This window comes from Vigna unguiculata, chromosome 1 (assembly GCF_004118075.2).
Source record: "Vigna unguiculata cultivar IT97K-499-35 chromosome 1, ASM411807v1, whole genome shotgun sequence".
Classification (NCBI taxonomy): Eukaryota; Viridiplantae; Streptophyta; class Magnoliopsida; order Fabales; family Fabaceae; genus Vigna; species Vigna unguiculata.
The window spans coordinates 39,520,945-39,665,123 of record NC_040279.1 but is presented as its reverse complement, the minus strand read 5'-3'; the positions used below and the strand labels follow the sequence as shown (position 1 = coordinate 39,665,123).

Sequence of the window (144,179 nt, the reverse complement as noted above, 5' to 3'; positions counted from 1 at the left end):
CATATATACATGGTTTGCACTTTTGGAGTCTGATTTTTGTCACCATACTAAATATAAGACAACGAGATTATAATATATTTGTACGAAGCATTTTGTTGATATGTTCATAACAAAGTGAGATTCAATTCATTTTATTCTTGCGTACACCAAGATTGTAGGCGCCTTCTCTGTCTGTTTTGTTATTATATATAAACTTATATCTATATTAAACTAAGTAAATATAATTTTTTTAATTATGTATGGTCGGTTGCTTAACATTATGAAATGCATTTTTTTTCCTCCTGTTGAGGCTGTCTTAATTAAGATATTCTAAATTACTTTGAGTGCAATGTTTGATGTGTATGGATAATAATGCTTTCTTCCAATCATAATTTATACCTTCCTTAGCGTTTTTTTTTTTCTTGCTAGGATCAAGTATAATTTAAGGAGTAATCATGATCTATGTGTCGACAACATTTATGTTTGATTGCATGAAAATAATTTGGAGAAACTAAATCAGACCATTTTTATTAATCGGTAGTATTATGAGGTACAATATCCTTAATTTTTCATAAAATGAAGTTCAATTTAATGAAGAAGGCAAAAACTGTAATATACTTGAAATTATCTACTATGGTCTAGCCATATTTTTAATTAAGCGGTTATATACAATGTTAAATAATTATATTTATGACTTCTGCTCTTTTTTATTTATTGTCTAGTCAAGTAATGGTGTTTATAAAAATCGAATGAGGTGAACATGAATTATGTTTTCATAACATTAATTTAAGGTATCCCGCAAAAACTTTTGAAATGATATATTTATGACTTTCTCAACAATTTATTTCGTTTACACATCATCAAAATCGAACCTGTTAGCTTTGGTTGGATGAATGTGATGTTGTTTGAATAAGAAAAAAATATTGCGATTTGTGAAAATTTGTGTATAATATGATAAATTTGATAAATTTAAAAATATTTTAATTAAAATATAAATTGTTGTTATAACTAATTATTAATTTCATTATTATATTTAATTTATTATTATTATTTAATTACTAATATTATTATAAAAATATAATAAAACCTAATTATATAAAAATAATTCGCATTCATGCGAAGAAAGTTTTCAAAAACGATTTACATAAATGTTTTTTGAGTGAGTGGTGGCTGATTTGGAGCTTTAAACTCAAATTCGCTCTTGCTCACTTTCTTTCGTCAAAACAAACATATTATTAAAGATTTTGACATCTATATACCGTGGTTGATTTTCTTAATAGTTTAGGCACTATTTGCCTCTTAATTTATTTATATTTTTGTTAGTATTAAAAAGAATTGTGAAAAATTACAAAAATATGTTGATAAATTACAAAATTACATATAAATATTTAAATTTAACGTATCATTGATAAAATTGGTAAATAATTCCCATATAACATAAGGAATACATAAATATATAAATATGTGGTGAATGCATGTTTCTAGATATCATATCTTTTTTCTATTTCATTACTCTGCGGATTTTACTTTAATTAGATAATTGTAATATTGTTTATGAATCTTACAACTTGTGTAACTCTATTTTTGTTTTCTCTAGTTTACTACAAAGGTTTTGTCAAGCATTAAATTAATTAAAGTAATTAAGTTCGATATTCGTATTTTACGCAATTGAAGCTATATTTAGTTAATTACTAATTCTAAAATGCAACTTCCCATTTACACCTTAAAATCAATGGCACTGAAAAAAATAATAGTTATGATTGATAGGAATATACAATTATATAATATTTGGTTCGTGTGTTGCGCAATCTAGGGAGATTTGAGAGGGGAGATGAGAAGCTTAAGAAAAGAATGTAATTTAGTAGTTTAAGAAGTAAATAAAAAATAAAATAAAAAACAATAGAATAGCAGTTGTTGTGACGGGAAGATTGTTACGTCGTCGCCAGCTCCAACAGACAATAAAGATTATGAAGAGAACGTGCATGGCATGATTGGAAACGACAACAACTTCTTTTGTCGGTTAATACATCCTCGTCGGCTAAACCCGATGTGTTGCTTCTCCAATGGACCACTTTATTCATTTTCAGGTTCAATCATCTCAAATATCAACAAGCTACACCTCACATGCCTCTGCCCCCTACCCATTTCACTCCACTCCAATAATAATACTCACATTCATTTCTTCTTATTATCCTCTCTTCTCCTCGATCACTTCAATTACAATTTTCAATCTTCTTTCTGCCATTTTACCTACATACACTGTGTGCTTCTAGGGTCTGTATAAACATTTCATTGGTCTACGTACGTGGATAACCATCATCTTACTTAATATCGACTTCGGGGGGATGCATGTTTACAAAATATATATTATGTACTATTTTATGTCAGGTAGCAACATTTGGTTCCCTGTGCTTTGCTTTGGATCAGCTTGTTTACATGTTAATCAAACTCGATAACATTACAACAAAAGAAAATGTTTGTTTTTAACAATTGTATGTAAAAATTGGTTGAGTGTCGAAAAACAAATGTTTATCCCAGTCAAGGGAATTCATCCAAATATTCCTTTGATTTCATCAAGGCTAATTAATGGATTTCTTCTGTCATCTTCACTAGTCATGAGCCTTCAAAAACAAATTATTTGTACACATATTGTCGAAAGAGAAAGTATCTAACTATTGATTGATTAACAAATTTGGTGTATATTTACTCTCACTCAATTAATACAGAAAAATAATAGAGAATATCAATTTGTGTATAGTTGTGTTGAATAGTTTTGTGAAGAAGACATGGTATGATACTATTAAGCTTTGAATCATAATATATAAGTGCAATAATTAGCAAGACTAGGAAAAGAAAATAGAATTTATTTTCATTTATGGTTCTGGCACCTCTCAAATTCTCATATGATTCGATATTCATAAATTATTTGGAATGAGAGGTTGAAAATTGAAATGGAGGCCCTCGGATTGAGTGATTAAGAAGAGTCGCAACAATCACTCAAACTTTATGAAGTCCTCGTTACTCTCAAGTTACGATGTATCATATTCTACTGGGAAGCCATCAGATATATTTGATCCTATTTCGTTACTCAACAAATTGATAACGAATTTGACTCGTCGTTACTGGAGACAGAAATTGAGTCGAACGGTAAGTTAAAACATTGATGTGAAACTCTACCAACGTACCAAACTATGGATCTGTGGAGTTTCACTTTTTTTCTCCACCTTTCTACCATGTGAAAGAAAAAATGAAGACCGGTACAAAGACAGTGACAGTACATCTAAAATGTAACATAACCTTGTAACAGTTCAAAATCGACAACCTAACTTAACATGCTCCCTTGAGAGAAAAAAAAAAAAAAAAAAAGGACTAACGTGAGATTAATGAAACCATACATAGATGTCAGCATCAGCAATAATTTTATATTAGAAGTTAATAATAAGCTTAATTAATGAATCTCCTATTTAAGTTTGTATGAAAGTGTGAATTATAGAGGCGTGCAGACACGACACAGACACAGCGGACCACGTTGCAAACTAGGGGGACCCTCCAAGGTTTGGTTGGCAATCTTTTCCAAAGTCTCATACTCAATACTACTCATACTACAACTTCCTATCATTCTTCTTCAATCTTTCTATTCAACTTCCCTCTCTCGTTAACCTTCGCTACCTCAGTTATCTCTAAACTATCTATCTATCGATAATCTACCTCACTCGCTTTTGGTTTTGGAATCACAAGTACAAGCACACAAACACGTTCAGTTAGCTCTCTGATATGAAGAAGCTTTGTCCCAATCTTGATCGCGAGGATGGGCTCGAAACCGTCCTTGAGGTCCCTATTCCGGAGGAGATTCTCACCCACAAGAGTGGAACCACCAAAGCTTGGCACAACATGAAGAACTGGATGAAGCCTCACGCTGAGTCCAGATCAAATTCGACATCCATGGCAGCAGTTTTTGGAGGGAAAAACACAGAGATTCAGCTTTTGTTAGGTGTCGTTGGAGCGCCATTAATCCCTTCACCTACCGCCTCTGACAACCAACCCATCACTCGCAGCATTAAAGACCAACACATTGTCAGTAACTTTTCCTTCACTTTTTGTCAGCAGATAAGAATTCAAGAATTACTGAAATGGAATTGTAGTTGTGATTCTGATTGCAGAGAAATTGTAAATTTTTGGCAAGGCAATGATGAATGGGTTTATGTGTTGTGCAGGAGGTTTCGATGGCTAAATACATAGTGAAGCAGTATGTGGCGGCGGTGGGGGGAGAACGTTGTTTGAATTGTGTGGACAGCATGTATGCGATGGGGCAGGTGAAGATGGCAACAACAGAGTTTTGTGGTGGAGAAGGTAGTGTGAACAGTAAGAAGGTGGTGAAAGTGAAGAATCTGCAGATGAAGGGAGAGATGGGGGGGTTCGTGGTTTGGCAGAAGAGGCCAGAGTTGTGGTGCTTAGAGCTTGTTGTTTCTGGGTACAAGATCAGTGCAGGGAGTGATGGTAAAGTGGCATGGAGGCAAACCCCTTGGCACCATTCTCATGCTTCTCGTGGCCCACCAAGACCTCTTAGACGTTTCTTACAGGTAACCATAAAACATTTTTTTTCAAAAGGAGCATGCTTAATTATGATTCTTTGTACTGGACACCATAGAGCATGCTTAATTATGATTACTGTACGGGGTAGAGTAAAAAATTGAATCATTCTACTACAGGAGTTATTCTTCACTGATTTTGATGGACATGACAAAATTGCCTCTCTAGGTTCCTATAATTTCAATACCCAAAAGGATCCTTCAAGTCTAAATAAATCATGCTTAAGTGCTACTTTTTTTCTTTCCGTGTTTTGGTTTGTTTCTCATGAGCTCTTTTCCCGGTTTTCAAGTACTATTTTTCAAACTCCTCAAATAGTTTTGGCCCCTTTAACATTTGAAGAAAAGTGGAGTTGGTTGTTGTCAGCATCCGAAATGAAAACATGCCAGCAAGGAAGAAAAGAAGTCCACGTAACAAAGTGCTTCCCACTTTCTAACGGAATGCCAAAGCTGATTTTCTTTCCTTATGCTTTTCCGTATCCCCTCCCAGAACCAGAAGCTCTATACTTTAAATTTAAATGAAAAAAAAGTCAACACTCTAGAAAGGGAACACGGGAAAATCCTCCCTTTAAAAGTCAAATACAGATTTTCTCCAAGTTAGTAGTTGCGACCAGGACAAGTCAACAATATCCAAGCTTTTCCTCCGTGTGTGTGTGTGTGTGACAACCTGTCCTCATCCGTTCCGAAGCTGTTTTATTCTTCTGCCGGGAACCCTTTCAGTCTTGAACCAGATGTATTTGTTATTTACTAATACTTTACTAAGATAAAATAATGTGACCACCGATTGAAAAGTTGGTTGTTTTTAACAGTATAATTTTCCCGTATATTTTTTATCATTCACTGAATTTTTAAGTTGACTCTGCATAAATTACATGACAGGATTTACGTGAAATTCACAAATAATAGAATATTGTAAAGAGAAAAGCATAAAAGTTGAGATATGTGATTTTAAAGTTGTTTTGAGTGTAATGTAAGAAAATCAGGAAATATCAGTGCTATTATATACTAAAGACAAATGTACACACTGATAAGGACAGCTACTAGAACAGCCTTGTTGTATAAAACTAAAATGGTGCGCATGCTTGGATTCTCTTATTAGATATAGAAAAAGTGCATTGCAGCAAATTCACATTTTGATTATGAATCATAGGGAGAAATGAGGAGGTTCTAATATACTTGATCTGAACAGGGTCTTGATCCAAGGTCGACGGCCAATTTGTTCAGCAACTCTATCTGCATTGGAGAGAAGACAGTGAACAACGAAGATTGTTTCATATTGAAACTGGAAACCGAGACGTCGACACTGAGAGCAAGGAGCAACAGCAACGTAGAGATAGTTCGGCACACGGTGTGGGGCTATTTCAGCCAAAGAACAGGTTTATTAGTTCAACTAGAAGACTCTCACTTGCTGAAACTCAAGTCTCACGAACACGAGAGCATATACTGGGAAACCAACATGGAGTCTCTGTTAGAAGACTACAGAAGCGTGGATGGCATTCAAATAGCACACGGTGGCAAGACCTGGGTGTCCTTGTTGAGGTTCGGTGGGGGCCCCGAGACACATTCGAGGACACGAATGGAAGAGGTTTGGCAAGTTGAGGAAGTGGACTTTAACATCAAAGGGTTGTCCATAGATTGCTTTTTGCCTCCTAGTGATTTGAAGAGAGAGGAAGAGAAGGAAGAGGAAGCGGAGTGTGGTGGTGGGGTGGTTGCAAGCAATAATGCCAAGTTACCCTACAAGATTCGTTCGGCTTCTTTTAGGATCAGTGCTTCAAAAGTAGCAGCTGTGAACCTGGATGATTCCTGTACCAGCGAGAGCGATGAAGATTTGTAAATCTTTGCTTTCCTTACATATTTTTTTTGTAAATAGTGGGTACATGTTCGAGTTTGTAGTTGAGCATTGAATCTGTGATTTTAGTTTAATCCTTCCGTCTATTCTCACTACAAACTGCCAAGAATAGAACGGAAACAATTTTCAATACTCAATACAAACTTCTACTTTTACCTTTTCTTTTCTTTTCTTTTTTTTCCATCCAAAGGAAATATCTGCAATGTGAATAACTTACAGACAGTATTCTAAAGAATTCATAAAATAAATTTCTGATATCGGTTTCCAATTGGGTGTAGATAAGACATCTCTGTGATTGTGTTAAATTTTCTGTCTACTTAGTGTTTTTATACACAATTATATCTATCTAAAGAGTTTTTTTTCATGGCACTGGGCCACAATATGATACATTGGTAACTTTATATGATATTGATTGATGAGAGGAATTGAGCTTATGATTATTTAGTTTTTTCTGCAGAACGAAAGAAGAGGAATAAATAAGACTTATGGAGACTATATGTTATATTATTTTAGTTGATTGTATTGATAGGATACCTAGGATTCCTTTCAGTCTATTTTCTTTACTTCTGGTGAATAGAGCTAGTTTTATAGTCCTTAGATATCATTTAGATTTATTTCTGACACAAGCATGCGTATGTTGTTTGTTGATTTTTTGAACCTCTGGATCTTTTCGCTTTGATGCTTTCTCTTTTTACCGATGTTTTATATTAATATTTTCAGATGTTTCCAGACGAGAACGATACTTTTTGTTCCTGCATCTAAATGCACACGTCTTCGCAAAAATAATGCCTTGTGTGTTGATGTTTCGAAGGTAAAAAAAACAAACAAAAATGAATTCATTTCCTTTGAACAAACGAGGCAACGATTGGACCACCCAGTATTGGTTAGTCCCAAGTTATCTCCAAAAATTCAGCTTTACTTTCTTGCAAGAGGGCAATTTGCCTTTCTTCCTGGGAAATGCAACTCATGCAAATAGGTTCATTTAAGATGGTAAATATTCAATCTTTTTAAATACAGAATGAAGCCGAGAATTTTATATTTACTATTTCTCTCTTATTTCGAATTCTTGATTAAATTATAATTCGTTAAACAATTTTAAAAGCTTATTTTTATTACTTTTTTTGGTTTTTTTTTCTAAAATTTTTACCCACTCTCTCAGTATTCAAATTATCATATATCCACTTCAATGAGATCCTTCAGATTATTTTTTTTATCACAACTTCAATTACATATATTTATTTTCTTTTTAGTTGTTTTATTCAAATGTATTGTATTTCAAAAAAATATAAATCTAACTTCTACCAGTTTAAATTGTTTATGAAACATGCATTAAATAATTGATATTATCATTTTCTTTTACTTATTTATTTATAATAAAATATCTAATCAATACTTCTGACAATTCCACCCAATAAGACAGACAAGACAAAAAAAATTATATCCAATCAAAATAAAGATATAAATATATGTGAACTTTTACTTTATAAAGAAGACAAGTGTAAGAAACTCACCATCTTTCTCACACAATTATATCATCTGCTCACCCCTTCATAAAATATTTGACGGACGTTAATTAATAAAAAGATAAAAAATATATATTTAATTTTAAAAATACTAAAAAATATATCAAATTGAAATAGAATTATTAAATGTATAAAACTGTGAAACTCCATTTACAAAATATACAATAAATAAAATACATTCATACTTTTTAATTTTAAATGAAGTGTTTATCTATGCATATTTGTCTTTTGTCTTACGTCGTCGTCACGGCATTAAATATTTAACGATCCTAAAACCAGGTAAAATAAGCTTAATTTTAAAATAGTAGTAGTAAAATTTATGACAAATGGAACCTCGTTCCTAAAGTATGCTGCGATTAATTAACTGAATTGAAATTTGACTATTAGTTCTTCCTTCTATCTATCTGCTACATATATGGTTACATTCTGCAAAGAATGTGATTTAATTGTTATTAGTAAAGAAATCAGTGAGGTCTAGATGCAGAAGATGCCACTGATAATATGTGACTAACCAAGCTATCAAGGAAACAGTGAGATGAACCACCTTCTCTCAAGCAAGCACTTGCCTTTTCCTTCAAATTCAAAGCATTCTCTTTAATCTCCTTCGCTCCATCCCCAACCATTATTTTTTTGATAGTCTTTTCTACCTCTCCTCTCTCTAGCTTATTCTCTATTTGCACTCCAACCTTCCAAACACTGCTTGCAAATTTGGCATTCACCTTTTGATCTGCAAAACATGGCATACAAATCATGGGAACCCCTTCACATATGCTCTCCAAGGTTGAGTTCCAACCATTATGAGTCCAAAATGCTCCCACTGCAGGATGGCTCAGAACTTGTTCTTGAGGAGCCCATTTCACAATGTACCCTCTTCCTCCCAAATTCTCTAGGAACCCACTTGGCAATGCTTCAAGCCATTCTGAGTCACGGATTAACCCAGGTCGAATCACCCACAAGAACGGTTGCTGGCTGTTGGCTAACCCCCAAGCTATCTCCAAGAACTCACCCTCGCTTATTGATGCAATACTCCCAAAACTCACATAAACAACACTCTTATGTTCTTGTTTGTCTAACCAAGACATGCAGCTTTTGTCTGGGGTCAACAAGCTAGCAGAAGAGGCTGAGCCAGTAAGTAAGCGTTTGTGAAAAGGGCCTATAGGGTATATTGGTATGGGAAAATCCTGGCGCAGTTTTGTCAATGCAGAGGATTCCAATTCTTCAAATGTGTTCCAAATAACTCCCGAAGATGCTTTGCATTCCTCAACAAAACGACAAACTAGTTTGTAGAATGCCTCAGGATCCTGCGACTGAAACTTGGGAAGATCTTTCACCTTCAGTGGTGGGAAATCAACCACAGGCTCTTCCAATCTGGATTCTGAATTTTCAGAAAAGAGTAAACACGAAAATTTTAGGCCCTTTCATCTCAAGACATGTTGCTTCTATTTGCATTTGAAAAACAAAAATGAAACATAAAAGTAAAGTGACATTTTTTTATCATAATATCTATAAAATTGAATAAAGTAAACATTTAATTGAACTTTTATCCCTTCGCATATTGGATTGTGCACTTTTTGCTCCTCAAATTCCAGTTGCATCATTAAGTCTCTCAAAATTTCTCCAATTTAAAGCTCCTCCTTCGTGACTTCAACCAATATTTAAACTATTAATTTCCTCAAGAAATAGAAAGGCATCTCTTCTGTTGCTCTTTACTGTCATAAAAACAATGTAATACCCATACAAGCATTGCTAACACGGAGTTAAGTCAATATTCAGCTTTGTATTAGGTACACTACTGTATTTACTCAGTGCTATGACATATGGCTTGTTCTGGTTAAATATTAAACAAAATCAGAATGAAGGAACGTGATGGGTAAATGGGTGAAAACTCGAATGATTTAACTGTATGGCTGTATTGTGAGACTAAATTGCAATCAAGTTTAAAATAAATAAAACTTATCATCATCTGTTAGTTTCCCTAAAAAAATCCATAACTTAGATAATCCTCAATGGCATGAAGAACAAAGGCCTAAACTAGTCCAGTCAACATAGAAAAACTCTCTACCCAGCTCGCATTAGCCAATCAACAAAATCACCAACACAAGTAATTTTCTTATCAGAAACAAAGATATAAATTTGAAACCAATTGTGTTTGAAAAAAAAAAAGGGGGTATGAAAAGAGAAGAAGAAGCAAGGAACCTTGTACGGGGAGGTAGCCCTTTTCTCTAAGGAGGGGGAACGAGGCAAAAATATGGAAGGAAGAAGCCCCACCAGTTCTGAGCACAAGGCGTGGGAGCTTGAACTCATCGCAGACAGGTCGAGTGAAATGAAGGGCAGCATCGGAAATGAAGCAGGGAAGAGGTTGGGGAGAGTTTGAGAGCAGCGAAGCCAAGTATTCCTTGAGAGGTTGTGCGCATCTTATGTTGATGAGATCGGTGAGGTGCACGGCGTCGAGCGTGGCGGCTTCTGATTCCGATAAGCGATCGGGGATGGCGTGGAAGGAGAAGTGAGGGTAGGAAGTGGGGTCGGGAGAGTTGAAAAGGGTGTGAAGAATGGTTATGGAGAAGCCGTTTGAGAAGAGGATTTGAGCGAGGTGGAGTAAGGGTGTTATGTGGCCTTGTAAGGGTGATGGCATCAGCAACAATCTGTGTTTCTTCTTCTGTTCCTCCATTGATGACAGATGGAGTGATATGGGAGTGTGAGATATAGGAGGATTGATCTGATCTCAGAGTGAGAGAGTTGGAGTTGGATTTGTTCTCATCATCATCGTTGACTCTTCTTCAAAATAAAATAGGTCATCGGGTCAGGAATGCAGGGCATGCACTCACCTTGTCCAATTTATGGATCTTCCACGGGAAGCTTCTTGTGTTTCGAGGGTATGTTTATTTTCAGGTCTAATATTATTAATTATATTTTTAATTTCTCAACTGAACAGACGTTAATATTTAGAAGGTTAAAATCTTTTTTTTCTCACTTTTTACATTAATACGAATTTTATTACGGTCACGTCTCGCTTCGATTTTTTTTAATTTAATTTCAATTTTTTAAATCAAACAATTTTTTTTTTTAAATTAAAACTAAATTTAATTTTCATGATAAAATTTAAATTTTTATTAAATATTTTTTTAGGATTATAATTAGTTTAAAATTATAATAAAAATTTTAAAGATAAAGACTAATTTTTAAATTTTGGATCAATGATTTTAATTCTTATCATAAAATCTTCGTTTTAATTTTAAATTAATTACAATCTTAAACAAAAAATATTTAATAAATTTGTGAATTTTAATAAAAACATTATTATAATTTTTATATAAAAGTTAAATTTAATGGAATAAAATTTTTTAATTTTAAATAAAATTTGGATTAAATTAAATTTAAAAATAATAAATACATAAACTAAATTATATATAAAATATTCACTCACATACGTGGACTTTTTTTCCAAAAAAAATATCAAAAAAGACACCAAGTAACATATTACTGTCAATGTTCATTATTATCAATAATTTAAACGGGTTAAGAAAAATCAAATTAACGAAAATTAAAATCTATTTAAACATAGAAAACAAAATTATAACCGATGAAAATTAGAATAATTTTAACCTATTTAGAATAAGTAACTTTACGTTTTAATTCTACTGTCCACTTATAATTTAAGTCTATTATTTAACGAAAGATAAATAGTTCATTATTACAATTAGTTCATAATACAATAGAAAAATTACAGCTTTATTATAATAATTTAAATTCTTTATTTGAATTTCATAATTAATATAATCAAACATATATTAGTAGTCAATATTATCACATATATTAATAAAAAAATTACATTAATATGTAATTGATTTTAAAATATTATTAAAAATTTTAAATTTTCAAAATAAAATAAAAAAATAAAAAGTTCTAACTATACATTAACGTAATTCTTCTCTATACGAAAGTTACTAAGAATTAAACCTCTATTTAATTATTTTAAATGTTAATAAAGTTTAAACAAAATTAATAAATTTAAAACTTTTATACTAACTGTAATTTGTTATTATATTAAAAATAGAATAAATTAATATTTATTGTACTAAACTTTAAACTCAGTTTTTATCCATTCATTATACTTAAATATTACCGGCTAATATCATTTGTAATTTACTTTAAGCTATGTTTCCTCCCATAAATTTGTTATTCACGCGGATGGAAGTGCGAAGATCTTTTCATTTTAGCTGATTTGCGAGGATAAGAAAGAGTGGATTTGAGGGATCAAAGGTACGATGGATCCTTACTTCAAAAGTATTTTATTCAAATATCCTATCATTTTATTGGTGCTTCGTGTTGGAGCTATGTTCAGAAAACAGTAAATGGGAATAATGCTAGATGTACACAAAATTATAAAAGTAGAGTTTTAAAATATATATATATATTAACCATAAGAATACAATTATAATTTTTTTATTTTAATACATTAATTTTTTTTTATTTATAAATTATTCTTTCAAATTTCTTTGTTTTTAATCCAAATATCTTAAAGGGTGGAATTGCATATTGAGTGTCTGTGTGTAGTAAGGAAGAAGAAGATAAGAAAGAAAGGAAGCAATGGCTGGAAGAAAGGGTCGGAGATTGTTGCTTACTCCTTTGCCGTTACAAGGCCACATAAACCCAATGCTTGAACTGGCACAAATCCTTTACTCAGAGGGTTTTTCTATCACCATCATCCACACAACTTTCAATTCCCCACACCCTTCCAACTACCCACACTTCACCTTCTCCTGCATCCAACACGGTGTCTCTCAGACTCAATCCTCCGATCTCTTGAACTTCCTCCTCCAACTCAACGTAAAATGTGTGGAGCCTTTCAAAGACTGCGTCACAAAGCTACTACGGAGTGATGAAGCGGCGGTGGAACCTGTGGCGTGTTTGATTTCAGATGCTATGTGTTACTTCACTCAAGCTGTTGCCGACAACCTTCACCTTCCTAGGATTGTACTGCGAACTGCTGCCATCTCTTCCTACGTTGCTTTTCTCGCCTATCCTTTGTTCAGACAAAGAGGTTACATACCCACACAAGGTGCATTTACTTTCTCATTTTCATTCCATTTCGCCTTTCACAAAAACCACTTTTCTTACTAAACCTATCATCATTCACTTTTCTTACTGGATTACCAACTCTATATACTGTGACTAATGTTTTTTAATACTACTTTGAGTTAAACCCATTTTCTAACTTTGGTTAACAGAGACGTACTTTATTTCATCACCTTCCTGAATTTGTATTTTGATATCCGATTTTGATTGAATTTTGAATAAAATATAATTTTTTTCTTTAATGTTTTATGAAAGGTGAGTCTATAAAAGTGTTTTTAATAAAATTTAAAATAAATAAATTACTTGTATATATAAAATTAATGACTTTCTTATACATTAAAAGAAGTATATTTGAAACATGTTTAAATCAAATCTTATTTTAAAACAATACCTTTCAAATTTCATAAAATATATGAGAACTATTGTCTAGATTTACTCTTGAAAATTGAATGAACTATTTAAATTTGAAGATGAATTTGATTTATAATTAAAATTGAAACCTAAAAAATTATAGTATATTGTTAAAATCAAACTACATATTTAATATATTCAAAACTCTTTATACTCGTTTTTAAAAGTTGATTATCTCCATTAATTATATTTATATTTATCTGTAGTTGTTAGTTTCAGAATGGAATGTCATTATTAAATTTATATTTTCAATATAATATTAGATTATCACTTGACATAACCGACTAAAATATGTCGGCAATAAAAGGCTCATGCGACAAAAATTCCAGCATAATGTACTAGATGTAATAATGGATAGACCTGGGATACACATGAAATAAAACTACACGCTATTCAAGAATATAATACAGGATACAGCTGTCTTCTTGTAAGCTACAGCTGTCTTGTAAGATACGATGATATTTTTGAGGTTAAATATTTTTTCGTTTCATTTTCAAAGTGTATGTTGCAATGATTTTTATTTTTATATAATGTTTAAAATGATCTTTATTTCAGTAACGAAACATTTACAGGTGATATGATTTGTATTAAGTTGCATTTAGGGGTGTGTTACGTGTACTTACAGTGCTTCATTATTAATTTAAACAGTGTCACAGAAAATAATTAAATAAAACACGAATTGCAAAAATAAAAATCATTTTAAACATTCGGTATGATAATCATTTTAAACATTATGTCAAAATGAGGACCATCCACAACAAACACTACAAAAATGAGAACAAAAAAGATATTTAAATCTAATTTTAACTATTAAACGTGACAACTTCTTTTTATAGGTATATTTTAAATTGTTTTATAATATTAAAAATAAAAAAAAATAAAAAAATTACTTAAACAATTTGTAAGAAAAATTTGTCAAAATTTAATAATAAAAAAATTATTTTTCTTATCATAAGTGCGGAATAAAAGATTCGATGAACACCTCCCGTGTGCGTGGGAAAAATATGTTGTACTATAGGTTGATTATTAAATTACGGACCATCCTATTTGATCAATTATTTTTTGATAAAATTTACTTTTTTAACACATATTAAACTTTTTTCTTTTTTTTTAATTATATCAATTTTTTTTTTCATCTGTCATGTGTATATTATTAAAAAAAAATTCAATAAAATATATTTTTTCTTAAATTACTTCGATTTGAATTATTTGTCAATGATTTACAAAAATCTAAATTTAGTCCAGTTTAGTCAAGCACGATAAGTAGATTAAATGGGTTAGTTTGTTTAAATACAAAATTTATATATTTTTTAATTTAGTCCTGTCTAGTTTTCTTTTTGTAATATATCTCTTATATATGTCATATGTCTTATATATCTTATATTATCAAAATTTTTAAAAATTTTCAATACTCATAATATTACATACTATAATTATATTATAGAACTCCTAATATTTCATATTATAACATAATTCTTTAAATTTTATAAGTTTGCATTCCAATTAATTCTATATTAAATTCTCAAGATCAAAATATGAACTTAAATTAATGTTTACCGTAAATCCTCATTTTCAGTAAATTTGGTCCTCCTTACCATATGTGTTTAAATACTTCATGATTTTTAACATTTTATACTTTATACTACATGTCAGCTCCTGGTTTCTTAATTTGTTTCATTTTTTTTATTTTTTTTAATTTAAAAAAAATTATTTCTCTTAATTTTAAAAAAAATAATCCATGTGTCAATCATAATTGCGTTACGTATCTATGTCAATGCTTGTGGTTGTGTTATTTTCTTTTATTCAATTTAGTTTCTATATTCATTATTTTGTTAAATTCAGTTCCTAGATTCGTTATTTTTTATTTTATTTTTAATTTTGGTTAAAATGAACAAAGTCCCTTTCTTAATAAGTTTAATTCATTTTTTGTTTGTATCGAAATTTATAATTTATTTTTAAATTAATTTCAACTCGTAATAAACCGGATTGAGTCATAATTATAACTTATTTCAATAATGTTATGTCCTTTGAAAGAATTATATCTTTATGATTTTTAAAGATTTTGTTTTCCTCTTTAATTTATGGTTTGATTACATGTTTTATAGGAATTAATAAGGACAAGAATAGTTTCAAAATATCGACTGTACTAATTTTTTGTATAAAACTAAATCCATTAATATGATTAATAATGTTGTGCCGATAAAGAAAATGATTAACAATAGTTGTGACTGCTTAGATTATGTGATCATAAATCAAGATTTTTTTTCGAAATGATTAAATATCGGGATTAATAAAATTTATTTGTAAGTTATTTATTTGCAAGAGTGACGAAAAATAACGTTGACATAATTAGTATATAAGACTGGCAATAATGTACCACCTTTCTGCATGTTGCACATAGATTGCATATTGGAGGAGGAAGTGAAAGAACTAGCACCACTGAGAGTGAAAGACCTACCTCTGATTAAGACGGAGGAGCCAGAAAAATACTACGAATTACTGCGCAATTTCTTGAAAGAGACAAAGGCTTCGTTGGGAGTGATTTGGAACTCCTTTGAAGGGTTGGAGTCACCTGCACTGAGAAAACTGAGCAAGGAGTTTTCCATACCAATGTTCCCAATAGGACCCTTTCACAAGCACTTGTCTTCATCCTCTTCCTCTAGCAGCTTGATCTCACAAGACCAAAGTTGCATAGCTTGGTTAGACACCCACCCACCCAACTCTGTGGTGTATGTGAGTTTTGGGAGTCTTGCTGCAATAACTGAGACCGAGTTCGTGGAGTTAGCTTGGGGTTTAGCCAATAGTAGGCACCCGTTTCTATGGGTGGTTCGACCGGGGCTTATAAAGGGCTCGGAATGGGTGGAGGCACTGCCAAGTGGGTTCCTGGAGAATCTGGAAGGGAGAGGTGCAATAGTGAAATGGGCCCCTCAGCAAGAAGTGTTGGCACACTCGGCAGTGGGTGCATTTTGGACTCACTGTGGTTGGAATTCGACTTTGGAGAGTATTTGTGAAGGGGTTCCTATGATATGCATGCCCATTTTCACTGACCAAAAAGTTAATGCAAGGTATGTGAGTCATGTTTGGAGGGTTGGGTTGCAGCTAGAGAAGAGGGTGGAGAGAGAGGAGATTCAGAGGATCATCACAACATTAATGGATGTCAATGGCGAAGCTAAGGAGATCAGAGATAGAGCCTTGAAATTGAAGGAAGAGGCTGAGCTTTGCCTCAGACAAGGTGGCTCCTCACGCTCTTCTCTCCAAGCCTTGGTTACTTACATTCTCTCGTTCGACTCCTTCACTTCTTAACCCTCTTGATTATATATTCCTTTTCGGTATTCAACGGATTGTTCATCGTTTCTCTGGAAACAATATAGAACATTTAATGAATAAAATTCCAGTTACAAACTATCCATTATTACTCACCTTCACCTTGTTGTTATGCCAAAACAATACGGATCTTCTGTTATAATTGAACGGGCCAAGCCCAATATCCTCCTCATTCGTAAGGCCCATATATACTTGGGCCTGATATTCAGGTCTACTTTGTTGAACAATTTTTTTTAAAAAAAAAAACTAGGATAGAGAATTGCATGATGGCCCTCACGTTTTCTCCGCATTCTGCTGAATCAAATGCAAGATTCGTTTGGTTTGGAAATGACTTTTGCAAGCGAAAAAGGTTTGGAAATGACAACTTTAAAGTTGATTCTATATTGGCAATGAGTGAAACCCTAATAATGTCAAAATAGATGTCTTAACTCTTACGCTGACTTCAGCTGAGGGTGTAGATTTGCGAGGAAAGCTATAGATGATTGGTGATTTTGATGAATGAAAAGAAGTAAAAGCAGAGTGATTTTACTTGTCAACGAATAAATAAATAAATAATGTTTTTTATTTTAATATTTAATACATATTGTTGGTTGAAAATGATTAACTGGGTGCACGCCAGTTAGTGATAAAAGAGGCATGTATTGCGGGTATGGTGAGGATAATTGGTTCCAACACTAAGCAGCTTGTTCAGACATCAAATCATTTGAAAAACAAAAGCTTTGTTTCGCAAATCAATCATTAATTTGGGATAAGACTAGAACCATGTTCAAGCACCGAATCATGAAATCAACCTTATAATAATAAACATATGCACATGAAGCACATCACAGATATTGTAACTTTCTTGTATTAGTGTGACACATGTACTTTTCAGTTAATTGAGTAAGAATTGAACACGTATCTTACAAAAATGAGAATTCAAATCTTGCTTTTTCGATGTAAAAAGTTTACTGATATACAAAAACACTTGACCGATAACTCATGGTTAGAATTCCCTTAATAAAATGTTTGAGTTTAAGTTTTGAATACTAAAAAAGCGTGGTTGAAACAGAGCCATTTCACTAAAATCATTAAACTAATTAAAATAATAAGAATAAATTAAAGTCATAATTAGTAACTGAAGTTTTAAGTTCAAATCCTATCTTGAGTAGCATGTGGGGGAAAATCACCATCAATTAAAGGCGTAATTGTTAAGAGATGTATCTGTTAGGTTCATTTAGTCTGTTGCTTCGCACATGCACTCTCTGTTGTACGTGCATGGTTTCTATATATTTATGTGTTTTTCCTTTCTCTTCACAATCAATAATATCATTACGTTTTTCTTCTCTTTCATGATACCCTTATTTAGAGATCGGCAAATAAATCTGTTTATGTTGATATTGTCCGAATCCGTCCTTGTTTTGATGGAAATCTCCGCATTGACTGAGTATGGGTATGGAAAATCTCCGATTTTTTCGATTGGGTATGGAGATGGAAATGGGGATGAATATATCCCCGCCATAATACATGTTGCCGCCATATCTCCATCCTCCTTTCAATTATTAAAATATTCACAATTAATTAAGTAACCATATATATATATATATATATATATATATATATATATATATATATATATATATATATATATATATATATATATATATATATATTTTTTCTTTTTATTTTTTATTTCTTCTAAATATTTGGTTTATCATGAAACTTATTCGCATCTCCAATATATTTTTTATCTTATCATAACATTTATGTAATTATGTTAAAATGATGTATGTCAATTAAAAAAAAATTGTCTAACATTTAAATATTTCTATTATTTTTTAATATTTTTATTTATTATATATTTTCCTTTCACATGAGAATGTTTAATACTCTCAATTTAAGTTTTTAATAGGATAAACATTTCATTTACTAGGTAATATAAAAAAAAAAAAACTTTACTTATTATTATTAATTTTTGTTTCATTTGAAGAACTCTTTTATTTCGCTAAAACAATTTTTGTTATTTCTCAACCATTGAGTATATATGTTGATATTTGAAAAGTTTTCTTAGATCTCTAAGATATTTTTCGTCTTATCATACCCTTAATTATACATTTGTTTTTCTTTGTGCAATTCCTTCCAATAGTCCCCAAATTGTTTATAAGACATACATTTGTTACTTTGTTAATATTTTTATTTTTGTTTATTTTCATCATGTAGAATATTATTTTGATAAATTTTATTTAATTATTTTTTATTTTCTAACTCATTAGAATCATACTTTAATTTTTTTCACTATAATTGTATAAATAATTTTTATTTACTACAATATAAAAATTTAATGTAATTGCCATGAATATTTTTTATCACCATCCAACATATATTGGAGTTTAAAAGATACAAGATCTATGATAAAATTTTATTATGTTTATTATTTATTTTTTGTGTTTTTTTATCAACCATTGAGTATATATGTTGATATTTGAAAAGTTTTCTCAAATATCTAAGATATTTTTCATCTTATCATACCATTAATTATATATTTGTTTTCCTTGTGTGATTCCTTCCAATAGTGTCCAAATTGTTTATAAGACACACATTTGTTAATTTTTTAATATTTTTATTTTTTGTTTATTTTCATCATGTAGAATACTATTTCGATAAATTTTATCTAATTATTTTTTATTTTCTTACTCATTACAATCATACTTTAATTTTTTTCACTATAGTTGTATAAATAATATTTATTTACTACAATATAAAAATTTAATGTAATTGCCATGAATATTTTTTACCACCATCCAACATATATTGTGGTTCAAAAGATACAAAATCTATGTTAAAATTTTATTATTATGTTTATTATTTGTTCTTTGCGTCATTTTAATCAAGTGATGTATTATAACTTTTATTAATGTATAATAAATAGATTCATTATAATTTAAAAAATTGAAGTAAACAAACATTTAAAATATATTTTAATTTAAATATATTTTTTTAAGTATTTTTTCCTTTTATATTTTTTAAAAAATATTTTTAAAATTTATCAACTAGGTTTCATTAATGTTTGCAAATTTAACAAATGTTTTGGTTCTCATCAAATTTTATTTGGTATTACAATCTAAAATGTAAACATTATAATTTATTTCAAAGTATTTGATATTAAAGTAGTAAGAAAACAGGTATGGGTATGGGTACGAGATTACACCCGTTACCCAGTAGGGATGGGGATGAGACAAAAATTTGATATCCGTTGGATTTGAATATGGGGATGGGGATGAATTTTTTTACGAGAATGGGTATGGGACAGTGAAATCCGTCCCCGCCCCGTTGTCATCCCTACTTATTCTCTAACAGTAATTAATGATAAAATAAAAAATGCATTGTGTTCCATAATCCTTATATATAACATCTTAAACTCTTTGAATTGTGAACTTCCGTCAATTATAGAAGAGTCTAACTATATATATCCCTTCAAATTAACAAAATTCCTAAAATGATCCTCCAACGTTTAATGTATTAAATTTATATTACTTCATCAATTCAAGTTATATTTTACAATGAGCTTACGTCACCTTTAAACCTTTAAAAGAGTTAAAATACCAAATTTGAATTTAAAAAGTGTAAATAAAAAAAATTACATTTGTTTTTTTTTTCAAGAAATACTGTAAGCTAATTTATTCTATCTGCTATAATGCAGTCAACTTAATGATAAATTACAAATTTTCTCATGTGTTGTGCATAGTTAATTAATTTTTGTTGATAATGCGTACTGAGAATAATGAATTGGTGGGTGTAGACTTATCCTAATTTATTCCCCGGGTTTTTGGTTGGTGTGGTCGTTACTTTGTACTTGGCAAAGAAATAGCAAAAATGGTATAAAAATACAATGGACCGAGAAAAAAAAAAACTCTGGGTCCATCAAAACGTGATTTACGGCTAGACATGGGCCACAAAATAAGCAGGTTTGAGCCCTATTCGCAACTGTGTTGAGTTCAGAGTTTGAGACCCTACACGTGGTTACGACCTATCTCTTCTACTTCACATTATTTCCAAGCTTTGCTTTAATCATTCGTATTGTGCCACTTCCCATCAACACAAACTTTGAAGTTATAAATATAAATGTTTCAAAGTTTGAAATTACTTTTATTAAAAGTTTAAATATTTACTTCTCTTTTTAATCATGTACACCAGAAAATTAATACAACAAAAATATACAGTGCAAATCAATTTGGAATGAAGTAAAACGAGGTACATGTCATTGTCTAGTCTAAAGGAGTGACAACCTTAATTCTTGAATATTCAAGATTTTGGTTGTTTTTGGACGTGCCAATTAAAATTCTACATCGTGGTCTCCACTGTGACAACATGACCCTAACGACATAGTTATGTTCGGGTTACAGTTTAAACATCTGAGAACGTATTAATTCCGTTTCTTAATTAAAAATGAGACCGGCAATTTTTACATCATTAAAATATAATTAATATTTAAATTAACTTTGGCTGTGAACTTAGAGATTGTATTAAAAACCAAGAAGTAACATAAAAGAAAGAATAATAAAAACTGAATTACAACAAAATTTTAGTCGCTTATTATATAGAAGTATATTAATATAATAAAGTAACAGCTGTCCAAAACTGATAGTTGCTCCATACATTAGTAATCTCCTACGATATCCAATGAGGTTGGAAATTAGAAATGGATTAAAAACCAATAAAAGCATATCTTCATATGACAGGTGAATCTTAAAATACTTAAATTGAAACAATATAAGCAATCAATTTTTCTTGAAGAACTAATTGTTTGCCTAAATTATTCCAACAAGGAGTAGAATATAATTTAAGTTTTCAGATTCGTTCAAAGACTACCATTTCTTTCTAAATTTCTTGAATATACATTGTATTCGTACAGAAACTATTTTTGTAACATTAAAAAAAAAAGGCTTACTTCACTTTTTTACGCATTTTGATCAAATCATTTGAATTATTACCAGAGCTTTTATTTTTAGTTCGACATTGAAGTTTTAGGTGGCAAATAAATAATATATTACTATTATTATTCATATCGAAATAAACTCTAATTTTATTTCATAAACATGACATTTTAGTGATGGTCAAAAAGTATTTATTAAAACATTGTAACATTAAATTGTTTGATTAATTAGAGTTAAGAAACGTCTAGAAAGTATAAAATGTATTTAAATTTGTAAGTGTTTAACCAGAATATAGACCCAGTGGATAGTAATGAATAGTATCCAACAGTAGTGATAGTTTTGTTAAAGATAGTAGTAGTATCTGTGAAGAAAGTGTATGGAAGAGTGTAAAAGTTAAAATAATGGGGTTGAAAAGAAATGGCCCCGCCGTACCGGTAGTTACACCCATAAAATAATGGAATAGCTAGGGTAGAGGACACAACACAACACACCACATGTACACAAACACAATATTTCGAAAGGATAATTTAGAAATAGTAGTGGACCTAGTCAAAATCACCAAATCCCTACTTTCCCAATTTCTGTTCGTTAGTTCCCAGTTTTAGGAAAAAAGAAAAGCCATGGATTAGATTGGACCCAACTCAATAACATCACCACAATCATATCCCAATATCAGATTCAATTCTTTCCTTCCATTATTACATTTCATTCCCCCTCCTTTTTCATTCAAATTTTCCTCAAAAACCCAACTTCAAATATCGGAACCGTAAAACTCACACACTAATTATCTTCAAAATGCAGAAACCATCATCTTATTACATACTAAAACTTATAACATACTGTATCTTCATTTCGCCATACCTTGCACTTTAGTTAGCCCCATCAGTATCATCATCACCATAACCACAATAACGCTAAAGAAAACGACCAGCTTTATCTTATTATTATTATTATTATTATTACAACTAATAATAATATTAATATTAAAAGGGTAAAAAAAGAGAAAAAGGAAAAAGCCCTGCTAATCTGCTGCTATCCTTTCACTATTCCTTCCACTAAATCTAAACCAGGTCCCAAAAGCTGCTTCCTAGCTTTTCTTCCCAGAACTAGAACTAGGAAGAAAAAGTGGATGCCTTATTTCAACTAAACTACCCAAACACATTCTTCAATTTCGTCTTCTGTCAAAACAACCAAATAAGATTACCATAAACTATTTCACTTCTTCTCCATGCAACTTTTCTTTGGAGAAATCGGAGCTTCTTTGTTTGCTGGAGTCGGAAGTGTCAGTAAGTCCACTCTTGTGGTAGGCGAATTTCACAGTTAGCTGCCTCCTCTCGTCGAACACTTAGTCTCTGCTGCATCAGAAGCGCTTTTCTCCTCGCCAAAATCGCGTCTGTAACCGGAAAAAAAAAGTGAGTTCAATACTCATGCCAACAACTCTACTTGTTCAAAACATCATACTGTAAATACTAACTCACCGTAATCCGAAGCAAAGGCGTTTGTTAAGCGTTGTTGGTTAGCCCCATTTAGGTCATCGATATTCAAGTTCAAAGTATGAGCCATCTTTGACGGTAACAAGACAGGAGCACAGCCTGACCAAATTAAAAGCACACCATGAGACAAAATGAGCCACCACAAAAACTGAGATATACAGAGAAGAGGCTAGAGAGAGAAAGGTACAAGTAAAAGCAAATAACCACTCACCAGTTTTCTTGCGAGGTTCAGAAGGGGTTGTTTCATAATGACGAGGCAAGAACACCCCAGTTCCACCACATCCCCTTTTCACAGAAGATCCACCCGTGCCGGGTACAGCAACCCGAGACCCGGATCCGCCAAACTGCACCCGACTGTTTTGTTGCTGAACTTGACAAGGGGACCACGCAGACTGGGGCAAACATGTAGTAGGACGAGTGCATTTCACATTCACACCCTCATGGCCAAACTCACGCGCCCTGTTCTGAACCTGAACCTTTTGCTGCTGAACAACCCAGTTAGGCTTGGTTGGCCTTCCCCAAACCGAGCCACACTGCTCCTTCGGTCTAGCAACCTACGGAACCAACAAAAACATCAATCATTATTAGAAACCCCACATTAGACCGGTAATAGGACTAAAACAGAGTATACATCAGTGCCATAAGGGAAATAAAGAACCAAGTCAAGAAATAATTACAAAAATAGCATCTTTACCTGATTGAAACACTGGTTGGGGCGAGAATGAGTAAGTAAACCCCTACTCTTCTGAAAGTCATACTCCGAAACATGGTTGTTATTTATCTTCAACCTTGCCACTTGTCCGGCGGCAGCGTATATGACTTCCCAGGGGTCGTTGTTTTCGTCAAATGGCGTCGTCGAGGGCGAAGGAACACGCGAGTACCCGTTCGGGCTACCGTCGCCGGAGCCGGCGCTTCGACCCGACCAGCTCCCGAACCCGGTAAGCGTAGACTGCGGTGAACCGACTAAACCCTGAGTCTTCCTGGGAATCTCCGAGAATGTTCCGCTGTCGGGTTGAATAGGCAGCGCAGAGAGGTGCTTCCGAGTTTCGTTAAGCGAGGACTGACTGAGTCGGCGAGTGAGGCCGGCGAAGAAGTCCTCTTCGCCGTCACTGGTTTCGGTCTCCGTGGAGCCCGCCAGAGATTCGAGCGGCGGGGAAGAGAGTCCAAGGTCGTAGGGGAACTCGGAAGGAAAGGCGAAATGGAGGTTGTTGATGTGATGGTCGTGGGCGGCCAGGAAGTGCGAGGGAAGCCAGAGGGCAGCATCAGCCATGGTGGTTGTTGGGTTGGGTGAGGAAGCGCGTTATGAAGTGATTGTGAGAAGTGATTTATTAATGTGAATGGGTTTGCAGGCCCAGTTATGTGAGATAAGAGAGAGAGAGAAGACAGTAGTGATAGTTGTAGGGAGTTGGAGCATAGAATGTTGAAGACAATCTGCTTTTATTAAGGTTTCAGGGTCCTTTTGAGGCAGTGGGAATTTTGAAATTTAAATAATGAATATTATTATTTATGTAAGAAGAAGATGGGAGAGGATGGCCCAGTAGTTGGAAACATTTGTCCCTGTTTTTGTTTGGAGAACAGCGCTGCCATTTGTCCACTCCTAATCTTAACACTCTTTCCTTCAAATCTCATTGCCATACCACACTTCCCATCATTCAAGGACAAACCATATTTAACAACATCCTCTCATACACTCCATCCATCATCTTTTTATTTATTTATTAACCACCACTTCATCTCTTACATAAATCTTCCTTTTTACTGCATAATATGTTTTATTCACTAAAACATTATATATTAATGTTATTATTTGTGGATCTTATAAAAGTTTATTTCGGGTTAGTACGTAATATTAAATTTGAATATGCTAAATATGCAGTTGGAGTAAATATTGAAATATATCATTAAACCGTCTGTGGATACTTATAGTCTCAAGTGTTTGAATAGGTTGCTAAAGCAAGTTAAATATATATATGTAAAAGCGTAGATGAATTTGAATTTTGAAAATTTGCCTTGATGCATTGATATTCTATTAATGGACGAAGCCTCTCTTTCCCTTGTCTAATTGGTTTTGATTATAAATTGAAGCGTTGTTGTTGTTGTAAATTTTGTTAATGGTGATTATAGATATGCCGCCGAAGCTGGCTTTTATTTGAAGTTTTGTGTAAATTCAAAAGATCGGTGGTGGGGTCCTTTTATATCCTACCACTTCGACACTATTCAAGATTGACTTTTTGTTTGCAGGCAAATTTGGAAAATTGAAACATATATGCACCTTCACATTTTGGACCTTTTTTCATTTTTTTTTTTAAATTGCCATAATCATGCCTCTCTCAGCGTATTTGTGAAATGTAAAACACTTCAACACCCAATTCTCCACGATTATGTGATATGAAATATAATGAGTATCTTTTTTGTTTTGTTTGGTTTTTGCTTGTGGATACATCCTTTGACATTCTGCTTTTTATTTTCAAACTACCAAATTACTTATTTCTAGCACAAAGTGATAAGGATCAGCATCACGCATCATTGCAAAAAATCATTTCCAATTATCCCATTTTGCAACGCTCTTTCTCTTTTTTCCACTCCTCTACGTTCTAAGCAACCCCTTCCCTTTCGCATACTCCAAAAACTTTGCACTATACTACTCACATGCTTCATAATTACCTTTTATATTTTAATAAACTAATATAACCTAAATTGCAAGGTTTTAGATTGCGAGGGTTCTTCCATGATAACATTAAATTGATAACATGTAAGTTAATGTAATAATGAAAATTAAGAAAGGTAATTAAGTGTACTGTGGGATGAAGATGAGAAAATATTCATCCTATCTTACTTTTTCTCTGATCAATTGTCCTTGCAGATAAGATCTGAGTTATTGATTAGGATTGGATAGGACAGAACAAAGTTTTTATTTCATCTTCTTTACTTCACTCACAAAATTTGTGTTGTGGTATTTTAACCTAGTGTTTCTGAGTGAATACCACTTCTTATGTGTTATTGCAAATATGCTATCAAACATGCATGTTTTGGTGGATGAGAGAGTAACAAATTGGATAAATAAAAAAATTAACGGAAAAGATGAGAAAGAAAAAACATCAAAATATATGTTATCACTTTATGAAACATTATACGTAGACATCAATGTTGAGCTAATGTTGAAAGGACATACAACACTTACTGTTTAGGCATGTTTCTTTGGCTATTAAGACTAATTTCACTCACTTATTTTCATACTTTGACCTAAGCCAGCTAAACCTATAACCATGTCATTCTTAACTAAGGCTTATAATCGGGAAAAAATGGATATTGGGAAAGACTTATGTGACCTTAAAGTTTTAAAAAAAATCTTCTAAAAATATATAAAAATTACTTTATTTCAAAACAATCTCGTAAAGTCGAAGTTTTTTGTTTCGTTATAACGATGCTTTTTTTAGACACAATGAGAAATTAAATCAACGAATAAAACAATAGATAATACGGCCCAATCATTACGTCAGAAAATTATGTATAATTATTAATGTTTCACCGAAAAAACAGAAAAAATAAATGAAATTTAATAGATGAATTCATTGGAGACGTTTGATCCAATAAACTCTTTAAGTCAAACCAATTCAATTACTAATTGTTTCTTTCATTTCAAATTTGAATCAAACAATTTTTTTTAATTAATGAACAGGTATGGTTGGTGGAGTGATGAAAAAGGTAGTAAGGAATAGTATTATTGGTGTTTGCTTTAATTATATTTAAAATTTCATTTTGACAAGTAAGTTTTTTTTTTTCTTAGAAAATACACCGTTGATCATACATTGTAATTTGAATATGATAATTGGTGATACATTCGAGAATATGTAATTGTAGCAATAGGTAATTAATCTAGCTGAATTATAATTAATTGTACTATATTATACTAAAAAAATGGAACTGACCTATTTATAATTTAGTTTATAAAATTTAATTAACTATTCATTAACTAATTGTAATTTTTATTTATTCCTTTCTCTCCATTTCGTGTCCTATACTGTATAAATTAGATTATGAATTCGTTTTTTTTTTTTTTACTTTTTAGATTGATTACTGTATGTGTTTTTGTAAAAAAAATAAATTAGCTGTAACAGTATTTTCATTAAATAACTCAGTACATCTATTTACATTTTTTTTTCTTTTTACTAATCATTTCATATCTCCTTTCCTTTTGTTATAAATATTGTTGTATTAATTTTAGTTAGAACTTATAACAATTTTTGCTATGCAACTCCCTGTAGTAGAAAATCAAGTTTCTTATAAACCAATGCAAAAGGAAAATTGATAAAAAAATTGGTAAAACAAAAAATTGTTTATGCAGTTAAATGTAGTTCAGTATAGTTTGATAGATAAAAAATAATTCAATTCAGAACTAATTTTCAATTTACTTCAAACAATTTTTTTTTTCGATGTAATTTTTACAAGTGCACTTCAATTAATTTTGTCCACCCATATATAATTGATCATACATTTTTTTTAAAAGAAATAAATAGAAAGACGAATTTAAGTGAAGGGTGCTAATAATGTTTTTGCCTTCATATATATACCAATTGGTGTGAAGTATTATGAAATGTTATAACTTTTTTATGTATTTGTTCTTGATCTTGGACACTATTTATGCTACTTAGTTTTAATTATATTTCACTTTTCTCTATAAAAACAAAATATGTGATAAATTTATTATTTAGAATTTTTAAACATGATAAATTATTATTTTTATTTGTAGATTAATATATTCATGCTGTCACATTTTTAACTATATTTCCCTTTTCTCTATAAAAAGAATAATATGTGATAAATTTATTATTTAGAATTTGTAAACATGATAAATTATTATTTTTATTTGTAAATTAATATATTCATGCTGTCACATTTTTGTGTGCGTGAAAAATTAACGGAGTGTATAGTGGTAAATTCAAAAAATAACCTAAATATTATATAAAGTCTTTAAAATTTTAAAATTATTTTTACTCTGCCTTGTTATAAAATTGACAATAAATAAAGATAATAAATTTAGAATATAAAATTAGTTTTGTCATGCTATATCTTTTACTTTTAGAGAAAAAGAACCTTACGGTCAAATACAACACTCTACTTCCTTGTATTAATTAGCATCGATCAAGTTTCTTACTATAAGTATATTTTATTATAACTTTTCATATTAATGAATATGTTTTTAGATTTTATTAAATTATATTTAAATTTATTATACTATTTCACATGAGTCATACAAATAAATTAAGTTATTACACGTGGATCTATATTAAGTTGTTTTTTTATAAGAGAAAATTTAAAAAGATTATTTTGAAGTTATAACAGAAGTTAAATACGTGGTAACTGTTATGGTGTGTTCACTTAAAACATTTATTACTGAGAAAGATCAGAGAGATCTCATTTAAGAGTGAGTTAGTGTTCACTTTTAAAAGTTTGAGAGTAAGAAAAAGAAATAAACAAAAGAATTTGAGGAAAATTATCATTATGTCCTCGATTCATTTCTTTTTCTAAATTAAATAATAATATAATAATATTGCATAATTGTGTTAATAATATAAATATATAAATTTTAAAATTATACTTACAACAATAATTAATATTTTAAATTTTTAATTTGTTTATGAAAAAAGCCAGAGAAGTAAATATATTGTATTTTTATAAAAAAATCATTTATTCATTTAAATATTTTTAATAAAATAAATGTAACTCATCTAAACATTATTTTATATTACTTTCAACACAAAAGATAATTTGGTAATCTTATTTTTCTTTCAATTAAACTTAATTTTTAATTTATTACATCAATCAAATCACTCAATAACTTTCACAAACTTTATTTTTAAATTCACTCAATTTGATATCTAAATCTCTTAAAAAGAACAAAACAAACTTTATTCTCTAATTTACTCAAATTCATCCTTTATCTCCAAAAATTAATCTTCACAAATGAACAAACTCTTAATTTCATTATTTAATATCAATATGTTATATAGTTGAAAGTTTTTTTTTGAATCTAACGAAAATCAATCATTAAACATTATGAATTTAAATCAAAGGTAAGATACGCGGATATTGTAGATTAATCTTCTACATTGATATATTGATCATTATATGTTTTTAGAATAACATTACAGATAACTGTTACATGTATAAAAAAAAGTTTACACTAACAGAAACAGGATTAGTTATTTGTAAGTTTGTCCTATGGGGATATTTATATGTGTAAAGCATATAGATGACTTGGTTTTGGGACATAAATGAGAAATGGAACCCACATGTGAATATGATGTTGTTGGGTGTTGGGGTTGTGTTGGTGACCCCATGAATTGGGATCTTTAATTGTTGCTTTAATCAGTATATTATGCGTCACTAATAAAAGCAAATAACACAATGATTAGGGCATTTGACCCTGAACGTTCTATTATTACTCCCTATCACCATTTTTCTCTTCCTTTTCTTCCCTCCTAACCCATCAAAACTAATATCACATTTCTTCTTTGCATTTCTCCTTTGCTCACATTCAAAGCTTCACATCTTCATCTTCATTTGCCTCATCACACACCAACGCATGCTCATCAACATGCCAATCAAGTTGCACGCCGCAAACACCACCAACTTCAATAATCACTACTACATTTCTTCCTCTTATTAACTTGCTTTCTTCACAATCATTACGGTGTATTCCTTATCTCAAATTACTAATACAGTGTGACTCCTAAAACAAATTTTAGGACCACTTTTAATAGGTTTTGTTTTGGATATAAATATGTATACTTAATCAAAGTTTAATTTAGTATACAAAAACAAATCTTATCGATTGACTTATTTTGACCGGCTATGAATTAAGTTTTTGACGAATTAATTCGATGTAAAGAGATAAGATTTTATTCTCAATCCTCATTCTCACTTCAAAATACTTTAAAAGTATAATTTTATCTTAATAAATAAATTTTAAGTTTAATTTGATATATTAAAATCGAATTGTGAGATGAAATTTGCATTCATTATATATATATTTTTTTTTTCAATTGATGTGGAATTTCCAACATTTTTTACGTTGAAATATATACATGTTTTGAGCGTGATCCTATAGCAAACACAATAAATTTAACAAACAAAAAATCTTATTAAGATAAACTTTGAATGACTCTAATATCATCTTTGTTAGGAATTCAAGTGTGAGTCTAAGTCTCACATTGATTATAAATGAGAAATTGGAACATTATATAAGGATAAAGACCCATAAACTCATTGCCTTAAGATTTTGGATTGATAGTGATGCCAATGTCTTATGTAGTTGGGATCATGTCTCATTGATGTTGTATCTCTCCAGTAATATTACTCCTCCTTAAAAACCTAACAAGAATCTTAAATAATTAACTTTACAATGTAACAAAAAAGGTTTGGAATATGTGTAACAGGTGGGTGGAAGTGAGTACGGCGCATCATAATCAACTTAAAGCTCATTTTCAACAATTTGATGTATTGACCCTTAATAGTAAGGGAAATAAGTTATGGATGGGTGTTTGGGTTTCAATTATAAGGAACATATGGGATCATAGGAATAAAATTGTGTTTAGGCAAGGGAAAGTAGATGTAGAAGAAATATTTACTATGGCACAATTAAATGCTTGGGCTTGGATAGAGTATAAAATTGATAAGGTTAATTTCTCTTATTCAGACTGGATTCTTTGTCCAATTCAGTGCCTCCATTCTGTTACTTAGAAACATAATCACAATCATAATGCCTATGAGGAAGCAAGAAATGTGATTCAGGTGCTTCGTCTTTTCTCAAGACATCCTAACCATGTCAGACTTTTAGTCTGGTGCTCATTTTGTCTGTGCAGGAAATCAGGGAAGATTTGTCTCATGCAACCCTTATCATATTTAGAGGCAACTTGGAAATACCAAGATCAAATGCAGAACAAAGGTGTATCACTAAATGGATATCAAGGACTGAACAATGTATTATGGATTTGTTAGAGTATGATCTTTGACTACAAACCCAAACTTTGGATCTGATGTAGCTTTGTAGTCACTCTATATAAATGTCTAAAGGGAGAGTTAACTGAATTTTGTTAAGTTTAAATGTATGATGTTTACAATAGATAAATACTTTTTGTAATAGGAAAGCACAGTCAAAAATATGTAATCTTATTTTTATATATATATATATATATATATATATATATATATATATAATTCTTTGCTGATAAAAAAAAATAAATCCAGTTTCACAAGATTAAGCGAAGATTTAACGTTAAAACATATATATTCAAAGTATATATGTTTTAACGTGAAAATGAATTAACAATTTTCTCTTTGTATGTTTGAGTGTTGTACAACTTATATTTCTTTAATAGATGTTTTTAACTTTTATAGACAAATAAAAATACAAGATGGTGTAGGAACAAAATTATGACAAATTATTTATGAAGTACAATAGCATAAGACATTTTACTTTATTTAAGCATTTTTCTGATAATCAGTCTTCGTATATGAAAATTATCTCCATAGACCAATAACAATTTTTTTTTACGAAGTGTATAATATCATCTTTTATCCTATATAATAGTATCTTGAATGCTGTCATTTGAATTATAATCTTGTATTTTCCAACTCATTTAAAATATCGATCCAATCCATTCTTAGTTGGGTTGGTGTCGTTCACATTTTTTTATAAATCTGTGCCAATTTAAACTAATAATCTTTTATTGATTTAAATTAGGTATAACAAAATATGTCTAATATGACGGACTGATTTACCAACTCAACATTAATTTGGTTGGGTGAGGTAGCATGTTCAGTTCAACAAGAAAATCATAGGAAGGGTGGACAATACGTACTAAACCCTCTAACCTGGTTATATTTAAAAAAAATAAAATTATATTATATGTGTAATAACATAAAAGGATTTTAATTCTTATGTTGGGTTGTTAATTCATACAATTTGTTTTATTTAATACATACATTTTACTTAATTATGTATGCTTTTATAAAAATATATGTTTTTAATTTTTACTAAATGATAAAAATATATGTTTTTACTTAATTATGAATTTTTCTAATCTGATTCGTTTTTGACAATTAAGAAACGAAAACGATCTTAAAGAGGGAATGCTAAATCATTTTGCTATCTTTAATATGAATTGTGTTTTGTAACCAAATAACAAGTATAAAAAGTCTATAATCATTAGTATTTAGAAACTAAAATAGAGAGTAGAAATAAATTAAAAATAGAAAATATGAAGAAAAGAGTGTGATAACGGACGTAGGTAGGTGCGTACAACATTCTCCAACATTTAATAACCACTATGAACAAACCTTCCATTATCTTCATTCACCAGCTGTCCCAAGAGACAAACAATTCTCACTCACTACATCAACAAAATACTCTTCAACGCTTCATCTTATCTAATGTTAACAAATAAAAGTTAAAAAAATTAAACAATAAAATAATTATTTTGATGTTGCTAAAAATTAACTATAATTAAACATAAAAAATTTTAAAATAACAAAAATAGTGTCAAACATCTAAAATTTTTACAAAACCAAACAATAAAAGAAAGTTTAAATTGACAAAAAAAACTACAAAAAAATAGTGTCCAACATTTAAAAATTTTACAAAAAAAAATAGTTAAAGTGTAAATTTGAATTTTTTTATTTTATTTTTATTATTTTTTAGTATATATCTTACAAATTTCAAAGTTTTTTTTATAAAAATTTATTGTCTAAAAATTTAAAAAAATATTTCTGTTTTTGTAAAATTTATTATGTTTATTTATATTATTTTAATTACTATATTTAATTATTTCAGCATTCAATATAAAAACGATGATACAAATACACATTAAGTAGAAATATGTTAACATCTTTCTAAAACAAAATTACATTAATTTATTAGATCAAACTTTATTTAATATCACAAATTATATATTTTTATAAAATTTAATGCATATCAGTTATTCTTAAACATTTGTTACCATACCCATAACTTTTTACCACTAATATTTAACCAAATTTTATAAACAAGCTGTTAATATTTATCTTTATTTATAAGGATTTTTTGGGGCAAATACGTAATTTACTATCAGATATTTGTTTTATCCTCTTCCGCTTCCAAACGAATGTAGGAAGAAAGGAAAGTTAAATCTCCAAAGTTCAAGTGGGCAATTGTTAATCTTTATTTTTTTCATTTACAACATTGAAATATAAGATTTTACTTAGAAATAAAAAAATTATTCCATTTACGTTTAATGAGATTACTTTAACTTAAGTCTTGGGCATAGAATTATATAATATACTTAAATTTATTTTCACTCATACTGATTTTAATTAATTTAAGAAACATTTCATCTTATAAATAATAAATGTGGTGTGTAAAATAGCCAAATACTTACAAAATCTAAAGAGAGTAACAAGAGTTGAATGATGTATTATTTCGGTTAGAACTGTCAAAGTGAGTTTCAGCCCGTGAGCTAACTTGTGAGTCACGGGTTTAAACTGGGTTGAATTGAGAAAAATTCATTTTTTTCAAAAGTGGGTGAACTCAACCCAGCTCATTTAACCTACGGGTTAAACGGGTTTGAACCAGATTGAAGGTAGATTGACTCACTTAACCCATCAAAATTTTTTTTACCATTTTTTTTAATAATTATTTACTATTCCTAATTATATAGGTTCACAATTTCATATTTTAAATGCTAGAATGTTGTTCAATAATATTTGAATAATTTGAACTTTTAATTAATTTGATTGTCAAGTTATGTACGTTGATACTTTAATCTTTAACTATAATTTTTATAGTCAATTACTCAAACAACCGTCTTATAAACAAATTTTTCGAATTAACATGACAAAAATGTGTAGTTTATATATATATATATATATATATATATATATATATATATATATATATATATATATATTTGTTGAACAACACGACAAAAAATGTATAACATTAATCATGTTTTCTTAGACTATATAAACACTTTTTTGGAAACAATTCATTATATATTGGTGGTGAGCATGATAAAGACATTGGTTATTGATTTTTCTATGATTGTCATCTCATAGGTTGCTTAAAAAATTATTTAAATATTTAAATACTTAAAAATAAATACATAAATAACTTTTTTATGTGGGTTGGTGAGCCAACCCACCAATCCGTGATGGGTTGAGCCGGGTTGCAAAATTTATGGCTTATCACAAAATAAGTCGAGTTGAGTTCACATATTTTCAATCCGACTCGTGGTGAGTCAATCCGTGTAAGCCTATCCGACTCGGGTTTACATGTCTAATTTCATTACAATAGTTGTAAATATTAAATAAAGTCATTTATGTTTTGTGTGGATTAAAGGCGGTGAAAGGAAAAAAAAAAAAAGAGAGAGTGGAAAATAAAATTCTTTGAGACCTACTACAATAGAGTGAAAAGTGAAATTGAGTGAAAATAAAATAAAATCATTAATTTTTTTTAATTGATTTAATTGATGTAATAAAAATTTATATAAATTTAAGAAGTAATTTGTAAACCAAAGTCTTAAAAATATAAATAACTATAAAAAAATAAATTCAAAAATATTATAACATTTTAGTAAATAGAGTACATTAAAATAAAGCAATTTATAAATATGAGAATTTAAATGAATAATTTATTTGTTTATTATTTTAATTATTTTTCATATTAAAAGAAAGCTTTAGGGTTAGAATCTTTTAGGCTTAAATAGTCATTTGGTCCTAGTTTTGATCGACTTTTTTTACTTTGGTCCAACTTTTGAAATTGTTTTCAATTTGGTCATACTTTTCGTTATATTTTTTCAATCAACTCCTTTCCGTTAACTCCGTCTAAATCGTTAACGGATGTGAACAATAACTGCCACATGTCATTTTGTGATTTTGTGATTTTTTTTAATTATTTTTTTAAATTTTAATTTAATTTAATTTTTTTAAAATTTTTTTTAATTTTTTTTTAAATGTACACGTGTCAAGCTCATGTTATGCCACATGTCATTATTGATTTTTTATTTTTTTAATTTATTTTTTTTAATTAAAAAAAAATCCACATGTCAAGCTAATATCATGCCACGTGTCAGAATCATATTTTTATATTCAATTTGGTCATAATATTCGTTATTTGTTTTCAATTTGGTACTGGTTTTTTTTTTTAGTTTAGTATTTTTTTTCCTCTCCAAAGACAAAATATAATTTGTATATAAATGTGGCTTAATTGCAGTTATATGAATATTCTTATTAAACTACATATTTTTATTAAATATTTTTAATTTAAAATTAGAGTTGGTTTAAAATTAAATATTTTTAACCTCTTAAAATTTTAAATTAATGGTGTTATTGCTTTTTATCGTTTTAATTTTAAACTAACGCTAATTCTAAATTAAAAATATTTAACAAAAATATGTATTTTAATATATACAAATTAAATTTTGTCTCAATTTGGAGAGGAACAAAAATGTTAAATTTAAAAAAAAAATTAGGACCAAATTGAAAATAATTAACGAATATTGGGATCAAATTGAATATAAAAAATTGACTCTGACACGTGGCATGATATTAGTTTGACACGTGGGTTTTTTTTAAAATTAAAAAAAATTAAATTTAAAAAAAAATTAAAAATAAAAAAATTAAAAAAAAAATCACAAAAATGACACGTGGCAGAGCTTGACACGTGTACATTTTGTTTAAATTTAAAAATTAAAAAAGAATTGAAAAAATATTAAAAAAAATAAAAAAAATCACAAAATGACACGTGGCGATTACTGTTCACATCCGTTAACTATTTTAATGGTGTTAGCAAAAAGGATTTGATTGAAAAAATATAACAAAAAGTAGGACCAAACCGAAAACAATTTCAAAAATATGACTAAAATAAAAAAAGTCGATCAAAACAAGGACCAAATGACTATTTAAGCCAATCTTTTACTATCTTATTGACGAATAAGATATGTATATTTAAAAATGAAGAATGAAAAGATGTGCAAGAAGAAAGAAAAAGATGTTGCATTTATTGCACAAAATTCTGTGTGTCCAAGTATCCCCAAAAATCCCGTGAGTGGGTAAAGATGCATCAGCTGTAATTCAGGAACGTATGCATTATTCATTGCACCCTGCCATCACTTATTAAATGCTCTTCCACATTTGTTTCACCCAAAAAATACAAACCATAAATTTAAACACAACAACAAAATTCGCTCTCTCATGTACTCTCACAAAATATTATCCACTATACTAATAAAAAATTAGGGACACTAAATATATTTTCTCCATGCTTTCAAAGTGTTGTATGATATTAAAACATGCACATGCTTGCTATGGCTTGCAATGCTTGTTGAAGTAGCATTGAAAATGCAAACTTGAGTTTTAATGGTCTCAAATATTGGAATTGTTTTTTCCTGCTTTTGACCTACATATGTTTGTTTTATGTATTGATATCACAAAATTACTAGGTTGCATGATGTTGTGTTCCCATCGGGGTTAATAAGAATGATAGAGTGGGAAAGGTGTTTTTGAAATAACTTTACTATTTGTTCCTAATGTTAGGGTGTTTATATGATATTGTAATTAATTAGATTTATTGAATGTGGTGATTTTAGTTGGATGAAATTGTATAATAATGTAAATGGTAGAGCTGGGAAAATGGACAAAAAAAAAATTGAATCTGACCTGACCCACCATGGGTTGATGGGTTAAATGGGTTGGTTTACGAGCTCACTTAATTAAAAAATTACAATTTTATTTTATTTTTTTCAGTTAAAATTAAATTATAATTATAATTAAAATCTAAATAAACTTCAATACAATCTACATATAAACTAAAATAAAAAAATACCAAATTATTTATGTGTTGGCTAAAAAAAAAAACCCATGCAAAAGTTCAACTTAACAAAAAATATTTGTGTGACCCTTTATTTGTGAGTTGGTGAGCCAATCCACCTCACAACGGGTTCAATCCGGGTGAGTCGGGTCAAAAATGAACTCGTATTAAACTTTTTAAAAAAATTTCAATCTAACCTAACCTAAATCAGCAATGATCCGAGTTGACTCGCGAGTTCCTGTCCTCGATAATTTTAACTCTAATAATTAGTTATTAAATTAAAAATAGCGGTAATATTATTTGAAGGGTGTGCACGTGTTTCCATAAAGTCCATTTCCCGCCAAATCTAAGTTGGAGGAACAGAAAACAGAAGAAGCAGTGGTAATGGCGGGAAGCAGAATAAAATAATAAATGAGCCGCGCAAAACGATAACACAGTCACTTCATTTTCCTCCTTCCTATATCAACCCACAGACACACTCTTCTTTATTTTATTTTATTTTATTTATTACTAGTGATAATACACCAATAATGTTATTTTTATTTTTTATTGTAGTCCTTTACACGAGTTATGTTAATCTTCCGTTATATCTCCTTCACAGTACATTGCATTGCATCCATCAACTCCTTGATATTTATTGTGTTTCAGCTGTGAAATCTATTTTATAATAACTAAATGGTAGATTCACTGCAACAGCCACCAGTATAATTTGTTTTTAATATAAAAGGAATAAAAGAATAATTTTAATATAAAATTTTAACTTTTTTAATTTTATTTAAATTTTATTAATAATTAAAATATTCAAACGCATGTTTAATTTATTAATTCTGAAAGAACCTTCTTAATAAAACCGTTAACAAAGTTTATATAAAATTAATAAAATTAAAATTTTTATGTTAAGATCTTTTTATTAAAAATAAAATATATGAATACCTATTACATCTATCCACTATTTACTTTTTTTTAATTATTAAAAATTACGTGTTGATGAACTTTAGTATGTACGATCAGGAATGAGTAAAATATAATGTATACTATGGTTTTCGAAAATTGGAGAAGAATTGGCGCCAAAGCTGCTTAGAGTTTGGCGCCTAAAAAGCAGAGGAATGACATCATTTCACTATCAAATTGGGGCGTGTACGTTCGGAGCCACATCCATGAATATAATAAATAGCATTATCTAAGTATAAGTTACCCATGAATAATTTAAATTGACATTTTATTAAATTTGTGCATTTTATTAAATATTTGAATTTTTTATATTTTGGAATTAAATTATAATATTTAATACTTTTAATTTGATTATGTGATCATAATTTTCTTTCAATATTTTAATAACATATTAAAAATGTGAGATTGCATGATTAATAGTAAAAATTGATGTGATATTTAAGTTATAAATATATAGTGTTTTTTTAGTGTTATAAAGTAGGGACGACTATAAAAGGTTAGAAAATGATATTTTAAAATCAGTAGTATATTTAAAATAATAAAATTTGTATTTTTAATAATAAAACACTTAAATATAAATGTAAATTTTATAAACATGTTATATTATTTTAAAGAATTTCACCTCTTAAAAAAATAGTTCTCTCGAATTTTATTTCTTTTCTCTCTACAAATTTTAATCGTGTGATTATCTCTTTGAATGCTTGAAGATTGAAAACTACCTATATGATCCTCCCAATGAAATCTTTAAGTCTAACCGATCAATTTCTTCGTTGTTGGAATAAGTTGATCTATCTGCCCTTTTTTTGGTTGAATTATGTTCTTCTGATCTTCTTTTTTATTCTCTATTTATCAATGATTCTAAGAGTATAATTTGATTGACTATGTGATATTTTTATCTATATATAAAGTAACTTGTAATATGGGAGAAGTGTTAGTATTGTTAAAGTTGATTGACCAATTCATCAAGTAATGATCAATATCTAAAAGAGAAGTACCAATTTTAACTATGAAAGACATTCAAATCACCTAAAAAACACATTATCTGTTGAACAACATTATCTAACCTGCATTTTATGAATCAAATACATAATGAAGAAAAAGGGATGGGACGATCAACGAGTATATTTAGAATTTTAATTTTCTATTTTCTTTTTAATTATTTTCAAATATTTTCAAAATAAATTAATATGTATTGATTTTGATATTTTAAAATATATTATATTTTTTTTATTCTGAATTCGTTTGTGAAATAAAAAAAAAAGTAAAAACAACATTTATTTTTTCCTTAAATGAATAGTGAATTCAATTTTCAAAACAAAAATATATTAAATTTCTAATATAAATAATGTTGTTATTAATGCAAAATAACAACTGTTTTTTATTATTTTCATTAAAAAGAATATATTGGATAACGACGTCCTGGTATTCTTCATTAAATTATCATCAATACAATCAAAGAATTATTGTCACATCATTAATATAAATAACAGTGACAATATGTTTTTTCTATATTTTAATTGAAAAAATAGTAAAAAACATGTCTCCTTTATATCGAGAGGAAATAACATAAATAATTCTAAATATTCAATAAATCAAAATATTTTATTAATAATTCAATTAAAATACTTAAATTTATGAAAAAATTAAAATTTAATTAAATTATAAATAAATTTACATTTATAGTTGTTATTTAAATATATGATGATGTTCAAAAGCAAAATTTAAATTGATAGGATATCAATATGGATAATATATAATTTTTGAAATTAGATATATAAAAACAAATATTTATATATTTATCTTATCTTTACTTTAAAATTACAACTACAAAATTTTATCATTTAATATATATATATATATATATATATATATATATATATATATATATATAATTACCTAATACACATCTGAGTAGTTATTTGATAAAAATTTCATATTTATTAAATATAATATAAAGTATTAGATTTTACTTCAAATATGAAAATATGTATAACATTCTATTTCGAAACTCAATGTATATAGTCAAAATTTGAGATGGTGGTAGTAAGTAAGTGCTTGAGCATTTTTCAATACTTACGATAGATAGGACAATATAACCATAAACAAATCTTTTTTTGTGATTTTTTAGTGTTATCTATTTATGACTTTAATTATTATATAACTTTTGTTGTTTTGCAACCACTGACATTAGATACTTGTAAGGAAATTATTAATATTCGTCTTCCACATTGTTTGGTGGACGGTTGAAAAAGATAAATAAAAACACTTCTATATTTACAGCCAATAAAATTGTGTAAACTTACCAAACAAATTTATACAGTATACCAATTATAAATTATCATATAAAATTGTTGTTGTTAAAATATTTAAATTATCTGTAGTTTTACGGGACATATATTAGTGTAAAATTTATGACTATGATTAATTTATAATTTGAATGCTAATTATATTTAGTAATTTGTGAAGCTTAATGATTTAAAAATTATAGTTTTAGTAATTTGTGAAGCTGAACGATTTAAAAAATAATCTTAATCAAACACGTACTTAGCTAGCTGAATAAATGACATGTTTTAATTAAAAGTGATGTAGTAGAAAACACCTAAACACTGATAGCGATTTATTTATTTATTTATCCATTTGATGTTGATATACACAGGGTGCACTAAGTTACGTGTTAGTTAAGTCAAGTGTGACTTTTATTTATAATTTTAATTATAATAACAGAACCTGTGGGAAAGGTCTTCATTTAAAAATAAAATATGAAAACGGTAAAATTAAATAATTTATTATAATTTCAGGAAAGAAAAATAAAATAAAATAAAATAAACTACTTTATAAATTATGATGAAAAAAACACTGTAAAAAAGTAGTAAGTATTACTTCCTCTTCCTCTTTTTTGTATTTAAAGACGTGATATGTCGTCATAATGTTTGAATGAGAAAAATATGATTTATACGGCTCGTTTATATTTGAAAAAAGAAGTATAGAAAAAAAAAATTAAAAAAATCCAAATAAAAGGTAGGCATAAATGTATTTTTACGTGTTAAATAAAAGCTAAGACAAAGTTATCACGGTTTTACTGTGTTCTTAACATCGATGTTTTAACAGATTTAAATCACCTGTGTCGTAGGTTTTGTTATAATTTTTGGTACAAACCAACTATTAACTACAGAAGCATTGTGTTGAGATAATTAATAGACAGAGAAAAAAAATATATACATAAAGATGAAGGAGAAAATGTTTGGAGCATCGTTTTCATTCGAATAGGACAGAGATAGAGCAGAACATGCAGAGCACAACTCAATTTGGCTTTATTAATGGACACACACTCAAGTTTAAGGCATACACATTGCAAACTCACAGGCAACAATTGGGATCTTCCATATTATTATCATATAATATTTTATTTTCTTTTGAGTTTGGACCACCACCATGTCAATTCTAAACATCGCAGATTATTGAAGGAAGAAGACAACAATCATTGGTGTCTTCGTCTTAAACTTTTTCTAACACTCTCATCTTCCTTTTTCTTTTTCAATCTCTCTCTGGGGCACACTTTTTTTTTTTTTATACCACATTCCAACCATTACTCATCCAATCACTATTAAATTCCACTTTTCAATATGCAACTCACTTAAATATTTGTTCTGTACTTTGCTCCCTGCTCGTCTTATTATTGTTTCTCGTAAAAAAATATAGTAGAAATATTTTTTCCTAAATTATATTGTCATGTTGATTTGATACCATTTGCTTTTTTCCTTTTCTATATTTATTTTTATGCATTAAAATGACCTATGGGAAGATTAGCCTCCCTTGAAGAGTGATTCGCTTTTATCCTTGAAATTTTCGAAATTATAATGGATTGGATCACGATGTTGTCGTTTCTTAACACCTATGCATGTCTCACTTTTAGTTTGAAAAATCATGGTTTGAATAGAAGTTTGTCTCTTAATCTGTCTTTACTTTTATCCAAATAATAACTTCAGAATTTCATCCTAAGCTTTTTGAGATACGCACTTGACAATAGTTTGTAGCTACCAAACAGCAATACATTTATATGCAATCTCTTTAACAGCAACACATTTGGTATAATAATAACAGAACAAATGTCTAACCCTTTTACCACCAAAAACCAAACGCTGGCGTAAAACGATTATGCGTGTAATACGGAACCACTATCAAAATAATAAGGCAAAGCAAACACTTTACGATAATTGCTGCAATATCTTTATTTTATTGCTTCTTTATATATCAATATATTACTATTGAAAGTAGTCATGTTATAATAAGCTTAATTCTTATTGTATTTTTAGGCTATGAAACTCACAATATAACGTTGAGGTAAGTAAGTTATGATTGGATTACACACGTGTTCAGAATCATAGTATGAGAAAAAGTGTGCTAGTAACCAAATCAAGATTTAGAAACGATATTTCAGACACATTACAAGGTCTTATAGATGATACTCTTACCCGAGAATTACTAAAATGACTAACATGGTTATTATATTTAAAAACGTGCAAAGAAAGTTCTACATAAGTATTGATTGTACATAAATTTTGAAGATGGTATAAGAGAAGGGAATAGGTATAACTAATAAAGGGATGATATACTAAAAAAATTGAAGCAGGAATTACTACATCACATACCGAAGGATATATATCCTGACACCGACAACAGCAGCAAAGAAACTAAGAACATGCAAGAGTGATATCTGATCCCACCACCAAATGTCAACCATTACTGCTAATAAAAATGCTTCTAATTTAGTTCTTTCCGTCTTTCTTGGTTGATAATTAGAAGAAAAAAAAAAACTTCGTTATGTGTAAAAAGTATTAAAATAAAATAAAATATTATTGTTAATAAGTATATAAAAAGCTGATTTTGCTTATAATTAGATAAGATTATTAAACAGGATAAAGTATTTAGTTGAAGAGAGATGAATAAAAGTAAAATATTGAAAGTAATGGAGTAGTATTTATTTAGAGGAACATGTGGGGATGTTGTGCGGGAAGGAGACGGTGTGTCGGGGAACTCTTTTTAGAAGATTCTTGGAAAAGTGAGTTCCACTTCCATTACAGAATCTATCACCGTTTTGACCAACTCACTTAATTTCTTCCATCACCAATTCACCATGCCTCCACTCCACCACCGTCATTCACACAAATTTTAATCATAGTAATGACAAAAACTGTTCAGAGAAACACGGCAATGACAGACCCAAAAACAATATAATTATTGAATCTTAAACATGCCTGCCCATAAAATTGTCTTTTAGGTTTTGTTTTAGAAGAGCATCACAACACAACTAGATCGTAGATCCATTGTTTTGGAAATAATAATAATAATATCAAAAGACGTGCCAAATGTGAAAAGCCCCAAAACCAGGACGGCGTTCCACTTACATGTTGCACGTGGTAGTCTACGTAAGAGTAATACACTGTAATATAAAATAGAAAAGAAATACACCCATTCATGTACTTTGATGTATAGAGAGAAAAATCAAACGACTTTTTATATTGACAGTGAAAAAACAGATCAGTGTTTTGTATTTTTGCGATTTGATAAAAAGATAGAATCAATCATGGTGTGTTCCCAGGACACTCTTAATGAGAAAGGATGCATTTAATGTAATGGTTCGTCATGAATGAATGCGAAGTTCACTGAAAACATGGTCGCATGGCATCTGATGCATTGCATATAAGAAATACATTATCTGGAGCAATCTTGTCTTCTTTATGCAGGAATGCCATTACTATAATAATGGAGATCTGCAACTATGACTTATGAATGATCGTATTGAACAACAATATGCCTAACGACGCATGATCAACTAAGTAAAACAATTTCACATGATCCCATAATACTAGAAACGGACAAATGGAAAATAAGACATGTAATCAGAAATTAACTGTTTTAATTACTTCAGGTCACATAATTTAAATTTTGGTGCAGATAAAGAGCAATGCCATTGAACTCCGAATTTCCGAGAAAGGACACATGGTTTACATTCCATTAAAATGAATTTATGGTTACTATACAGTTTGGAGTAAACATACACAATACATATAGCCCAAACTAAACCTATCAAGAGGTTTATACTGGGAATATAAATAAATAATAGACTGTAGCTACTAAAATACACAAGGAATATGTAATATATGCAAAAAAAAAAAACAGCAATGAAACTGACAAATTATTGCGAAACAAGAAAATCAATAATCACTATTGACATCAATGGACAGTTGCAGAGAAGATTGATGATGATTATTGCTCTTCTCCAAACATATCTGCTTGGCCATGCAAGGAAAAAACACCATTACTATCACGTTGTTAATTGAGTAGAGTAAGCAGGAATACAAGACAAATTGAAATCCTACAAATATGCTCTTTTTACAAACTTGTTTCAACATACTAAATCACTTAGGTTCCAAAAAATAGAGTGCAACCTATATATTACACATGGAATTCATCTAACATTAAAGAATGAGTTTTTAACATTCCCTACAACTAATTTATGACATAAACAAGTTATATAAATTAAAAAAAGAATAAACGATGGTCAAAACGGCCATTCAAAGTCCAGAGTGAAGATGATGATGGTTGCACTCTGACATCACATTAACCATCTTACCAACAAAATATATAATCCCTATATGGGTCTATTAAGCATTTTACTCCTGAAAAGTATCAGTTTGACACAATTATGATAAGTGTTTGAATAAAACTTTCATTTATTTTTTGTACTTTGGTATGATGAACCCAAGATATTTAACTTTTAAACAAATGTTACTGTCTTTTCAATGACTACAGGAATTTAATTCAAGGCTAGAATACGAGGAAACCCCTCCACTTCAAGTTAGATTCGGAAAATTCTCACTTCCTGCTCTTATTCCCCAAACTTTGATAAGTTAATCAAAAGTATATAAAAACATGTTTGACAAATATTAATTTTAAAGATTTCAACAATTTTTGGGATAAATAAGTTGTTTGCAATTTAAACTAAATGTTTGTGAAAGCTGAAATTTGCAAAAAACTTTTTTTTCCTAAAAAAGAAGCTGATTTTATAAATTTGATAATTTATAACAAGATAATTTTTCAACATTTTTTTTCCTTTCAACTTCATAAATGCCTTTTTTATCCAACGCAAAAACTGATTTTTTTTGTTGTTGCATCCAAATGAAATTAATTATCTTAAAATTATTTTTCATCTCCAAAGAATTTTTAAGAAAAACAACACTTTCACAGCTAAAACAATCATTTTACACTATATTAATATAATAATATGAATATGTAATTGATGAATTATAAATGAAGTTGTCATCTGGTTGTACGAGTAAATGAGCTTGCCAATATATCATTGCTCTTTAAATACTGTCAAGCATATGCATATAATTAGCCAATATTAGTTATCAAATAGCTTCGTAAAAGATGATTTGGAGTATAAGATTCTTACCAAAAGAAGATCCTCATCAGTGCCAAAGGTTTTGCGAGCTTCTTCTAAAGACTTTGAAGAAATCCTCTTGTGCTTCCTGCATATATAATTCACAGAATTTTGAATTTGTAAATTTATAAAGATGATCAGTCAACTCTTATTTTAGGATAAAAATCAGAAAAAAGAATAGGTAACTATTTATCCACTCAAATTATATGCATATGTTTGTCATATTCCAACATATATACTTTTTTTATGAAAATAATAATATAAAAATTGGCTATTTGACATTGTCATTTCCATCGTTTGCGATGTGTCCTTTGCTATATCAGCAAATTCAGCTATTGTGAAGAGAATAGAGCTAGGATAACGAAACATAACACATAAATTTTAAGAATATTCTCAAATCGTTTTCCTCATCTAAGGCATGTATAAATAATGATTTATCCAATAAAACAGAAGGGTTAACAAATGATCTATTATCGGTATCATTAAAAATCTATTTGACTAGGTAAATTGCATCGATACTGGAACTGGAAAGAGCATTTTTCTCAAAAAGCACATAAATATGAATGCTCAACAAAGCAAATGCAGCCCTTATTGAGAAACAATGAATAAGTGAGTAGGCAGAAAATAAACTTTATTCTCATGTGGCATAAAATTACATCTAGAATTAATAGGTTGGCTTGAAAAATGAGTTGCCATATGACTTACAAGAACTCTACTTTAACATATTTCTTCTTGCCCGTTTCATTGGAAAACTCTATCATAGAAAGTTTTTCCTCCCAGATGTTACCTAAATTTGTAGATTCAGGTATTAAAAAATTATTGTTTGATTCATAGAATACAAGACCGTAAAACTTCTGTGCAACGTTGTCTTCAAAGGACAGTATGCAATATCTATGTAATTGAACTTAAGGAGTAATATACCTTTGAACAAACCCATGCAGTTGAATATGACATACGATTTTACTTCAGAAAAATGAGATTTCCCCCCAAAGGATCTACAAGCCATTGCGTTGAATGACACTTTGAACATGCACTAAATTATTCCTAGGCTCTAACACAAAAATTACAAGAAAAATACAGAGGATTTGTGACAAAACATGGTAAAAGGGACGAAAACGGAAAAATGATGACTCTTATAATTTGTTTTTAAAACTTGAATCAATTCCACATAACTAACTCGTTGGGTAAAAATTGTCCAAACTTTACCATATCTATTTAAATCCCATCTCTAATCAATGTGTAACTAACTACCACCGTTAAGGTGGCTACTAAGATAGACCCCTAAGACACCGCAAATAAGTACCACTTATGCCCAAGGTAATGGGCCGAAAATGTAGCAAAGCAAGTGCAGGTGACCCAACAATAGATTTAGTGTAGACTTTGGTAATGTCTTAGAATTGTTTTATGATCTAAAGCAGCTTCACCAAATCAACTTGTAAGGTGAGTACTGTTTATGAGCTCCATTTAGACCATATTTCTAGTGGATGTGGAACTAAACCACCAACCTTGAGGCTGCAATTAAGGCAACCTTCAAAGAGACAGCAAGTAAGGTGGGCTAAGGGTGACCACAACTAAGACGGCTTCCAAACAATGGTATCCAGATAAACAATTATTTCGTACATTTTATATGACCATAATATGCTCTAAGAATTTTTTTTCTTGAAAATAAATTAAAAAATGAATAATTCATCAATAATGAGTTTTGGATCCACATATCAAATTGTGATCCAAATATAATGGTAAATATATTAATGAGGAAAAACATAGGATCGTACAGAAAATTTCAATATAAAAGGTAGAAAGACGGAAAAGAGTATACTTAGAGCTGGCAGGATCTCTAATCTCAAACATATCCGCTCTAGCATCATAGCCACATATCAACACATAATGACCTGTCAAAAGAAATTGCCAATTATTAACAATCCAGTAAATAGATTAATTTATGCTACTAGGATAAATATTAGTAGAATTAAAAATCTGTGCCGGGGATATCGACTAGTTTCTCCCACATTACACAAATATCAGCTCTTATTTGCAGTTGGAAACAAATGTAATCTTGGCGTTCAAGAATTAGAACTTTAGGATACCAACAGCAATCGATCTTTGAAATAATTTTTCAGCCAAAGCACTTAGTTTAGCAACAAGACAGTGTAATATATAAAATTTGCATTAGCTTTCTCCATAAAAATAAAAATAACTTATTTTTTGAGAAGGATTTGAAAGAAAATGGAAATATCAAATATTGAGAAAAGGAACACCATTGGGTTGTGAAACTTATGAGGTGACTAAAAATGATGGAGCTAGGACCTCAAGTTCATGAAGCATATTAATGAATGGAGAGGTCAATATAAGGATTTTATAGAATTTGAGAAAAAGCAAACAGCTCAGGTTGCATCAGCTCTTAAAGACCAATAATAAGCTTACCGAGTCTGAAGGGCACACGGGATTCCGGTTTGGTCTAATAACTATGTTTCAAATGGATAATCATCTATAAGAGAATTGTGGATATGACCTACGACAGTTACAAGTGTAGAAAAAACCTTAGAGATTGCTGCAGACCTCCAACCAGACAACTTAACAATGTTGATGCATTGTCCAAAGTTTTACTCGTGAACAAAAACCTAAGTGTTTTTCTCCAATTTTAAATAACAATTTTGTTTACAAAATAAAAATGCATCAACGGGTATAATATTATGAGTTAAATTGAAATATATGATCTTCAACATAAATTTGGCACAAGGGTTTTACTGGAGTAGAGAATTGTGTATTCTAAGTAGTACCACATCACTGTCAAATATACAAAGGAAAACAAAATAAAATCAGATTTAACATGTCTTCTTGAAGGAAGGTCAGCGAAAATTAATGAAAATGTTTGCTTCCCATTACCCTAATAAAATAATAAAATATGTCTATTTGACTAAACTTATATATGAAGAAGTTATCTTGAACATCACACAGCTGGGGTAAATCAAAGAGAAATGTTGCTCACATGCATACTACAATTGTAGGTACCAATTCCACCAGGAAAGAATACATCAAAAATAGATGCAAAATAACCTAAAGCTAAAATATAGATGTTCACCTGTATAGCCAGGGTTGTTGGCGACACCAGGCACAGGAACACCTTCTTGCCAAACAGGACTGAAACAGAACCTTTTCAGAAGCAGCTAGAATTGCCCATCACCAAGGAAAACGACATTATTGGGGAAAAAAAATGAAAACTGTAAAGAATTTAAATTACACCTCGGGTAGCCAGTTTTCTAAATAAGAGTTTGTCAATGAGTGAACTTGGTTTACCTCAGGTGCTATCTAAAGTTGGTGTGAGTAATTGGCTTAATATGTAAATATAGTTGGAACAAAGTTTAAAAGCCAGTAAAGAAGGGATTATAATAAAATTGTACCTCAATTTGTTGTGGTCAACTAATGCAATAGCAATATATTTCCCAGATAATACGAGAATAGAAATCTCTTCTGCACTAATTGACCTGCACTGTAAGAAAACGGGGATTGGAAATTTTTTAGAAGTTAGGGCAGTTATTGTAGTTTGTTAGTAGGTTAGTCAGTTCGAGGGGATTTTAAAGGTAATAAGTAGCAGGAAGATGTAAAGGAAGAGGCACCCTATCTTGAATCATTTGCAGATTGAGCTTTTGCTCTGTGAAATGAGAAATCCTTTGTGAAGGGGGGAACCCTTGGAAGAGAAGCATCTCTCCTATTTTCTGTTTTTTCCACTTAACTCTAAAATATATATATATATATATATATATATATATATATATATATATATATTTTCTATTTTTGTGTCATTCCTAACAAAAGGTTTGTAGGCCACTTGTAAAGAAACGAAGCCATAAGCAAATAAAATCTCCACATAGAAGTAAAACTACTAAGATAATAACCAAAAGCTCTACTTGTCATTTTCTTTCAATTGTCAAGACAAACAAACATAACAATAAAACTAATGGAAAGAAATGCTGTAACATTTTCATTCTTCTCTCCAATAGGAGACAAACTCGTAACTTCTATCAGATTGATACTCGAGGGATTCAACAAAAAGGGTGCAGGCATGCAGCATACCTGTATATCAATCCCAGCTTCCATTGCTTTTTGAAATAGTAAATCCACTCTCACAAGATCATTAGGCAGCTCCTCCTTCGGAATGTTTACAACAAAGTACTATCAACCTTATGCAATTGGTAGACAAAGTATTGAATGTGCGGAGAAGAAAAATCAACAGGCATGGTTCCCTAAAAATTGGCAATCATAATATGGACATGCCATAACCTATAAAATGGCACCCATCCTACCAAATCATGAATTCATGATTATCAATAAAACATTGAGCAAAGCTTTGGTACATTTTGGGCAAAACTTTTCTGCTAACACTGGTGAATCACCTAACCCCATGCCAATAAAATGTCCTCTTGAATAAAATATTCTGATACCAATATTTCTCAAATTCATATCTTGACCAGTCTCACTGAAGTTATATATTCACAACTTGCTTATCAAACATCAAACAAAAAAATTATATCTTCAATTTCTTCAACTAGACACACGAGCAAACACTTGAGTCAAATACCCATTTAAGTCCTCAACATTATTGAAATTGAATTTTCTCTTCTAAAAATTATTACATCTATATACTCTTCAGACTTCAAAACATAGTTTTGCAGCATCACAAACCCAAGTTACTGTTTGATGACCAAAAACCATGATTTCATGACCAAATTGATGTTTCAAAAGTCTCCTGATGACTGCATTCAGGGTTTACTAATACCAATTAAAAATAAAGTGATGGTAACTATTTTGGCATGACAGTTAATCACCTTGTAAAATGATTCAACACAATAGTTTGGATTTGCACCAAAGGTCACCGTGAAGTAGGAAAAAGTGACAGAAAATCTCTGTAATAAATATGCCAAATCAACAGTCCAAATGCTGCAAAACAGAAGTAAACAGTGAGTCTAGTCAGAAGTTCATCATAAATTCTCATATTGAACTACCACATTTCATATTCATTTGAAAATCTATGAATACATATGACCATCTTCCAAGTGGCTTTCTGAAATGCTAACTGATAGGGTAAGGAATATTTGCCATTTCATGGTTTATTTACAATAGCATGAATTCTGAAGTAAACTTTTGATCTGACTTTCGAATTCAAAATATCACATGGAGTAAATATTTTATTGATATGAGTTGTTTATCAATACTTCAATTATTTTATTCCAATGAATCTGGTTTAGTATGTTCACTAGCAACTGAAAGATTTTAATCTGAACACACGCACACATAAGGAGAAAATATGTATTTCCCAAGTATCATAAAACCTATTGGTTATGCAAGCCCAAAACACCAGGGAACTCCACATTCAACGAACTAAGCAAGGAATCACGACGGATAACGGACCAGACACCACATCTAGTGGAACCACGACCATTAAACATTAGACCTATGGATTTTTTTCCAATTATAAAGCTCTTAATTAGTCTATACCTTCCATTAGACCTATGTTTCCTTCTTAGTTGAGTTCTAAATAGCCATGCATATATAGTCTAGGATCTTCAAGAATTTCATATGACAGAGTAACTACGATTTTAAACTTTTATAAAGGAAAAGACCTATTCGTGCAGCATAGTTCAGCCAGTGCTTGAATATCGTAGTTGTTGACACCAATAGTTTTCAAAACCATCAAGACACAAGCAAGGCCACAATCCCATGTATAAATTTGGTTTACATGCGGTACCTATAGCATAATTAGATAAACTTTAAGTAAATAATATTTTTTCTGGTAGAAAAGTAGAGAATAAGTTTTCAGCCACAAACACATGCTCTTACTTCAGGGAAGTGTGAACAGAGCAAGGAGGGAGGATGGGAATCTATGTTACATGATGGCTGCTGAAAGAGGTATGGATCTATCGCATTCAAATGATCTCGTCTTAGTTCTCTCTCATCTCCAGTCTTGAGAATCTTGTTGAATAGCAAATATATGGGCCACATTATGACCAAAGTGAGTGTGATAAGTTTAATTCCAAACAGATATCCAGGAGTCTCAACCGAATGGGTAGAATTTCTTCCTGCAGCAGGTTCAACAAGAAAAAAATATTATAACTCAAGCATATAAAATTTTCAATTCCTTTATAGTTAAGGCTAGATCTCTCTTTGTTCAAACTTCAAAGTCTCCAGTTTCTCTATTCCAAGGTACAATTCTCTGCTGGTATTCTCATCTTAATTTCTTTTACATGTATACATGGCTTGTCTTACAAAACATCAGATTAGAGTTTACTGGTTTAGTTCTCATATGCTTTGCTGGCAGAACTTGTATCTAGCTGGATAAGATTTGTGTATGTATACATATAAAGGAGAGTCTTAAATGAGGACATTTTTTATTGTGAAGAAGTTGATTATAAATATAAATTCAAACTTTAATACTTTTACAATAACAATTATTCTCACTCGATAAATCCTTTTCATATATGTAACGTCACATAGCAAGATATAGAGAGAATATGCCCTAGAAAACTTTTTGGTATTTTTTGTGTGGCCTAACACATACATACCACAAAGGTGTTTTAAGACTGGGCGAACAATATTCACTATGTATTATTATACGTGTAATGTATATATTATATAGGTTGGAGGTATGCACGATCAACAACAGCACCCTGCAGTGTGGAATAATATAATTGGATGCAATGAAATTGGCAGCTTCTACCAGAAATTTATTTTCACGAATGATGTGAACATGTTGACCGCATTATGTGTGAATTAGCGCGTATTCATATATGCCATTATATTGAAAAGCGAATCATCCCAGTACTTAACATTATGTGCATACCAGAGGATTGAAAGAGATATATAGTGAAAAAAAAGATAAACAACATCCAATCAATGGTAAAGTTTTTCTTCTTTTTTTTTCCTAAAAGGCACTCACGAAGGCTAAATGAAAATTATACAGAACATCGAAGTATTCCCCTTCAAGTATATATTGCATAATTTGGTCCTTAACCATGACTTCAAATCATTAGTTATCTAAACAGGATGGTCTTTTAAACAGAAGGGAAGTTAAGAATTTTGACAAACTTCCAAACACTACGTGCACTCTTTTGTTTTCAGCAAACAGAGAAATACCCTGTTTTTTCTCCTCCACTTACTGCGAGCATTCCAACCACTTCTATTCAGAAAATTAAGACTAGTGTTAAATTATTATGGTTTTTGTTTCACTTCTGTTTCTACGTCAAAGGAGAGAAAAAGGACATATAAACCGATTCACCGATTATTTAATTTCATAGATAAGCTTAGCCCCTTACTCAAACTTTCAAGACAACCAAATCAATAATCACTAAAGAAAAAAATTAAAAGAATATTCTCAGATATCACCGCAGAGTAAATAATCAGCCGAGTCATATAATTCGCTTCAATACCCATAAAGTGATAAAATAGAAGAAACGTTAAAAAGGAAAATAAATATCTTTGGTCACATTCAGGAAACCTACCCCATACGCATGCAGTGTCTGCAGACCGCCCAAAACCCAAGTCAGATCCGCTACAATGAATTTCGCGGTGAATGAAGAAGACTAAAGCCGATTCGGAGAAGGTGAACTCAGAGAGAAATCCTGAAAATTCAAACAAAAAAAAAAACATCAAAAACGCCTTCAATGGAATTATTATCCCACCCTTAAAGGAAACGGCTGATCAAAAAAGAAGAGCAGAGGCGATAAAATTCAACGGTAGGTAGGTAGGTAGGTAGGTTCACTCGAACCAACGATAGAGTATAATTGAAAAACTAAATTATTATTGGATACACAAGCAGCGAAAAAAGCAGTCAAAGGCAAAATTAAAGTAAAAAAAAGGAATCAATTAACGAATGAGTGTGTAACATTGATGAAAAGAAAAATGAACAGAGCATGAAATGAAATGTGTAAAATGGAGGGAGAGCGATAGAAAGAAGTTGGAATCGGAAGGAAAAGGAACGTACCAGAAGAAAGGAGAGAAGAGGAAAACGCGAATTGGGGTGAGGGGTTTGTTTGGTTATGTTAGGTCAGGTGGGTGCCTTTGCTGTTCTTTTCCTTCTTCTCAGTTCTCTGACCTGTGTTTCCCCCATGCCTTTTCTTCTCCTTCTTCTTCTTAATCATTTTTTTTTTTTTGTCAAACGGATTACTTATTTTATTTAACTTCAACTGTTGTTATTCACTGTCTGTGTATGAAAAACATGTTCGTTTTTCCTCACTTGAAATTCTGGATAAAACAAAATATGCTACACTTAAATTACTATCATAACTCTTAATACACGTTCGTTTTAAAATCTTGTTTTCATAGTTCAATTTTTTAAGTATGTAAAATCAATAAGATTTTGTTGGAAAAACAGAAAATATTTAATTGATTTTTATACCATCAAAACATAAAAGTGTTTTTAATTTTATTACTTTGATATGAAAACTATTAATTAGGTATCAAGATTCATGGAAATGTTTGTGAATCTCTGAATCAAATATAGTTTGAATTTATGGATTATTTTCAATTAAGGATAATAATTTAGTGGAAGCTATGACTTTGATTATCTTATTTATTTATATTTCTAAAGTAAAAGTTTATTTCTATTTTATTTTCATATTTAGTGCCTATTAAATTTTTGTTTTGTGTTTATTTTCATTGGATAGAATACATATCAGTAAATTTTATTATTTTAAATATTAATTAAATATAATAAAAAGTATGATATTATCAATAATTTAATATCAAAATAATGTATGGTAAAAGTTTAGACAATTGGTTATTTGAAATTAAGATATTTTTATGTGAAAAAAAATAATTAATAAATAATATTAAAAACATATAAATAATCAAATGTATGTCTATAATCTATTTGATTTTATAAAATTGAGTTTTGTATTTTTTTTTCAAATGAAATATATCATTTTAATGAAATTGTAAAAAGAATGTATATTGTAATATGAGTAGTGATGACAATGAGACGGGCAGGGACGAGTTTCGCTATCTCATACACATTGAAAAAATTCATCATCATCTCCATACCCAAATCCAACGAGTATTAAACTTTTGTCTCATCTTCATCACCACTGGGTAACAGATATAATCTCACACCCATACATGTACCCGTTTTCTTACTACTCCAATGTTAATTTTAATTAATTTTTATAAAATAATAAAAATTATGGTAAAAGAAACATAATATTATCAAATATTCAATATTATAAGAATGATTGTTTCTCTGATGTCAAATACTTTAAAATAAATAATAATTGTTTACATTTTAGATTAGAATACCAACAAAATTTCATAAGAACCAAAACATTTATTAAATTTCCAAACATTAATGAAACCTAGTTGATATAATTTAAAAATATTTTAAAAAATATATAAAAGGAAAACAAATATTAAAATTAAAATATATTTTAAATGTTTGTTTATTTTATTTTTTTAAATTCTAATGAATCTTTTTTTATACACTAATAAAAGTTATAATACATCACTTGATTAAAATGACGCAAAGAATAAATAATAAACATCATAAGAAAAATTTAACATAGATCTTGTATTTTTTTAACTTTGTTTGATGGTGATAAAAAAATATTCATGACAATTACATTAAATTTTTATATTGTAGTAAATAAAAGTTATTTATACAATTATAGTGAAAAAATTATAGTATGATTGATAATGAGTTAGAAAATAAAAAATAAATTAGATAAAATATATTGAAATAGTATTCTACATGATGAAAATAAACAACAAATAAAAATATTCAACAACTAACAAATGTGAGTCTTATGAACAATTTAAGAGTCTATTGAAAGAAATTGCACAAAAAAAATAAATAAATATATAATTAAGGGTATGATAAGATGAAAAATACCGTAGAGATCTAAGAAAACCTTTCAAATATCAATATATATACTCAATAGTTGAAAAATAAATAAAAATTTGTTTTAGCGAAATAAAAGAGTTCTTCAAATGAATTTTTTTTTTAATAATAATAAGTATTTTTTTATATTACCTAGTAAATGAAATGTTTATATTGTTAAACACTTAAGTTTAGAGTATTAAACATTCTCATTTGAAATACAATAAATAAAAATATCAAAAATAATAGAAATATACAAATGTGAGACATAAATTTTTTTTAATTGACATCATCATTTTAAATATAATTACATAAAGGTTATAATAAGATGAGAATTAGATATGCGAATGAGTTTCATGATAAACCAAATAATTAGAAAAAAATGTAATATATATATATATATATATATATATATATATATATATATATATAATTTAAACGGTGATGGAGACACGGCGGGGACGAGTATTATGGTAGGGATATGTACATCTCCATACCCAATTGAAAAAGTCGAGCATTCTTCATACTCATACTCATACCTAGTCAATGTAGGAATTATCCACCAAAATAGAAATGTATTCAGACAATACTCACAAAGACATAGTTTATTTGTCATATCTAAATATGAGATAAAATATTTTTTATATTTAGATAAACTTTTTAAATATTAAACAATAAAAGATTGTGTGATAAATAAAGTTAAAGTAAACCAATACACTGAATGGTTTTATAAATTTAAACCGTGACACTATGACAATAATAGAGAATGTATATGAAGTAAAATTATGTCAATATATACTCGTAACCTCATCCAATATTCAATTTAAAAATCAAATATCACTTAATTTTTTTTGTCAAAATCAATAATATTCATAAACACAAATTGATTTATCATCCTCCTTTCAATAATATATTGGTACAAAAAAATTGTAAAGATCGTCAAATAATAAATTTAATAGGAAGAATGTTTCATGTTAAAACAAAGTTCATCGAAGCGCCAAGAGAAACACAGAAAAAGAAAAAAGAAAATAATTGAATGAATCCTATGTTATAGCAAATCATCTATTTTGGACCAAGAGAATGATATAAGCTTTTTCTGATATATTGACAAATATATTTCATATTTATTTTACAACTCAGTTATTTTAAGATAGTTGTTTTTCACTTTTCTTCTTTTATTTCCGTTTTTTCCTTTCCTGTTATTTTTTATTTTCCTAACCAAGGAAATCTTGTGGGTATCTCTCATTCAACTTTTTTTTCTACTCAAAGCCACTTTTGAATCAAAATTGGAAATAGTAACTAAGATAAAAAGAGGTACAATTTATTTGTCAGATTTGAAATTAAAAGGTGTTTGGTAAAAAAGTTGATAAGCTTTGGTTTGAAAATTGAATCCGGGGTTGAAAAGAGAAAAGAAAGGGACAGAAATACATTGTGAATTTATTTTTTAACAATTTCATTTTAGCGTTTGTACACAAAGAAAAAAAAAACTGTAATGGACAATCAATATTAATAACCAACTACTATTCTTATTATTTGATCTAAATTAAAAGTTATGATCGGTTTTTTAAAAAGATTGAAGTAATATTAATAAAAATACTAAATTTGATTTGATTAAACTCAGGAACGAAAGTAACAGTTGTTAAATAGTTTTTTTACGTAGTATATTGTCGACACTGCACGTGAAAGGGACATGACGTATATAGGTGGACTCTAACTTAGTGTTTACTAGTTGTTTCTGGTTCGTATTGCAACAACAATCACAACTTGCCAAACCTGCAATTAAGTCGATGCATAGCTCGAACAGAACTTTACAAAAAGAAAAGAAAGAAAGACTAAAACTCATCATAAACGAATCGAATATGCTCATTACACTTAATAAATATTCATTAAAACCATAACATGACTTTAATTCAAACTGGATTTAATTTAAATTTAGGAAGCTAAAATAATGATTTGATCCTAACTTTTGTTTTGTTTTTTTAATTTAATATTACTTTCTATTTTTTTTAATTTAATATTCGTATATTTTATTTAATTTTGTAATTTTTCTAATATCATTAAAACAGTTAACTAATTGTGAAAATTAGCTGTCACTTGTTATTTTTATGATTTTTTAAACTTTTATCATTTAAAAAAAATTATTTTAAAAATGTCCATGTGTCAAGCTCATACCACGTATTATTTTGTGTTTTTTTTAATGTTTTATTATTATTTTTAATTTATTTTTTTTATTAAAAAAAATTCATGTCTCAAGTTAATATATGTCATGTGTTAGGATCAATTTTTTATATTTAATTTGGTTCTAATATTCGTTATTTTTTTTTCAATTTGATCATAATTTTTTTTTTAATTTAACATTTTTGTTGTCCTTCAAATTGAGACAAAATTTAATTTTTATATAAATGTTATGTGGATATTCTTATTAAATTTGTATATAACATTTATGTACAAATTAAATTTTTTTCTCAATTTGGAGAGGAACAAAAATGTTAAATTAAAAAAAATAGAACTAAATTGAAAAAAAATAACAAATATTATGACCAACTTGAATATAAATAACTGACTCTGACATGTGACATGATATTGGCTTGACACGTGATTTTTTTTAAATGAAAAAGTTAAAAAAAATCACAAAATGACACGTGACATGATATGAACTTGACACATGGACATTTTTTTAAAATAAAAAATAATATTTTTTAATAAAAAAAATCACAAAATGACACATACTGTTCCCAATCCGTTAACTATTTTATCCATATTAACAAAAATGACCAAATTAAATAAAATTGACAAAGATTGAATTAATAAAAAATTTTAAAAAATGACAAAAATTAAAAAAATCGTACGAAAACTAAGATTAAATTATTATTTAAGCCCATTAACAAATAATTTTATTATTTTGAGGAGTATCCGTAGTTCCACCAATATGAAGGAAAAGGCCGAAAGTGAAATTTAAAAAGGATGGCAGAAAAAAAAATTGAAAAGGTAGCCGCAATGAACTAAAAAAGTGAAGAGCTAAACGGCTCGTAATAAATGGATTTAATAACAGTTAGGCACTTTTTTTTTTTTTTTTTACTTTACTTTCAACTAATCCATTCTCAAAAACAACGTGCAAGGTCTGCCTTTAACTTTTCATCATTCCTTGTTTTGTGGGTTGAAACCGGTACATAAATTTCAAATTAACACATGCACAAGGTTCAAGTAAGATCAAATTAAATGTGACTTACATTTTGAACCACAGTATTTTAAATAATTTTTATTTTTACCTTTAAAACATACATTAATGTTCAAATATATATATTCTTGTCGTATTTAACAAGATGTTTCTGAGTAATTAAGTGATATTCTTAAGAGTCAATCTTGTCAAGTTTATGAAGTTTGTAGAAAATATCATGAGTGATCAATCTACATAAGATTCTTCCATAAGAATTTTTAGAGATTTTAAAAATGTGAGTATAAAAATAAATGAAAAAAAATTTGAGTGTCTAGTAAATATTTATAAGTTTTAACAAATATAAATATAATAAACTCATCTCATTACTTCAAATATTCAAATATTGTTAAAGATATCATTATTCCATATGAATATAATAATAAAAATATATTTTAATAATTTATTTTAAGTATTTAAAGAATCTTATATGTGAGACGGAACATTTGGAGTCAAATATTGTGACTTAGTATCCAAATATTTTGGGTGGAATAGGCATAACATGATTAGTGAGATAAACAATAACAATTACATTAAAAGTTGTGTGTTAACCACAAAATTAGTAACGATGTGTCTTTTGTTTAAAATTATAACAATGTGACGTCAAATGTTATATAATGCACAAAACAAATGTTTGGTTTGGGAATGATAATGCAGATAATGCAGAGGAGAAGAGACACAAGAAATGTAGTTTGATAGAAAATTTTGTCCCAACTTTCGTCTTCATGTTTGCAATTTCCCACTTTTTGCAGTTCTACCGTAGAACTTTTTTATACATTTAAAACACACACTTTTAATCGAATATTGTTCTCCTGTTATTGGACAAAGTTTATGGCTATGCATTCAGAAGTAGTTGTGGATTTTGGTCACGTATCATCAACATTTTCTTAAAAAACATATCGAATATCTATACTTCAAATATCATTTAAGTAAAAATTAGTTAATCTAAATTCGTTTTGAGGTATGTATTAATTTTAAACACCTAATAAGTATCATAAAATCTATAAGAATTCTTAAGATCTTTAGAATAATAAAAACTCATATTTAAAATAATATTTTATTGTAAACTTTTATAATCTATAATTTTATAAAATAATAAAATAACATGACGATAATAATATATGATAAAGATAATAATCATATCAATCATATATTATTATCCAATTAATAAAATAGTTAAGAGTAATAACTTAATTTAAAAAATTAAATTTATTAAATATTTAAAGATTAATTATGTTTTCCGTTTCTTAAGTATCAATAATTTTTTGTTTTAGTCTCCCATCTAACGCTTGTTCTATTTGAGTCTTCCATATTTTAAATCTTATGAAATTTGTTCTCAATTTTAAACTCAGTTAGTTTTAATTAACATCTGTCTAACGGATTTGTCACGTAATGTATACAAGTGGTCCATAAATCTGAATGCAATATGTTATACTATTGCTTTAATTCAAAAAGTTGTCCACTAAACAAAATCCTTACATGATCTGTTAGACAAGTGTCAATTAAAATTAATGAAATTTAAGATTAAGGATGAATTTCATAAGATTTAAAAGGAACATGAAGGACTAAAAATAAAACAAACGGGGAGGGAATTAAAACAAGAAATTACTAATACTCCAGAGACAAACAAACATAATTAACCAAATATTTAATATATTACAAAAAATTATTATCGGAGATTAAATTCTCAATCGAGAGACATAATTAATTTTTCTTTTTGTTTTACAATATGAACGCATTCTGAAATTAGTCTTTCTCTCGAAAAAAGAACTGTGGTAACCGATTTTTTTTTCCAATGAAATTCATAGTTAAACAAACTTAAATATCATTTAAAATTGAGCTTTTACAAATATTTAAGATTGGGTAACTGTTTATTCTGGAAAATAGTTTAATACTAGAAATAATTTATTTTACGATAGAACTAGAAGATTCCTTGGAAAAATATTACAGTTTTTCATATAAAATGTGGTTGTTGGGAATTACAGTCAAATAAATAAACATATATAAATGATTAATTGTAAAATCAACGTCACATTTAGATATTTTCTCAATGACAGAATCAGTTTAGTTTGATAATGACTTGTCTCTTCATTTATTAATTAATAATAATTGATTAATCTTGGAAAAGACAAGACTGTTAGAATGGATAAAGAAAGGAGATTATAAGAAGACTAGCGTAACACAGGCGCGATAGCGCCTGTGTGTATGTATTTTTTAAATATGTGTGATATTATATTAGTAGGTGATAATATTATAATGTTATTAAGTTAAAAATAAAGAAGAAATATATCAGAACAGATAAAAATAAAGTGAAATATATCAGAACAGATAAAAGAATAACCATTGATAAATAAAAAAGAAGAGAAGAAGTATAGACATCCGATTTTATAAAAAATTTGTAAAAATAACGATCAATTTTTAAAAATTTAATAAATTATTATATTTAAAGAGTAAAATCGGTATTTTGAAAAGTGGACACAAAAAGGGGAATCCCCTTTATATATTGTTATAAATTATCGGAAGGCATGTGAGGCAACTTTCTCTGAAAAGCCTAACTGCTATTTAACGGCCATATTTTGGTTTCAGGTTTAATTAAATAATTAAAAAACAGACTTATCTGACACAAATTTACAAGATAGCCCTTGGTCAATAATAATTCCGAACTCGTGAAAAATGGGCAAGAGCCAAAAACCTTGGTATTATTATTACCACTTTAATAATATCACGTTTTGTATTTTGTTAAGTACAGTTTTTTAATTAAACGTAGTGTGTGTGCATAGGAATAATTTGAATAGTTTAATCAATACATATTACTAGTGCACAAATTTTAAATTATTATTTTTTTAGAAACTAAGTTTAATATCTTTACAGATAACTTTTATCAAAATTAATAAACTTATCGTAAAAAGATTTACGAGTAAAAAATTATTTGATGCCTTTAAATACATTAAAGATTTACACGACATAAATATAAATTATTTAATCATTATTTTATTGTTTCTTTTACAAAATATAACTCAATATATATTATAATTATACAACCGCAGACGTATATATTTATATTTTGGATAATGATATTTTAATCCATTTTTTTTGATTCGTTTTTAATCCACTATTCTCGTCATCCTTAGATCATCACATTACATCATTACAAAAAACACAGCTCAATTAAAAGTGGGTCAAAAAAAGTGAGTAAAATATTATTTTCCTTATATTTCTTTTTATTGTTATACAAAGTTAATAAATGAAAACACAGCTCAGTTAAAAATAATTTGTAATGACTTAATATCTCCTTACAAAATATAATTTAAAATGGGGTAAAGAATATAAAAAATAATTAATTTTAAATAAGTTTTTAAAAAACTTAGTTAGAGCGTATGTATCAAATTTGAAATGGGTAAAATAACCCTTAAAAAAGTAAAAAAGTAACATGTCCCCTTTAATCTCTGTAAGTAAACAAAATGAAAAAAAAAAAGTTAATGAAATTACAATCTGTTGCCTATTTTAGTCTAAAATTAAAAATGTTATATAGTTTTAGCATAATTTAACACTCTTTTAGAATTATAGTGATTGTAGACAGTTAAGTTTAGAGATTAATGTGACAGTATTTGTATTTTTAGACATTTTTTAAATTATTTTATTTTTGGAATTGAAGTGATAGGAAGTTATATTTGTAACACATCTTATAGATTTTAAAAAATTATATTAGAAATCAAAGTGTGAGATTAAGTTTTACATTTATTAAAAATAAGATCTGAATCTAATTATATATATTGTATCTCTACTGTGAAACTACAATAGAAAAAACAAAAATAATATAATCAAAGTGCAGTAGCTGTAAAAAGAAAAATCTATGGCAAAATTTCGTAGTGGAGTGGCTGATTTTATATTTTCATATTTGCAAAAGGAGATAATTAAGGATTTTTTTTCTTCTAGTGCTACGGAATCAAGCAAAATTGATTATCAATAAATACCATAAAGAACTTTGATAGTAGGAGTTGGAAGATATATAGAAGAGGGACCAATTATGGTGCCATTTTCAATACAAGCTCGTAAATATTGCATGCCATCAAACTATTCAAATTTTAAAATACCAACACTATCGATCCATATCCACATAAATTATTATCTTATTATACTTCTAATTTTTTTTTTCCTTTAATTAGTGCTACAAACTTCGCCAAGCCCCACACTATGAAACCCTAACTCAACCATGAAATTTTTTCTCTAAAAAGACATTCCATTTGAATAAAATACTATCTATTTTCCCCAAATAAGTAAGTAATCATAGGAGGGTACAAAATCTTCAGAAACACATGATATTGTTACCATTTCCGTACAGGTAGATTTTGGTCAAGTAAATTATATCTTCATTTTTTTTCCTCGTGAAGACATAATGGTATGATAAATAAGAAATATTAAACAGCGTCAATTTTTTTTTCAAAAAACTCTTAATTAATTTTGAAATAGTATACTCCCGTGTTTTCTTTTTCAAGTGTCGAGTTTCTGAAAATTTGTTATTTATACTTATTTACATTTTCAAAATTAAAAAAATAACTCTAAGTATCGTTTACCAATCACGCTCTTACTGTTTTTAGATAATTTTTAATTAATATTTATTAGTTGTGAAGTAAAACTGAAAAAAATTGATTAAATGGGAAATGTGAGTTATTTTATTGGGATGAAGAAATATTACGTATATATTTATTTCTACGAGAAAATCTAAAAAGGGAAATAAGTGACAGAATGAGATACTATTTTTTATTTGAAAATTCTGCCATTCAATCTTACTGGTCGTATCGTAGAGCAAACGTGAAAGGCCAAAAAAGTAATTATGATGGTTGAGCGTGTTGTTGTTGTAGCGTAGTGTGGCTCTGCTTACTTACTCCCACAGCTACCAGGTTCAAATTTTTTTATTGATATTTTGAACTTACCTTCAAACTCTGAGAGCGAAAGCCAGAAGAGAGACGTTGGCATTTTGGTAAGTAAATCAAACTTGAAATCAAATTTGTTGGTGTGAGAGTGTGTGTGTGTGAGAGTTTGTGTGTTGTGTGCACTATGCAGTGCAGAGAGTGTAATCCTTTTCGGAAAAAGCCACACGTCTTCATCATTGCATCGTCTTTTCTTCCATGAAACATCCTTAGCGGTCCCTTCATATATCCTCAAACCCACCTCACATGTGTCTTACCGTTATGTTTCAAACCACGTTCGCAGTATCTTCTTATCTGCCTCCCTGCTAACTGCCCCATTTCCCTTTTTCGACTCAAACCGCTTTCTTTCTCTCCCAGATGGATGTTTTTTTCGACAAGAACGAAACTTCTCGAAACAAAACCGATGGGGTTTCCTCTTCTCTCACGGATTCCACTGCAGACTCCAGGGAAACCAGTTTCTGTGCATCCACTTCTTCAGTTACCGTTGACGAAGCAAAGGCAAAAGGCTCTTCTTCACCCGCTCCTCTGGGTTGGCCCATTCTCAAGGCTACACTCTCCAAGCGCTCTAATTCTCGTGAAAAAGAAAACGAACATAAATCCCACTTGGAAAACACTAAGCTTAGTCGTATTGGTTTGAAGCTGTCAGGTTAGTTATTTTTTTTTATCTTTTAAAGAATGTTATAATAGATGGGACGTGGCTGTGTTTGGAAAGTAGAAAAGGATTGTGGACGGGAAATTTACTTCATAGATACTATTTTTTCAGTTGAATTGGTTGGAGTTAATAATTAGACTCCTTTTCAAGTCATTAATTAATGTCCCTTTGTTATTTTTGTGTAATAACTCTAATTAGTGCTAATTATTAGATTTATTTTAATTTGTTTAAAACAGAAGTTGACATGATGAAGGAGAGGTTTGCAAAATTGTTGCTTGGTGAAGATATGTCAGGTTCTGGTAAAGGGGTTTGCACTGCTTTGGCCATCTCTAATGCCATTACTAATCTGTGTGGTATGCTTTCTCTCTTGCACACAGACATTTGGCTATCCGTTTAATTGAGAAACTGTTTGTTTTGTCTTTGTTGGTCAAGTGGTTCAAAATTTGGAATTTTCTCGTTTGGTGTAAATTTGAGTTTTGTAACTTATTCAAATTTGGATTATTTGAACGTGTAGCAACTGTGTTTGGGCAATTATGGAGACTAGAACCTTTACCTTCTGAGAAGAAAGAAATGTGGCAGAGAGAGGTGGAGTGGCTTGTTAGTGTTAGTGATTACATTGTTGAGTTGATGCCTTCTTGGCAAACATTTCCTGATGGGAGTAAGCTCGAGGTAAAATTGGATTGGTTCTTGATCTCAATGCTGAAGTCTGATTTTTATTCAAAAGGGAATTAATAATTATGAAGTTTCTAATATGGTGCATTGTGCAGGTAATGACTTGCAGACCTAGGACAGATATTTTTATCAACCTTCCAGCTCTTCGCAAACTTGATAACATGCTTCTCGTGAGTATTGAATCTCGCTCTTGCATGGCTCACTAGTAAATTTTTGTGACTTCATTAAATGTTTGAGGCTGTAATGTTCATCTTCTTTTACAACAGGAAATTTTAGATAGTTTCACTTCTACAGAGTTCTGGTATGTAGACCAAGGAATTGTAGCCGCAGAAGCAGATGGTTCAGCCTCTTTTCGCAAAACAATACAGCGGCAAGAAGAGAAGTGGTGGCTTCCCGTACCTCGTGTGCCCCCTGCAGGACTCAGTGAAGACTCGAGAAAACAGTTGAATCACTCTCGAGAATGTGCAAACCAAATACTAAAAGCAGCCATGGCTATCAACAACATTGCTTTGGCTGACATGGAAGTTCCTGACTCATATTTGGAAGTTCTTCCTAAGGTCTAATCTAAATTGTATCATTGATAGACTTTTGCCCCTTGTGTCATTCTATGATTAAGAACAATGAGCAAACAAAGAATATTGATTAGACCATTACAATTTACACTCACCTTGCTTATCTACTAATAAGCTTAAGGGACTATCACACATCTTTCTTTTGGATGTACGTTAACTTAAGCAATGTGAGCAATGATTTCTGTGTACCTGCAATAAGATGTTGTTTAGTTAACTTTTTGTCAAGTTATGACTTTGTCTTGAATATGGGTTTCTGCAGAATGGAAGAACTTGCTTGGGGGATTTTGTTTACCGTTACATAACATCAGATCAATTCTCCCAAGAGTACCTTCTTGATTGCTTAGACATATCCTCTGAACATGTTGCATTAGAGATTGCAAACCGTGTGGAAGCAGCAATTTATGTGTGGCGCCGAAGAGTTCACTCTCGGTTCTTACCATCCCCAAGGCCCAGCCGTTCTACCCCAAAATCATCATGGGAAATAGTCAAGGACTTCATGGCTGATGGAGATAAGAGAGAATTGCTAGCAGATAGAGCTGAAAACATTCTAGTTTCCCTGAAGCAGCGTTTCCCAGGCCTAAGTCAAACCACCCTTGATACCAGCAAGATCCAGTGCAACAAGGTTGCTTCCTTACATATTTCTCAGTCCATCTGCATCTTCCTTGCACTTCCTCAATTGCATACATTAAGTCCCTTTGAAAAAGTATCCCTTTAGTAAAAAAAAGTGTCACTTTATTTTTAGCCTTTTTTCCCTTTTTAAAAACTTTGGAAGAAAACAGTGAAAATAATCAGACTCTTAATGATTTACACATTTTCACGGAAGCATTTCAAAAGATCCTTACCTTCATAATTGCATATATCATTGACACATTTTTACACCGACATTTCAGGATGTCGGGAAATCCGTGCTGGAGAGCTACTCAAGAGTTTTGGAGAGCATGGCATTTAACATTGTAGCTCGCATTGATGATTTGCTATATGTGGATGACTTGACCAAACAATCAGAGAGGTTTGCATTAGTTCCTACTACTGCTACAACAGTTAACGTGGTTTCTCAGCAGAAGAAGGTTACACGTCCACATTCGGTGTCTGTCTCAGGCACTGTTACTCCGCACAAAGCAGCATTTGGCAGACCAGGCTTTTCACCAGCTTCTGTGTCACTCATTAGTCCTGCAAGAGGGGAGAGAACTCCTTTCCTCCATAACAACGACAGCATCAAACCTCATCGTCGTGGCTTTGGGGTGAGGAGAGTGCTGTCAAATTACCTTGGAGTAGAGACAAAGACCACTAAGATATGCAGCAACTCAACTGAGGTGAAATGTTCAAACCCAAGTAGCAAGAAAACTGAACAACAACGTGAGAAGAAACCATGCACAATCAAGAACAAAACCAAATGATTACCAAGATTGTTGAAATTCGGTGGCACAAAGTTTACTTAGTTTAGTGGAGCATAGACTTTTAGAAAGAAGCATTTATTATATATTTTTTAACTTTTACATTTGTATCATTCATGATGAATATATATATATATATATATATTTGTTGGTATTGAGAATTCAAATTCATATTGAGATCTGAAGCAGTTGGCTTTTGAATTTAAAAATGCTGAGAATCACATTAACATTTAATGATATGTATAAAGTTTCCTATGTACCAAACATAAGAAAATGGAGCTTGGTTATTCGTATAATTGACAAGTGGGACCTGAGACACTCCATCTTGGAGTACTAAAATGCAGGAGTTAGAAACTAGAAAGGAAGTGGTCACTGACAAAGGAGACTTGAAAGTAAAGAAAAGGGAAAACAAAAGTTAAAAAGTGGGGCATTCCGAGAATTGAACTCGGGACCTCTCGCACCCTAAGCGAGAATCATACCACTAGACCAAATGCCCTTGTGGATGTTGATCTGCAACTAAAGTAATAAATTAATACAGCAATTTCTAGATGGTTTCCACATGTAAACATCACAGCACCAAACGTGTACGCTTTTTTTTTTCTCTGTCAGGATGCTTCTGCAATTTTCTTTGAAAATAGATTTGGAATCACAATAGATAACATGGTAAAGGAACACGAAATGTGAACTTTATCAGATTTTATTGATTGGCACAATTTTAATATTTAAAAATCTTTGTCCAATTATTTCAAAGTTTTATTTTTATTTTTATTTTTTATCTCACTCACTACTTTAGTTCTTTGGAATTCGGACACGGTGTTCTCAACGTATTTATTTTGGTCAAGATAAACGTCACAAACATATTTATTTATCATTGTTCTTCCCTGTTAAAAAATAAATAAAAAGAAACTGTTAAACACGAAAAAAGACCAAAAGAATTACGAATAAATCTTTGAATTTAAAGAAAACGGGTCGGTGAAAGCGTTTCGTTGCTGAGAGTCCATTCCATCAATTTTCGTCTTCTTCTCTCCTTTTCTTCCCTGTTTTCTGCCTGAAGAAAATAATAGGAATGTCTTCCTTCACGAGTCTTCACATCACCGCGTTAGACGCGATAGTGAACGTGAACTCGCTTTTCACTCTCGCTGTCTTCATAGGGCTAACTTGGAACCCTAACGATCCGCAGAACAGTCTCAACTCCGATCCGGCGTGCGCTCCCACCTCCGCCATCGCCGAGAACCTCATCGCCTTCCACGTCTACTCCTTCAGCTCCTTTCTCTTCTCCAGCCTTGTGGCACTCGCGCTCAAGCAGGCCATTCGCCTCTCCCGCACCACCTCTTTCCACTACCCCGCCGCCGTCGAACACCTCGTCGCACACGTCAACCGCTCTTCCCTCCGCGTCGGAATGCTCGTCTCCGCCGTGGGATCTGTCTTTGGCTGCGCCTTTCTAATGCTTGCGCTCGTCAACGTCGCGCAGATCAAGCTTGGAACGGTTGCCTGCGGAAGCTCGCACACCTACGCCGCCGTCGTTCCGCTTCTCATCCTCGTCCCCATTGCGCTCCTCATCTACGCCTCGCTCGTTCTGTACGCTTTCACTCGCTAGGTTTTCTGTGAACGAATGCAATCACGTTTAACGCGGTTACAATGTTTGATGCGGCTACTTTATGTGTCATCGTTGAAATTGCGGAGGTTTAGATTTCTACTGAGTTTTGGACCTTTGGACATGTTCTAAACTCCGATTCGCGAAATTTTCACTCTGGGATTTGAAAATTGATCCTGAGTGAGTGTAAATTAATACGAATGTGCTCTGGAATGGAAGTGTTGCTTTTGTTGTGTTCTTCTGAATCAGGCTTTGAGATATTCATCTTTGTCAATACAAGCAGTTTGATGGTTGATGATAAGTTAGATCTTGATGTTAGAGTATGGAAGAACTTTTGGATGAAAAATTTAGCATTATAAACGAATTTTAGTATTTCAAGAATTAGTCTTTTACTATCTCCATCGGTGAACACTTCTAGTTAACCCAAACAATAGTGATATTGGGATTTGAATTGCATTTCAAACTCCATGTACAATTTCATTGGAATTTGAGCGGAGCCTTTGGTTCGAAGAGTCATTAGTAGAATCGTTCTTCATCTTTTTCATGATCTAAGTAAATGTTAGTTTCTCTCCCTAGTTGCCACTGAATTGTATGAGAATTAAGGTCCGCTACTTTTCGTTTTTTGCATCTGGCTACTGACCGAAATTGAATAACTTCAAATTAGTTTGAAAATGAAATAAAATTTTAGTAAAAACTATGATTATTGATTTTATTTGTGTATGAATAAATTTAAATAGAATGTAACACTACATTTATTGATTTACAACGAGTTTTAATTGAAAGGAGTTCTAACCAAAAAATAGTTCATATTAAGTTTGAATCAATCTACAAGTTGAATAATTTCTTTTATTGATTCCATTGAATCAGTTGGACTCCAATTAACTCTAGCAGCACTATTAATTTCTTTAGAATTTGTCGAGTTTTAAATGTTTTTTTAAGCGCATTCTTGATTTTTGATTGTTTAATTAAAAATAAAAAAAATGTATATAAAATGTACTTTTCTCTTTAGCTTAGAAATACAACATGCGAAAGCACTAAGAAGGTTGAACTGGTGGATTGCCTCAAAAGGATTGTTTTATTACATGCAAGCGACTTCACCAACTTTTATTGATTTGTTTTGGGGATTGGACTGGACAGTAAATAAGGCCCACCTTATCATATGGGCTTTTGCATCAGCCAGTTATTCGTATTTAAAAGCAGCCTTATTCATTAAGAAAACATCTATTTATATTACACAAGTGATTTTTGATATATTTTTTAATAATTTTTATATTAATGATAACAACTCAAAATTGCGAGCTTGTATTTCCCTAATTCACCAGTCTTGAAATTGTTCTTCTTCTTAATAATGTCACTATTTTATCTTTCGTTCCTTCTTGATTTTCATCGAAGTTCAAAAGTTACCGTGTTAAATCTCTCGTTCGCATGTTTCTACGGCTCACTATACAAACATCAATTGGAAATCTCAAGTCTTTGAATTAGTTATCAATTGCACAATGCCATTTTGAGGGTATATTCCTTCTTCATTTTGAATCACGATGCGAGATATTAGAGAGAAACAAATTCAACGGTCATCTTTCTTCATTCTTGATAAATCTTACCAATTGGCACCATCTCATGAATTTTAGTTATCTACAGTAATTGATTTGGAATCTGACTTAGATCATATGGCAAAACAATTCCGTTTTGTTTTTCAAATCTCACCTAACTATATATCCGTATTTTCCATAAGTTGTAGTAAATTAAAGTGGGAAATTTCCATCTTATCCGTATATTAGCCTTCTTAAAGTTAAGAGATAGTTGGAGTTTTATATTGATAAAAAAATTCAAGAATATTTTGATAATTTTTTATAATTTAAGGTAAAATTTTTAAGTAGTTTTAAAATATAAAAAAGTGAAAACTGAAAAATAGAAATTATTTAAAAATTATCATCTTTGTAAGAGAAACTTCTTAAAATTTCATGTTAAAAAATAGTTTTCTATAAAATAATATTTTGATTGAAAATGATTTTATAACTTGTAATTAATATGGACTTAAACGATGGATGGTGAGAGTATGTAGTACTAATGGACTAGGACTACATATGGATTCTATAGGAAGTGTTTTATAAATGTTTGTTGTGGTTAATAACACGTGTCAGTGATACAGATGTTAATCTAAATCTTATGCTAAGTAATATATAATAAAAAAATCTATAAATATATTTTTTATGTTTTGAGTTAAAAATGGTATTAAGTATTTTTGTGTGATTTGGCTCCCAGCTCATTGTTATTGATTTTTGTTGTTGAATCCACTGATGAAGTTTTATTAAAAGCGATTAATTATTTTTTTTTCATAAAATATACAACTTATCTTTAAATAAAATTGCATTTACTATGGATACATTTTTTTTAAAATATCAATACGTTTTTATTATACTTTTAATAAAAGGATGTTTAGATCTTAATTTAGGTTTTTTAAAGGGTATACATCTTTTGTTGTGTTTTTAATTTATCTTACTTCTATTTTTAAAAAGGTGAAACTCATACCCCTTAGTTTATTTAAAATGATATATTCATAAAAGTTTAAATAAAAATTATATTTTAGAGCTATTTTTTATTTCATAATAAAATAATATTTTCTTAAATAATTGTTTATAATTTAAATAGATAATTTATTGTTTAGAAATAAATAAGTTTTTTTTATATTTTTAGTGTACAATAATTTAATTATTTAATTTTTGGTTTATGAAAAAAATTCTTTCACTTAAAATAAGATAGATAACTTTCGCTATTTTAAAATATAAAAAAAAGTATGTTATTAAAAATAGAATAAAACTAAAAAAAAGTGTATTTATTTTAAAACTAAAGAAGTTTAATGATATCCTTTACCATCACTTCTTGTAATTCTCTAGTAAAAAAGTACTTGTAGTGATAGTAGGATTGAATCTTCATTTATCTTCTTAGTAAACCACAGGGAATAACAGTGTTGCAGAATACATCTAATACCAAAATCTTTATACAAAGTATTTGTGTCCACAAAACTTTCTCCCTATAAATTATAGAGTAGATTTCACTGAAGAGATACAAATACCAATAAGATATGAGCTCAATCACATAAGGTATTACACCACTCTCGATTACCAAGCTCAATCATAATGAGTTTATGGTTGAATTCATAACGACTTCTTGTTTAGAAGTTTCATAAGAAGATGATGTTAATATGAGGTAATGCTTTGTCCAGATTTTTGTTGAATGCGTAAACAATCTGCTGCGTACACTGATTCACAATTAATAATCACACATTTAACTCTATGTTTTGCTATTATACCTTCCTTCAGCATTTAACACTTATGGATGGATTCAGTGGTTCATTTTTAATGAGAGACTGAGTTAACATTGTTCAGTTCGTTTTAATTATTTTTCTCGTATTAAAATACTGCATACTTTATTATATATTAACAGATCGATAATATTGAAACAATTTTCTTCCACCTTATATCAGTACAATGATTAGTTCCACCACTCTTGTTTATGTTGCACTGAACGTGTTAGGCATAATAATGGTTGATCCTGGACTCACATAACACGTAGCTTTTCCACTTTGTGTTTGAGGGAAGTACAAAAACTGAAAGACAAAAAGTGAACAGGAAAATTATAATAAGCTTTTTCTTTACGTGATTTTGGTTCAGAGAAAATGAGAAATTAAGTTTTATTTTTGCTTATCCGGTTAGATAGAAATATAGAAAGAAATTATTTTAGTATACAGATCTTTTAGTCCATATTCCTTCACGATTTTATCCTTTGATTTTATCCTTTAAAGACATATCAAAAAGTAAAGATAGAAGTATTTAGACTACTTTGGATCTTGACTTCTAAATTATGTGAGACTTATTAGATGTATCAAAAAATTTAAATATAAAATTAACTATTTCTAGACGGTGATTATTTTCTTCTATGTCTCTTACATGTAATATTATTGCATAAAACTGTATATATAAATCTGGACTTATGGTTGTTGTTTAACATATTTGAGCTACATCAAACTGGAAATTATCTACATAAAAAAATTGAACTATTTTAAAATAAAAAATTTACATTTAAAAGATAAATACTTAAATCAAATTATATTGTGAGTCAAAATTTAGAAATTTGAAAAAATATATTATAAAATAAAAAGGCCTGTTAATATAATTCATTCAATTTAGATAGTTAAACAGTAATTCGAGCAATTTAAGTAATTCAAAGGAAATTTGGATGATTTAGTGTTGTTTAATTTGTTAAAACAGTTGTAGAGTTGTTATTGTTCGAACAATTATGAGTGTATATAAGTTTCAGTTACCTAAATTAACTTTCATCAGTTTATACTGGATATTGTGTTTTTTATTATTTTTTCATTATTAAAAACAAAATTCATTTCGAATTCCAATTGACTTAATAAAGAGGTATTTTTTTTTTTCCAACTCCACTTAAATTTAAAGTAATTTTTTAACTAAAATTCAAACTTATATTATATCATTGATTTAGTTCACTCAAATTGCTTTTAGAATTGAGTTGGGCTATTTCAATTTGTTGTCCTAATAGTGGACTTATTACTATTACTGGGAGTTTTATTATTATTATTATTATTATTTTTTCATTTTCATGTTGATGTACTGCACCTTTCTTTTGTATTGCTGGAGGTGCATTAACTGTGGTGGCTTATCTTTTTTGCATTTTAATTTATCCTTATAAAAAAATGTTATAGAAAAAGCAAGCTTATAAATGCAGCTCTTATTTATAAGTCACAGAAAGCTACATGCTACACAGCGGATAGAACGGGAAACCTTAAAGTACATGCAACAAGATCACATGATTCTAGAACACTACCAAAAGTCAGTTACCAGCACCGAACTTTTTGCATGAAATAAGAACACAACAGCTAGTAATTATGGCTTCAAGCTTTTACTACGTACTAACAACTATAATGGTTGACTTATCATGTGCTACAAACTTATATGTGCGAGCTGTGACAAAAAGGACTCAACACATGTCGTCGAAGAGTTCTAGTGTCCGCTACCATGTCTTATTTTCCTACTTAATTAGACCACTGCCACTGCGTACACCGTATGTGGTCTCCTTCATACATATCATCCTGCAAAATCAACAAATTCTCCATCTTTCAAAGCTCATTCCAGAACGTGATAGTTTGGATATAAAGTTGCAATGTTTCTCTTGCATACACTTAAAACATGGAGTTTTAGCAGTAGAATTTGACTAACTATGAACCTTAAAGGGAAAAAGAAACAGGAGTTAAATTTGAATTTCAAATACCTGGTCCACAGGATGGGAAGCTTTGCATACATTCGCAGATGTTAATAATAAAGAGAACCTGCAGGAACCGAAAATAATGTAGGTGTTATAAAGTCAGTAAATTTTGTTTAACTTAGAATTTTTGTTTATTTCCTTATCTTCTGCTACGTGGAACCAAGATTGTCCTACCTTGCCACCAGTTCCCTCTTGAAGCACTATTTGAATCGTTACCGTTTGGATCATCGTCTTCCTTATCTTTCTTAAACTGCAAAGATGCCAAATATGCTTCAACTAAAAAACAAAAAATACAACACACATATGCATGTAAATACTTACAACTATAAAGTATTCACTATGTTATTTATATGTAGCCAATGATCCTTACACTTATCTTTTGGGGGTTAAAAGGAAAGGTAGAAAAGAGAAAGTGTGATTTACTTTGTGTTATGATATAAGAAAGCAAGGTTGAGGAAAATGTATAAAAGATAAAGCATATATGTGGTGCAAAAGCATATGTGTAACTAAATGTAAAAACAGTGGGGGTTGTACTTAAAAAAATATTATTATATATATAAAATAATGATCCCTTTGGCAATCAACAGCATGGACCATGATGATAAAGGATGGGAATTGAGGCACTCACAATGTGGTGGGATTCAGTGGTCCTGGTTCTTGGGGAATAATTTTCTTGACCACCATAAAAGATTGATGAACTGTAGTAACTACTGGGCTCCACTGCCTCATTCTGATAATTGCTACTGGCATTCTTGTTGGAGACACCGCTGTTTTCACCTTTGTAACCGTAATTGCCTGAAACGAATCCAACTGAAGCTTTACTAAATAAGCCCAGACATTAAAATTGGATTGAAAAAGCCACATGTTCCCTGTCTATAGACAAGATTTGAGATGAACTGAAACATGGCATATTTAGTACTTCAGGTCAAAGTGGTATATGTCTCATAACGAACCTGGTGCTCCATAATTTTTGCCTCCCATCTCTTGTTTTGTTGAATCTCTTCCTCCAACCTAAAGTTCAATAAAGAGTAACAGGGTTAACTCTATATCTTATGTCAATTATTTTTCTCAAACCAGTATATGCTATACATATCGCTCAGAGATCAATCCTCCTCATATTAACTTTACTCCAACACTACTCATACAAGAACATATTCATTCACGCTTAAAGTTCTCATTAAAGCTATTAAAACTTTATGCGACCTAGACCAAAAGAATTTACAAATTCATACTCAACAACTTGCTTCCCAGCTTTCTCATATCAAATACCATCATACTCCATTTTTGTTCAAGAGTAAACTAGATCAGAAAAAATTATTAGACGTTTTTTTTTTTTTGTTCTTTTTCTTTTGCAGACATGTAGTTATAGTTATAGTTAGTTACCTAGATAGAAGAGTTTGACCATAATGCTTTCAATAACTACCTCGTAGAAAGTCGTGCTATTTATACATACCGGCTCAAACGAATCAAGGAACTTAAAAGCTTATAAAGCCATAAACCATTGAAGTTAATTCTTTTGTTTTGTTATTATACCAACACATTAGAGGTGTTGGTTAAGTTGTCAGAAACAATAAGTACGCCATAGAGGCAAAAGAGAAAATCTGAAAAACGAAAAAGAAAAACACGCAGGAGATGTCATATGCAAGGAAGATTGAGCAATAAAAAGTGAAAAAGAAGAAGCATACAGTGGGAGGAGGTGGGAAAATGGAGCCAAAGAAGCTGGTGGATGAAGATGAAGTGGTGGAGGGGTCCTTGGGACCAAAAAGATGATCAAAGTTGGTGAGTGATGATGAGGAAGAACCTGCTGCGACTTTCTTTTTGTTGTTCTCCATGTCTGGTGTGTGATTGAGTGTGACTTACGACTAATATAGTGATTAACGAAGGAAGCAAGGTAGCTAGCTTTATGTGTTTGGAGAGGTATAATATAAAGGTTTCTTTCTTTGTCAACCAACGGACAAAACTACTAGCTAGTTTGATAAGTATATATCTATCCTTTAACGACCAAAAGATTGGATAAGATTTGCAGGTTTGGAAGAAGGCGGAAAAAAAAAGATAACGATGGAAGATGGGGAAAAGGGTGCAGAGAGAGAGAGAGAGAGAGAGAAAGAAAGAAGATTGAAGAAGAGAAGAGAGGAGAGCACGTGATGGTAGCAGATGATGTGTAGAAGATGATACGTATAGAAGGGTATTTATAAGCCCAAAAAATATGCTGCGCCCATGTGCCCCTCATTCAATTTCCCTTTCTTTGACACATGGGTTTCCACCTTGGTCCCACATCGACTTCATACCCAAATCCAAACCCCTTTTGCCATATGTCTACCTCCTCCTCCTTTGACTTTCCCTTCTTTTTTACCTACTCATTTCTAATCAACCAACCATTACTTTCATTCATGTTTCCCACAGTTAACTCTCATAATTCTATCTTAACTATCCTCACACAAACACATTTGTTATTAATAATAACATTATGTTTAATATTATTTATTTCATTCTCGTATTTATTGAATTAACAAGATCAGGTCCGTGATTGAAATTAAAGAATCGTTATTGTAATACAGATTAATAATGAAAATAATTCTTATATAATTCAATTTAAATTGTATTTATCGTAGGATTATCGAGGAGATGATATCATTAATTTGGATAAATTAGTATGTGTACAGTGATCTTTATCGGATAAAGATTAAAAGATCTCATTTTCAAATTACATATATAAATGATTTATGTAGATGTAGAAATATGATTGTTGAACTGACTTAAAGAGAAATTTCTTGATGATTAATATTACCTTTGAATTATCAATTAGAAATTCTTTTGAAAAAATATATATAATTTCTTTAGACTTAAGATTATTATGGAAATTAACAAGTTATTTATTATAATTTCATATCGGACATGTGACACTTTATAATGTTAGTTGAATGATTATTAGGTATGACTAAATTCTTGTGCGATTAATATTAATCAATAAAGAATCATCAATTCTTGGTAACGAGTTTAAGCTCTATATAAATAAATATTTTGGCCAAGGTATTATGAATGAAAGAAGAAAGAAGTTTCTTAAGTCATTTATAATGTGTTAACTTATTAAGATTTGACAGTTATATCATATTCTAGAGTTAACATAAAGCTGTAAAGATGAAAGGAAATATTATATTAACCTTCTAATGGTTTTAAAGTAAAAGATACCTTATACTATCTGCCTCTTAAATAGTCTTGCTATCAAAAAAAAATTATTTTTTAGCAAAGTTTGTTTGATAAACTTTTGACAATGACGGTTAGGTCTATCGAGCGAGTTTCACTGGAGAGAACAAACACCAATGAGACATGAGTTCAACCACATAAGGCATTGACACTCCCCTGAGACCTGAGCCCAATCACATAAGGCATTGACACCACTCTCAACCAAAAATCTTAAGACAATGAGTTTATGAGTTTTTATCTTTATATAGTGTTCTACTTTCTCATTTCTAGCCAATGTGGGACTTAGACTCACGCTTGAATTCCTAACAACGACGACATGGCAGCACCTCATTGGATGAAAGAAATATTTGATGTGACTTTAAAAGAGAAGAGAAAGGTTTGATGTGGCTTGAAAAGAGAACTCTGTCAAACTTTGTCAAAAAAAAGTTTGTCAAAATATCATAGTCTCTTGCTATAGACGTCAACCTAAATCATTAATCTATTATCGATTTTAGTAATGAACTTATGATGTCACACACTGATCAGTGTTCTTGTCTTTGTTGGATGAGAAAAATATTATTTATTAAATTGTTTTAATTTTAGTTAATTAATATATTTTTATTATTGTAATTTTTGTTAGCACCAAAAATACAATTATTAAAAGTTTAATTAAGTAGGAATTAATTAAAAAATTCATAAATAAAAAATTTACATATGATTTAATAAGATTTATTCTGTTACCGGAAATTAAAAATATATATTTTATAAGTTTTGAGAATTTTTTAAATGGTTAGTAGTATTTTTTACCTTATATTACGTAGTAACGATTCAATTATTTTTATTTGATTTTTAACTTCGTCTATTTTTTTTTTAAATTGAATGTATTATTTTCTAAAATATCAAATTAAGGTCATTATTTCTGTTTTGTTCTGAAATTGAAAAATAAATATGTAAAAAGAGTAAGAGATTATATTAATATTTGTCTGAGTTGATTTTTTTTTTTAAGTTTTACATATTTTATTTACATTTTCAAATATTTAATTAACTTTTAATACATCCATAACCTCTTATGCAGAAGTTGGGTATGCTAGAGTGCTTAAAATAATGTGGAAGGAATTTAGCATACATCAATAAATTCTTATCTTTTAATTAGGAGTTAGGATAACTGATGTATCAAACGATAACCATTCATTAGAAAAAGGTAAAAAGACCCTATGTGGATTTATTCACTTTTAGGTTATATTGTAGTGTATATAAATTAAATTTATTTTTAGTTATTTGAAGCAAAATATTATTTTTAAAACACAAATAATATATTAAAGATATTATTTTCATAACTACGATATTGTTAGAGTCTTCACATATATTTTTAACATGCATTTTTAGTCTTTATCAATGATAGACTTTATCTCTAAGATATTAACTTACGTATTTACCATCTCAACGTTTTCATATAAAGTAGGGTTTGAGTGCATTATTTCATACAAATGAATGGTTTTATAAATAAGTTTTAAAATTATATATATATATATATATATATATATATATATATATATATAAAGTCTTTTTTTTGAATTTTTAAGTGACGGGAAGCTATTTCTACATTTTTTTAAGTCTAAATTCTTATAATAATTTTATGCTAACGTCTTAAGAGAAAGAAAATAAATATTTAAATTATCTTTTGTTTAAATTCTTAAGTAAAGAGTTGAGAAACAAGTGCATTTAAATTGTTCTTGTCTATTTCTTAAAAATTTGAGACTATTGAACTGGAATAATACATATATAAACGTTAATTATAATATTTAATTACTTTTAGTTATGGATAATTTCTTATTAAAAATATATGAAATTATATTAAAAGATTGAGATAAAAGAACATTTGAAAAAAAATTGACAACTATATATAAATGTACAAGAGAGGAAAATTTTAAATGCTTGGGATGTTTTAAAATTTCGTTGAGTACAATGAGACCGGTTAAGATAGGTTTATGGGTCTTTATTCTTATATAGTGCTTTACTTTTTCAATTTTGGTCAATGTGGGACTTAGACTCACACTTAGATTCCTAACAATCTACCCCTCAAGGGTGAGTCCTTCAACCACATTGGTACACTTCCCTAGCGGAAGCATTCCCAACCACGAGTACTCATTTTCTGTACCGCTGTTTTTTTCTTAATGAGACACGCTTACCTGGAACCCTTACCTGGGACCCTTGCTAGGAAGACTTTCGATACTAGGACCATACTGCACTCGTCTGAGCCAGTTTTAACCATCAGCTCTGATACCACTTGTTAGGTTTATAAGGATGGGTATCATTGGGGAGAATAAACACCAATGAGACTTCAGCACAACCACATAAGGAATTGACACCACTCTCAACCCAAAACCTTAAGGCTTTTGGGTTGAGAGTGGTGTCAGTGCCTTATATGATTGAACTGTTTCATTGGTATTGTATCTCCCCAATAAAACTCCATCTGAAAATATCCTTAAAAAAACAAGACAAAATCGATATGGAGAAAGTGAGAAGTTTGTAAGTTTAGCAATTTCTATTTTACAGAATAAAAGTGGATTTTTCAATCTTATTTTCAAAAATATGGGATTTTTTTAAACTTTTGAATTAATAATTCATAAATATGTGAAAATTTCCGCATAAAAAGACTTAAAAAGACATTTTTTGCACATTGTTTTTAATCTTTCATCACATTTTTCCCCCTTTTCTTTTGATGTATTTTCTTATTCTTCTCTACTCTTCTAAGTTCTATCATTCTTCATCTACATTCTTGGGTATCACCGTCCGTCTTCCTTCTTTATTTATGCTTTCAAGTTCTATGGATGAGAATAAAATCTATAGACATTTTCGTATTCTTCTTCATCCATCGTTTTTGTCATTCTTCATCTGCGTTTCCAATATAGCTTTGGTTTCTCTCTTTATGCTCTCATTTTTTAAGATGAGAATATAACTCTTTTAGAAGGTGCTTCTAGAACGAAAGTTTTAGCATTTTTTTTTCTCCCATTTCAGGTCCCTCTTATATTTAATTTTGTTCTAATAATTACCTTTTGAACAAATTAAAATATGTGAGCGTACTCGCCAAGAATGCAAACAGATATACTCTTGTATTTAAAAATCGAAATAAAGATCTAATTTTGTTATATAATCATACAAGTGTTCTTTAATATTTGGTCATCCTTCTTTATTCTTTAATATTTGGTCATCCTTCTTTATTCTTTTATACTATGAAGCCAAAAGTATATCTCTTTGATTATTAAAACCTAATTAGCTATGTTCTTATACATAAAATGACCTAAGAGTGTGAAAATAAGTTGAATTAGCTCAATATTTTTTCACATGGACAATTAATATTTTCTTATAAAGGTTGGGACAATCCTATCGTCTCATTTTAATGCTGATGAAAGAAAAAACATGGACAATTAAGTTGTTGACTTGTGGAAACCAATTAAATTAGACATCTCTTTACTTTTATATTATAAGGAGTACCAAAAAAGTACAAGATAAAATTGGTCTGGTTTCTTTTGAATCACAAATTAAAAGACTAAACTTGTGTTGAAAAGAAGCTGCTTTACCTATTGTTCTCTTTTATTAAAAGATGATAAAAATGTTGAAGACCTAAACCATTCAGAATATTTGATTACTGGTTAGAAGATAAGGAATTTAGTGGAGTAGTTTATAGAAGGGTGAAAAGGTGCTGAGAGGTTCAAAGATTGCAGAGTTCATCTGGAAACAAAAATTGAAAGCTCTTAAAGATATCAGTTTTATAACTAATCGCAGTAATGAACTCAATACCAAAAACCCAACCTTTAACACTGTCGCATTAGCTTTGTAGTTTCTTCTCGTCTATGTTAACTAGTAAAAATTAACCTCATCAGTAAATTAGGGTAAAAAAAGACGCAGAAATATCGAAAGTTCCTGAAAAAAAGTGTTGAAAAATGGTGTATGATTCTCCTGGTTGTCATTGACGAAACTTAGTTGCCCCAACAGTAGCAGAAACACAGTTTGCAGTGTCGAACACAGTAACATGCACCTTTCTGTTGTGTCATTGAAATTCCATTATTATCTCTGAAATCATATATAAGTACCTTTACTGTTGGAACAGATCATGTTTGCATCCATCCGGTGTGTCTGCAATGCACATGCACGTTCACCTTCATTTATTCCAACGCCAACACAAGAATAAAGAACTTCTTTATTCTTATTTCAACTCAATTTTCTTCTATTAATTATTACATCTCATGAACAGATATATCATCTTGACCTGATATTTTGTAGAAATTGACACTTGAATTTGATGGATGTTAAAATATTTATGTATGTGGTTGAGTTTTGTTAATGGTAACTTGGAAACAGACACATCGTGGTTCTGAGTTCTGAGTTCTGAGTTCTGATAACTTTGCAGCTGTGGTTGAAAGCAAAAGGTGAAGTGGTAATCACGCAGAACGAGAAATAAATGGATAAGGTCTTAAGATGGCAGTTTCTATGGCTTTTTACATACCACCCACAGTTGTTTACCTGCTTATCAATTCATTTAATTCTGTGTACTACTGCCACTGTTTTGTTATTTCTTTTTACAAGATTTTTATTAAAATTAAAATTTAATTCTTTATATGAGATTCAATCTAATTTAAATTTATCTTATATCTTCAAAAAAAAATCTATTAAGAGAAACTAATTTTCGTTATCAATTTACTCTTTTTCATAGTTATTTTGTCACAGCCTGAGAATTAAATTCTTACCAGATATATTTATGAGATAGTTATTGGTCAAGCACATTGTTAACCCAAATTAGTATCGGTTGTTAATTTGTGTTCCATAGAACGTGTATTCTCCTACTTTTGAATAACAACCCCCAACCCATGGTTAAGTTATGTTCTATCAAATCTTTCAAAGAATCTTTGTGATTTTTGGGCCAGAGATACCATTTCTCTGGTTGGATGCAGTTACAGATTTTCTATTGTCTATTAAATGTTGGCCTGAGTGACTCGAGAATCATATATATGCATCATAATGTTACTGGTATATTTTTATTATACCCTAAACACAAATTGGCATTCTTCAACATGCTATGCAGATTCTCCAGAAAAAGTTTACCCAGATATTATAACAAAATTAGTAGATACACTCAACATGGAAAAAACATTTTTTTTTCATTCTCTATATAGAAATGGTCAAATCAGGCCCACAAATTTTGGTCGTTCATCAATAATGAAATGGAGATAAAAAGCTACTGGATATATTCTTCGTGAAGGCTATGATTTGTCAAATAAAGTATGCGTAATTTTTCCCCTACAGTATTAAGAAGGTGAACAAATACAAATTTAAAATTTATTAAGATATAATCAAAATAATAAATTTCGTTATCATTTGTTTAAACTATTTAAAATTAGAGAATTTAATTGGTAGCAAACTCTTCTCAGTTTCTAACACGTTCAAAACTCCTATCTATTTGGTAGGTCTAGTGAGAGAGGGAGGGAGGTATGAATAAAATTATGAGTTTGAATTGCATGTATATAAGATATAGGTTTAAAATTGAGTGTGATGATTCTGAAAAAATAAATTCAAAACTTTTGATTACTTGGGTAGAATTATTCCATGCTACCTTGTTTACGCAGTTAGAGATAAATAATAAATTTTATCTTTATATCATTTCAATGTGATCTTATATTTTACATGAAAAATGGTAAATAGCATCATCAGAAAGAAGCAAAAGTAAAAATAATTTAACTTCCATTTACGTGCAAATATTTAAAAAAAATGTAATTAATAAATGGTATTTAATCAATAAATTTGTGAAAAAAAATGGCAAACATTGCTCCAAGAACAATTTTTTTAAAAAATCAATCAATAAACTAAACATTTCAATAAAAGTTCATTAATAACGCTACATGCTAGAATATCTTTGAATAGAATGTTTTACTTTTAATTTCTTAAATATTTAAGTCAATGATAGGTAATAAAGTCATTAGATATATACTGAGAGGCATTTTTAATTAATTATACATACCTATAAATACCTAAAAATGTGTTGATGTGTAATAAGATTTGAGTTAATGTTTTAACGTGGTGTTTGTGGCGTTGAAATGAACCACGTGGCTAATTTGGCACTGCAGAAACGTTAATTGGTACGTTAAGAAGTTGAATGAATGTAAATGGTGGGATGTAGTGCACACCACTTGTTTCTGAATAATGTTGAGAGGAGTAGATATTGTAGCCCAGAATCTTGAGTGTAAAGGAAGCATTTAAATGCATGCATATAGAAGATTAGAGAAGGTTTTTAATATCCTTAGTTAACGATAAGATGTTATTAGTCTATGATTAATGAAGAGGTTTAAATAAAGGTTGTAAAGGGCACAGAGGAATGGTCTTAAAGAGGGTGTATAGTGGAGAATTTAAAGAAGAGTATATATATACATTGGTGTACTTAAAGAATTCCCTTCATTCTCTTAGGTTCGTTTTGGATAACTAAGGATAAAGACCTGCATGACAGAATTTCATGGAGGGTAATATATTCTGGAACAAAGTTAAAGTACTTTTTCACATCAAATATTGTCGGAAGTGTTAGAATTTTGGAATATGCCACCAAGCCCTTCAACCTTCTCTTTCAAACACCCTTCTCCAAGGATTATAATCTTCACAAAAATTCACTTTTTAAATATTTATTAGCTACCCCTTCAACCAGTAATGTTTTATACTTCAACAATTATTTTAAACCTATTATTTTAATCAGTAAAAACTACTTTGAATTGCCGTGTTGCACCCACTTCATCATCATAATAGGTTTTGAGTAGGCGTGGGAGGTACATGATTCCGAAGAGGGGAAAGGATTATTTTGATATGAAAGACAATATATTAATGTGACATGAGATAAATCCGTATAAGGAATTAATACCGATAAGTGTTATTTATGTTTAACACTTATGTTTAATTTCTTAAGTATAATATTTCACCTATTTTAATTTTCTAAACACTATGATTATTTTTATAGTTTTTTCTTTAGTTTTTACAATAGTTATAGGAAAAATTATAATACTTATTATCAATGAATGACATATGAAACACTTCCTATTTAATTAAATCTCGTATAAGAGTATAGAAAACACGAAAAAGAATAAGGGAAGAAGTGTAGAAAAGAGAAGGCTAGGGCAGCCATCCACCAAAGACATCGTCCATGACTTCCACCCCATTTCTTCTTCATCTATTCATATAGATTTCATTTTATTCAACTCCATAAATCTTCTTTTTGTATGATATATATGAGAAGGTGAGTAATTTTTAGTTTTTTTTTAATTAAACATGAAAAATAATGATCCATGTAATGAAAATTAAAGAAAACATTAGTGTGAGTTAGTTACTAGTGGATATTAAATATTACAATTAATGTATAAGATTCTTGTGTAATTCATCATATAAATATCATGTTAATGTATAATGAACGTGGGCGCCGTTCGGTTGCGAGCTCCCTTAGATCATTTGGGAGAGATTGTCACATCAACGTCTCAAGTTAATGATCCGCCTGTAGTGGATGGTCTGCAGTCGTTTGTCATTGGTCTGCTTGACCGATGGTCCGATGGCAGAAACACAGTTTTTAAATTTTTAAATTCTTGAATTTATTGTGATTTTATATTATTGACTTGAAACTTTAATTCATCATGATATTTTATTGAGTGTAATATGAATTTAGAAGAACTCCTAATCTGAATTATGAAATACTTAAATTTAAAATGAAATAAATTAAAGAATATGTTAAGAATTCAGCTGTTACTGCTAGTTTAATTTTACATTTATAGGCCTTTCGTACATTTAATCTTTTTTAATTCGTACTTTTAGCCTCTTTTTTTTCTTATGGAAGGGAAACCATAATTTAAGTATATGCCTTAATCACTTTTCATCTATTTTCGTTCACACCATGAAACATTTTTCTCATGAAACAGAACTGCGAAGCTAAACCGAACGAACGAATTATAGTTTGTGAAGCTACACGTCTTAGTCTGAGTGGCCGGATAATAAAAAAGTTAAAGAATTTGAAGGTTTTTGCGAAAATCACGGTTTCTTAGTTTTTTTTTTCTTTACTTTCTGCATTTTTTTTCAATGGTCGAAAACCTTTAAACTGTGCGAATGAATTATATAGTATGCATTTTGACGAAGCCACATGCCTCAATCTAAGACAAAAGAAATTCAAGGATTTGGCAGAAATCACACTTATTACCGTCACACAGACATGTCAATCATATTGTTTTATTTAGTTTATTTTAATTAGGTTTAGTTAAATGTTCACGAACAATATTAATTTTAAAGGAAAACAAAGATTACATATAATCTAGTGTTCCAATTTATTAAGTTCATGGAATTGACTATTAAGTAGCAAGAATATAAGTTTTCTCTATTATTTTTCCACTGCTCCTTTAACCTCATGTTAACTTCACTGATAATATGTTTGTTATATGTCATTATGTACACCATTCATACCTATCTAATTATATAAAAATATAACTAATTTTCTCTGATAGAAAAAACTATAAAAGCTTCTCAACTTTGAGTGACATTAAAAACATAATTTATACCTCCTTCATTTATGGTACAGCAAAATCATATTTTGAGAACCAACTTTTTATACTTTTAATAATAAAATACTATATTTAACTTAATTAACAAACAAACTAATAGAAAAAGGTATTTAAAATTTAAATAAACTATGTAATGATTATAGAGGATAAGTTAATGCTGAAAATATCATAACTATGATACATTTCAATCATAACTACGACTTTAAAATTGTTGAAGAAAGTCATACAATCACTTCATATAAATACAATATCAATGATAACAATTATTAATTAAATTTTGGTATAATTAACATAATCATATACCTGAACTTTTGCTGGTTTTACTGTATATGATGATCATAGTGCATTCATGAGTCATATTGATTTTATTTATTTATTTATGAGTGTGTATCTGAATTCCTAATATTTCCATGGATGGCACTTGAGATTGGAGCAAGCATCATCCCATGTGGTTGTACATTCTCCAGCTTTACCATCACAGCATTCGCAGACCATCCCCAGAGTGGAATAAACTTGGCGTTTTGTGTACCCTACACACATTAATAATCAACATTCATTTCAGGTTTATAAACATTCTACATATTCTGCAAGAACCAATGGAGATAAGAAAAGAAGAAAGAGAAAAGAGCAGAAACACGTGCGCATATATAGAGATAGATTCACCTTTAAAGTGGCTTCTGTTTCTATTGATGGTTAGAACCCGAGTTGCTTCCACGGTATTAGGGTTGACAGATAAGTTGCGAGCAATTATTAGGAGACAAACAAAGAAGAGCATAAACCAATTTTGAGTGAGCATTTTTTTTCTGAACTGCGGTGGCCACACGCTATAAAGAGCAGAAAAGAGAAAAAACAGCACAAGCCACGATCAAGAGACACGAAAGGAGAGTGAAAAGTTGAAGAAGATTGAAAGAACCCTTGATTGAGGGTACGTTCTTTATAAAATGGGGGAATGCACATTCTGATTCCTTTGGACTATTGGAGTGAACAAAACTACAAAGAATTTCTAGAACAGTGGAATCGTATGGTGATAGTCAAAATCCACGCGTTTGATCATCATATATCAAGACTTCGTTACCGTCTTCTTGGGTCCGCTGGGGAATTCACAATCAAATTCAACTCACTTTGCTTTCTTTGAATTTTTATGCTTCGTTATTCAATCACTTGCAACTTCCAATGTATCACAAATGTAATTTGAAGATTAATGGCACGTATAAGGAAACTTCAAACACGTAAATTAATTCATATAAAAATTGTGCACGGTCAGAGATAGCGGGTGCAACTATATGTTTTTTAAAAATAATTTTGACATTATATTAAGGAGTGGACTTTAAGTTTAATTTAATTTTACAAAATCGGCTTGTACAGTAAAATTTGCACCCACTTATATACTATTAAATTGTCTCTCTAGTCGATATAGGACTTCTAACATTCAGCTTTGTCAACTTAAACTTGAATATGAAGTTGCTTCACCTATAAGTTTTACCGTCTACTATATATATTATTCTATCCAATTTCATGGGTCTAGAATAATACCAGTTTATATCTGTAACAAATAATTACATTAAGAGTTAAATATGATTTTGGTCATTTAACTTTCAGTGAGAATTGAAATTATTGTATCATTTTGAAAATTTTGAATCAATTTAATCTTTCATTTTTAAATTTTTTTAAAGTTTATTTGATGTTTGAAACGCGTTTCTGACTAATATTGAAGCAGAAATGTGTCAAATAGTGTGAACAACTCAAATGCTATCCTGAAACGTGTTTGAAACATCATATCAACTTAACGAAATTTGATTAAAATGACTAAATCTACGTATTTCTAAGATTGACAGATTAAATTGAGTCAAAATTTTGAAAAGTAACTAATTTTAATTTTCACTAAAAATTAAATGATTAAAAACATATTTAACCCTTATATTAATTATAACAATATTTTACATTGAAATTATTCGATCTTCAACATATGGTTATCTTATCATAATTATCATAAAACTTTTTACATGGATTGTGATTAGGACGTAAAAGTTTTACATGAGTTCACCACCAATAAAAAAAATTTCCACTTTATATATTATTTGAATAAGTAAAAAATACAACCAATAAAAAAAATCTCATTAACCAATAAAAGAGGGACTTTTTTTTTGTACTAGTGCACAATATGTTTTTAGTTTTCGGTATTCAATGTGTAATTTTCCGATAAATTATTTAACTGGGAGTCTTATTATATTTTTTTCAACCACGTAAGACTTTATACTACATTATATGTATCGTTTTATTAAATATATAGCAATACTTTATTAAAGTTTGAGGGCGAAAATAAAATATAATTGTAAGTTGTTGATTTTTAAGCTAAAGTTTAGGACTAAAAATATATTAAATTTTTAACTAATAACATGTATATGATGGTATGCATATATAAGATTAATCAAAAAGTTTAGCCATAATTGTTAGAGGTTAAATTCACATGATACTATTAACAGAGTGTAACTCTATTGGTTGAGTAGCAGTAAGATGATGTGTTCAACTAACCTAATTTTAACTTAGACAAAAAATTCCAAAATGTTATTATTAATAGAGCAAATACTTTAGTAAGTTGCCGGAAATAGGTAAGGTAACTTCGTCGAAGATGTAACTTCTTTGTGTGAATGAGACATAATTTCTTCTAGTCGCTCTACTTTTATGTACTATATTCAATATATAATTTAAATGGTCTGGTATATTCTTGTTCATTAAAAAAAATTAAGCTTTTAAAAAAAATCTATTGAAGTATATTTTAGGCTTTTAATATATTTACTGAAGCTAATAAGCCAAGTCACCGTATTTACATAAATAATATATAATAATTATTATAAAAACATATATCTCCTAGTGTTTACGTAAGTAGATTTTTAGATTAGATAAAAATAGTCTTAAATTTCATGTTCATCACAATTATCACATGTTTCTTATAGTAGCAGAAAGTAAAACACGTAAGAAAAAGGTTAGGGCAAAGAAAAATCACAAGATTTTAACCGAGTGAAATAAAGAGACCTCATTTAATTTTTAAAATTATAAACGGGTGAAGACTAAAGTGAAAAATACAATTGATATTTTTAAATAGCTTTAAAATATCGAGAATGAAAAAATAAAAAAATAGAAAACTATTTAAAAAATAATATATAAAATTATAAGAAAAAATTATCAAAAATTTAATAGTTAAAAAATTATGTTACAGAAAAAAAAAAGTAGAATATTCGAGGGTTACCGAGTGGAACCTGATTGATAATTTTGACTGAAAAGTAGCCAAAGAGGTGATTTATTTGCACACGGGTGCATTCCATCAATTTGAAACGATTGAAATTGGAATTTTTTTTGGTCATGTCTTCCTAGGTCAAAATGGGAAACCATGCTATCTTCAGTAGTACCCATATTCAACTTTGTGACTTTTCCGTTCCCTTTATTTTTTATTACTTTCTTTTTATTGAATTTATCCTTTCTTTTTGTTTTTTTCGTTCAAGGACAAACTTCTCATAAATGTTATAACGAGGAAGGAGATGAGAGGTAAAAAAAATGAGAATAAAGACACAAAAGTGAATAACTATAGAACCTAACCATTCAATTACAGAAAATTTACTTTTTAACTACCATATCGGTGGGTGTATAAAAGCTTGTGAACAATACTATATTATTAATCATTTCTGAAATTATGATTTTTAACCTTTGCTCTGTAAATAATATTTGAGAATTTACTCCGCTCATTTTCAATAAAAAGAATAAATAAATCGAATACCAATCCGGTTCTTGATATATAATTACCTTTTTCAAATCAATTACAAGTAAAATGAACACATTCTCATTGATATGCCGTGTCCATTATGATAACATGAACAAATTGAAAAGAACGTGTCTTATAGTCACTTATGCTTTTAGATATAGTCGGTTATGCCTCATGATATAATTAATTATAATTTTATGTATAATCAATTATACCTGCACAGTGTGTATTATACTTTTAAACATAATTGGTTATGTTGATAATATAATTCATTATATTTTTAGGTATAATGAATTATATATGTGTTATAGTTTTTTAATGTTATAGTTTATGTGTTCTAGACAGTATCATATTTTTATTTTTGTATATTTTTATATATTTTTTCTAACTTTTTAATACTTTAGACTTTATTTAATAAAGAACGGAAAAGTTAAATATTTGATTTATATTTTGTATACTAGTGAAGATCTTAGCAGTTTGAAAACATCAATTTTAAATGTTATAAACAACAACAACTATCAACAAAGTTAATTATTCAAATTTTAATAATATATCACAAACATAAAATATCCAAATATTATATATATATATATATATATTTATATATATATATATATATATATATATATATATATATATATATCAAGAATAATTTATTATAATTTAATCAAGTAGTCAATCTAAAATTTAGACCTAGTTTAATTACGAAAGTTTATAAATTGAGGATCTCACATATATCAAAAGAAATATAAAGAAACTTGATAAATATATATAATATCTATACACATGAAAGAACAAGAAGGTTATGGGAACCGAAGGCATTCAATTTTATCATCTCCAAAAAGCTCATAATTATGTATAAAGAAAAATAAATTGTAATTTTTTTTACCCTTTTTTATCACACTCAAGAGAGGATCTCTCGCATCTCTTTTCCATCAGTCAATTTCTTCAATTTTCTATATTAATGGCTTCCTTTTACTCATCATCAATTAATATAAAATATTATATATTACTTTAAATTATATATATATATATATATATATATATATATATATATATATATATAAAAGATTAAATATATACTTACTATAACTTTTATATATTTTGCAGGATTCTTATTTGTTTTTTTATAAAGATTAAATATAGTTTTAGTTCCTTAACTCTCATTAAAAATTAGAATTAGTATTTCTTCGAAACTTTGGTCTAATTTAGTTTCTTAATTTTATAAATGTTTGAATTTAGTCTTTTTAATTAGATTTAGTGAAATGTTATCATAAAACATATCTACTTGAAACTGTTAAATAAACTTAACAAAATCTAGTTTAAAATATCAAATCCATGCATTTATATAAGTTGGAGGACTAAATTTGATCAAAGTTTTAAGGAGTGACTACTTTTAAATTTTTAGTGAAAGTTAAGAGACTAAAAACATATTTAACTTTTTTTATAAAATTAAAAAAAAAATGAATTTCCTACAAACTCTTCTATGAAATTTTAATATTTCACGAGCTAACAAAATATAAAAAATATTAATAGTGTATCTACGATGCAACACAAATTTTATGCAGTATACACAAGCCTACGTTTCATAATTAATTTTTAAATTTTGTAACATATCGAATAGTTAAATAAAATATTTTTATAAAAAAAATGATTTACTAATTCGTGTATAATTTTTGTATGTGTTAGAGATGTAAAAGCAATAGATTCAATCTCAAGGAAAAGAAGTTCAAAATCTTTTAATTGTATTATGTCTAGCATAAGTTTATTTGGTATTATGCATAAATAAATTTTTGAAAAAGAAATTAATTATAAATATATTATATCTTGAATCTATTATACGTACATCAATTTTAAAAATATTAATAATCTATATTTGCTAAATTTGCCTTATTTATATATTTGTGTTATTCTAGCACAAATATATATATATACAAATATATTATATAATTTTATTTTATACTTAGAATAGTTTAATTATGTTAAATAAATATTTTTTATTTTAGACTGGACTAAACAAATTACATAATTAGAGATTTTTAATCCGTAATTCAGTATGTTAATCGGATCTCGGATTCGATTTGATTTCACAATTAGAGCTGTCAAGATAGGTTAGAACTCGCGAGTTAATCCGGCCCACCACGGGTTTGGGTTGGGTTGAGTTGAAATTTTTTTACAAATACGGGTTGATTTTTGACCCGACTCATTTAGAACCCAGCTCATCTAGGTTGAACCCGTGGTGAGCCGGGTTGGTGAGTCAACCCGCAAATAAAAGGATCACACAAGTGTTTTTTATTTTGTTTATTAAGTTGGGTTTTACATTTGGATCAAGTTATTTTTTCACCCAACACATAAACAATTTGTATTTTTTTTTATTTTGGTTTATATTTGGATTGTATTAAAGTTTATTTAGATTTTAATTAGAATTACAATTTAGTTTTGACTGAAAAATAAAATTTAATTAAGTGAACCAGTGAGCTAACCCGTTTAACCCGCCAACTCGTGGTGGGCCGGGTCGGATTTAAATTTTTTTGACTCGTTAAAAAATAAGTCGGATTGAGTTGACTCACTAAATTATCAACCTGTGGTAGGTCGGGCTGGATTACCCATTTTGAGAGGTTTATTCATAATTGTGGTGGAAATTAAAGAGAAGTTAAACTTTCATTTTCTTTTCTTTTTTCTCTTAATTTAAATAATTTAAACTATTTAGTATTTATTTATAGCCTGCGCAAGATGATAAATGGCCCGTAAACAACGCCATCTTTTCTTCCTTTCGGTCGTTGTTTTCCCTGTTCAATCAAGAGTGTGAAATCAGAATTATGTATAACTAAGTGTGAATTGTTACATTTATTTTAAGTTTTCTTGACTCCATTCATCACAAACCTCCCTTTTTTACACTTTCCACAAACTCATTTTACTCCACTAACTTTTATCACTATAAAATAATGTCATTAATTTACAAACTACTATTTGAAGGAAAATTATCTTTCATTAGCATATATCTCTTCTTTTTTTTCTAAAGAAACTTAAATATTATAGTGGAAAGAAACTATGATTTTTATACTATTAATATAAAACACTTACTATGACATAATAAAAAAATAGTTAAGCAATATTGATGGATATATATATATATATATATGTATGTATGTTTGAAAATCTAAATTCCCGAATTGAAAGCAAAGTATACCGAAATAATATGTAACGTGAATGTTGAATTGAACTAAAATGATTCTTGTGGATTCTATAACAGTTCTTTTCTTATTAAAGTTGTTCAATTTATAACATTGCATCTCATAATAAAAAAACAGCAAATGTTTAACAAAAATACTTACGTTATAATTACTACGAAAATGATAAATAGTCACCTTCAAGTATGACAATTGTGGTTTAAGCATGTGCTTTTTTTAATCTAGCATTATGGTCAACTTGAAATTATTTTCCATGCAATATTATTTCGGCCTTTAAAACTTTGGATTGTGGCCAAGGAACGGGGTGGACTAATCAGAAAAACGTGTGGAGAGTAATTATTGGATAGAAACATGTCAACCATTATATGTATATTCTTGAAAGATGTATGTAATTTATAATTTAATTTATGTTAACATAATTATCAATGCCAATTTTTCACGTCCAAAATTAAATGCAGACTTAATTATACATGGTTATTAATACGAGAAAATGATTACGTGATTGATCGTGTTAATATTATATAGATTTTGTTTGAAAAAGTCTGGGATTTAAGTTTTATAAATAGAAAATTATAATTAAAATAAATCCCATTGATGATAATTAAATAAGTTTTTTTGACAAAAAAGGTTTTAAATAAATATTTTACATCAATAATATGATATAAAAAATATAAAGTTATTTAATTCGTTTCCAGAGAATCAAATTCTTCTTTGAACTAAAAAAATGTACTATATTTTAGTTTTAGGGTGAAAAAAAAAAATAGGTTGGTATTAACCAAGTGGGTAAAGAATCTGTTCTTCCTAGTGGATTCTCTCTTCTTGAAAATGCTTGAGAACTCTTCAAATGACTGGTTAAGATAGCAGATACTAACAAAACCTATATTATTCACATACTACCAAAAGAAGGGTAGGGTGGGTTTTTATGATGAAATGAATAGTTTTCATAGTTCAAATGGAATTAAGAGTCTATATCCCACGAAAGATTCACCATCTCTCACTTTTTTTTTTGTTATAATCTTGAATCATACACTATTCTTTGGAGTCCTAGTTAAGAGTGACAGCGTGAGTTTGGTTTGACAGGTCAGCTCACAGGTCCACCGAAAAATGTGGGACATTCTAAGATATTAAACTCATTGACTCACAAAAGTTTGGTCCGCATAATCCATAGTCCACGTAGCCCAAAGGTAGAATGGGGTAGGTTTGCTTGCGGTACGCATAAAAAAAATAAATTTGAACTTGTGTATGTTTGTTACTTTCTTTTTTGACTTTTGCATGAACGTTTCAAATTCCTCTATGAGTAGAAAACACAAGTATTATGTATTTCTCAATGTGCTAAAATTTGAATAATTCGAGCATATCAAAGTCAAAGTATGAATGTGGATATAATGAAAATGTAGATTATCAATTTATCATTAACTCTCTAAAAGCTTTTGCTTAGTTTTGTGAACTTGTTAAAGTTTATTAATTTGTTGAACATTGTAAGCTTTATCATAAGAAATTAAAAAAAAAATCAATGTGGAACAACCCAGACTTTTGAGCTCGCATTTTGAAAACAGAAAGAGTCAATCCAATCCACATTTTACAGACCAAGTACAGAACAACCCGTATTGTCAACACTAATTCTATTTAGGACGTTTCAGAATAGATAAATGGATATATTTTTAACTTGTTTAAATCAATAAAAGATATCACGTTGTGATAAGAAAACAAATCGATTCAATATCTTCTTAAATCTAAATAAAAATAGTAAAGAAATGAGAAAAGATAGAGATAACACATGTTTTTCTTAGATATTTATGTAAAAATATCCACGTGTTTTTCTATCTATTTGTAGATATTTTTATATTTTATTTTATTAAAAAATTAAATAAAATTATATAAAAATATATATGTAAAATATAAATTTGATAAAAATTTATTTTTTAAGTAAAATTTAAATTAAATTATTTACTAAAATATTAATGTAAATAAAATTATTTAAAAAAAAAAATTAAAAAAAGTAGCACCAAAACATAAATTTTTAAAAATTAATATTTTTTAAAAATAACTTTAATTTTATAAGTTTAAATTAAAATTATATAAAATAAAATTTTGAAAAATTTAATAATTAATATTTTTTACTAATAATTTTATTTTAACGTTTAATATTAAAAAAAATATTCATATAAAATTTGTTAATAATTATTAATAACAGCTGGTCACAAGATGGAGGTGCGTACAAAATTGGATCGCTTGCTTAAATTTAAGATGGATAGGCCATTTGTCTATCCGTTATGGGCCTATTCATGGCCCAATATAGCGTAGAACTGTTGTTTATGAAAATGAAAAAAACAGAACATTTTTCGAAAAAAATAATGAAACCTTTTAAAATTGAGTAGACAACTAACAGGGGGGTTTGGTTTCTCTGTATATATAACACAATTAAGTGTTGAGATAACTGGAGAATCAGGTAACAACTTGAATTTCTCATTCAATTACTGCCACTAGAACGCTTTCAATATTACATAATAAATCAGATGAGATAAGCCATTTTGGGTGTTTGCTACTATTATACATGAAAAACCTGCAAATGCCTTATGCATCGGCTTCTACTTATTTAATGCATTATCAACCTAGGCCGTTATGCTGTGTTAAACACAACAATGGGGCTCCTCACTTGGAATTTACCATCATCCCAAGTCAAAGAGCCTGATACCACAGGTTCCTTTATTATTCCCTCAATGGTGAGCACAAATGAGAGCTTTTGGTTAAGAGAAGTGAATGACAAAACACTCGGGTTCGCTTCAATTTTCAGTCCTTCAGGACCAATCACGTTAGCTTTATACGTCGACGTTGCTGACCCAACATTTGTAACAGTCCTGTTAAAACTCCCACTTATTACTTTATTGGAGTTCGAGAGTGGGGAAAATAGTGCAAACGACGCATAGTTTAGATCCCTTGCTGAACTTGATTCAGAGCAGCTACTGTTATCTCCTGTGATGAGTTGTAAAATCTTTGAACTATACCCTTGTCCACATAAAAACCTTACATAGTCTATTTCACCAGCATCATATACTAAACCAGGGCACACAGCCTTGGAAGGATCAATTTGGCCTGCCCCATATGAGAATTCTGCGTAAAGGTTAATCTCGGGTCTAAGTTGTTTAGCTGCAAGATGAACAATGAAGAGAGTTAGCAGAAAGTATGGTGTTGATATATATATATATATATGTCTCATCATCATTTCATTTCTAGTATTACCTGTTGTCATTAGAGCTGAACGAATAGCAGCAGGAGACCATGTTGGGTGGAATGACTTCACATATGCGGCTGCCCCAGAAACATGTGGACAAGCCATTGAAGTTCCGGAGATGATGTTGAAATTTAATGTTCTATTGTCGCCTTCGACATCAGAAGGAGGGGAAACTGGAGACCAACTAGCTAAAATTGAAACTCCAGGAGCCACTAAATCCGGCTACAAAATGTATAAGAAAAATTGATTACATTTTTTCACAGGTAATTAAGATAAATGATTTAAGTCAGCCATGGAAAAGCTAATTAAGGTACCTTGAGAACATCAGGTGTAACAGGGTTTGGACCCCTTGAAGAGAAAGAGGCGACAACAGGGGCTATTGTATCTTCTGTCACATCAGTCTTAAATACGGTTGCAGTTGGAGTCCTGCAAAAATATGCATATTAGACAAGTATGACTCTCTACACTCTTGTTCAAGTGGCATCTTCAGTTCATACCTTGTGGAGTTAATGTAGGCAAGTACAGTGACACCATCCTTCAATTCGAGGTACGATCCTGGTAATGGAAGAGAAGGAGGAAGATCTCTAAAACTTTGACCTTGTATCAATGCCCCAACAGAACCGGCATCGAAAGGGCCTGTCGCTTTGCTTCTGCTATCACACAGAACAATTTTACCCTCCACTAATTTTTTGTCCAACGAACCGCTGAAGCAAAACCTGCACTTTGGAAACATTTTCATTAACAACAGAGTATTTCATTTTAGAATGTAGTTTGGAACTCGCAGGATTATTTGTACTTGTATAGTTATTCGTTTGGCCATAATGTTATACATCTTAACGGATATCAAGAATTGTTACCTTGATGACGATGAATCAAAGCCTTTGCTTGGTGCATCTCCTCCATAGATTATAGGATACAATTCTCCCTTCAGGTCAAATGTATTTATCGAGGTACCCTAAACATGGAACGAAGAAGTTGACTTAATGTAACAATGTATATGAAGTAAATAGGTCTTCAAAGTTTGAAGTCAGTATCATCAACCTATGAAGCATGGTTTAGGACAGAGTAGGTAATTTACCTCAAAGGTAACGTTGTTACCTAATCCAACCTTGGTAACAAACTTTCTGTCTATGGTACTCGCAGCCACAGTAATTGACCAGGGCAAAAAATTGGAAAGGGAGGCATATTTTGGACCACCGTTCCCTGCTGAAGTTACTGTCAACACTCCTTTTCTCACAGCATGAAATGCTCCAATGCCAATTCCATCTCTGAAGTAGTTTTCATCACTGAAACCTCCAAGAGAAACCGATATAATGTCAACCCCATCCGCAATTGCATCATCAAATGCAGCAAGAATGTCTGCATCAGAACAACCTTCATCTAACCAACATACTTTATACACAGCAATGCGCGCTTTTATGGCGCCACCTCTTGCCGTTCCCTGAGCAAGGCCTAACATGCTTGCTTGACTAACTGGATTCCCTGCTGCTATTGATGCTGTATGAGTGCCATGACCATCTACGTCTAATGGAGACTTTGGGTCATCATCGGAAAAGAATCCATCAGCTTTGTAAATCTTAGCCCCAATGATTTTGCTACAACAACATAGCAACATGTGTTAATGATAGTGTACTTTTTGTGTGCCTCTGAATATTTTGAATGACTACAATATTAACTACGTACTTGTTGCACGTGAAATTTTTAGAACTTTGGCAGGTGCCCTTCCATTTACTAGGTGGTGGACCGAATCCTTCGTCATTGAAGCTCTTAGATTCTGGCCAGATTCCAGAGTCAAGCACTCCAATGATGACATCACTCTCAGTTGTTTCTCTTTGTACGTTTAGTGGGAAGCCAATAAAATCCCATGACCTTGTTGTATGGAGTTGCTTCTTTTGATTGGGAAAGACAGCTACCACTTTTTCATGCCCTGCATTGCGACAATTCTTGGTTAGCAAATTTTTAGTCCTAGAAGAAAAGAAAGATATGATTTAAAGAGAATAGAAGATAGAATAGTTTTTGTGCATACTAGCCAATCTATTGGCTTCCTCTTCCGTTAGCTTAGCAACAAAGCCACCGAAACTTCGTTTGTAGTGCTGCTGCACTGACTTGGGCTCGCCATTGCTGAAATTGTGAGTATATAAATCAAGAGAGAAGGCAAGAAAAACAAGCTAATTAATGAATGATGCATGTTTGGTTCACTCTGTCTCTTCAAATAATGAAACTATCCAAAAATAGCTACTTTTCAACTTTCCTTCTGTTAATGCAGAAAAGAAAGAGGAAAAGTAACAGGTAGTTTCCTCTTTAGACTTATTCTATTATTTTCTACCAAACAAAGCTGATGATGGTATGATGCAGTTACATTTTAGCTTACCAATTCTAGTAAAATCATTCATTGAATTTGTCATCAATAAGTGAGACAGAGTGCTAATGCTATTACAAAAGTAGCAATATAATCATTATAATGATATGATCATATTGGGTTCCGTTTCACGAGACACTATACAACAGCCAGGTACTGATATAACCCAATAAGAAAAAAGTGTTTTTTCTTGTGTACCAAAAACAATACAGCTTCCTTCAGTTCGTGGAATCTTGTTGAATAAATTGACCAAGTAGCTTAGGAAATAATTCGGGTCACAATCCGATCATGAAACTCTCAGTTTTCTTTTTCCTCTTTATTCAAGATTTCGATGTACAGTAAATTTAACTCTATAGAGAGAGTGAGTGAGAGAGAGAGAGAGAGAGAATCTTTATCACAAATGATTTTTGTAGTGATAAATTATTTGACGAGTTTACTTTTGTGGCATTGAATCTGTGCATCTATCACGACGTCAACGTTGAAGGGGATTACTCTCAAATTCTCAGTTGACTGGTGGCTAACCGTATGATAAAAAATTGTGGGGTCTAAAATTGTTTTTATTCTGATATATGTTATTACCTGTCTGCAACTTCTTGTAGTATGGTTGAATAAAGAGCCAACGCAGAATCCTCATCCTTCATGGAATTGCCAGTGTAGACAATGTAGCTCTGCATTGAGAAGAAAGTTATATAAAAAATAAGACACATAGGAAGAAGCACAGAAAAGAGAATGGTGAATGAAGAGAGATAGGTTTTGCCTTGAGTGGCGATGATGAGTGACATAGTTGAAGAAATAAAGCAAAAGACAGAAGTATGAAGAAACGGAGAGAAGTATCCATTGTGAGAAGGTTGCAGTGCAGGCAAGTGGTTGGTGCGGTGTCAGTTTATATAGACGCCAATTGACAGAGACATAGTATGATCCATGCTTGATTGATTTGCAGCATTTGGAGTTATCTTTTCTCTCCCGTCCCACCAATCAAGCAAGACGTGTTTTGAGATAAAATATGAAAGGTTTGAACCTTAGTTGAACGGTTCAAACATAACGTAGAAAAGTCTACAAACAAACACAGAGAGGAAAAAAGAATACAAGATTGGCCCGTGGGGCTCTTGTTCTTGGAAGGTAGCAAACACCCTAGTTTCTGCTAATTGAGATGACACTTATCCAACAACAACACTCTTAACTTATTCATTACTTCCATCTACTCTACTCTACACTTCACGCTTAAAACATAAATCATGTTAAGGAAAACCGTTTCTTTGTTGTGGAACATCAACTACAATTGATGACAGTTAAGAAAAGCATTTCTTTTGGTCTCATGTCACATGCCAACTACAGCTAGCAGGGGAAATCAACATCAGACACACAGGCATTTCCACGTCTAATTAAATTGAAATGTTCCATTTTATTGTCTGGAGAAAAGTTTTAATTACAAACATCCGTGAATGTTGTTAGACTGAGACGTGCTCACTGCGTTCTATACATACATGAAAGAGGCTATTAAATCATCAAATGCCTGCACTCTGTATTTCATCATCAAACTCTAATCAACAAATTCACTCGTTTCGGGACATTGGTTTACCATTTTCCAACATGTCAGAAAAACATCACAAGATTAGTTGTTGTTCAAGTATCATTCTGTTTCTGCAAATCCAAAATATTTCAATTTTTATTTTATTTTACATCTAATTAATTTTTTGTTTGAAATAGTCTAATGAAAAAAGTTACACATAGGATAGAAAAAAGTTACACATAGGATAGAATAAAGAAATTTAAACATTATATAAGAATAAAAACCCATAACACCATTGTCTTAAAATTTTTTAGAGTAAAAGTAGTGTCAAATGACTTATACGTATAAAACTTAAGTCATATGTATAGAACCACAATCTCTCAATAACTCATATGAGAAAAAAAATGAGGAATGCTCGGGAAACCATTTTAGTGGAAATTTCAGGTTAGGGGAGGTGTTAATCTTTTTTTTTTTAATATATATCTATTTTTTTGCATGATGTGATTGTGTCAGTAGTTCTATAGTTCTATTCTGGTTCGTTTTCTATTGTTTTGGAGTAAAAATTGTGTCAAATGTATAAAACTAATGTCATATAATATAAAACCACAATCTCAAATAACCATAACTCATATATGAAAAAATATAACACAACATCTTTCGTACTCTGAGTTATTTTTCATATATTACAAATACCTTTTTTAGTCGACTCTGACATACTTATTTTGAAAAAATTATTTTGATATTATTTGACGATTATTTGATAATTTTTATAAGAGTAAAATAATTTTACTAAAAATTAATTTTTATATTTTTAGAAGAAAAAAAGAGTAAATACTAATAAGAGATAATGTCAAATGAAAAAAAAAAGTTTAATGTTAAAAAACGGTGTCCACTTCTTTTATATCCATATATCTTGTTTAATAAGACTTTGTTCTAGCAGTCTAGTGCATTGATTAATTATTGACCAAAATACTTTTAGTCAATTTTTAGTTCATAAATAATAAATCCTTTTGATTGTTTATTTTTCTCTCCTATGAAAGTTGGAGAAGATGAATAGTCCACTACTATTATTCTTTCTATATAATTAACTATTTAGATTAAAAGTAATTAAATAAACAATCGCATGACTAATTTGAATACTTTTGCGGGTAATTTTAAATAGTTTTTAATATATATATATATATATATATATATATATGCAAATAAATAAATTATATATCTTATAAACGTTATTTTCTTGGTTCCCAGTGGGAAACTGCTAAGTTCATTCTCTCTCTCTAGTAATTCATAGTCACGCATCACATCTAAATGGTTCATTGCTATTGTTCCAATTGCTTCCCCTTCTTGGTCAAATACTAAGTGAATATTCTTTGTTAACTACCATCTCCAATCAGATTTATTTTTATAAAATATTCTTAAATCACTTTTGGTAGCTGCTGCTATAATATCTTTTTGTGTGGCTAATTATATTTAATAAATTCATACTGTTTTATTTTGACGATAAAAAATTTAATAAATTTTCAAAAAACTCTTACTTTTATATTTTTATTTATTATACTTCAAACAAATATTATTTAAGAACTTTTTAAACTATATTTAAGAATTTTTATTTTATTGATTTTTTAAGCTTCTTTTAAAATTGAAAAAACTAATTAACGTATAATTTAAAAATCATAAAAATATTAAAAGATACATAAAAAGTACTTAAAAATCTCTTAAGAAAAAATTATTAGAAATACATAATGAACACATACTATTTAAACTAATTGAAAAAAGACTATTCCTTCTATCAATGTAACGACGAAATGAAAAATGACAAAACAAATTGATGAATGAATTGTAGAACCTTAGATATAATGAGTGATTGTTATTTAATTGGAGAAAAGTCGAAGAGGAAATTGGCTAGAAATGCGTTGTCTAAGAATATATTTAACTCAATTTTGTCATCTTCCTTCATTAGAAATACGTAGGTCGCTGACATCATATTCAATCATTTATACCTCTTATTCACTTTCTATTAGTTTACGGCGAAACATTGGCTTGGAGATGACAAAATTTAGGCTCATATTTTAGCTTTTTTGTGGTTTAGGGTTTCATGATCCCAAAAACTACAAAAACAAATTATACTTTTACAAACAAACTTATAAAAAGTTAAGAGAATACAACTTTTATAAATAGTATAAAAATTTTAAAAATTAACTTATATATACATTAATTCTAATTTTAAAAAAATATTTCTTATAAATATTTATGAAAAAACGTTACAAACCATAATTTTAAGAGACTGATTCTTTAAAATTAGAAGCACTCAATTGATATTTTTTATTTGTTATCTCTGTTCTCAAATTATATCGCCAAACATATTAATTAACTAGTTTTATTTTCTCTGTTTATTTTAGAAATTAGATGTCAATCTGTTTTCATTGCCTTGGTTATTTTTACATTCTGAAAATAAAATTCACTGCAGTTCTTCTAGACATTAAATTGGATAGTATTTTTTTTTTCAGATAACAGTAACTTATAAACAAATATCTATCATAGTTTTTTCACATGGTTATAGTGAATCGAGGTATAAACTCTTATAAATGAAGTCAACTTTGTTTTTTTTTATTTATCTTTTACAGTAGGTCAAACTATAATCATGGTTATATTATATCTTCTTATTGATACAATTCTTTTTATACCTTCACACACTCCTACTTTTTCTTCTTTTTTTCCCCGAATTTTCTTCTCGTACCAATGTGTTGAATGGACTCACTCTTGAGAAGAGATTGTTAAGAATCCAAGTGAGTCAAGTCCCACATTGACTAGAAATGAAGAAATAGAGAGCAATATATAAGGACAAAGACTCATAAACTCATTGTCTTAAGTTTTTGGATTGAGAGTGATGTCAATATCTTATGTGGTTAGACTCAGGTCTTATTGGTGTTGTATCTCTCCGGTAAAACTTCTTTCTTATAAAACCTAATGTCATCATGCCTCTCCCTATAATGAAAAAGTCCTTTATAATGAAAATAAATAAATAAGTTAATTAAGTCATGTATAACGACAAAAAAGAAAAAATGAATGAGTTGAGAAATTGGAGAGATTGGCACCATGGATTCTAATTGAGAATGATAAAAGAGCGAAAGTTGTGTTAGATATGCACCATGTATCTTTCAAACTACAATTCCTTAGTCATAACATTTACATACTTGTGCACCTTAATTCACGGGTCAATCACCACTCTCTTTTTTCTACCAACTCAAAATCGAAATAATATTCTTCCGCTATTTCAATTCATTATGCTTCTTAATACAACATTTTATTTAATTTTTAAAATCCATTATTTTAATTTAATCTTCAATTTTGTGTATATTTCATTTGACTTAATACAAAAGGTTTGATTAGAAACCTAGAGGAGATTCTAAGATTAGTTTTAGAGAGATAAACTCGTTTATTTAAAAGCTATTTGTAGTTTAACTTTTTAATAATAATAATAATATAATCGAGCACCATCTTTCATTAAAAAGTGAAATTTTTATATATTATGAAATTGTCTTATATCACGCCGAGATATATATATATATATATATATATCTCGTGCGTGAGACTAGAAATGAGATAGGTGGTCCCATAGCAGATGAAACAGAATGTCTAAAAAAACTTTCTAGGATAGGTTCTAACATGTTTGATACCATATTAAAAAGTAAACTTTGAAGCCAAACTCAACTCTACAAAATCACTTTATAAATTTAGGTTTGCACCCTCACTCATATACTATGAAATTGTCTTATCTCTAGTCGATGTGAGATTTCCAACATCTTTTTAAAAACTATATCTACTACTAATTTTACTTGCTTTTCTAGCAAGATTAGTAGATAATTAAGTCACGTGGCCTAGGTTCATCCAGGTAAGGGCCTATAAATAGTAGTATAAATAATAAGTTCTATGATGTACATTAATTATGTTTATTATTATTGCAACATAACCAACCATATGACGCATTTGACTAATTTGAGCGTCAAAGTGTCTTCTGCATGCACAATCTCTCATTATGGTCGGAAGAGGACGATATCTGAGAAGTTATCGACCTGTGAGAGATTGAAGATTGGAATGTTGAAAATTTTCCAAATATGTCAATCAATTTGATAATTGTTGCATAAATTCTGATACTTTAATTTCATATAATTGGCAACAATTTATTAGGATAATTACTCTTTGATGGACAGAGAATGCTATAAATTTTACATGTGCTATGTGTTTTTGGGTCATCAAATTTGCAATCTTCTACATGATATACTATATACCATCAAAATGTAGAAAGTGAGGATTTTGAAACTAAAAAGCAAATCAAAATCTTCTTAAAATCTTCTTATGACAGACAATAACTGAAAGTTAGTCCTTACTATTTTTTCTCCGCATTAGTTATATGTGAAACATGAAAGGATAATAACATGTAAAGATCTTTGTAGAGTATAATTAATTCTATAAAGAGAAACAATTGATTTTTGTTGTGAGTAACTACTCTTTTTTAGCCTTCATTTATTATTTTTTATTATTATAAAAAAGATGTAAATATATTGACTCGTTTTAAAGTAAAATTAAAATGAATGTAATTTTGAATTTAAGATGGTGTTTTAATATCTATACTAAATTTTCTTGGTGTCACTCAATGAAAAACTCAACAAAAACAAAAATTGGAGAAAATCTAACATTCATGATATGTTCATCCGAAGACTCTGAGAAAGTAGTCGTTTCACAGTAATTTTTTTTTTCACTCATAAAGTGATATTTTGTTTCAGTTTCGGAAAGACATTGCTGGTTTGAACTTCATGATATAATTATATAGTTAAATAATTTCAAATGATGAACGAGATTCTCCAATTATATTTAGGTAACAAAATGTTTAGTGATATTTGTTTTGTAATTTTTTGCGTGGGTCAACGGAAATTGATGCATTTTGATACCTAATATAGAAGCGATCAAACAATAATTTTTATGGTTTCCAATAAATCAAAGAGGGTTTGCATGTTTGGAATCTCTGAGTTACATGATTGGGAACATGCAACAACAAATGATAACAGTAAAGAAAAAAATTTCTTTTGGACTCATGTCACATGCCAGGTACAGCTAGCAAGCAAACCAAGTGGGGTTGAAATCAACATCAGATTCCACATCTAAATAAAATTAAACTATTATATTTTATTATGTCGGAAATATAGTTCGGTTAATAGATATTTTGAAAAGATTTATCAATAAAACACGAGAGAAATTTATATTTAAAACATCAAATTTTTGAATTTTATTCTTTTCATATTAGTCAAATTTCTTCTAGTCGATTTAAAATCATTTAATCACACAACTGTTTTTGGATTGGAACGTAACCGATGTACGTTTCCTTATCCACCTTCACATTCTGGTTCATATTTATTGTAGTTTGCGGGTCCATTTTCATAATCATTACACAATAATCAACAAATTGACTCTTTTCTGGAACAACTTAGCAGAAGACCACAAAATTAGTTGTTGCAGCTTGGTTTCTCACATATCTTCTTGTGTCAGTAAATGGTGATATTTGAGTTCTTATTTTATTTTACATCTAATTAATTTCTCCCCACAAGATTCACACACTTTAAGATAAGATGTATTTTGAGGGTAATTTAAATAATTTTAAATTATGCACAAATTAATTATATCTGATAAACGTTAGGTTTTTCAGTTCTAATTAGTACTCATAACATGAAGTGGTTCCCTGTTACTGGTCCAACTTTCGTTGGTCAAATAGTTAATGGTTAACTATGGTATTTCTAATAGGAATATTTTAAAAATGAACTAAACCACTTTTTATGTTTCTATTTATATTTAAGTGGAGAAAAAGACAGAGGAAATTGGGTGGAAATTTCTTGTCAAATAATTCAGTTTTGTCATCTGACAGCAGATTCAATCATTTACATCTCTCAATTATGTTTATTATATTTATATACACTCATGCGTATGATCCATGCAAATATGCGCTCTGATTCCCAACTTGCCAAAATATTGGTTTAGAGAGGACAAAAATTGCTGCTAATTTATATCAAGTTAGGTCAGAATATATCACTCCATATTTTAACTACTAATTTTTGACAACTTTTTCTTATGACATTAAGTGATATTTTTAAGTAATTTTAAAATATTAAGAATTAAAAAAATAAAAAACTATTTAAAAAATAACAATTAAAATTATAAAAAAAAATTATCAAAATTTGGTAATAAAAAAATTATTTTTCGTTCGGTCAGAGTTTTTTCTTAAATAAACTGAACCAAGTTACTTTCACAAAACTTTATTTATGTTAAACATTTATTTTAAACATATATAACAATATTTCATATAAACAGATCATATTTTTTTTTTGTAAATAATATTATTATTATATTAAAAATTATATAACTATTAAAATATTAAATATGTTAACCAAATTATCTATTCATATTATTAACTTATCGAGGATGAATTGATTTTTGTTTAAAATATTTATTATAAATAAACTTTTAAATAAATCAGCACTATAGTTAGTTTTGCTTTTAAAATATGCTAATATAAAAAAATTATATTCAATTTTTGTAAAACCCAACTTATATGCTTTTATTTTGTCACTTGCCTTCAACAACAATTATTTTAAAATTTATTGTTTATAATTCATTAATATCACTACAATAAAAATATTTTAAACAATAATGAAAAATTGTGGTCTAATTAACCTTAAAAGTGCTCTTTAAGTTTTAAGCAACGAATTCATGGTCATGAAGGTAGCCTACGGCTATGCTACGCAATGACTCTTTTGTTTAGGTCACAAAATTTAAAAACCATTACTTAAAATATAATAATAGACGACACTTAACCATTTTAATAAAACAACTTTCTTTACACTGTGGTTTATTGTTTTAAGTCACTTATAAAATTATAAAATTGTGATCGTATGTTTTAAACAAGCAACAAAAAATATTTAAGCACAAATTGTAAAACTATTGCCTAAGCTATATTAATCATAGGCAATACTTTTACAAATGTAAAATCATAGAAATACAACCATTTAAATATGGTTTATAATATTATTTTAAATTTTGTTTATACATTTAGGTCACTCTATTTTAAATTATATATTAATAATTTTTTAAAGATATTAAATAAAATAAAGGGTTAAATATGTTTTTGGTTCCTTAATTTTAAGTGAAAATTAGAATTAGTCATCATTCGAAATTTTAGCCTAATTTAGTTCTCAAACTTTAGAAAAATGTAGATTTAGTCCTCCAAATTTTGTTAAATTTATTTGACATTTTAAATGCGTTTTATGATAATATTTGAGTTACCATTTAAGCAAAATGTGTCTAACGGTGTAAACAATTCAAATACTATCATGAAATGCGTTTGAAATGTCAGATAAACTTAACAAAATTTGATTAAAATAACTAAATGTACGCATTTCTAAAGTTTGAGAACTAAATTAGGCTAAATTTTCAAAGAATGACTAATTCTAATTTTTAGTGAAATTTGAGGACCAAAAACATATTTAACTCAAATAAATGCATTTCATTATCCAGGAGAAAAATCTGGTCAAAATCTTTGAGAACTAAAACCAATTAAATACACAATAAGAGAGAACATCACTCCAAAGAAGTTTTAAGTGCAAAAAATCCGTGCAAGAAATTCAAATTTTCAAAGTCATGTTCAGTTAAATGGTATTGATAAAACCTTATTTAACATAAGTACTTGATGGACATAACACATGACACTAGACATTGAAGTAAGCACATCATGTAGGAAGATAATTTGTATAGTTAATCTATTATGAATAATGAACATCATTATTAAGTTTGGAATATATAGGAAATGAGTATTTGAATTGTAAATGTATGGTATTATCATATATCATGGGACAATCTATTTGGAAAAATATTGTACATAATTTCATATATATATATATATATATATATATATATTTTTTTTTTTTTTTTTGTGATAAAAATAAAGAAGCATTGAAATGAAAATGTCACTTAAAGATACAATTTAATAAACATCGTAAATTTTAATATCAGGAGAATTTATTGTTGGTATCATAAGTATGGTGCTGATTGTTGGTAATAATAAATGTGGAATTTGTGTGTTTTGTGATGTTTGTTGTGCACGTAAGCAAGGATAAATCAATTACGATATAAGACAATGGATTATACTTGCATAAAAGACTTTATATATAATCCCATTCAACAAGCAACATGATAAATTTATTATGTGTTTGATTCAGTTTATTATGAAAAAATACTCACTTTTTATTTAGGATTTAATAGGTATATTTTATGGTTGTGTCGGATTTAAAGGTAACTTTACGCTATTTGAAAGCTATTTTGAAAACAATGTTTTTAAAAAACTAAAGAAAAAAAAATGTAGAATATATATTTTGTATCTTGCACCATGTTTTTACCAATTAGAAATACTTAAAATAGATTAAACATGAATTGGTTGTTGTATCTTTTTCCTTCCCTTAAATTTGCTATAAATTGGACTTGGTATTTACCTTCATGGTATAAATTGTGTTTTACTTTTATGAATGCCTTAACTTTCTTTTTTAATAGATAAATATCCTACATGGGGTGGAAAAAAACTTTCCTTTACTACTACATCACTAACTAACATCTTGTGGTAGACAAATGTCCTGTGAGATGAATTCTAAATGGCACATAAGTTTCAGTAGTTTTCATATGTAGTCTACTAACTTGGGATATAAATACCTGATTTGTATTATTTATATATTTGTATATATACTTGTCTTAATGTTTACTTTAAAAATACTATACACATTTTTCATATTAAAAACTCTGCAAATATATATTCATAGATTCTGTTTGTTTATCACACACACTTTTCTTTTAAGAAAAAAAAGAAAAAAAAATATACAGGTATTTTAAATGAAGAATTTACTGGAAACACAATACAAATGAAACTTGAATTCAATCTTAACATCAATTTGAACCAAAAACTTAATAGATTTATGAGCAATCTTCTTATTTTTAATTAATGTGAGATTTAGATTAATTCACACAAAGTTCATGGATTTATGAGAGAAAAATTGACTTAAGCCCAATGTAACACCCCATTTAAATAATAACTTTAATTTAAATGAAATGCTACACATATAGAAATTTAGTGACAAGCCCTGGAGTATAAACATTACTCCTGACAATATCTAGAGGATGCTAGGAGAAACCAAGGCACACCACGATGTCGGATACAAACGAAATCCAAGGACTTCACAATAGTAAATAGAGTACTAAAGAACAAAGTAGTACATGGGCAATAGCCCTAAAGAAAAGCCCAAAAAAACATGAAGTCCAACCTAAGTAGACTATGCAGCAGAACCAATCCCTTCCCTGTTGACCTCGAGTACCTCTCGCATCTGCTCCCATCAATAAATTGATGATCATCGCAAAAGTAGAAGAACAACATACAACACAATCAAACAAGCAAGGGTAAGCTAGAGCCAAAACCATTTAGCCAAAGTAATCATATACATATTCACAGTCCATTATACACACATCACACATGCATGTTAAGACCTTCCAACCAATACACTAAGACTCGACTCATCCGGATACATATAACCTAGTCGGATTCAGCGGATGTTTGCACTTGTGGTGGATACCTCTGCTCACCCCCGAGCTATGTGTTACAAGTGTTTCAATGAATCAATTTCTCTCACCACAAAGTTAGCCCTTAATGAATTTCAAGCCTCCTGCTACTCTCACCACAGGAGTCAGTCCGCTCTAGGTGAGACTAACTGACTCCTTAGAGTGTCAGGATGCAACCTTACCTTGAATCCTTACCTAGTTATACAGATGGGGCACCACCATGGACACCCACTAACAGGGGCCATGGGATTACGTCCCGACCACTGAAGCATGACCCTGAGAATCTCACCTAGAGATCCCAAGGAATTACGCACTGACACGGACCAACATTCTTAATCAATCAAACGAATTCAATGTGCATACACATATATACATATACATCACATACATTTTCTCATAATTCACCTCTTTCGTATTCTCAGCCAAACCATACCAACTCATTATTCTCAAACCATGAATATGGAACTCCGTCTCATATCATTATCATGCCACATTGATACCAACCCTTTCATGTCTCATGTCGAACCAATACCAAACTCATCATTTCAATTCCATGAATCATCTCATGCATATATCATACTCACATCAGGTTAAAGCTCATAAATCATAAGTCATACGCCCTCTCATTTCATGTATACTCATTCAATTCATATTTTAACATAGCAATACAACCAAACATGTACTTAATACCCCAAACAAGAATTCTAAACAGTACCCACACATCCTCTCGCCCAACCCTCGCTTAGGCCAGAGGCCCTCGCTCAGGTGAGAGGAGTCCTCTCGCTTAAGCGACAGGCCCTCGCTTAGGCGAGATTCGCGACAGAGGCGAATGGGTGTTTCTCGCGTACTCGCTTAGGCGAGTCCTCCCTCGCCTGAGCGAGCCCACCCCTCGCCCAAAAGTGAGGCCCCTCGCCTGGGCTGCAACTGCAACGACCCATCCTCGAACTCCCACACAAGCTCGCTTAGGCGAGTGTTAGGCGAGTGTCTCTCGCCTGAGCGAGATAACACCTCGCTCAAAACTAAGACCCTCCGCCTGAGCGAGAGCTCGAGTGCAAGCTAGGGTTGGTTCTCTGCAAGTGTCACCTAGGCAAGACCAAGTCGCTTGGGCGGGATTAACAGACCACACCACTGTTCAACCTGCATCAGCTATACGTTCGCACCCAAATAATATTTCCAGCCATCTCATACGTTCACAACAACATGCAATCTCAACCAATCACGATACAAACACACAACCACAGAAAACGCATCACACAACCAGAGGGTTCTAACTTCCCTTACCTGGGAATAATCTAGCACAAGACCTTGATGCCGAATAGAGGAACACCACAGCTCTAGGAAAGGATTATGGAGCTGGAAAAAGAATAGCAGTGGGTATGTTACAGAAACATTAACATTGGCTACACAATAAGACCAGAGATTGGAAGCTATGCGTTGGGGAATACTTACGTGAGTAGAACGAGGTTGAGCTAGGCTTGAATCTGGTTAAACGTTGAAACCCTAACGGAGTGACGGCTGCGACTCTAAGCACCAAGGAAGCAGATTCTAAAAGTGTAGAATGAGTGAATTAGGGCAGGCTTTGAGGTGGTTTTATCCTTTGGGCCAGCCTTTAGGCCCAATAGCTTAAAGGCAGCCCTTAAAACATTAGGGCAGAAAACTAGACCTTACACCCAACCCACATAAAAGATTGATACTATTTTGAATCTAAAATTTTAAGATAATGAATCTTCAAACCTTACATGAGTTTATGGTTCATTTACTATCATAAGCATTTACTTGAAATATCAATTTTGATAGAAATATTTGTACACATTTGTATAGAAATTAAATTTGGTTTCAATTTGGAAAGGGACAAAATTGCAAAACTTTTACAAAAATTAGAACAAAATTGAGACAAAAATTAAAATATTGGGACCAAATTGAGAATAAACAAATGACACCTGGTATAATAGTAATACGTGACACTATCACTATCACATGGCACAACGTCAGCTTGGCACGTGGCAAAGTTTTAATTTTTTAAAAAATTTTTAAAAAATAAATAAATAATTCAAAAAATTCAGGAACTGACACGTGACACCCCATTTAACATTGTTACTACACTACTAACGAAAAGGATTTGATTACATCAAATTTTAAAAAATAGAGACTAAATTGTAATAAAAAAAATTGAGGGACCAAATTGATATTTTGCTACGAAAATAGAAACAAAAGTATAATTTAACCAAAAAATTTGAAACCCAATTATATTTAGATTAACAACATATTTAGTGCATAAATTATGAATAGACAAAGCAAGAAAAAAAAAGGGTGTTTGGTTGTGTAAAATAAGAGAGACACTGAAAAGAAGATGTCTGTTGAAAGTTTTGTGTGCACATGATTGAAAAATGGAAATGGAAAGTAAAAGTGTAGCGAGGTTGGCGTGATTTACTCCACACGAACGAATGACCGTTCAAAGTGGCTTGCATGTCGTCGGTTTATTCTGTTTGCGCCCACTCGTTGTTGACCTTTCAAAATACATTTTCTTCTCTCCCTCTCTTTCTCTCTCTCTTTCTTTCTCTCCCTCCTTCTCTCCAATCTTTGCATCTTCAATCCCTGCATTTCTCCATCATCGTCACCCCACTTTGCTTTCACCTTCTTCTTATGGTTAGTACCCTTCGTCTCTTCCATTCTTTTTCCGCTTATGGTTATGTATGATTATGTGATTATGGGAACGAATTTTGCAATGGGTCAGGTCTTGGGTGGTGTCGAGTGTTGGAAGCATGGCATACAAAGTGGACCATGAATACGACTATCTCTTCAAGATCGTACTCATTGGAGACTCTGGTGTCGGAAAATCCAATATCCTTTCCAGGTTTACCCGGAACGAGTTTTGCTTGGAGTCTAAGTCTACCATTGGGGTTGAATTCGCAACCAGAACATTACAGGTTCTTTTTCCTCAGATTTCGAAAAAACATGAACTATTGTAAAGCATTGCTCACAACATGTTTGTGTTTTTGACATATACATACACAGGTGGAGGGGAAGACTGTGAAGGCACAAATATGGGACACGGCTGGTCAAGAGAGGTATCGGGCAATCACGAGTGCATACTACAGAGGAGCAGTAGGTGCCTTGTTAGTGTATGACATAACGAAGAGACAAACATTTGAGAATGTACAAAGGTGGCTTCGTGAACTGAGGGACCATGCAGATTCCAACATCGTTATTATGATGGCTGGAAACAAGTCTGACCTCAACCATCTCAGAGCAGTCTCTACCGATGATGCTCAAAGTCTGGCTGAGAGAGAGGGTTTGTCATTCCTAGAGACTTCGGCATTGGAGGCCTTCAATGTTGAGAAAGCTTTTCAAACCATTTTGTTTGATATTTACCAAATTATAAGTAAAAAGGCACTCGCTGCACAGGAAGCAGCTTCCACTGCTAACATTCCTCATGGGACTACCATTAATGTCTCAAATATGTCTGCTAGTGTCGAGAAGAAATCTTGTTGTTCCAATTAAACTTGTAGAAAACACCAGGAACAAGGGACTATTTTTTTTTTTTTTTTGTATTTGAAATCGTAGAGGACATGTCTAATAGTGTTACCTTCTGCTACATTTTCTGGATGTTTTAGTTTTTTTTTTGGAAGTCATGAGAGGCTGGTCTCTAGCCTTCGAAAAATACAACAGAAAAATGAATAGATATGACAAGTTTTAAAATTTTGTAGTCCTCATTCTTAAATACATGCATTCAGATTTCGGTGTTTGGTGGTCTTAATGCATAGTTTATTAGTAGTAGCCGTTAAGCAACTCTAACTATAGTTTCGCATTAGTCTCTTCTCTTGCATCTTATTCCTTTGCATATCTGTACATATAATTTTGCTTGAAAATCTTTTATTTTCTGATTCATTGCTTCTGCACTTAATTACCAACTACTGAGCATTGAATTAGAGAAAAAAAAAACAATTTTATGAACAAAAGCAACAAAGTAAAAAGGTTTTATTGAAGAATGTTTGTGATTTTAAAAACACAAGTTATTTAATACTTGTGTTCTTAATTATTAAAAATATCTAGCATTGTTTGAATGCTTCTCATTATAATACTTTATGTCCTTGATTACCATTCAATTAAAATATACATACATATATATATATATATATATATATATATATATTAGAGTTGTCAAAACGGGTAATTTAATCCGACCCGACTCGATCCATCACGGGTTGATGATTTAGTGAGCCAACCTAATCCGGCTCACTTTTTAGCGAGCCAAAAAAATTCGAACCCAACTCGGCCCACCACGGGTTAGCGGGTGAAACGGGTTGGCTCACGGGTTCACTTAATTAAAAAAAATATTATTTTTTTTACTTTTTTTTTCAGTCAAAACTAAATTGTAATTCTAATTAAAATTTAAATAACCTTTAATACAATCGAAATACAAACCAAAATAAAAAAAATACAAATTATTTATGTGTTGGATAAAAAACAACCTAACATGACCCAAATGTAAAACCCAACTTAATAAAAAAAATAAAAAACACTTGTGTGACCCTTTTATTTGCGAGTTGGTGAGCCAATCCAGCTCATCACGGATTCAACTCAGATGAGCCGGGTCAAAATTAACCCGTATTGAAATTTATAAAAAAATTTCAACCCAACCCGGTCCGAACCCGTAATAAACCGGATTGACTCGCGGATTTCAACCCATTTTGACAGCTCTAATATATATATATATATATATATATATATATATATATATATGAGGTGGACAATAATTTCATTTGATTGATATGTAAAAATGTCGCTACTTTTTTTATTTACATACAATTAAAAAATGTTTGATTTGATATATACGGAGGGTCTATTCTTGAGAGAAAAAGTAAACTCAAAATCTAAGCCTGAAAGTAAACTCGGCATTCAGAATAATTTATTTCTCGCTATGAATAATATTTTTAAGAAAAAACAAACATTCTGAAGTTCTTTGATAGAATTTAAGCTTATTCAAATTAGGATGTCTAAGACCTGAATCAATTTAATGAGTGACTCAATTATTCTAATTTAATCCAAAATGTCGAATCAATAGAAAATATTAAGGTCAAACATACTCCAATCATTTTTTTCAATCCAGATTTATTAGACATTATTATATTTTTGGAAAACATGGGGTGTAGAAAGCAATTGGCCAGTGTCAAGTCTTAATGGACACAGTACCAATTGGTTGAGAAATGGAAGTTCAATAATGTTCAATTAATGCGGGACATATCTACAAGTTATCAGTCATATATATTGTTCTATGTGATAGGAATTAAACTTATAGTAAAGATGAAAATTAAATTATTTTTATTCAAGAAATGAAAATAAAAAAAAATGTTTTTTGTATGAAGTAAAAAAAAGGTTATTAGGAAAAAAAAAAACTGAAGTCATCAAACAAATATTTTTTTCTCCGTTGGTTTAGATAAACATTTTTTTAACTTGAAATTACTATTCCTATATAGATATTATCATCGTTAGTTGTGGAATATCTATTAGCAGTATTTTTCTGTGTTGTTGGAATATATGCCACGGATCTTAAAAGTAAAGAATAATAATAATGGTAGCTAAAACGTTGTTTTTCCTAATAAAGTATCACGATTGATACCTGCTCCTTTTGCCTAGGACCATGAAATTACTACTAAAAAAATACAATTAGCATTAATGATAACCCACATTTGCAAGAATACAATCCATTCTCATAGATATGGTTCAATAATATAAATCTAAAACACTTTATTTACGAATATTCAAATGCAAAGGTATAGGATGCACGATAACGCAAACCCTTCAAAAAAGCCAAGAAAACAATTTGTTAATTAGATTCTCTAGTTAATCATATCCAACATGGTTGAATTGGACTTGTCCAATGTTCTGATAAGAAAGTTATTATAATTAATTACTAATTTTAATCGAATATTATTTAGTGTGAACCACATTGGCTAATTTTTTATAGCATAATCTTTTTTTATTCTCCTAATTCCACGGTTAAGAGAATACACATGGAAGAAACGCAAAAGGAAGTGCTGACTATAAAAGCAAAATTCGATTATTTGTTACTCAAAGAAGAAGAAGCCAAAAACATAGTGTTTGTTTACTTTTGAGCACAAAAACACACTTCTCTCCCCATAAAAAAAAAAAAATCCTCTCAAGGAAGGTAAGAAATGTTTTCACTCTATCAATTTGGCAATTTTTGCATCCTTTTGTTAATTTGATTTTTCTTTTTCTTTTTATATGAGCTCTTGACTACTTTTTTTTTCTAAAAAATCTTATTATTATTATTCTTCCTTGAGGCCATGACCTTCAAAAAAAACTACATCAAAGTGATCATATATATGTTTTGTTATTTCTTAGGCTTTAAGCTGACAATAAATGATAATGGAATGAAATACGATAGTGAAGGATATTACGGATTGGTCTCTCATGCATGATCAAAATAATTTATAAGAACAATCATAGTCTTTGTTATAATAAAGACAACATGATTATATAATGATTGTGATACTTACCGTAATTATAACAACAATTATAGTAATAATGGAGATGAATAAGTTTGAGAAAAAAAACATGCTACTTACGATAGTTTATATGTAATAATTAAGGTTTGATAGTTTTATCTTTATGTTTTATTTAATATATCAAATTTTTTAAAAGCAAACTTTAATATTTTTAAAAAGTAACTAATAAATATAATATTTATCATAATTTAAATTAAACATCATAAATTTAAAATAAAATTTATACATTTATTTACTGTATGTTTATTCACTATAAGTTTAAATTTTATTTTGTTAAATTTGTTCAAGTACGGTACAATAATTGAATTACGTGGTATGAATAACATGGTAACTCATATATTATATTACACGCACCTCAACCCTATCCCTTATATTGTGAGATGGTTTTGTAAGTTTTAAGTCTAACTTAACTTCACACAATCAACTTGTAGATGATTACATCCACTTATATATTGTGAATTGGATTTATATCTAGTCGATATAAAACTTCTAACATTATTTACATTATTAAAATTAAATTAGCAACGTATACTAATATTATTATACATTATATTGATGAATATATTATAATAAATTAATATTATTACCAAAGACATTATCAAAGCAAACTAATTAAACATCAGAATATTACCTTCCAATCTTATAATCTCATAACAACATTGAAAGAAATACATGTTTGATATTTATTAGTACTACTTCACACTATTTTGAAGGGAGATTATACGCAAGTGAGAACCTTGGAGATGTATGTTAAATTATTAGCTGTAATAATCTCCTTTTTTAGACCACTTCAAATACTTATTCATATATTATTTTGTTGATAAAAAAAGCAAACTAATTTATATTTAACGGTACCAAATTATTAATATTATCTGTATAAATTTACTGAAAACAGTATATATATTATCAATTTTAATACTATTGCTATTCCTTATTTAACCATAGTAAACAAATATATAGGGTAAAAGTGGAGATAATATAAAATGTTTTCGTATTTTTATTAGTATTATTACTTTCTCTATATAGATATATTTATAAATATCCCTTAAATTATAACTACAAATGTTCTATAACTCAAAACAATATATTTAAAAATTTTCAAAAACACTAGAAAGAAAAAAATAAATCTTCGCAACTTTGATTCTCTGTATGCTATTATATGTAGAATGCACTGATCTTCAATCTTGAATACAATTTTATCAAAATAGTAATACAATGGAAAAAATATTGTATATTATTCATCATTTTTAAATGGGTATATTAGGGGAATTATTTCCGTTATTTCATACCTATAAATATATAAGTGTAACAAATTCGATTTCATATTTGCATAAATATATAATAACTCAATAAATAAAAATCACATCTTATAGTAAACTTCTCATATTCTTACACTAATACAATAATTTTTCTTTAAATCACTTTTCTTAAAAATTATATAAATAATTTATTTTTCCTTGATTTCTTAATGATTCAATGTAGTTTTTCACGCTCAATATCTTTTAGAGGATTTATTAAATATATGTTCAACAAATACACTCCAAGTCATTGAAAACATTATTGTTAAAAGTCAGCCTTAGTTTTTTTTTTTTTTTTTATGTCATTGTAATTACTTAATTATTTGCATATGTCATACAAAATCGTAATACATTTTTTTTTTAACTTTCCATATCTTCATTTATATATCAAATCATCAATGAATTGAAATATTCTTTTACATGATAGGTTTCGTGTTTAATATTAAACAATATATCATCTGATATGCATACAACACAGATCACCAAATGTAATATACAATTGCATATAACATGTATCTAATCATACAATTCAAAATGTACTAATACCATAAATTTATCTACCTAGTACTTATAATTTGAGATCTAAGATAAAGATAATTTATTCAAAGATGATGTGATAGGTCATATTGTCCTAAACTTTCTTCACTTATATATTATCATTTTTATTAGAAAAAGAATGACACATCATCTCAAAGTTTAGAGAGAAAATAAAAAGAATATCAAATAATAAAAAGTAATTAAATTTTTATATAAATAGTTATAATTTATATACTAAAGATGACTTAAAATTTTATTTTATTTTTCTATATTATCCCTTCTGCATGTCAACAAAACTCGGTGTTAGAAATTATTATAGCTTTGATGCTTACTACAAAACATAATAAAACATTTCTAGACAATAAAAACATTCATATGTTAAATTATATAAAAGAATTGTCATAATAATTTTACGATATGAACCAAGTGCTTATCAGAAATACTAATTCTATCAAGAGTTAAATCAAAATTTGATGTTTGTTTGTTTTACTTACTATCGAACTGTTATTGGATCGTCTATTAATATTTAATCTCACACATAAAATATATATATCTTAGTGTGAGAAAGTGTTAAAAATTCCACATCAAATAAAAACATATCCTGAATTAGTTGTTATATCTTTTTCCTTTCCTTAAATTTGTGGGAAATAGTCTAAGTGTGAGTCAAAGTCTCATATTGAATAAAATACACAAAATTAAACAGTATATAAGAATAAAAACTCATAACACTGTTGTCTTGAGGTTTTAGAGTAAAAATGGTTCAAATACTTTATATGTGTATTTAGCAAAAATATTTTTAAATTTAATTAAAATTATTAAATTAAAGATAAGAAAATAAAAATATAAAATATGAAATTATAAAATATGTACTAGAACGTACATGATTCCTTACCAAATTGAATTAGTTTACTATAATAAAATAATGCATTTACTTGTTTATTAATGTCTAATTTCACGCTTGAGAAAGTGTTAGAACTCCATATGAAGTAAAGATAAGATTAATCTAGAGAAGTTCACATCTTAGTTAAGAATTTATTTATATGTTATATTTAATGGATATTAATAACAAATTGGTAAGGATAAATCTATAGTAACTAATATATAATGAGTTTTTTTCAGTTCATTCCTCTCAACATAACCTTTTCACAGTTGTGACTCCTGGGATGCTGTCCTTTTGAGAAGTCCATTAATACAGAACCTGTTAAATAACTATTCTCTTTACTGCATGCATTCAAATGTCCATATGCTTACCTTTTACTTTTGTCTATATAACATTCATCTCATGGAGGATCTTTTACATTGCACTTTTCATTTCTAAAGATGGAGCAAGAAATGGAGAAGGGAAAGGAAAGTGAAGAAAAATGGGTGCATGATGCATCTGTCGACTATAAAGGCAGAGTTCCTCTCCGTGCCTCCACTGGTGTATGGAAAGCCTCCTTCTTTGTCCTCGGTAACAACCTTCTTCATATCAGTTTATGTTTTCTGTAATCATTTCAACACTGCTTTTTCTTCATTTTATACCTCCATTTTACGGGTTCTTGGTAGTCGACAAGAAGCAAGCTACAATAAAAATGTTTAATATTTGTGTTTCCCTTATAACTTGGTGATTCTGTTTCAATTTGGAACAGCAATTGAATTTAGTGAAAGATTGAGCTACTTTGGAATAGCCAATAATCTCATCTCGTACCTTACAAAAGTGATGCATGAAGACCTCAAAACAGCAGCCAAGAATGTAAACTACTGGTCAGGAACAACAACCCTGATGCCTCTGGTTGGGGGATTTATTGCTGATGCTTACACTGGTCGATTTTATATGGTTCTGTTCTCCGCTTTTGTGTACCTCATGGTAAATCTCCTTTTCTCCTAATGTACGGGTAAAACTAGCATCAAGTACTGTATTATATAAATGGTATAAAACTCATTACATAATTGATTTTTATGAAATTTAATTAAATTTAAAACATATTTTTAAATATGACATCAGAACTAAAAAAAAGTTGTTTCAACAAAAACTACTACAACTAAATGAATTAGAAACATCATCGTATAAATAAAATTTGTTATATTAAGTTAAAGTTGAATTCTTCTTACCAGCACATAACATTTTATTATACTCTGTAACTTGTACTTTTATAATAATCTCAGTTCTTGATGTGTGAACCAGGGATTAAGCCTTTTGACGATGTCTCAATTCATCCCAAGTATAAAGGCTTGCAACAGTAGGATATGCCAACAACCAAGGAAGATTCATGAAGTGGTTTTCTTCCTTTCCCTTTACTGTATCTCCGTGGGCACAGGAGGATACAAACCATGCTTGGAAAGCTTTGGAGCTGACCAATTTGATGATGATAACTTGGAAGAAAGGAAGAAGAAGATGTCTTTCTTCAACTGGTGGTACTTTTCACTGTGCTTTGCATTGCTACTCAGTGCAACAGTGGTTGTTTATGTTCAAGACTTTGTCAGCTGGGGAGTAGCTTGCTTAGCCATTACTATTATTATGGTTATCACCGTCATAGCTTTCTGCGTGGGAAAACCATTTTACAGGTACAGAAGGACAGAAGGAAACCCTTTAACACCAATTTTACAAGTCTTAGTTGCTGCAGTAAGGAAAAGAAATTTGTCTCTTCCTTCAAATCCTGCTTTATTGTATGAGGTCCCAGAGTCAAAGAGGTCCCAGGGAAGGCTTCTAAAACACACCAGCAGGCTCAGGTGTTTATCACACATGGTCTTATTCAGATTCATATTAATACTTTTCGTTGTTAGAAATTAAGGAGTAGATAGTGTATATGTCTAGTCTACTAAATTTATTCATGGAAATTAACGCAAATCAATTCAATTAATAGGTTTCTTGACAAAGCTGCAATAATTGAAGATAAACATGCCGGGCGGAAGGAGAGTCCATGGAGATTAGTGACAGTGACAAGAGTAGAAGAAACAAAACTGGTTCTAAATTTAGTTCCCATATGGCTAACATCATTAACAGTTGGAGTATGTCTGGCTCAAGGCACAACATTGTTTGTGAAACAAGCAGCTGCAACGAACCTAAAGATAAGTGAGAAGTTCAAAATCCCAGCAGCTTCCATGGGCTCTGTTTCCGCGGTTGGTACCTTAATTGCTGTCCCAATATATGATAGGATTATTGTTCCAATTCTTCGGAAAGTGACCGGTAATGAAAGAGGTATGAGCATCCTTAAGAGGATCAGCATCGGCATGGCATCATCTGTGATTGTGATGGTTGTTGCTGCCTTAGTAGAAGCAAAGAGACTAAGAATGGCTGGTAGCCACCATACTATGAGTGTGTTGTGGTTGATACCCCAATACTTGATCCTTGGGCTTGGAGATTCATTTTCCCTGGTTGGTTTGCAAGAGTACTTCTATGAGGAAGTTCCTGACTCCATGAGAAGCTTAGGAATGGCTCTGTTTCTCAGTGTGCTTGGAGTAGGATTCTTCTTAAGCAGTTTTCTGATAACAATAGTGGACAATGTGACGGGGAAGAATGGTGAAAGTTGGATAGGGAAGGACATAAATTCAAGTCGTCTAGATAGGTTTTATTGGACTTTGGCTGTCATAAACGCTTTGGTTTGGTGTTTGTTCATGTTGGTCACAAGAAGGTACACTTACAAGACTGTACAGAACAGACCCATGGACAAGGAGTGTAATAGGAGTGATGAGGTGGAGATGGTGGGTTGAGGAACCAAATCTTTATTGTATTGTTTCCAATTATGTTTACTGGGTTTGAATTTGTTTAGCTATTGTCGCAGTATTGCATGATATAGTCTCTTAAATTTCTTAGCCGTGTAAAGAATTCTTCTATTGGAGTTTGTTGGAAGTCTTTATTGTATAGAAAATACAAACTTTATCTCACAAATTATTAGAATTTGTTGGAATTCGACTATTAGAGTTAGACTTAACTTCCTTCTTAACATTTCTTCTGCAGTCCATTCGGGGGCATTGAAAAAATGTTAGCTATATCAAGGAAGAATTACAACACCAATTGAAATCTGAACTCAAATAGTTGCCTAGAAAATCTTTCACGAGACTCAACGATCAAAGAAACAGTGGGGTTGTGTGCACATGTGATTTACATAGGGACATTAACTCTGGTCTAAATATTTAAGATTGAAACTTGTAAAAATAAAATATTTTACTTTAATGCAAGATTGGACTCACTCAAAAAATTGAGGATATCATGATTCAAACATGCTTTGTGATAAATAGAGTAAATTTTACTCTATTATATGCATATAAATTTTACTCCCGTAGATTTTGATCACAAAAATATCATTTAACTTGTTTCGATGATATCTAGTTCACAAACGCATCATAATACATAAACTAGTAGAGATTTAAGATAAATATAAGTTCATATATCACATTCAGGCAAAACAACCTACATGTGTAACTAGATAATTTTTTTTTTTTTGAGATTTAAGATAAATATAAGTTATTCAAATGTAACTAGATAGAAAAGGAGAAAATTTGAGATATAGAATAAAGATAATTTATTCAAAGACATGATGTGGTATATTTGGGTTGTTTTAAACTATGTCGTCTTACATATTATCATTTTTTATCAGAAAAAAATGACACATAATCTCAAAATTTAGAGGGAAAATGAAAAGAATATCAAATAAAAATAAAAATAAAAACTGAATAAATAAAGTTAAAATTTATATACTAAAGATGACCTAAAATTTCTTTTTTCCATATTATCCCTTCTATACGTCAACGAAACTCGGTGTTGAAAATCACATGATAACTTTGATGTTTATTTGGTCGTTTTCTGTAACGTCGTTTCAATCATTAACTGAGCACTATACTTGTACACAGGACCATTTTAAACCTTCGATCAAAATGAGGACCATTTTAAATATTTTGTCAAGCTGAGGACCATTCGCAACAAACATTACGAAATCAAAAAGATATTTAAACCTAAAATTTATTATGTGCATTTATATTATTATTTTAATTACTGTATTTAATTATTTTAGCTTTACTATAAAAATGATGATACTAAAATACATTTATTATTCCTTAACGAGTGTCCTTAGGCCACTGGTATTTACCATGTTAAAGACATATGATGTGCTTGTTGTTTATTATTTAAATCAGATGGTATTTATTATTTATCATATACATGTTATTGTATTTATTAAATAAATTTTAAGTTTCATTTACAAAAATAAAAAAATAATAAGTATTTAGAAATATTATATTATTTTTTCCTATTCTTTTATAAGATAAAAATCCAATCCAATGCAATTCAATAATATAGTTAGAATCGGTTTAAAAGTAATTAAAAAATTTAACTTTAATATAAATATATGTATAATAGTTATAAAAAAATATAATCTTAGTTTAGAAAAGAAAAAATATTGCATCATCTCGAAAAAAGAGAGTTAAGACTAGATTAAATAAAATAAACGTATATAGGACTACATGTCGAGTGATTATAGTGAACATACATGTAATCCCAACCCAAATTGAATTAGATTCCTATGATAATCTAACATGTTATATATTAAAGGATATTAATAACAAATTGCAATAATAAATGTATAGAAATTAATATATGACTCTTTTTTTTTCAGTTCATCGCTTTCAACATAACTTTTACACACTCCTGGTATGCTGAGAAGGGAAAAATTAAGAGAAGCCAAGCTGTTGTGTTATCCTCGGAAGCCATATTTGTGTCCTGTTATAGTTCTATTCCACATTGACTTTGTACTCAGTTTTATTACCACCATTAATACAGAACCTGCTAAATATCTAATCTCTTTACTACATGCATTTAAATGTACTGTACTCTCTACCAACCATATGCTTCCCTTTTACCTTTGTCTATATAACATCCATCTCAGGAAGGATCTTTTACTTTACACTTTCCATTTTTAAAGATGAAGCAAGAAATGGAGAAGGGAAAGGAAAGTGAAGAAAAATGGGTGCATGATGCATCTGTCGACTATAAAGGCAGAGTTCCTCTCCGTGCTTCCACTGGTGTCTGGAAAGCCTCCTTCTTTGTCCTCGGTAACAACCTTCTTCACATCAGTTTAAGTTTTTGTGTAATCATTTCAACATTTCTTTGTCTTCATTTTATAGCTTTATTTTCATCATAAACTAACAGCAGGTATTCAAGCTTTTAAAAAACAAGTGGCATGTCCTAGAAGTTAGTAACAAGTTTTCAGCAAGAAGAGTGTTAGCACACTCTGTTACAGTTACTGTAACAGCCGAATGATTTTCAAAACAGTTTTAGAGAACTTTCCTCTTTTACGGGTTTCTTGGTAGTCGAAAAAGAAGCAAGCTACTATAAAAATGTTTAATATATTTGTGTTTGCCTTATATTAGCACGTCATGACTTGGTGATTCTGTTTCAATCTGGAATAGCAATTGAATTCAGTGAAAGATTGAGTTACTTTGGAATAGCCAACAATCTCATCTCGTACCTTACAAAAGTGATGCATGAAGACCTCAAAACAGCAGCCAAGAATGTAAACTACTGGGCAGGAACCACAACCCTAATGCCTCTGGTTGGGGGATTTATCGCTGATGCTTACACCGGTCGATTTGTTATGGTTCTGTTCTCCGCTTTTGTATACCTCATGGTAAATTCAAATTATATTATATAGATAAGTGGAAAACTTATTATATAATCGATTTTTATGAGATTCAGTGAAATTTAAAACATAGTTTGGAATATGTCATCGGAACTAAACAAATAGTTTTTTTAACAAGAGCTATTACAACTAAATGAATTAGAATCTTCATCTCATAAAATTTATGAGATTAAGATGGAGTTGAATTCTTCTAACCATCACATTGCATATTTTATTATATTTCGTAACTTACACTTTTACACAGCCTATATCAATTTGATAGTGAGTTGTGATGAAAAATGAAGCTCATTTCTTGATGTGTGAAGCAGGGATTAAGCCTGTTGACGATGTCTCAATTCATCCCAAGTATAAAGGCTTGCAACACTAAGATATGCCAACAACCAAGGAAGATTCACGAAGTGGTTTTCTTCCTTTCCCTTTACTGTATCTCCTTGGGCACAGGAGGATACAAACCATGCTTAGAAAGCTTTGGAGCTGATCAATTTGATGATGATCACTTGGAAGAAAGGAAGAAAAAGATGTCTTTCTTCAACTGGTGGAACTTTGCACTGTGCTTTGCGTTGCTGCTTGGTGCAACAGTGGTTGTTTATGTTCAAGACTTTGTCAGCTGGGGAGTAGCTTGCCTAGCCATTACTATTATTATGGCTATCACTATCATAGCTTTTTGTGTGGGAAAATCATTTTACAGGTACAGAAGGACAGAAGGAAACCCTTTTACACCAATTTTGCAAGTCTTAATTGCTGCAGTGAGGAAGAGAAATTTATCTTGCCCTTCAAATCCTGCTTTATTGTATGAGGTCCCAGAGTCAGAGAGGTCCCACGGAAGGCTTCTAAAACACACCAGCAGGCTCAGGTATTTATCAGTCACGGACCTTGTCAGATTCATATTAATGTTTTTCGTTGTTAGAAACTAAGGAGTAGATAGTGTACATGGCTACTAAGTTTATTCATGGAAATTAACCCAAATCAATTCAATGAATAGGTTTCTTGACAAAGCTGCAATAATTGAAGATAAACATGCCGGGCGGAAGGAGAGTCCATGGAGATTAGTGACAGTGACAAGAGTCGAAGAAACAAAACTTGTTCTAAATTTAGTTCCCATATGGCTAACATCATTAACAGTTGGAATATGCGTGGCTCAAGGCACAACATTGTTTGTGAAACAAGCAGCTGCTACGAACCTAAAGATAACTGAGAAGTTCAAAATCCCAGCAGCTTCCATGGGCTCTTTTTCAGCAATTGCTATCTTAATTGCTGTCCCAATATATGATAGGATTGTTGTTCGAATTCTTCGGAAAGTGACTGGTAATGAAAGAGGCATCAACATCCTTAAGAGGATCAGCATCGGCATGACATTATGTGTGGTGCTGATGGTTGTTGCTGCCTTAGTCGAAGCAAAGAGACTAAGAATGGCTGCTAGCCACCAAACTATGAGCGTGTTGTGGTTGATACCCCAATACTTAATCCTTGGGCTTGGAGATTCATTTTCCATAGTTGGTTTGCAAGAGTACTTCTATGAGGAAGTTCCTGATTCCATGAGAAGCTTAGGAATGGCTTTGTATCTGAGTGTGCTTGGAGTTGGATTCTTCTTAAGCAGTTTTCTAATAATCGTGGTGGATCATGTGACGGGGAAGAATGGTGAAAGTTGGATAGGGAAGGACATAAATTCAAGTCGTCTAGATAAGTTTTATTGGATGTTGGGTGTCATAAACGCTTTGGTTTTGTGTTTGTTCATGTTGGTCACAAAAAGGTACACTTACAAGACAATAGAGAGGAGAGGCATGGACAAAGACTGTCATAAGATTGATGAGGTGGAGATGGTGGGTTGATGAGAGTGCTAAGGTTCAACTCTCGCTACCATCTTCAGCTGAACCAAATCTTTAATGTATTTGTTTCCGATCATATTTTCTGGGATTTGAATTTGTTAAGTTATTGTATCAGATTACCCAAGGTATTAGATGATATATTCTCAAATTTCTTAACTGTGTAAAGAATTGGGCTATTGGAGTTAACTAAGCGATGAATGCAAAATCTATGATGACCCAAAAACAACTAAACGGGAATTTCTTCCTAGAAAACTAGCATAACTGTCACCAGACTCAATAATCAAAGAAACAGTGGATTCTATGTGTACATGTGATTAATAGGTGATTTTCCGAGAGATTTATTACAAATAAGACATAAGCCAAATGTATATAAAATTGACACTAACTTTGGTCTATTATGTCAGGATTAGAGCTAGACTTCTTATGCATCTTAATGTTCTTGAAGGGATACAAATTCCAGAGGTTTGGATTTGTGTGCCTTTATCTTCTTGGGAAACAGGTACACTGATAATGAGAGTCGTCATCGCGGTGGAGATGATAACATCATAGGCCCACTTTCATTATGACAATTTTTCTTTTCAAGACTTCACTTTTAGCTTTGCTTCTGCTTTGTATTTCAGGAACAACAACCATTTATGGTTGTTAAGAGATTTATTATAAGCTGGAATAACTTGTCATATACTTTCAATCTTAAGTTATTATTATTATTTTTAATCTAAATTCTAATTACAAATTATTCACTTTAATAGTAATTGCTTTAAAAATCAAATTAGATGTCATTTTAATCCATTGACAATATTCTAAAAACTTTTAGACTATATTTGTTTGAGATAAAATTTTAGACATAAGAGTAATTGAGCATGAAACATACTTACTTACTACTTATCTCTTCCCAGCTTTTCACTTCTGTAGAGACGGGCGTTTTATTATTTGCTGTATAATAAATTATTTGAATGAATATTGCTTTTATAAAATTAAATGTAGTTACTTCTTTTAACATCCCATATAATAGCATAATTACTAAAATTTCAAATTGATAATCATAAGCATAGAGTACTAATATGTAAGTCATCCAAACTGAAATACAAATTTATACATAATAGTTCAAAGAAACTGAAGTTTTATAAAAAACGAAGGTATGTATATAAGAATTCTACATATTAGCTAGACAAGTGCATCATCCTGAACAAGTCTAATTATAACTTCTCCATCTACTCACACCAATTAGGTAATTATCTCAAACAAGCATACAAAACGAGACAAAACACAGAGAAAAGGATAAACTAATGCACAAAAAAGTTTGGAGAGCCTTGATTTCCCTTTTTCCTAACTAAGAACTGTTCCTGAGAGACATGATCAAGACACATCATTGGAACCACTGATCAGCATAAATTCACAAGGAAGACATAGAAGCCACATGCAAGCAAAAATCGCTCACATGTATGTATAAGGATAATTGAACGAGAAAAATGAACAGAAGACCAACTTACTTAATTGGAGAAATTGATCGAACAAAAATGAAGAGCTCGCCACAAAGATCGTTCTAGCAGTTTCCAATACTCCTAGAAAAGAATGGGAGGATTTGAGAGAGATGATGTATTTATAAATAATAAAACTCGTTTATAAAATCTATATTTATAATTTAATAATTTAATATTAAAATAATCAAGTCTCATTATTTTAAATTTTCTTAAAATATATTTTTCAAAAACAAAAAAAAATGAATTTTATTTTAGTTTTAAATAAATATTCATTTTAGCTCCTTGTATTTTAAAAAAATAAAAGTATATGTTTTTAGTTAGCCTTAATTCAAAACTACAAAATTTATAACTTTACTTATCAATGATCGACTGAAAATATATTAGTTTGTTAAATGTATGAATTACAAAAAGAGTAAATTTTTATCGACATTGAAATAAAATGTCATGTTTCTAAACAATAATTTTTACTTAATGAAAACTGAATTAACAACAATTTACAAGAATTTATCGAGGACTATGGAAAAGTCTAACTGGTCATTTTTAAAGATGCCTTTATTTTTAATTAATTTTTTCATTTCTAAAATTCAAATACAAAATTATTAATGTGGTGTTTTTTTTGGCACTTTGCAAACAATTATGTGATATTACTTTTATATATATGACCTAAAGTTTATAATATATATAAACCGACACGCGAGGGAACTTATGCTCTTCTAAAACTTCAAGGAGAATCTTTATACTCTTCTTCCTATCCTTCCTTCCTAAAGAATCTGTCACAAAAGTGAATATACTCTCAAGTCAAATAAAGAATTGTACGTAGCAGCATGCACCTCAGATACATTGACTCCAACAAACTTGTAGAAGAAGAATTATAGCTTGTGGAGTATATAGACAATTTAAAAGCTCACAAAACAAATATGTTCTATTCCATCATTATTCTATTCCATGAATAATAATAATAATAATAATTATTATTATTATTATTATAATAATAATAATAATACGTAGAACCAAGCAGCAATGGTTTGCTTTTTTACTTTTCAAAACTGTACGCCACTCACATAGATTTCATCAACCTATTTCATTTGTCAATATGTAACTGTAACACAAAATCCAATATGTAACTGTAGGACTTTGATTTACTTTTATTATTTCTAACAATGTTCTCTTAAAAGTAAATTCTTTTCGTATGATATCTTTTCTATTAAGTGTATGTCAAAGCAATCAACTTATAACTAAGGGTGGCAATGTGGACCGGTCTGGCCCGCACAACACGAGCTGACCCGTTCTGTCCGCATATTTTATGTGGATCGAAAACACTTGTTCGTCCTGCATACCACTTGGTATGCGGGTTCGCGAACCGGCCCGTTTTTTTTTTTTATTTTTATGATAAAATTTTCAATGTTTAAAAATTGAGAAATTTTAAGAAGTTTACAAAATTAAGTAAAGACTTTGGGAAATTAGATGATAAATTGATAATTCAACATTTTCATCATATTCATACTATGACATACACAATATATTCTTTAAATTTTAGCACATTAAAAATTACATAATACTTGTCTTTTCCAGTTATACAAGAATTTGAAACATTAATACAAGAGTCCATAAAAGAAATAATTAATATACACAAGTGCAAGGTTTTTTTTTAATTTTATGAGGGCTTGTGGATCGTGGGCCTATGCGAGCTTACGGGCTCACTGTCATGGCCCGCCTCACGTTTTTTTCACGGGCCTGCGGGGCAGACCCTAATTGTCACCCCTACTTATACCAGTTTGTTGTGATTATGATGTTGTTGTTGTCATAGTGGTCTAAGTGGTCTCCATGACAAACCATAAGCTCTAATATTACTTATGAGTGTTTTATTTTTGATATAGGGATGTCACTAGAAAGATATTATATATAAGTGACTCTGGTTTAAAACACATAACATATTTGATACCATTTTTAGTCCATAATTTTAAGATACTGAGTTTGAGTATTTTCTCTTATATAGCATTTAACTGATGCAGGACTTTGACTCGCTTAAATTATAGCCTATACATATTTGATCATTTTTGTTTTTTTTTTAGTTTTTTTAACTTTTATTCCATTGTTAGTTTATACTTTTATATTTATATTTATATAATTATTATTTTTTTATATTTAACATTAAAGAAAAAAATGCGTATCATTTTTATAATAAATACTTATAACACATAACATCGTATTTTCTTTAATATATCTTGGAAAAATTATTTAATTAATATTTAAAAGATTAAAAAAGTGATAGAGGTATAGTTGTTTTCCAAGGTAGATAAAGATAAGAAAAAAATTTCATACTCAATAAATATAAAAATGAAATTTTACTTTGTGGAATGAAAATCTTATAGTGAAATTTACATCCACCAAAAGGAGCTTGGAGTGTAGTGGCTAGAGTCGGTAAAAATTGCCATAAATCTCGTACATATTTTAAAAAGATAAAAAACTAATAGTAATTTTAATAATGATTATCATTGGATTTTGTTTTGAAGTACACTCTTATCACTTTAAAACAGCTGAATCCGATCATTAAAGGGATGGAGAAATAGGAGTTTTGTATGAGCCATTTTTTTAATCATGACCATATATTTTTTCAGGTTCTTGTTTAGTGAAGTTTTTCTTAGCATCACATATTTATATATGTATGGCCTCTGATTTGGACTGAAGGGTTATGTGTTTCAAGATAGGTCCTATAATATATGTTCTTTAAAATTTATGAAAAGAGAATATGATTTCAATTTGGTAGAAGAACAACATAGGAATACATAGTAAATCAATCCATAATATTTTAATTCAACATAGTAAAAAACACTCTCTCTATATACAAATATATAATGTGAAGCAACTCCAAATTGGTTACATGATTTAGTCATCCTGGCCATTTACAATAACAAGGGAGTGTATGCACAGCTGTTGATTGAAATAAAAAGTTACTCCAAAGCATATAATCTTTTTTTAAAAGTCTCTAACGTATACAACTTATTGTGCGTCATGAGGAGTTATTTGCTTAATTTATTTGCTTACTATTATTTTTTGTCTTATATAATGGTTGCTTGTATTGTTTATATAGTGCGGGGATGAAAGAATCAGCATTATGAGATTGATTTGGGTGAACTGAAGTATTGAAATCATTAATTAACACATAAATTGCTCAGTGAGAAGTTAAGTAATTAACCATAACTAATCATTATTATCTTTCACTTGCAGGCTGTATTCCAACCAGTTAATAATGCAGTTGAATTAGTGAAGTAGCAATTGTCATTGCTATTTGCATTTCAAATGCCGTTAAATAGGCCACACCAACAGTAGATTTCATCCACCCATTCTATCAAAAGGTGAAGAGATCAATCATTTTATCAAACACCTTCAAATTGTAAACATGGTGCAGGAAATGGAGAAGCGAAATGGACGTAAGAGTGAAGAAAAAGATAAACAGAAATGGGTGCTTGATGATTGTGTTGATTATAAGGGCAGAGTTCCACTCCGTGCTGCCACTGGTGTACGGAAAGCTTCTCTTTTTGTCCTTGGTAAGATACTACCTCTTTACTTAACTTCACTTTTGTTCTGGATAATTTACACAAACTCAGATCATGATGATTTCATTTCATGGTTGCAAATAGAGAAAAAAATTCCATTTCATTGCATCAATTCACTCATGAAAAATTTATATTATCAGTACACACAGAATTTAAATGGTCAAATTTAAAAAGCAGTTATCAGCAGTAATAAAATTATGAGATAAATGTGTTTAATATGAGCATAACTTGGGGATTTTATTTGAATTTGGAGCAGCCATTTCAATGAGTGAAAGGATAAGCTATTTTGGTTTATCCGCTAATCTCATAATGTACTTAACTAGAGTGATACATCAAGATCTCAAAACAGCAACCAATAATGTAAACTACTGGAAAGGAGCAACAACATTGTTGCCTCTAATTGGTGGCTATGTTGGTGATGCCTACACCGGTAGATTTCGTATGGCCCTCTTTTGTTCCCTTTTATACCTCAAGGTATATATATATATATATATATTCATCTTTCCTTTTCTCACTTTCTCTACTGCACATATGATTTTACACATTTCACCCAGCATACAAATTACATAATATATAGCTCTGCATGCGCAGAAGACATTGTTGCCATGGAAAAGAAACCTCATTACTTGTTGTGTAAAGCCAGGGATTAATCATGCTCACCATGTCTCAGTTCGTCCCAAGTCTAAAACCATTGAACAATGAGATATCTGATGAGAGAAGTAAGGTTCATGAAGTGGTTTTCTACCTTGCTCTATACAGTTTGGCCTTGGGTTCTGGGGGATTCAGACCGTGTTCACAAAGCTTTGGAGCTGATCAATTTGATGATGACCACCTTCAAGAACGAAAGGAGAAGATGTCTTTCTTCAACTGGTGGACCTTTACATTCAGCTTTGCATTGCTGCTGGGAACAACAGTCATTGTTTATGTTGAGGACTTTGTCAGCTGGGGAGTTGCTTGTCTCGCCCTCACAATTTTTACGGCTCTAACTATCATTGCTTTTTATATGGGGATGCCTTTCTACAGGTACAAAATGACGCCAAAACAAAACCCTTTCTTGCCAATTCTACAAGTCCTAATTGCTGCCATAAGGAAAAGGAATCTCTCTTCTCCTTCAAATCCTGCTTTATTGTTTGAAGTACCAGACTCAGAGAATTCCCAAGGAAGGCTTCTCAGTCATACAAGCAGTCTCAGGTACATTAACTTGTTAGATATGTATCATTATGAACCATTATGTTATAATTTAATTCTATGAAATAAAGTTTCCTTTTTATAGAACTAAAGATTAAAACCTGGGCTAAAATGTTAACAAAATAGTGTCAATAAAGTCATTAACATGGTGGTAAGCTTTTTGTGATTGACAATAAGTTATATACTTGAAGCTGTCAACTAAAATTCAGTATAGAATGAATACTAATCAATTGATTGAATGAATGAATGAATAGGTTTCTTGACAAGGCTGCAATAGTGGAAGAGAAGTATAGAGATGAGAAAGAGAATCCTTGGAGATTAGCGACAGTGACAAGAGTGGAGGAGACAAAGCTTATTCTGAATGTTGTTCCCATATGGCTAACTTCATTATTAGTTGGAGTATGTATAGCATATGGGTCAACACTCTTTGTCAAACAAACAGCCGCTCTGAACTTAAAGATAAGTAATAGCTTCGAAATCCCACCAGCATCCATGTTGTCCCTTGCAGGCTTTGGCACCATGGCATTTGTCCCAATATATGATAGAATCATAGTTCCAATTCTAAGAAAAGTGACTGGTAATGAAAGAGGCATCAGCATCCTTAGGAGGATTGGCGTAGGCTTAACACTGTTAATCATACTCATGGCTGTTGCGGCCATGGTAGAAACAAAGAGACTAAGAATGGTTGGAAATGAAGTGGTAACAGAAGAAGGAACTAAGCCCGAGACTATGAGTTTGATGTGGATGATACCCCAATTCATTATGCTTGGTATTGGAAATTCATTTTGTCTAACTGGCTTGCAAGAGTATTTCTATGACCAAGTTCCTGACTCAATGAGAAGCATAGGAATGGCTTTGTATCTTAGTGGGATTGGAGTAGGATTCTTCTTGAGCAGCTTTCTTTTAATAATCGTCGACTATGTCACGGGCAAGACTGGAAAAAGTTGGATCGCAGAGGATGTGAATTCAAGCCGTCTAGATAAACTTTATTGGTTGGTGGTTGGATTAAATATCCTAAATTTGTTTCTCTTTGTAATTTTAGCAATGAGGTACACTTATAAGACTGTACACAAGAAAGCTACGGAAATTGATGGTTCTAATACTGATGGAGTGGAAACACAGCCATGATGCATGTTAGCGACTCGGGTGTACCTTTTTTTTACATTTTCTTCATAATCAAATACTATGTAATATGTTGTTTCCCTTATATTTACTGAAATTCAGATTATATCTGCCGGTTTTGGCGTTATGTTTGATGCCCCTGTTCCTGTGCCGTATCAACAATCTTGAGCTCAGATATATAGTTTGGTTTTGCACAAGTAATGATGGTAGTCTCATACTCCTCTTGCATTATCACAGCCCATTCTCCTAGAGACCTATGTGCATGCATGATGGACATATAATGTATACAGCATAATGAACTTACAAGTAAATACAAGTTTAATAAACATATATATTACAAATTTTAAGGATTTCAATCGAATATGTAACCAACTCTCTCAAAAATAGAACTCATGCGACAACATTTCAGTTCTTCTTTGGAACTTTACATAAAATTGTGGTAGAGTGTGAACAACATAACAAAGATCCAGACGAGTGGTGGTCCGATAAACCAAGCAAGCAACTAGTTATATGTAACGATATAGATGAACAAAATTAGTTCTTGTAAAAGAGACAATTGTTCAATACCGCAAATACTCGTATTAAGAGAAGTAACTTGGAATTGATGGGTTTCTTGTTTTGCATGTATGCAGCAGAAGTTCAAAACAGAAAAAATCTATTAAGCAAAGGCATCAGCATAGCAGGGATTCGCTCAGCGAAGGAATCCGCTTAGCGCAGGAAGCTGACCCTGAATGGATTAGGGCGGATTGGGGACACAAGCACTTCAAAAATTTTACTCCATGTTCTAAGAAGACGAGGCTGAGTGAATTGAAGACAAAGAGTACTAATACAACATGGTGATTTTGTAGTTTAAAATAAATTTTGACTACAAAGAAATTGTTTGTGAAAAATTTGTTGATAACTCTACATGTAAGATATCTAATTTCTTACTTGAGGGTTGTGTTTCAATATATCAGATTCTATACTAAAAGTGCTCATACCACTATTATATTAAGGTTTTGGGATAAAAGTGATGTCAAATCCTGTTAGGTTTAAAGAGGGGTGTTACTGGGAGACACAGCACTAATGAGACCTGAACCCAACCACATAAAACATTGATATCACTCTCAACCCAAACCCTTAAGGCAATGGGTTTATGGGTCTTTATCCTCATATAGTGTTCTACTTTCTCATTTCTATCTATCCAATGTGAGACTTAAACTCACACTTGGATTCCTAACCATCTCTTTCTCAAGGGTGAGTCCCTTCAACCACATTGATACACTCCCCCTCCAACAAAAGCATTCTCAACCACAAGTACTTCTTTTCTGCCTTGTCTGTACTGCCGTTTTTCTTAATAGGACACGCTTACCTGGAACCCTTGACAAGAAGACTTGACTTTCGATACAAGGACCATACTGCACTCGTCTGAACCGATTTTAACCATCGGTCCTGATACCACTTGTTAGGTTCATATGAAACATAACCCATCACTGTGAAGATTAACAAATGTGCTGTACATATATTAAAATGATTTTATTTCACTTTGGAAGAAGAAAATGGTAAATTCTTGTAAATCAAACTACGATATTTTAATTCAACGGTGCAAAAGTGGCTATGTATATGGAACTGAACTTGTAAGAATAACTGCACTACTCCAAAGCTACTTCTTACTCATTTTGGCCCCTTATAATTTACAAAGCCATGGAATATATAATCTGGGAGTGTACGTATAAATAAGGCCGTTGATTGAAATCAAAGGTTACTCCAACATATATATATATATATATATATATATATATATATATATAAATTTTGTATGTGTGTGGACTAGTGTTCAAAAAAAAATTAATTTTATAATTTTGTTATTTAAAATGACTTTAAAGAAAACGTTATGTTTCGATATACGATTGTTTAGAAACAAAAAGACAACTGACAGAAATAAATTTGCCTCTTAATGAGTTTTGATTGATTTGAAAACAAAGTTAATGGAGCAGGAGATTGAGAAGAGAAAGAGAGATAAAAGTGAAGAAGAGAAATGGGTGCATGATGCATCTGTGGATTATAAGAACAGAATTCCTCTGCGTGCTTCCACCGGTTCATGGAAAGCTGCTCTTTTTGTACTCAGTAAGAGAGTTACTTCACTATTACGTCTGTATATTTTTCATCATTTTTTCAAGGTTGTTAGAATTTTCACCTTCAGTGAAATTTAGAGTTAAAGATTTAAGCTTTTTCACCCAATAAATTAGTCTTTTCAATTCAGTTTTTCTTTTATATTGAGCTCTCCTTTTGCATTAACATAAAAGCTGAAACTTAACAATACAAAAAATTGTGATAAATATTTTTATTACGACCTTAATTAGCTCAAATATGTGATAAACATGCTTATTTGAGACAGCAATTGAATTTAGTGAAAGAATATGCCACTTTGGGATATCCAGCAATCTTATCATGTACTTGACCAAAGTGATGCATGAAGACCTAAAAACAGCGACCAAGAACGTAAACTACTGGGTAGGAGCAACAACTTTGATGCCTCTAATTGGGGGGTTTGTTGCTGATACCTACACAGGTCGATTTCATATGATTATCTTTTCTTCCCTCGTATACCTCAAGGTACATTTTTATTTGTTACATGCAACGAACGAGTTCTTTTTGACGTAACTCATTTGTTGTTGTGTCTGTCAAGCCAGGGATTAAGCCTTCTGACTTTGTCTCAGTTCATTCCAAGTCTAAAACCATGCAACAATGAGATATGTGATCGAACAAGGAAAGCTCATGAAGTGGTTTTCTTCCTTGCCCTTTACTGCGTCGCCTTGGGTACTGGAGGATTCAAACCGTGCTTACAAAGCTTTGGTGCTGATCAATTTGATGACGATCACCTTGAAGAACGAAAGAAGAAGATGTCTTTGTTCAACTGGTGGTGTTTTACACTGTGCTTTGCAATGCTGTTTGGGGGAACAGTGGTTGTCTATGTTCAGGACTTTGTTAGCTGGGGAGTTGCTTATCTCATTCTCACTATTTCTATGGCTTTCACTGTCATTGTTTTCTATATGGGGATGCCTTTTTATAGGTACAGAAGAACAGAAGGAAACCCTTTAATGCAAATTCTTCGGGTCCTAATTGCAGCCATAAGGAAAAGGAATTTGTTTTGTCCTCAAAATCCTGCTTTATTGCATGAAATCCCAAAGTCAGAGAACTCCCAAGGAAGACTTTTAAGCCATACCAGCAGACTTAGGTATGGATCAAACATGCACCTTATTAGATATATAGAGCATGACCCTTTTGGTTAAAAGTTTTTATTTCAGACTTTGTAAATAGGTTATAGAGTTTATTGCACCTACTAATGCTGATTAATACTAATACTAATGAATTAAATGAATGAATAGGTTTCTTGACAAAGCTGCCATAGTTGAAGAGAAGTATACAGAGGAGAAAGACAATCCATGGAGATTAGCAACAGTGACAAGAGTGGAGGAGACAAAGCTTATTCTGAATGTTGTTCCCATATGGCTAACTTCATTAATAATTGGTGTATGCATAGCTCAGAGCCAGACACTGTTTGTCAAACAAGCAGCTGCTATGAACTTAAATATAGGTCACAATTTCAAAATCCCACCAGCTTCCATGGTGTCTGTTAACGCTATTGGCACTATAATATCTGTCCCAACATATGATAAGATTATTGTTCCACTTCTAAGGAAACTCACAGGTAACGAAAGAGGCATCAGCATCCTTAGGAGGATTGGAATAGGCTTAACATTGTTAGTCATACTCATGGTTGTTGCTGCCTTGGTAGAAACAAAGAGACTAAGAATGGTTGGACATGAAGTTGTGACAGAAGGAGGAACAAAGCGTGAGACTATGAGTGAGTTGTGGTTGGTACCCCAATACTTGATCATTGGAATTGGAGGAGAAACACTTTCATTAGTTGGTCTGCAAGAGTATTTCTATGACCAAGTTCCTGACTCAATGAGAAGCTTGGGAATAGCTTTATATCTGAGTGTACTAGGAGTAGGATACTTCTTAAGCAGCTTTCTGATAACAATTGTGGACAAGGTAACGGGCAAGAATGGCAAAAGTTGGATTGCGAAGGATATAAATTCAAGCCGTCTTGATATGTTTTATTGGCTGCTGGCCATCATAAATGCTCTAAATTTGTGTCTCTTTATAATTTTGGCAAAAAGGTATATTTATAAGACTGTGCATAGGAAAACTGTGGAAATTGATGGTAACAGTGATGGGGTGGAGATAATGGCGTGATAAGAGCCACCCAGATGCTCTATTTTCTGCTTAATCCAATAGGATTATGTAATATGGTATTCCCTTAATTATATTTATCTGAACTTTGGTTTATTGTTCAATTTGCGTTGCAGCATATTGTTGTGTGTATATATATTATATATATATATATATATGATGATATGCTTTATAATATTTTAAGTACAATAAATATTATGGTATGTTAGGCACAATCGTATGTATTAAGTTAAAAAAAAATGTTTTATGGTACGTAACCATTTAAAAAAAGTATAATTTTAAAAATAAATTATGAAAAAAAATTGTTGAGATTAAACATATTCTAAGTTAAGATTTAACTTGTTGAGAGTTTTTTGTAGTAATATAATTATATTTTAGAGACTGTATATTTCTGTAAAAGACATCTGTAATTGTTAATATGATTAATGCCAGTAAAAATCCTCCCAAATAATACGAAATAAATTAAAACAAGGCATGCATAATATTATTGGGCTTGGACATGGATATATCCTTACACAGAGACACGACATTCCCCCTGGGGTATGAAATAACAGGAAGAATGATGTCCAACCTTGTCTCTCATATGTGAACCAATATTACAACATCAAACTCTAGTTCCAAACTCCTACGAGAACGGGTTCTTATCACACTGGGAAATTACCAGTCAAACGAATATGCTCCAGAGTGCAACGTAAACCATATTTATTCACAGCCTCATTGGCCGCTCTAAAGCCACCACCATAAGCTGGGGAAGAATCATTGGCAATCTGGTTCATGAAAAACTCACCCAATTTATGTTCAACGTGAGATTTTGCACCTTTCTTTGATGAGTGGGAGGAGAAGGAGGAGGAGGAAGAAGCTGATGATGTTGATGGCATGGTTCTAGCACATGACATCACCTCTGCCTCAAGCCACATGTAGGAGAGGACCTGACAAATACCTTCCTCTACTTCAGGACTAAGGTTATGGTAACCTGCTTAATTAGTTCAAGGCAAAATGAAGGGAGATAAGAAATCAGGCAAAATACTGTGCAGTTCAATACAAAGATAAGAACAGCATTATCACCTTTAAGGCGTAACCAAGCATGCATCAACTCATGGGCAAGTATAGCACCTGTGAGTAACCTGCAACCAGTAAAATATTTCATAAAATATTTTTGTCCTTTTGGGCCTCTTTTGGCTCATCCAATCACATTCACATGGTCTATTTTTGGCCCTTGAGGGGCTTGGTACTAAATTATATTTATAAGGACTTGATAGTATTTAAATGCTACTTACCTTGGAAGGCCATAGAGAACAAGAATAGCTGTAACTTCACATTTTCTAAGCAGCTTTTGAGGTTGAGATCTCATCCCTATCAATCTATGACCTCCGATTCTTGGCCGTCTTTGCACCTGAAACAACACAACATATCATAAAGGAATTGAAATACCAGACAGATAATTTTTAAGTTGGTTCATGAAGGCTTCGTTAAACAAGAAAAAAAAAAGTAAATAATATACGCTTGTGACAGTTTGCTCTTCTGAAAGGCACAAGCCCCTAGTTTCTGGCAGGTGATGGAAACCCTGGTAAAAGCCAATAAAGAGTTTAGAGGAATTGAATAAATTCTAAAGCTGAAAGATGAAATAGTGGACGATGCATTACATTCTTCTCTCCAACAATGGCATCATTAAGTGCTTGTCTCTCAACAAGAAGCATTGGGATTTGTTGATCTATTTTCATGTTCATTCCTTCGTAATAGTCTCTGATTGCATGATAAAGAGGCTGACATTCACCAGTGTCGCTTATAGCAGATTCCATGCACTCAAAGCACAAAATCCTTCCATCTTCTAATCTGCAGTATCTTTCATTCCGAGACTTCACGAAAAAGATAATTCAAAAAGAATTAAAAGATCAGAAAAGGAGAAGCTTATGAAAAAAACAATATTATTTCCATGTTTTTGAAAAAAGTTATAACTATATATGTTAGTACCTCTAGTCTTTCACAACTACAGCACCGAGCTGTATTATCATACTCATGAGATGGGCAATACTTTTGGTTCCAATAGGGGTGGCACCTATACTCAATCAAACCAGCAGCATTTATTGGTATCTGAAAGTGAAATAAAATACCACAATCATTAATATTGTTTTTCGATAACCCTGAAGATAACAAATCAATAGTAACAGACACAGAGGATATGATCTTTTTACACGGTTAGTCCTCTGATAAATAATCAAATTTATTAATAGAAAGAATTTATGACATATCATATGATTAATTAATGTAAGAAAAAAAAAAGTAAAACAGAATTTCCACAACATTATTCCATAACGTAATTTCCACAATCTTCTCCATATTCATAATGAATAAGATATAGAAAAATTAATGATGCTGTACCTTAAAATTATTTCAAATGTCACAAGTAGACTAATTGTACTATTTTCATCATCAAGAAAAGAGACTAATTGTAGTATTTAATTGGTCCCTTCATTATAAACTAACTAGTGTAACTGTCCTTACAATGTATATGAAATTGGCTGAAATTTAATGAGCCTATCGAAGAAAACTAGGAGTAACAAAAGCAGAACAATGGGAATAAATAAGCAAAGACACTAGCAGGCTAATCTTACAAATTGATAGCAAACTTCGCATCTAGGGTGGGTCAATTCCTTGAAACAGGACTTGTGATACGGATACTTCCCTGACAAAGAAAACTTGGATCAACAGAAAAAAAGGAAGTAAGATACAAATAAAAGAAAAGAGTTAAAAATAATACTTTCATAGGCAAAAATTGTAAAGAGTAAACAACATGAATTTGTTGTGGGAAAATATTGAAGATAAGTACTGTAATATATGTATAGATGATATCAGATTCTTCTTAATCCGAAGAGAATCAAACTACCTCACGCTCAGTAATGGGGTAACGACAAGAGTGACACCGAAAGCAGTCTGGATGAAAATAGCTGTGACCGACTCCTAAACAATCGCCATAAATCTCTTGGTTGCACCCTCCACATATTCTGCTATGCGATGCGATACTGCACAATACCAGTTATCAATAAATTCGTAATGTGCTAGAATCACAATAATGAAATCAAAATCAATAAATTTGTTCAAATTTATGCTAACAACACACACAGCAAGAGAAATATTAAGTAATTTTGACTAGGGGAGTCCAACAAAAAATTTTCAACAGTCGAGCTATTTTTGGGAACCCTTGACGTGTGGCCAACAAGTATGAGTTACGAGAGAGAGAAAAATTACCCATATCCATGGGGATAAGCGGGTACAGGGGCATATGGTGGATGAGCAGAAGAGAACATGCGATCCTGAAGAGCCTTTGCATAATCTTCATCGATTCTTGCTCCTGTTCGCCACCTATACCCTTATCATCAACAAAAAAAAAAATAATTAGATCTCGATAGCCAGAGAAAAAGTGCATTTTTCAAATTTTAGCACCTACCGGTTGGTCTCTTAAAATTTTCGCCTAAAGAAAGTGCAATTGCATGGTCCAAATCTTCTTTCTCTTTCCGAGATCTAGCGCGGTCATCCTAATAACAACATCAAGAATATTATTCAACACTACTTCCGTAATCACGCTATTCAACACATGTTTAATAGAAGAACCAAAATAACTCATAGCATCTCGAGTCATGCATGACTCATGAACCCTCGTCTTAAACATTCCAAACAAGGCCTTGAGAAGATAATTACTTTTATAAAAGAACTTTAAAATATTTATTGTTGTTTAATTTAGTTATTTAATGTTATAATGTTTTAAATATTATTTAGAAAATAGTAAAATTTTGAAATAATTTTTACATTGAAGTATCTTTTACACATTCTTTTTGTTTCACTTTTCTCGATTGAAACATGGTCAAGTCATCAACTTCTAAACTTGACTTCAGGGAAGATGTTGTAAACTTTAAATTGTTTTTAGACAAAGTGAATCATGGTTTTCTTTTTATGAAAATGAAAATCAGAGTTATTTGTGAACCAGAGTTTTCTTATATTAATGTTAATGAAAGTAACTTTGGCTAATTTTGGCTAAAATAATGTTGTGTTGAAAAATAATCTCAACTGACATTGATTAAAAAAATGGTTACACCATATTCTAAATTATTAAATATTTTTTAATGATAAAAGGAAATTAAAATTTAATAAATTGATATTGTTTTATTTAAATAAAATATTTAAAAACAAAATAATTTAAATTGAAAGCAATTCAAGGTTAATGTTAAAAGCAATGCTGCATTACTTATCATAAGAAGATGCAGATCAACTCATGTTGTGTAATGCACAAATAAGATAAAAGTCAACAATGGTTAACGAAAAGCATTGAAAGAAAAAAGTGCAAAAGTCACGATGTGCTTTAAGCTGTAACCCCAAGTAACGAGAGTCGATTCAACTTCTTAAGAACAGGAAGATGTCTAATCAAGAAAAACAAGACAAAAGACGTCATCTTTCTAGTACTTATGATGAGTGAAACCCCATTTAGTTCCTAAAATTGTAAAGGTAAAAAGTTGCAGGTCTTGACTTTGCAAAATCATCACTTTGATTCCTGACATCATTGTTGTTTTGTACCAAAAAGGAATGGATGTCAGTTTACAAATCAGGACTAAGATGAAACAATTGAGTTATGAATATTTTGGGTGAAACCATTCTCAATTGGAAAGTCAAAAACTAATCCTTGGAAGTAGTCCTCTGTCAAAAAAACATGAATGGTGACAATTAATTCATCTTGATTCGGCCTAGAAGTAGCTTATTTTATTTTATTTTGAGCAAAGCAATAATCATGCTTGTATGAGCGACAGGAACAAACAAGTAAAAACAATTGATATAGATATTCTTGAAAAAAAAACAGAATAACAAAGAGAAGAAAAAACAGAACATGAATGTTTTTTGTTTACCCATGATCTAGATGGAGCTGGCCAAGCCATGTTTTCCTCTTCAGGTTGCTGTAGATGACGACCACCAGCCCTTCCTCTATTGGACCCAAGTTTGAAAATCTTGCCAAACCATTTCATAAAACCAGACTTTCTCTCTGAGTACGAAGAAACAAAGTCTCCTGCTTCCCATCAAGATTGCAACAACGACAAAAAAGAAGTTTCGGTTAGAATTCAGAACCACTCAATTATAGTACAAATCGAATTGGTTCCATCGACTCGATTATATCTTATTACACACTTTACATAACTCCTGGACTCATACGCAAAGTAAAAAAATGAATTCTTTTTTTAGAACAAGAACAACCATCCATACCCATTTAGTAAAATGAACATCAACCAAAAAATAAACTTCAAAGTTCAAAAAAGAGTTTCGCGTGGCTATTCAGAAGTTTGCAAAAATCTGTTTTGTTCTCCACGTCATGATGGCAAGTGTTATGCAGAAGAAGCTGTAGCTTTTTGTTTTTGTTTTTTCAGGAGAAGAAGAAGAAGAAGAAAGAAAGAAAAGAAAGTACCGTATATACAAGGGTGAGAAAGATGGTTGATATCTGAGGAAGGAGGCATGGGTATGTATAGATTTTTGTGGTTGGATGAGAAGAAGAGGAAGAAGAAGAAGAAGAGGCAAAAGAAAAGATGAAAAGGAGAAAGATAGGAGAAAGGGGAGAAGAGTTGGAAAAGAAGGTTGATTAGAGATCGTTAATAGTGGCTGAAAAAGAGGGAGAGGAATCTATGAGGAAGTGGCAGAGAGAGAGATTCTTGGCTTGGAAAGCAATGAAGAGAAAGTAGACAATTGCAGAAAGATATGTTCTTGAAGAATGGGAGAATATTATTAAGTAACGGTGGATTGTTTGTTGAGAATCAAACTGGAATATATCTGGAGAGAGAGAAAGAGAAAGTGTTTGCACTTGCTCTTGCACTCATGCACCGTTGAGTTGAAGATCAAAGTTTTTCTCTTTATGACCTTTTGTTGGGAGCATTTTGGCGGGTAAGAGTTGTGACAGAGACAGACACAGTGAGTGAGTTGAATCGAAACAGAGTTTCATTGTTCTTTTGTTCCCAAATGGTCAACTGTTTATTTGTAGGGTCTTTTCCTGAGCTAGCTCATAGCTGTTGAAGATATATGGGAGAGGAATAATGCCACATTGCTCATCACCGATCGATTCTCACTTTGCCTTGCATCAAACTTCTTTTTTCAGGTTAAAATTAGTTTTAGTACAAGGGAATTTGGTTAAATGTTCTATTTATATATTAATTTTAGGGTTAAATATGTTTTTCTCGTCAAATTTTAAGGAAATTTGAAATTAGTCTATCTTCAAAAATTTTGATCAATTTAGTCATTGATTCTAAAAATGCGTGAATTTAATTATTTTAACCAAATTTTGTTAAGTTTATCTGACGTTTTAAGCGTATTTCATGATAATATTTGAATTATTTACACTCTTTGACACATTTTCGTTTTAATGTTAACTCAAATATTATGATAAAATGCGTATGTCAAATAAATTTAACAAAATTTGGTAAAAATGACTAAATTTACGTATTTCAAAAAATGAATGACTAAATTAATATAAAATTTCGAAGAGTAACTAATTCTAAAATTTACTAAAATTTGATGGACAAAAACATATTTAACCCTTAATTTTAACTAGTAGTAATTATCTCAAATAACATTTGTTTGTTAGGATTTATATTACATGTTAGTATGTAATATTTTTAAACAAGTCTACATTCTTAATTAAATATTATTCATCTAAAAAGTTTTTTCATATTTTAGAATGATTAAATATTAAATATTTATTATAAATATGAAAAAAAAATCATTTAACAAAAA

General features: G+C 30.2%; 13 protein-coding genes and 1 non-coding gene across 17 annotated transcripts; 7 read left to right on the top strand and 7 right to left on the bottom strand.

Moving 5' to 3' along the window:
• Nucleotides 1-3,498: 3,498 nt before the first annotated feature.
• LOC114173596 lies at nt 3,499-6,576 on the top strand. The gene is made up of 3 exons (XM_028058108.1): nt 3,499-4,053; nt 4,194-4,559; nt 5,755-6,576. Exons 1-3 carry the CDS (start codon nt 3,754-3,756, stop codon nt 6,397-6,399), a joined length of 1,311 nt encoding a protein of 436 aa, XP_027913909.1. The 5' UTR covers nt 3,499-3,753; the 3' UTR covers nt 6,400-6,576.
• A 1,695-nt stretch (nt 6,577-8,271) lies between these two features.
• On the bottom strand, nt 8,272-10,788 carry LOC114193265 (UDP-glycosyltransferase 76B1-like). The gene is made up of 2 exons (XM_028082997.1): nt 10,134-10,788; nt 8,272-9,312 (listed from the first exon to the last, which is right to left on the bottom strand). Exons 1-2 carry the CDS (start codon nt 10,603-10,605, stop codon nt 8,402-8,404), a joined length of 1,383 nt encoding a protein of 460 aa, XP_027938798.1. The 5' UTR covers nt 10,606-10,788; the 3' UTR covers nt 8,272-8,401.
• A 1,314-nt stretch (nt 10,789-12,102) lies between these two features.
• LOC114176811 (UDP-glycosyltransferase 76B1-like) lies at nt 12,103-16,843 on the top strand. Of its 2 annotated transcripts, XM_028061991.1 has the most exons (3): nt 12,103-12,197; nt 12,492-12,996; nt 15,826-16,843. In XM_028061991.1, the coding sequence occupies exons 2-3, from the start codon at nt 12,525-12,527 to the stop codon at nt 16,725-16,727; spliced, it is 1,374 nt and encodes a 457-aa protein (XP_027917792.1). In that variant the 5' UTR covers nt 12,103-12,197; nt 12,492-12,524; the 3' UTR covers nt 16,728-16,843. The 2 variants fall into 2 exon arrangements, with proteins under 2 accessions (XP_027917792.1, XP_027917782.1); XM_028061981.1 differs by lacking the exon at nt 12,103-12,197 and having other exon boundaries at nt 12,429-12,996.
• A 5,607-nt stretch (nt 16,844-22,450) lies between these two features.
• On the bottom strand, nt 22,451-24,581 carry LOC114164553. The gene is made up of 4 exons (XM_028049307.1): nt 23,849-24,581; nt 23,366-23,708; nt 23,140-23,253; nt 22,451-23,054 (listed from the first exon to the last, which is right to left on the bottom strand). Exons 1-4 carry the CDS (start codon nt 24,422-24,424, stop codon nt 22,945-22,947), a joined length of 1,143 nt encoding a protein of 380 aa, XP_027905108.1. The 5' UTR covers nt 24,425-24,581; the 3' UTR covers nt 22,451-22,944.
• A 19,353-nt stretch (nt 24,582-43,934) lies between these two features.
• On the bottom strand, nt 43,935-53,559 carry LOC114187220 (protein GUCD1). Of its 2 annotated transcripts, XR_003605218.1 has the most exons (12): nt 53,374-53,559; nt 52,892-53,011; nt 51,234-51,472; nt 51,017-51,141; nt 50,222-50,333; nt 49,470-49,544; nt 48,797-48,885; nt 48,478-48,536; nt 47,215-47,287; nt 46,101-46,182; nt 45,408-45,483; nt 44,223-44,241 (listed from the first exon to the last, which is right to left on the bottom strand). XR_003605218.1 is itself a non-coding variant. In XM_028075408.1 (11 exons), exons 3-11 carry the CDS (start codon nt 51,393-51,395, stop codon nt 44,167-44,169), a joined length of 846 nt encoding a protein of 281 aa, XP_027931209.1. In that variant the 5' UTR covers nt 51,396-51,472; nt 52,892-53,011; nt 53,374-53,559; the 3' UTR covers nt 43,935-44,166. The 2 variants fall into 2 exon arrangements, 1 of the variants encoding a protein (XP_027931209.1); XM_028075408.1 differs by lacking the exon at nt 46,101-46,182 and having other exon boundaries at nt 43,935-44,241.
• Nucleotides 53,560-63,466: 9,907 nt separating this feature from the next.
• LOC114193228 (rop guanine nucleotide exchange factor 5-like) lies at nt 63,467-66,849 on the top strand. Its single transcript, XM_028082953.1, has 7 exons — nt 63,467-64,051; nt 64,294-64,410; nt 64,572-64,726; nt 64,825-64,899; nt 64,996-65,286; nt 65,561-65,923; nt 66,192-66,849. Exons 1-7 carry the CDS (start codon nt 63,763-63,765, stop codon nt 66,696-66,698), a joined length of 1,797 nt encoding a protein of 598 aa, XP_027938754.1. The 5' UTR covers nt 63,467-63,762; the 3' UTR covers nt 66,699-66,849.
• A 270-nt stretch (nt 66,850-67,119) lies between these two features.
• On the bottom strand, nt 67,120-67,191 carry TRNAP-AGG. Its single transcript has one exon. It is a non-coding gene; the product is annotated as a tRNA-Pro (tRNA).
• A 442-nt stretch (nt 67,192-67,633) lies between these two features.
• On the top strand, nt 67,634-68,966 carry LOC114193239. The gene has a single exon (XM_028082963.1). The coding sequence runs from the start codon at nt 67,762-67,764 to the stop codon at nt 68,290-68,292; it is 531 nt and encodes a 176-aa protein (XP_027938764.1). The 5' UTR covers nt 67,634-67,761; the 3' UTR covers nt 68,293-68,966.
• Nucleotides 68,967-73,007: 4,041 nt separating this feature from the next.
• On the bottom strand, nt 73,008-75,749 carry LOC114177837. Its single transcript, XM_028063415.1, has 6 exons — nt 75,261-75,749; nt 74,529-74,586; nt 74,204-74,370; nt 73,750-73,825; nt 73,582-73,639; nt 73,008-73,402 (listed from the first exon to the last, which is right to left on the bottom strand). The coding sequence occupies exons 1-5, from the start codon at nt 75,405-75,407 to the stop codon at nt 73,623-73,625; spliced, it is 465 nt and encodes a 154-aa protein (XP_027919216.1). The 5' UTR covers nt 75,408-75,749; the 3' UTR covers nt 73,008-73,402; nt 73,582-73,622.
• An 18,975-nt stretch (nt 75,750-94,724) lies between these two features.
• Nucleotides 94,725-98,834, bottom strand: LOC114195241 (cucumisin-like). Its single transcript, XM_028085644.1, has 10 exons — nt 98,631-98,834; nt 98,453-98,541; nt 97,541-97,635; nt 97,198-97,441; nt 96,593-97,109; nt 96,372-96,469; nt 96,012-96,230; nt 95,829-95,940; nt 95,523-95,736; nt 94,725-95,429 (listed from the first exon to the last, which is right to left on the bottom strand). The coding sequence occupies exons 1-10, from the start codon at nt 98,709-98,711 to the stop codon at nt 94,903-94,905; spliced, it is 2,196 nt and encodes a 731-aa protein (XP_027941445.1). The 5' UTR covers nt 98,712-98,834; the 3' UTR covers nt 94,725-94,902.
• Nucleotides 98,835-111,504: 12,670 nt separating this feature from the next.
• Nucleotides 111,505-112,689, top strand: LOC114180511 (ras-related protein Rab2BV-like). Its single transcript, XM_028066825.1, has 3 exons — nt 111,505-111,674; nt 111,763-111,955; nt 112,044-112,689. The coding sequence occupies exons 2-3, from the start codon at nt 111,791-111,793 to the stop codon at nt 112,527-112,529; spliced, it is 651 nt and encodes a 216-aa protein (XP_027922626.1). The 5' UTR covers nt 111,505-111,674; nt 111,763-111,790; the 3' UTR covers nt 112,530-112,689.
• Nucleotides 112,690-118,543: 5,854 nt separating this feature from the next.
• On the top strand, nt 118,544-126,020 carry LOC114164279 (protein NRT1/ PTR FAMILY 5.7-like). The gene is made up of 8 exons (XM_028048889.1): nt 118,544-118,843; nt 119,022-119,239; nt 119,558-120,102; nt 120,237-120,954; nt 123,297-123,420; nt 123,778-123,995; nt 124,316-124,860; nt 124,990-126,020. The coding sequence occupies exons 1-8, from the start codon at nt 118,714-118,716 to the stop codon at nt 125,834-125,836; spliced, it is 3,345 nt and encodes a 1,114-aa protein (XP_027904690.1). The 5' UTR covers nt 118,544-118,713; the 3' UTR covers nt 125,837-126,020.
• Nucleotides 126,021-130,714: 4,694 nt separating this feature from the next.
• LOC114191162 (protein NRT1/ PTR FAMILY 5.7-like) lies at nt 130,715-137,423 on the top strand. The gene is made up of 8 exons (XM_028080346.1): nt 130,715-130,862; nt 131,128-131,345; nt 131,515-132,062; nt 132,314-133,081; nt 135,187-135,287; nt 135,559-135,776; nt 135,854-136,398; nt 136,550-137,423. Exons 1-8 carry the CDS (start codon nt 130,715-130,717, stop codon nt 137,421-137,423), a joined length of 3,420 nt encoding a protein of 1,139 aa, XP_027936147.1.
• Nucleotides 137,424-137,858: 435 nt separating this feature from the next.
• On the bottom strand, nt 137,859-143,123 carry LOC114180870 (protein DA1-related 2-like). 2 transcript variants are annotated; one of them, XM_028067190.1, is made up of 12 exons: nt 142,864-143,123; nt 142,313-142,470; nt 140,866-140,953; nt 140,667-140,787; nt 140,305-140,440; nt 140,033-140,116; nt 139,392-139,511; nt 139,064-139,276; nt 138,922-138,984; nt 138,698-138,813; nt 138,486-138,544; nt 137,859-138,393 (listed from the first exon to the last, which is right to left on the bottom strand). In XM_028067190.1, exons 1-12 carry the CDS (start codon nt 142,910-142,912, stop codon nt 138,065-138,067), a joined length of 1,536 nt encoding a protein of 511 aa, XP_027922991.1. In that variant the 5' UTR covers nt 142,913-143,123; the 3' UTR covers nt 137,859-138,064. The 2 variants fall into 2 exon arrangements, with proteins under 2 accessions (XP_027922991.1, XP_027923053.1); XM_028067252.1 differs by having other exon boundaries at nt 142,665-142,879.
• Nucleotides 143,124-144,179: the final 1,056 nt, after the last annotated feature.

Excerpts from the sequence above, each read along its gene's own strand:
- LOC114173596 (XM_028058108.1), top strand. The coding sequence starts at position 3,754 with ATGAAGAAGCTTTGTCCCAATCTTGATCGCGAGGATGGGCTCGAAACC. Across the intron at positions 4,054-4,193 it reads GCATTAAAGACCAACACATT|GAGGTTTCGATGGCTAAATA; the intron begins GTCAGTAACTTT and ends TGTGTTGTGCAG. Across the intron at positions 4,560-5,754 it reads CTCTTAGACGTTTCTTACAG|GGTCTTGATCCAAGGTCGAC; the intron begins GTAACCATAAAA and ends TGATCTGAACAG.
- LOC114193265 (XM_028082997.1), bottom strand. The coding sequence starts at position 10,605 with ATGGAGGAACAGAAGAAGAAACACAGATTGTTGCTGATGCCATCACCC. Across the intron at positions 9,313-10,133 it reads GGGCTACCTCCCCGTACAAG|AATCCAGATTGGAAGAGCCT; the intron begins GTTCCTTGCTTC and ends CTGAAAATTCAG.
- LOC114176811 (XM_028061991.1), top strand. The coding sequence starts at position 12,525 with ATGGCTGGAAGAAAGGGTCGGAGATTGTTGCTTACTCCTTTGCCGTTA. Across the intron at positions 12,997-15,825 it reads AGGTTACATACCCACACAAG|ATTGCATATTGGAGGAGGAA; the intron begins GTGCATTTACTT and ends TGTTGCACATAG.
- LOC114164553 (XM_028049307.1), bottom strand. The coding sequence starts at position 24,424 with ATGGCTGATGCTGCCCTCTGGCTTCCCTCGCACTTCCTGGCCGCCCAC. Across the intron at positions 23,254-23,365 it reads TGAACCTCGCAAGAAAACTG|GCTGTGCTCCTGTCTTGTTA; the intron begins GTGAGTGGTTAT and ends TAATTTGGTCAG. Across the intron at positions 23,055-23,139 it reads CGCCTTTGCTTCGGATTACG|ACGCGATTTTGGCGAGGAGA; the intron begins GTGAGTTAGTAT and ends TTCCGGTTACAG.
- LOC114187220 (XM_028075408.1), bottom strand. The coding sequence starts at position 51,395 with ATGTGGCCCATATATTTGCTATTCAACAAGATTCTCAAGACTGGAGAT. Across the intron at positions 48,537-48,796 it reads GTTGACCACAACAAATTGAG|TCCTGTTTGGCAAGAAGGTG; the intron begins GTACAATTTTAT and ends GTTCTGTTTCAG. Across the intron at positions 44,242-45,407 it reads CTGATGAGGATCTTCTTTTG|ATATGTTTGGAGAAGAGCAA; the intron begins GTAAGAATCTTA and ends ATGGCCAAGCAG.
- LOC114193228 (XM_028082953.1), top strand. The coding sequence starts at position 63,763 with ATGGATGTTTTTTTCGACAAGAACGAAACTTCTCGAAACAAAACCGAT. Across the intron at positions 65,287-65,560 it reads ATTTGGAAGTTCTTCCTAAG|AATGGAAGAACTTGCTTGGG; the intron begins GTCTAATCTAAA and ends GGGTTTCTGCAG. Across the intron at positions 65,924-66,191 it reads GCAAGATCCAGTGCAACAAG|GATGTCGGGAAATCCGTGCT; the intron begins GTTGCTTCCTTA and ends CCGACATTTCAG.
- LOC114193239 (XM_028082963.1), top strand. The coding sequence starts at position 67,762 with ATGTCTTCCTTCACGAGTCTTCACATCACCGCGTTAGACGCGATAGTG.
- LOC114177837 (XM_028063415.1), bottom strand. The coding sequence starts at position 75,407 with ATGGAGAACAACAAAAAGAAAGTCGCAGCAGGTTCTTCCTCATCATCA. Across the intron at positions 74,371-74,528 it reads CAAAAATTATGGAGCACCAG|GCAATTACGGTTACAAAGGT; the intron begins GTTCGTTATGAG and ends GATTCGTTTCAG. Across the intron at positions 73,826-74,203 it reads CCACTGAATCCCACCACATT|TTTAAGAAAGATAAGGAAGA; the intron begins GTGAGTGCCTCA and ends GCATCTTTGCAG.
- LOC114195241 (XM_028085644.1), bottom strand. The coding sequence starts at position 98,711 with ATGGATACTTCTCTCCGTTTCTTCATACTTCTGTCTTTTGCTTTATTT. Across the intron at positions 98,542-98,630 it reads ACTCATCATCGCCACTCAAG|AGCTACATTGTCTACACTGG; the intron begins GCAAAACCTATC and ends TTCTCAATGCAG. Across the intron at positions 97,110-97,197 it reads AAAAATTTCACGTGCAACAA|CAAAATCATTGGGGCTAAGA; the intron begins GTACGTAGTTAA and ends ATGTTGTTGTAG.
- LOC114180511 (XM_028066825.1), top strand. The coding sequence starts at position 111,791 with ATGGCATACAAAGTGGACCATGAATACGACTATCTCTTCAAGATCGTA. Across the intron at positions 111,956-112,043 it reads TCGCAACCAGAACATTACAG|GTGGAGGGGAAGACTGTGAA; the intron begins GTTCTTTTTCCT and ends ATACATACACAG.
- LOC114164279 (XM_028048889.1), top strand. The coding sequence starts at position 118,714 with ATGGAGCAAGAAATGGAGAAGGGAAAGGAAAGTGAAGAAAAATGGGTG. Across the intron at positions 119,240-119,557 it reads CCGCTTTTGTGTACCTCATG|GGATTAAGCCTTTTGACGAT; the intron begins GTAAATCTCCTT and ends TGTGTGAACCAG. Across the intron at positions 123,421-123,777 it reads AGCCTCCTTCTTTGTCCTCG|CAATTGAATTCAGTGAAAGA; the intron begins GTAACAACCTTC and ends AATCTGGAATAG.
- LOC114191162 (XM_028080346.1), top strand. The coding sequence starts at position 130,715 with ATGGTGCAGGAAATGGAGAAGCGAAATGGACGTAAGAGTGAAGAAAAA. Across the intron at positions 131,346-131,514 it reads GTTCCCTTTTATACCTCAAG|GGATTAATCATGCTCACCAT; the intron begins GTATATATATAT and ends GTGTAAAGCCAG. Across the intron at positions 135,777-135,853 it reads CTTCCCTCGTATACCTCAAG|GGATTAAGCCTTCTGACTTT; the intron begins GTACATTTTTAT and ends CTGTCAAGCCAG.
- LOC114180870 (XM_028067190.1), bottom strand. The coding sequence starts at position 142,912 with ATGCCTCCTTCCTCAGATATCAACCATCTTTCTCACCCTTGTATATAC. Across the intron at positions 139,512-140,032 it reads GCGAAGTTTGCTATCAATTT|ATACCAATAAATGCTGCTGG; the intron begins GTAAGATTAGCC and ends TTTCACTTTCAG. Across the intron at positions 138,985-139,063 it reads CCATTGTTGGAGAGAAGAAT|GGTTTCCATCACCTGCCAGA; the intron begins GTAATGCATCGT and ends GGCTTTTACCAG.